We start from the raw sequence: 144179 nt of genomic DNA on the forward strand, positions 1-144179 counted from the left end.
CTCACAACACCAGTAGTCAATTCAGTTACTGTGTCTCACAGCAACTCTAGTCAGTTTAGTTATCACATCTGATATCACCTCTGGTCAGCTCAGTTACTGTGAATGGTGTGAAATGACTTCAGGGTATTGTGGGAGTTGACCAGGCTTGGGTTGTCGAGACTTGAGGTGCTGTGACTGTGGAGTGGCACTTGACTTGCAGTGTTGTGATTGTGAGTTGATGGGGAATAGTGTGACAGGGTGCAACAGGTGTTTGGAGGAGACGTGAACAGACAGTGGTGATTCTAGCTTGCTGCACTAACTGCAATCTTTATTCAGATTTCTGGAACAACTCAAATAAATAATCAAAACATTTAAAACTGTGTGTGTGTGTGTGTATATATATATATATATATATATATATATATATATATATATATATATATATATATATATATATATATATATATATATATACACACACACACACACACACACACACACGCATATATATATATATATATATACACACACACTCACACACACAAATATAAGACTCATAACTATCAAAAAGAAGTAACAAAGATAAATATCCATTTGTGTTGATGTGGCACTCGAGCATTAGTACATTACTCATCCTCCAGCACTGTCAACCAAGCGTCAAGACTACACTAATTCACCTTGGTGATGTGCAGACCAGCGGCGCTGGAACGAATTTTAAAGTGCAAAAACATGGGGCAATCCCTAACCCTAACCCTAACCCTGTAGGGAGGTCTGGGGGCATCCTCCCCAAGGAACATTTTCTTAATTCAGGCAGCTAAATGCACTATTTTCCCGCAGTTTGAGACAGAAATGGAAAGCCTAAACACAGTGGCATTACAAGGATGTTATAGCGTATGCTACATTGCAACTTCGCAACTTCTAACTTGCAATCAGTACAGTCAAAACACAGATGCCGGAGCTGGCGAGCTGGAACCCTCAAAGCACCAGCGAGACAGGAACGTATTTTCAGCGTCTAGGGTAGCCTACTTTAGATAGAATTACAAAGAAATTGTGCTTTACAATCAGGTAATCTCTGTTGGTCATTCCGATTTCCCAAATCAACAAAATACATTGCACAGCCAGTGTACGCTTTGCCCTAGCTCATAAATATTATCACACCTTGTGTACGTATCTAGACAATATATCTGTGAAACTATATATTCATAGTATTATGAATGTATTGTGGTTTAGCATTTCGTAGTGTGACTGATTTTACTAATTGCATTAGCACTGTACAAAGTTAGAGGTGCGTTATTTGCAGTGGCGACAGGTGCTAAAATTTTTTTGGGGGGGAGGGGGGGCGGCAAACAAACTGAAGCACTTCATAGCTCAGCCAAAAAAAAGGCAAATGTAAAAACAACACAACACACTGTAATGTAGCCTCAACACTGGCCAGTAGTATTGCTTGAACATAAATTTTGCTCCCCTTTCCTTCTGGTCTGCAAATTTCTCAATGGTTAAAATCAGTCATCTCAGTCACAGTCACCAGTCTCTTTTCCACTGACAGCAAGGCCAAAGTATTCAGCCTCCCCTGGTTCATGGTGTTTCTGAGAAAAGTTTTAATACTCTTCAAGCTCTCACTCTCATTATGTCCATGCAAGGCCAATTCAAAGGCTCCACAAAATTTTACACAGTCTATTATTCTCAACAGAGGCATTTTTACGTGAACCAAGCCACGAACAGGTGAGCTTTTTAGATTAACCAAAACATTTCCTTTGTACACATGCAGGCTTATATGCATAGTGAGAGGCACTGGCCGAGCAAACTCCACAACTTAAAGCAGGATTTCCCTGCACCACGTCCAGTATTTCTGTATCTGGACAGTTCGTCAACCTTCATCCCTGACATTCACCAAATTAACTCAACACCACAATTTACAGAGGTAACAGAATATGACGTCTGCTTCTCTTAAAAGGCCGTTCTGATGTTGGTACTACGCATGAGAAATGCCAGGTCACCAAACTGCTTTTGCTTACATCTCACCTACCACAACTGAAAGAGTTCGTTTTTTACTAAGCATCCAAAATGCTTTCCGACGTTGGTGAATTAGCAACACTGCTAACGTGCTCTACACACATAAACAAAAACATAAACACATAAACACATAAACGACCTGACGCTGATTGGACTATGACATTCAGAGGCAAGACAAAGTGTGTAGAACAGTCACAGCTAGCCCAACACTGTGGTAGAATGTAATAGAAAAATGCCCTCTCTTTCCCCCTTCGGCAGTCCATCGCCCGATCGCCCGAAGAAACAAACCGCCCCTGGTTATTTTTATAGATTCCTCTGCCCCCCCTACCTCGGGCTTCCAGTGGGGAGACCAAGGTCAGCTGAACCCCACCCGCTTCTCTATCTCGTACTTCTGAGTGGGAGACCCTCCCAGGCAGTAGCCCATACATAGCTCACGAACTAGAATCAGGGTGTCCACTCCAACAAGGTAAACTGACCCACACGGTGACGTCATATCATTGATGTGACATGCAAATGAGTGTTAGAAAACCGATCGCGCAAATGTCATCCTTCCAAATTTTTTGTGCAGGCGCCCTATGCCGCCCCCGGCAAGATGCCACCCTGGGTGACTGTCCATGTCGCCCATGCCTAAATCCGCCCCTGTGAATGAATAAGGAAAAGGACAAGGCGGTGTCAGATTTTATGGCATCAGAGATGTCTCCAGACGTACAGTACAGGAGTGCAACTCTTATAGCTGATCTCCAGAACCTCACAGAAATCCACCCGTTCCCTAGACTGTGGAAGCAGATCTCATTCATTGTGATTTATGGTGGCTACCTTGTGAAGGTGCTCATTCTGAGTTAGATCAATCACATTTTGAGCTGTGAATTGTTTTGTCTTATGTGACATTCTTGTCAGCTCTCTCTGTCTGATCATAAACAGCACTGTTACAGGTACAAAGGTTACCGTCTCCAAACTAGATAATGCTAGAAGCTTCCAGAGCTAGTGTTTTTAAATAAATAGGATTACTGTGAATATGACAGCTCTGCTTGTAGGGCCAAGGGGTAGGTGGATGTATGTGTGTTATAATGTTCCTACATATTCAGTAAGTCTATTATAGCAACAATGGAAACAAAGGTCATTTCATCTAATAATTACTTAAGTGAGCTTGTGTTGGCAAACAATAGTACATCTCAAAAAACAAAACCATTATCAAACACATGTAGAGAATAAATAATACAAGGGGTGAGCCTTTATACACAAAACACTTCTACTCATAGTTTCTGATCCTCACATCAAGTGGAAAAATACTCAAAGTTCATTACTCTGCCTGTCATACTTAGCAATCAAAGAAGTTCTGCTTTCAGCAGTCAGTGTGTAGTTACATTCTTTAGTGTTTATGCAGGCATACATAGCAGCAGTTATTGACAGAGAGGAAAGTGTATCAAACAACACAAAAAAGAAAAGATAACCTTGCACCTACAAAAATTACAACATAAAAGATATCCAGATAAGGTTTCCAATGGGATGCTTTCTCCATATGTCCTGCTGCTGAAAGAAGTACTGGGCTGATGGTTGTCAGCAGGACTGGGTTGCTGACTCCACACGCATAGGTCCAAGAGTCCCTGGTTTAGCTTCTCCATCCATTCCATACACTTCTCTGAAGAGTCTGCTGCAAACCAGCACTTGGTCAGTTTGTGGGAATAGACAACAATATCATCTATGTAGACGAAACAACTTTTCCTCTGATGTCATTCAAAACAATTTCCATTAAGCGCTGGAATGTTGCCCCTTAGTTCTTGAGCCTAGAAGGTAATTTTAGGAATTCAAATGTTCCCTGGGGGGCAACAAAGGCTGTCTTGTGGACACTGTCAGGGTCTATGCCCACCTGCCAATAACTGCTCTTGAGGTCTATTGTACTAAATATCCTGGCCCCAAGCAATGATTCTAAAATTTCTTGAACCTGTGGCATTGGATACACATCCAGAGGGCTTTTTCTATTCAGACCTCTGTAATCAACACAAAATCTTGTTCCACTATCCTTCTTTCCTATGTTTGTTTGTGGAAAGGGTAGTAGAAGTATTGTGATCCTACAGAGAGACCATACTGTGCATTCTTGATGTCTAGCATAAGACCTGACAAGGTAAGGAAAGCAGTGCCAATGATGACATGAAATGCTAAATGCTGGTCTTGCATTACGTAGACGTCTAACATCATCTGTATGTCACGAAGAGCACATTCCAATCTAGCCTGGCCCATGGCGGGGTTAGCTTGTCCGTTGGTAACACTTTACTTGGATAGTCCGATGACAAAGGCTTTACGGGGTATTTGTAACAATTCAACATGTTGAATAAGCTGCAGCTTAGTTGAGATTCAACCATTCTTATATACACTGTTGAGCATTAGAATGTTCAACAAGATGGTTTATTAATTGTTTGTTGAATATGTGTATATACATTAGGCTATTGAACATTTGTATACATTTGTTGACCCTAACCCTAACTCTAACCATAGTTCAAGTTCAATTAAATTATTCTGAGAATATGTAGGTATGTTCATTAATCGTCACATATACTCTATAAAACCCTCTGCAGGCGAACTATCCAAATAAAGTGTAACCTGTACATTTGACAGTATGAACGCACAGTCATTGCATGGTTGTAATGTTTCTTGTGTCTTTCTCATTCTTTGCCATATAGACTCCTGTACTAGGAAATATGTACAGCCAGTTTTAAGCAGTGCATCGACATCCACCGACCTCAGAACCAGTGGGTGCATGATGGGTTTTGGAGAGCCTGCTTCACTGTCATCTCCCCTCAAGATATTCACATTGCCTTGGTGTTTCTTTCCACCAACAGATAGAGAAGGGGCAATCTTCTTCTGCTGTTCTGCTCTATTGACATGTGACCAATATGTCTTAGAGGCCTGCAGGTCTCTCTCCACTAATGTCCCAATTCTCACCAGTTCATTTACAGTAGTTACTGATCCTCTAAGTAGGCTGGCTAGTCTTGGGTTGCGATTCCGGAATACATGTTGTAACACCTCCCTTTCCTGAATATCAGCTCTCTATGATCGCTATGAGCAGATGTGCATTAAAACGAAGAACGGGAACTGAAATACCCAAGAAAGTGAACTGATTCTGGATGTGAACAGGAACTTATCTCTGGTAAGGAGGATCCTGAATATCTTCCATTTTTTATGTTTTGGACTGGATCACGTTTTCATTTCCCAAGTCCTTTTTGTTTAATTTTCTTGGGATCTCGCAGGTTATTTCACTGGGCCTATAAGCAGCAGCTTCCCAGTCCCATTAACAGCAGAGTATTACCCTCTCCTTATCAAACATAAATAAGAAATCCTATTGTTCTCTTTTCCCTCCAAAATACCCCCCCCCCCCCCCCCCCCCCCCCACCTGGCACCAGTCCTTCCACAGATAGTCTGGTCCCCCTAGTTGTTGACCAAACAAAAACAAAGAACACAAAGCAAAGACAGCAAAGGAAACATAGAAAACCAACCCATGGAACCCCCATGGTTACAATGTGTGTGTGTGTGTGTGTGTGCGCGTGTCTGATATTGGTAACCTTTAAAACTAGTAAGGGTCACTTAGAAAAATTAATGTGAACTCTGAAATGAAAAAAAAAAATCAGACCAGAGAAAATTTGGACGTGAAGGAAAACATGGTCAGGAAACTATGCCAACAAGCTAGTGACTAGGCTGGTTATTTAATGGTAGCTAGATTGGAATCTATCATAACTGTCAAATATTGTTCTATCGATATTCATCAGCAAACAAAAGCACTCATCCAGAATAAAGCTGTTACAAAAGAAGACGGGGGGGGGGGGTAATCAAAGAAATAGGTGTATACTGTCCATAACAAATAGTTCTCTCACATGCTTCACGCCCCTCTGGCCCCGCCCCCTTTATTGGCCCCGCTTCCCATCTGACAACATTTGCTATTGATTCCATAACGGACACAAGGTTGTGTGATTGAGAAGAGATACTGTACTGCAGAAAACTCTTTGGACAGAGTGCAGTCAGCTAAATGCCTGTTCTGATTATGTCCGGAAGCAGAGCTGCTCTCTGCTGCTCTGGCTGAAATACACTGGAAAAAAACACACCTGTTTTACTGGTCAGTTTGAGTGTTTCAGTGTTGGTGTGTTTGTATGATTCTGATCCAGTGTTACATCCCAACCCTTATGCTCCACAGCTGGCCTTTAATTCTGTTCTTCACACCTAACTCAGCACAATGTGAACTCCAGCAATCAGCTATTCTGCTCCCAGGCTGTGAAATTCTCTCCCCACACATTTCAAACATGCAGTGACAGTACCCCTGCTACACCCATCCAAAAAAAAAAAATACTGAAAACCCATCTGTTCACTACAGCTTTTCACTGACACTCATTCTCCCTGTGCAAAAGTTTCTCAAAGTAATGTTCCTCTCATCGTGTTAATGTAATGGTTCTCATAACTGTTGTTTGTTTCTCGTTTCCTTTTTTTATCTTTGTGTTTTTCTTGTCATCTTGCCTTTACATCTCATTTTTTACCTCTGTTGCTTTGATCTTCCTTTAAATTTTGGGGAATTGACAAAGGCAGAGTTTTAAACGCAAGATTCTCTGGTTGAAAACAATGAAAAATAGTCTTTCATCTACATAACCAAAATTCTCTCTGTCTGTCTGTCTCTCTCTCTCTCTGTCTCTCTCTTTCTGTCTGTGTGGCACAAACACACCCACCCACATTCACTGTCTTAGTGAGTGGCAGCAGCTGGAATAAATTCCATTCCCTCCACAAGGGTGTCGGGTGCCTCAGCTCAGTGTATCGGGATGTTTCCTCAGACTCTAATGCGAGGTGACAGTCTCTCACACTTCAGCGTTTGGATCACCTCTCGATGCTGTGATATCCAGGAGAAAACAAGCATGCTTCCTAGCACGGCAGCTAAATTTGGGTTGACTGAGTCTGTCTGCAGGCATCTCTAGCCCTCCTCTCTCTCTCTGACAGAGCAAGCCTGCTGGTGAGATGTTCCTCATTCAGAGAAGAGAGAGTTGTGGAATGACATCTGATTTGAGACACAGGGCTTTGAAAGCTCAGCGGCGACGGGGAGCGACGTCAGGTCTGTTTAGTGTCATAGCCGAGGTTGAGTATGCTGGCCACTAATATGGCACCAGTATCTTTGTCCTCATCTCTGCTCTCTGTCACACAGTGCAATCTGGGCCTGACACCCTCGCTCTGACAATGTCCTTCACATCACGCTATTACCCGCACTGAACTGTAGTCAGCAACACGCCACTCAGCCACTTTGTGCAAAGCCTATCTTTTTGTTTGTTGTTGTTGTTTTTGTTGTTGTTGTTGTTGTTGTTATTATTAACACACTCATTGTCTGCTAAAAAACAGGGGTGAACGCATCACCGTTGAGTCCCAGGTGTCTCTAATCGTGTTAAATTTAGCAGCTATGTCATAGGATGCTCTTTTTGCACAGTCAAGAGAGTCTCTGCACCACCAGGATATTTCTGTAGTTTTTTTTTTTTTATTATTATTTTTTCAGGCAGATTTTAGTTAAGGATTATACAGAATATTTGGTAATGCATGCAGGAAACCCCTTGTGTATTGCAGCCTTGGTTACTGGGGCCAAACAAGCATAAACTAACAAATATTACAGAACACACTGATGGTCTTTTCTTCAGGTGTCTGGGAAGCTGGAATACTGCTGTCGGCATCTTGGTCAGAGATCCAGTCCCTTCCTAAGTACTAGACATTGGTTGTGTCCAAAATTACAGTAACCTGGACCAATCAACACCCCTTTCCCTGCACCAGTCAACACATCTTTTCCATTGTCTTAGTCATGGGTAAAAGCTCCTCCAGTATAAGTTCCTCCAGTTAAAACTATGAATTTTCCCATGAAGTCTTCCAGTAAATGTCAGAAAGGCACGGCCCATCACCTCCTGAAAATGAACTGCTCAAGCACCCGTCTTGTTTCAGCAGCAGCTGACTGCAGTGGCGCTGTCAGGTCCTCTCTCTCTCTGTTCTGCTCCGAGTCGTCTCACACACACTGACATGATTGGCTTGAAGGCGACACACACTCCTCTGGAGTGACACAGCTGCGACCAAGCGCTTTCTCTGACAGCGAAGGCGTAATGATGAATCGCCTGGACCTAACTGCTCTTAGGGAGAGGTCAGGTGCCAAAAACTCAGGGTGAATTTGTTGTGGTGGTTTTGCGGGAAGGATAGCAAGTGATATTCGTTTGTCATTGCTTAAGATTTTCCGGCACATACCAAAACTGTTGGTATGTGCCAGTAATGGGGGATTAGGGTTTGTGTATGTAAATGCTTCTTAGTGTGTATTATGGTAAATCTCAGCTCTGCCCTGCTGAAGTGTGAGAAGCAGAAAAGAGCAGACAGATGTGAAAGTTTTTGACATCTGTCACTCTGCCATTGAGACACTGTCTTTGACAGAGTTGAAGCTAATAGCATCTGAACCACTGATGTTCGCTGGAGGACATGCCATGTTTGGTTGGTGTCAGTTTGAATTAATGTCACTGTTCCTCTCAAGAGGACTCATCAGTGTAAGAAGCATCACTCCAGAAAAAAAAGAAAGAGGGAAAGAAAGAGAGAAACAAAAAACACATTGCTTGGATGGATCATTTTCAAACCACCCCCCCCCCCACTCTGAAAAGCAAATATTTATAACCAAAACTCGTTATAAATTGTAAAGCCAGTGGCTCCAGTGCCGTATTAGTAGATTGTGAGGGGATAACCACCACAGAAGAACAGAAACTTTTTGGCAGCATCCGTTGGACCAGTGAGTTAAATCTTACGGACTCTTTCTGTGATCTGGAATACATACAGAGTTGTCATTAAGGAGATGATGAGCTGGATCCATTTGGGAAGTCTGTGTTTGTTCAAATGGATTTTACTTCAGGGCAAGCCTACAAACTGTGTATAAATGTACCCAGTGCTCTAATTGGCACTGGATATACAAAATGAATGAATCACCAGGCCAATCAGGTGTCTTTCCCTCTTGGTCATACATGCCCAGGACTTTAGATGAACATATTGATAGTTGAGGTTTTTTGACAACCCAATCAAATTGTCCCACCAAAAGAATACATTTTTGATTACTTGGAACAAAGTACAAAACTAACTCCCAAGATGAACTCACGAATGTTTTAATGAGGAGTGCAATAAAATGCTAGTAACTAACTGGCAGTGTGAAATTGGACGAAAATCCTCCCTACCTGGTTGTTTTTCTATTTCCTATCAACAGACCATATTACAAATTGCATTCATAATATATTCATCTTCATCTTCCAAGTCTACAAGCTCTCCTCCGCCTGTGATTTCTCAGCCCACAAGCTTCAGAACAACACAGTGCTCGTTTTCAGTCCACTACAAATGACCATTATTGGAAGACTGTTAACCTTGTTTGCAGGCCATAAGTTTTCTGTTGCTGTTTTAATATGTTAGATTTTTTGTATCTCTTCATGTGAAAGTTTTGTTGCTGCTGATACCACCTTTCCCAATTTATTGTTTTATTTAATTAATTTTCCCATGAACTAGTAATGACATTGTGGTAGACACTCTTGCTTTTTGTTGCGTTGACCGGTAGAGGGCAAGAATTTTTATTCATAACTCCCCTGTTGGCTTGATGTTTGCCCTCTGCACATTTCTTTTTACTTTTCTTCATGCTTGTATGTACAAACAAACAAATTAGTGAAGTCTGGTCCAACCAGCAACAAATTTCTTTCAATACAGTTGTTTTATCTGTGAAATTACAGTTGGTAAAATTATGTGCTTATAAAACAGTGGCTTTTTTTCCCTCAATAGTCAGACCTGGGACAGTGCATCTATGGAAAGGAATCAAATCTGTCTATGATGCATCTGGTTTGAGAGAATTGTTTTCCAAGGATGATTTGAGATTTGCCACATTTATCTGTGATGGTATGATTACAATGTCAGCCTCCCCGGGGCTGTGCTGACTTGTCCTGGAGAGAGAAATGGATTATATTCCAGCGTTGCTGACAGGTAGTCGATATCGTAGCAATTAATGTCATGAATAATTCTTCAAACAGTTACAGCAAAATGGACCTCATGCCTTAAAAATGGACTAACGCTACTTTATGATTTCAGTGAAAAATTATCATGCAGACAGAGCTTTAATGTTTCTACTTGCAGCATAAAATAAAAACGCCTTTGATGCACTATAGATTCCTCTTGGCTTTCACTAGTCCAGGTATCAAGCTGTCAGAAAACAGCACAATATGACACAAAAAGTCTTATGGTGAATGTATGGTAGCATAACCCAAGTCTGCCACAGTGGTATGTGTATTAGACTGTGGTCTTTTACACTCAGGGCTCCCTTTTAAACAAACCATATATCCATGTAGTATTTCACACTGTGTGGTTTTGCTGTAATTGTTTGGTGTACTGGTAAAAGGCCATGGAAGATGATCTGGTATTGGTTTTTTAAAGGATATCCAAAGAAGATGTGCAATGGCACAGTATCCTCAAACCGAGTTTTTACCCTCTCAAAGAAAAAAATGTGATATTACAAACATTTTGTAAGGCTGAATTGTACATGTTGTGAATTAGTAGTATTCACAAGTTACAGGTGATATTATCATCATTTTTTTTAACAAATAGTACTGGTTGCAATTTGGTTGAGCTATTGTAGGTGTGTGAGAACCTCACCATCAGGCATAGAGCCCAAAAGGTTCAAAAAGGACAGCTATTGTCAAACTTGTGGTAGATATTTGTTCTCTTGTATAAGTGTGTTAAATCTGATCAAATTTCAGATTTCAACACAGAAGGTTTGTCAAAAAAACACAATCTGATAAACAATTTTTACTCATTATGTTTTCTTATTCAGATTCTATAATTTCAGCTGTCATTATGCTATAATTTTATAATTTCAGTTTTTAGCCGAAATATTTCAGTTTAAAGAGCAGTTAAAGGTGTCTGATCAAGATGGTTCTGGTAACCATATAAACTGGCTTTCACTGGTAAAGTTAGAGGAACTGAATCTAAATCTGTAGTTTATCAAATGCATGTTCTTGGCCTTGGAGGCTCATGTCTGCTGTAACAAGCAGAGCTAATGGCAAGATGTCTGAAGGCCAAGTAAGCCTGACTACATAATGCATGAAACCCTAACTCCGACCGCCTCCAATCATCTCAACCAGAAACCTTGGAATGAAAATTTCATTGAGTAAATCAGTGGACGTGCTGACACTTCTATTAACCTCTTATGTGAAATTGATACTCTTCTAAAACCTCCGTTATAAATCTTTAGTGGATGAGCACTTGTATTGGTCTGTACTGAGGTATCATTGGATCCTTTTTGTTGTGCAGTGAGAACGTTGGATTCTTCAAGAGTGCAGTGTGAAACCAAACATATTTGAAAAAAATGTAGTTTACTGAAATAGACGTAGAGTCGTTGCACCAGTAACTAAGGTACTTCGATGAGTAGCCATGGTGATGGACTTGTTTAAAACTTCTGCTGCTTCAAACAGGACACATCTCTCTGCACTCATAACAGACAAACAAACACACTCCACATTACATCACACCAATAGGAATATAAGAGCGTTATGGTGCTGTCTCATAAATTATTCTGCTACATATATTCTTTGTTGTGGAATAAAACACTATGTGTGACAGTGGAGAGAAGCCAGAATACATTCTTAAGAGAGACAATATGGTGCAGTCTGAATTTCATTGGGACAAAACCCTTTAAACATGATAAAAGGAGATGCTCTTTGGTCGACTGCTCTGTTGGTATATTGTTAAAACCAAACAGAATCGACTTGAGTTTCTACGTTATTGATTTATTTATTTATTTTTGCCTCTGCGTGGCATACTGAAACAGACAGAATAAGAGGCTGGGTTTTTCTGCCGTCATCTCATTGTTCATTGGGGTATCAAAGAGGGAACTAATGCAAAATGCATGTATGGCCCTTGGCACACAACATGTTGTGAAGCCTAGTACTGAGGATCTGTATACTAAAAGCTTGCAACAGCTGTGTAAACACATGGCTTTCCTTCCAAAGAAGTAAGCAATCTTCTCATGGCCTTAAGACAGATGTCTACAGAAATACGCCCTACCCCCAGGCTATGCTGAAATGCATTTGTACTCACCGATATATGTGTTTGTGTGTGTGTGTGTGTGTGTGTGTGTGTGTATCCAGAGGTTGTGTACAATACCATGGTTTAGAACACTGAAAATACAGCAGTACTATATTTTCACTGCATTTACCTACATGTATCGTTCTACATTTCCGATTTGGTGATATTTTATATAAACTGTGGTAAGAGAATGTAGCTCGCCCGCTCTTCATGTTATGCTTGTCCAACCCTCATATATCAACTCAAATGCCATGATTAAAATGATTCGCTGGCTTGTCTCTGTAAATTCAGTGCCTTAAATTCACGTCTGTGACAGTGTTTGTGACTGAATGTGTGTGTGTGTGTGTGTGTGAGAGAGAGAGGATACTGAATACAACAAAAGGACCCTGGTGCCTTTCCTTTCTGCTTAATTCGTTTATCAGACTGAAGGTACAGATTCATCTGTGCTTGCCAATTTGATTCAGCCCCTTAAACAAAACACCAAGGTCACTTACTTCTTCCTCGACTCAGAGGATTGAAGTGTCATGTCTCTCTAATGACCAGCATGCACAATCGTTAGTCCTCTGCAGCTGTCTAACGGATGGCCAAGGCAGTCTAATCATCAGACAACGTCCCCTCAGTCCACTGGTATTGACGCATTGTTGGCGTGGAGACTGGATGGCTTAATCAGGCCGGACACTTAGGCCATTGATTTGACAAGATGCCTTAATGACCCTCTTGTTTTGGTAAAGGATCAGCGTTTACCCAAAATGGCACTGATGCACTAAGTGCACTGCATTGTCATGGAAACTGCTATCAGTTTCTATTCCCTAGATTGGGGGGGAAGGGGCGAGGGGGGCTGGGTGGATATGGAGGGGTGGTGTATTGGGGGACTGCAGCCCTCAGTGTGTCTCTGGGATAATGTTCCCCCCGGTGCCTGCTGTTTTTGTCCTGATTGATATTGACAGCATTCTGTGCTGAGGTCCTCTTCTTCCTCTGTAAATGACATTGGCCACAGACTTAAAACAGAGGATGTGCTAACGTGTATATAACTCTCACCCTGCAGAATAAATCAAAACAATTAAGTCATTAAAATGATAGGGTTTGCCTTAGTCTGAGAATTTTAATCAGAGAAATTAAAAACTTCACCTGCTGAACAATCATGGTAAGTGTCTTTGGGCTGCGTGTCTTACGTATACACACATATGCGCGCACACACATACGAAATGAGAGAAAAACACAATGACCACAATACATCCATTTTTATTTGTGAAAATACAAAATGAGATCATGTACAACTTATTTACAAGCCATTTGTACAAGATAATATAACGTATTCATAATTAGACTCTTTATGTTGCAAAAAAACATCAAACATGAACCATCATCACTGTCCTTCCGAATTCCACTCTCCCCTCCCTGCAAGCCTTGAATAAACCAAAATACAGATTTCTTTTGAAGTTGAGCACCAGAAAATTAAAACATTAAAAATTAAAATTAAAGCATTTTCATGGTCTCAGTCTATCTGACTTCTCAGAGACATCTTCACCTAAATGATATTAATGAGTTAATTGGATAAAATATTTATACTTTCTCAAAAGAACTGGAGAAAGTTGTTGCTTACTCCTTTACATTTGAACAAAAAAGAGGAGTAAAATTGTAAAACTGTGAAAAATCACACTAATTTGTTGTAGGGGGTTGACTGTTACATTTTTCAGTCATTCCAATGGTCTATCTGTCAATTAATACCCATACATGTGAGTGCAGGGTCAACAGCACTCTGTACTAAAACATTCATGCCACTTTTTGCTTTGGTGGGCCATGTGGATTCCTCCTTCAGTTGTAGCTCTGCCTAACACATGACTAGCATTGAGGCATGTACAGTTTGGACACCCTCAATGCCTGCAAATAATGCAAATACACATTGAATGACTGAAAAATGCTAACAGGTAGTTTAGGTTGCTTGTCATGCTTTTGGACAACATTCATGAATGGCGAATATAATTGTGCATTTTTTAAGATTCAACATTAAACATACATTGTACCTTATTCACTGATGCGTTGGTCTGCCAAATAAGAAACAGCTGATAAATGAAAACATATGGAATGTTGCTTCTTTGATTATAAAACATTACAGATTGTACTGTATTCCAAGCCTTTTAACAGTCTACACAAATATGACTTTTACTTAATCCACCTGATCGGTCTAATCAAACAGTTGAGACAGGACATTATGACACAATATTGTTAAAATGTAAATACCACTTCCAGTATAGGTAGAGAACAGAGCCCAAATAATCCATGGGCAACCAGCAGAAACATTTAAGGGGTTAGAGATTTGAGTATTAATTGGGTATTGGATGTACAGCAATTCACATTGTTTTCACTGTTTTTAAGAATGTGTGTGTGTGTGTGTGTGTCTTCTGTGTGTGCATATTTTGTTACTTGATTTTGTATGTAAATCTTGACAAGCTGCCATCCAAGCCTCCATTCTTAACCCCCGTGTCAGGCAGTTGCTACAACCAAAGGAGGGACCCATTCACGCCCACTCTGTGCAATATGTGGCATTCTAAAGCTCGGATTCTCCTCTCATGCTAATTCACTCTTACCCAGAGCTTACTCTGTGTCTAAATGCGACGTTTCACTCAAGCATGTTTTCATCAACTTATTTTTTCACATTAATACCAAAGTATCTATATAACATGCTTTTCTGAAACAGCTCAACCATGATTGGTCAACTGGACTTCTCAGTTCTCTAGAGAATCTGAATAATTTTTATTTTTCTGAGTGTAGTACATGCATGGGGTCATTTTTAATAAATAAAGCCTCAGCTTTCTCATTTCTACTTGTCCAGTTCTTAAGATTTGGTATTCCAACAAAACTATAAAAAGTTAAAAGACAAGTTCTAAAACACCATTTAAACACTGGATAGAAGCACAGAATCTGTCTCTCTAGAGGACTTCAATTTGAATAAATAAAAACATAAATGGACAGCCCAGTGATTTGATGGCTCTATGCCTTGTTTAGATAATCTTTCTCCAAAAATGCCTCCCCAATTTAAAAAAAATCACGCCTTTCCAGGAAACCAAAAGCCTAAATAAACTAAATCGCTGCATTCTGTCTATAACATACACTGACTAACTGGTAATTACAACCATTGCGATGTAGAGTTTTATTGAACTTTTGAACTGTACAGTGGGTGCTGTGGCATTCTGTTTGATTTGTGAACATGCTGTTTGCCACATGAATTTTCAAACCAAACTCAAAACCTTGGATTCATGAAGAACGTTTTCAGCATTCTGATTAAAACTCTCCTCGTGCCTTGCTAAACATCTTCGTTCATTTCCCCGTTGTGGCCGTCATTCTCCAAAACAGGAACATTTTTGAGTCTGGCCACAAATAATTGACATTACTGTCAACCAATTGCCTCTGATACTTTCAGTGAAATTATCAGACGACTACAAGTTTACAGTGATTGTCTGTTAACTCATCTATGTTGCTGTACATTACATAATATTAATCTGTCCTTATGGATGCCTATAAAAGAGTTTGTCAAAAAACATGAGAGATAATACCTACTGTACACAGTGAGGGAGAAAAAAAGACAGCTTACATTGACCAGACCGGTTTTCATTGATCTGTTGTGAAATGGAGCAAAACTGGGTTTCTCTCCGTCCCAGTTTGAGACTGCCTGAGGCTTAGCATTCGTCTTCCACCTCTCTGATGGGAGGAATGAAGTTGCTTGTGGATTTATACTGATTGACTTGATTAACTGTGTGAGGGTTCATGGGTTTGATTTGAAAGTTCCTGGGGGTAGAATTCTCTGGTTCATCTGTAAACCAGGTCTTTTCTGCACAGGGATCATGTAATTCAGAGAGAGAGAGGGGAGAAAAAAAAAGGAGACATTGGCGTAAGTCTAAAATAATGTATTCTATACAGAGCGGATTGCTATTGCAATAAAAGACAAGTTGTATTAGTAAATATTATGACCGCTAAACTTGCATAGTGCAGAAATGAACTTGGAGTTAGAGGTGAGAGGTTGTGCATTATGAGGGCAGACTTTATGTACTGAACTGTGTTTACATGCTAGCATAGCATTTTCATATTTTATACTTCATATTAAAAATGAAAATTAAGGAGAGGATTTGTCAAGAGCTTTTGTGGAACTAAACTTACACACATGCACAGTCTTTGTGTGAGCTTAACTGTACTTCATAATGCGTCAAAATGCCAAAACACATCAGGCCAGCTCTTTGCTGAAAAATAACCTCAATGTTAAACAGTACTGACTGATTACTGGAGTCACACGGAAAAGCAGAGAGCTATTCGGTTCTACATCCACTGGCTGTAAAATTCATTTAAAAAAAAAAAAAAGAAAGATAAAACGAAAGCGCTTGTTTCTACTGATGGAACTCAAGCTTTATGAATGTTCATCAAACACTGATGATTCAAACCATATACTCAACAACTTGGGCACAACTTTAGGCAGAATGTTCATTAAGTTAAGATCTAAAGAGCAGATTTAGGGAACCACACATAATGTGTTAATATTTACTAAGAATTAATTGGATTCTTTTGAGTATTACAAACTGCTGTCTGAATGTGAATGTTTACAGATAGACTATCTCAATCCATTGGTATACATATGATTTGGTTGCTATGGGAAATGTACACATGCTCTCCATGGTTAATCTGACTTTATGTAGTCTGATGGAAAACAAAACATTAAAAGCATGTTTGACTTAAATCTCTATGCATATTTTTCAGCTGCATGCAAAATAAGCAATTAAGCATTTTTTCCAACATCATTCATTAACAAGGTTCTCAGATAGTTCTCAGTGGTACTTTCTCTTGAACACATGCAACTTGTAAGGACTGTAATAATGTCTTCAATAAACCCTGAGCATAAAGGCTTTGCAACATGCTCCTTTTGCACAGAGGATATCATGCAATGAGCAGCTGAAGAAAAGAACCAAACAGAAAAAGCTTATAAACTGTTTCTGAGTGTGACTGTAAACAGAACTGGCAGCAGTGTTGATACATCCCTCTTGAAACCAAAATTTAAGGAAAAGAAAAACAACTATTTAATAATAATAATAATAAGAGAAGATCTAAAGACATGCATAACTTGAGATGCTTGAGAAATGCATTACAATGGATAACCCAAAAGCAACTTTGCTTTCCATGAGAAAGCAAACTGTTAACGAAGGCTTGGCTTTGCACTGAGATGCATTTGTTGCACTCATAACCGTAATCTGAGTTATGAGAGACGAAGGGAGAAAAGAGTTCCATGCATAAACAAATGTATTTTCATACCTGGGACACCTCTACACATCCTTGATGCACTTTGGAGAGAGAGGTAATCTATGTCAGTTTGGCCTTGTGATGACAATGCCGCTATGTTTTAATGTTCTTACTGTGGAATTACACTTATCATCAACTTTTCTACAGATCTTAATTAAGTTTGCCTTATACTTAAAATGAACACACTCCCTAGAATATTTTAATTTTGGTACAATTTACGAAGGAGAAACTGAGAGAACCAAACATTGATTCTACAACTGATTAAAATATATGTCTGTTTGGTTTGTTGTTCTGTTTTTTTTTTTTTGTTGCTGTTGTTGTTATCATGTTGTTATGTTTGTGAATCAGAGGGTAAACTCAAGTGACCTGTCATTCACTTTCACATTCTGAAAAAAAGGTTTCACACATGGGCTTTTTGCCTGGACACAGTGCTAATTAGAACATAAGACTGAAATTGGTATTTATGTTATGTTTTATACAACCACGACAAAGATGGGCAAACAAAGGCTTACTCATGCTTTTAATACAGAAAAAATATTTTATTAGGTTTCATTATTTAATATTAGGTGCACTATTTCATGTTGGTTGTGCCAAGAAATTTCTTGGGTTTTTTTGTTTTGTTTTGGTTTGGTTTTTTTATTTCATCCAGAAGAGTCCAGAAAATGAACACTTGACAGTGAACAGTAGATGCACAACTAATATGAAGATGAAAAAAAGAAGGAAAATAAAAAAGTTAAATGTAAATTTGTTTCATGCGTCATTTCATTACATAAGTAAGTGAGTTTGCTTCTTTAATCAGAGGAATTTGTTTGTGTTTCAGTTGTGGTTTATGCTACTTCAAGACGGGCAGTACAAAAACCCAATATCCCACATTGCAACTAGCCTTTAAAATACTGAAATTATTTTTGAACCAGGACATCTAAAGACACATTGTTGCGAGAAAGAGAGTGGGAAGGTTTAGGAAAATATCTTGTCATGTGACTTACTAACCAGAGAATCTCCGTATTCGATCAGCAACTGTTAAAAATAAACATCCGTTTATTCATGTGATAATGGTCAACAATTTCAGTATTTTCAAGGATCACACATGCGTAGCATGCATCTCAGGAGTGCATGCATCTCAAAAATGAAATTCAGAAATCAGTTTAAACTCATGCAAAGAAAAATAAAGACATTCTGTTATGTTATGATTGGAGGAAGAAGTTTAATGTAGAGATGAACTGCTCTACTCTGCACAATTAAAAATGTAATGGGAGAGAGTACAACTGTGACTAAATAATTTAACAAATGCCAACTAAATATCACTCAAATGACCCAAAATTCAATCAGATTTGCAACTGAGGCCATTGTATGATTGTAATAAAAACTGAATGGACCCAAACTGCAGAGCTTCACAGTACATCACACTACTACTGAACTTCCCACTACCCGCCCTGTGCATTTTAAATAAACCCATTCAAGTCATCTGTAAAATCTGATCATTTTCCATTAATCATGAAGCTTAAATATCCACTTGAATTATGTTTAAGTTATGTTTGATAACTGGACAAAGTCTAAGATGGATTTGGTAAACATTAAAATGAGCTGGATAAAGTCCACTCTCTCCCTCGTGAAGGACAGTTTCAGTCTGCACTTACACGGAGTAAAAGCTCTGAACCCAGGAATGGTAGGAAACATAACTCTGAAGGACAGCATGGTAAAATGAACTTCATGTTAAATGGTAAAATGTATTTCTCTGACAAGGAATTTTTTTTTTTTGTGAGAGCAGTGCGCTTATCTCCTTTTCAAGGTTACTGAAGGTTTCATTTCTAATCGAGCGTAATTTATTTTAAGTCTAAGTCTGTGAGTGCTGATACATACAGTATGATAATTAAAAAAGAAAATACATTAATAGGACAGTTAATTTTGTTAAACAGACAGAAGTGAAGGTAAAAGGAGGGCATTTCTCACAGCCCATCCAATCAGATCACAGAAATATGACTCCCTACATCACACTGTTCATTTCCTTTACAACACAGTAAAAAAAATGTCTACCGAAAGGCATTCAATTACGAAATTTACATGAGTGTTTAGTCGATAACATTATGACAGACCTTAAGACAAGTTATAATATTCATTACTCTGAGATTAAAGTGCAATTTAAGTGCAAAAATGGTAAAATCTATGTTTCTACAAAAAATATATATATCAACAATTCACCCAAAACAAACCATCCATTTCTTTTTTTTCATGAAAGACAAGTGTACGATCAGTGGAAGGAATTAAAAACAAGAATTAGTTCTGTAAACTGCTGTTAATAAAGAAAGATCTGTGAACATTACAGGCATCAGAATTAACTCAAATAAGACTAAGCTAACCAAAGAGAGGGTACCCACTGAGGTAAACCATATGGGCAATGACCATGTCGCCAGATTTTGGTCCATGACAGAACATGCACGTGGGACATGGTCTCAGTGGAACATGAGAAATATGATGGCAGTGTATGTGTGATTAAACGCCCACACACACACACACACACACACACACACACACACACACACACACAGACATATAAACCCATACTAAAACATACTCCCATATGCGGTGGAGGAATAGGATGAGAACAGGCACAGTTTGAAGACGCTGAAAAGAAGTGAGTGAGAGTGAGAGCGAGAGATGCTTTAGAGGGGGACGTACTTCTGTTTGTCGCGTGGGTCCCTGCTTTTACTGCGGCTTGGGCGGGCGGTGGGAATAGAGTGGACGGACGAGCTCTTTTTGCTGGAGGTGTGGGAGGAATGGGAAGAGTGTGACAGGCTGGTACGTGATTGGCCGGCATTGTGGTCAAACTGCATCAGGCAGAAGATGAGGTCTGTGGGAACCAGCTCAAACTCATAGGGTGGGTTAGTGATCACATACCTATACATAAAAAAAAGAAATAACACAAGACAACACGGGCGTCTCAGAAAATTATACAAGGCGGAAGATGATTATAAGCATTCTTCATACAACTACAAACAGTTCACAGAAATTACAGATAACTGCCAAAATAAAGGAAACATATGAGTAAATGGGGATGGAAAGTATACTGAAAGCAGGTGTACAAACAGTTGTGGTTTAAGAGTAAATTAAGCGATGAACAAAACCATCATGCTTAGGGTCATGTATAAAAATGCTGGACAGACTAAACCATCTTTAACTACATCTCCTCAGCAGAGGTCCAAACTATCGGACTCCTCATGCTAAGACATACCAACACTACCCTGGCAGCTCATGGTGGCTGGTACCATATTAAGGTCCTTTATGCTTGTGTTTCCTTTGTTTTGACAGTTCCAGTGTGTGACATGAGAACCCAAATGAGATTGTCAAGAGTGCTGATAAGGTTTGACACAAAAGAAACAGATCACCAGAAAAAATAAACAAAACAAAACAAAACAAAACAACAGAAACATTTTTCCAGCTCTCTAATCACCTTGAACTTTGTTGCTTTAAGGCTGCATTGAAAGGTTGGTTGCAAAACATTCATTTTCATGTTTTCCACAAAATACCTCCAAATCAAGTCTTACAGATAAGAAATGTTTTACACCTGTGCATTCTACCACAAAAAAACACTCAGTGTCCTCTAACCTCTCTGGAAGGCATGACAATTTGACACCCAGGGACACAATGCCACCGTTTCATTTGGGTGATTCATTGGTATTCTCTGTCCAGTAAAGTGGATTTCATAGACCCGTGGCTACCCCTAAAGCTACTGCATATTATAACGGATTCTTAGAATTCTCTGGTAATTACATCACCAAGGAACACTCTCCTCTTAGCGAACTTACCGTTTGGTACACTGACTTGGCGCACTCAGGTGTGCATCTCTTAATCTGTATATTCCAAAGCACAGCATGTTGTATGTTTTTAACGCTTTACAGAATAAGTCACCATAGCAGCCTCCATCCTGTTATAAAAACACAATGAAAAGTTATCATAAACAAACTGTGCAGATATGGCAGTTCCATAGTAACCAAGGCAACAGAATTGTGAAGTGACACTTTCCCTTCATTAGAATGTACAGAGAGAATCTAAGACCTAACCGTAGAGCCGTGATAGAATTTTGTCTCCTCTAAACCATGTGACAACACTATCAATACTCAATAAGCTTTCATGTTTATATGATATAACGGATTACGTTTCCAGAGTGGGAGTAACAGTGCTATGGTGGAACACTACTTGAATAATAATAAGGGGGGAAAACAGAACAGAGGAAACAGACTGCATCATAGTTTGGAAAACCCCGTGCCTCACCCCTAGGTCTGCGAAAGGCCCATCATAGAGCGCTAGCTGTGCGACACGACACCTGTCCCTGTTAGCAAGGGTCTGGGGTGTGCTATAGCCCCCTCGTAGAGCGTTCTCCTCTGCCAACAGTCCTTCCAGCTCCGGAGTTGCCCCGCCCGTGACCAGGGTCCGAATCAGAGTGAGGATGTTGTCGTTGAAGTATGTCTGTGTGGGAATGAGAGAAGAGGGAGACATCTTGGTAAACAGCACTAAGATCAGGAGGGAGAATGCTGAATCAATGTGGGGGGTGATATTGCACTAAGATCATGAGGGACAACACTGGATCACTGAGGGTGGTGATACTGGAGTCCATGAGTGTCCATGTCAGACTGATCTGCTGGGGGGCTGAACTGGCTGTTGCAGGGTATCAGTTAATGTGGGTTCGCTTCACTCCTATTAACCATGGGCAACATGGGCAGTGTTTGTGCTGTCTGTCCAAATTATTCTGACGCCAAAAAAACCCCAAAAAAACAAAAGACTGCAAAGAAGATTCAGAGTATGGTATTTAATTGTTCTTATCTTTTTCCACAAAGTGTAGACCTGTGTCTTAAAAGCCACATATACATATAAATATGTCATATATATATATATATATATATATATATATATATATATATATATATATATATATGACATATTTAATTAAGGTTGTAAAAATGCTTATTACCCATCAAAATTCACATGTGTCCTCTAAATGCCCTTAAAATCACATCTTCTGCACAAAATGTGACACTTGATCAGAGTTGTATGATTCTATGCACAACACCAAGTTTCAAGTACAAAGTCTCCTATGCATGTACTTTAGGACAGTAGAGAGCCCTTTGAATGATATAGATCAGGGCTGCTCAATTACAAATTCAAATGGGCCACATTTCAAAACCAGGCCTTGTTCATGTGCTACAAAGTTTTAGCGGCCAGTAACTTGATTACGATTCGTAGCTTGCTGCCAAGCATGGATCGACTTTGTGCGACTAGTGAGATGTTTACGGTGCTGTAAAGCAGAGTGATATATGTGGTAAAACATCACAGCACTGTTATGCTGTATTTACACCATAATCTGAGTGAATACTCCATTCTGACTGGCTAGAGGCTATGCATTAAAACTGTCTAATACACAAGTAATTAAATTCAAGTTAGAAGTTGGAATCAGTGCTATTGTTAAGAAACAGACATGTCAATGGTGAAAGTTTCACTTTACCATTGTGAGCTCCCCTTGGTTGTGAGCCATAATGTTGAAGGATGATACATTCAAGGAGCTCAGGCAAACTGTCACTCAGGGGTTGCCAGGTAACTTACATAGAATTAACTCGTAGCTGTGAGGCTAGCTGGTTTGAGCACATCTACTGATGACAGACACGAGACATATGTTGAATACTGTCCAACACCGGTACAGTGAACATCCGTGTCATCCGAAGGAAGAGTTGGATTTTTTAAGGATGGATTTTATTTTCAGGAGGATGGACCTTGTTACTAAAATGTGGATTCATGGTTGGGAGAACTTACAGCACTCATTAGAGAATCCAGTACGCTGACTGCAAAGGCAGTGCCACACGCAAACGGTTGGGTGAGGTACAACTCCGTGTCTGGGTCATCATCATCGTCCTGGTCCAGGAACTGAACATTAGAGTCATTCACTGCAAAATATAACCATGTAGAGACATGGTGTTACAGTATAGCAGTATACACACACACACACACACACAAGATCTAAGCAAATCCTCTACATGTAACTCCAGCTTCTTCTAAGTTAAAAAGTTGGCTTTTGATAAACAGATTCACTGTGTATATGTTAACAAATGTTATGTTTTATAGTGCCGCGTAAGCTTAACAGTAACAATTATATGTTATATACCAATGTCCTTTGGATGAGTCTAAAGATACAGGTCAGGTGGTGTAACAATAGCTTTAAACACTCATGCGCACATGCAACAAAAATGTTACAATCTAAGACACAAACATACAGAGCTCCATGCACAGATTATTCACACAATGAAGTAAACAATCCACAAAAGGCACAGAATAGTTTTAAAATATACCACAATCCACTCAAGAATCAACGGCTGAGAGTGACCTCATGTTCTGCCTATAAAATGTCAAACTAAGTGTTTTCAGTTAAATAAATAACACAAATACACTGGACACTACTACAAAAAACTTGGTGTAAAGGAAAAAAAAAAAAGATGGATAGTCTAAGAACCAAATGGAAAGTTGAGTGAGGTTCTTTATAGGAACCTTCCAGAACAAGCAAAGAAAAGAAAAGAAAAGAAAAGAAAAGAGGGTACAGGAACACTGCAAGCCTGGACATCGGCAGTGCTTACCCAATTCAGTTATCATTGGAATGTTGGTTCCACTGCTTTTGTCCTGACTTATTGATACCAGAGGCAGAATTTTGCCAGGTTTTGCTAACAGTACAAGACAAGTGTAAGGAGAAGAGGTGAACTAAAAAAAATACAGCCACTAAGCCACTACTGTTTATGTACAGTATACATAATACTAACAATAACTTACTCTGAAAACTCTATATTCAGGATTTTAGAATAGCTGTCTACTTTAGTCATGTTTTTGTTTGAATGATTAGAATATTGGACACTAGCACCATGCACAGACATATATAGAAGACAGTTAAAAATCAACTGCCTACATTGGTTTATTGGTTATTGCTTTATGATTTGGATCAGGAGTACATTGCTGTTATCCACGTACCCAGTTCAGTGATGATGGGGATGTTGGCCCCTGTGGTAATGGAGGCTTGCCGTACCAATCCGTGAACAGGGCTGTTCTCCGGCGACGATCTGTCCATCCCCGGGGGTGTAAAACCTATCATTATTATTATCACAGAGGAAAATAAAGAAACAGTTATCAATGTAGAAAAAATCTGTTTGTCTTTTTAACGTTTTAAAGTTTGCTCTGTCAGTGCTGTGGATCAGTAAGGTGTGTGGTGTCCTGTTCATCACCTCTCCATGGACAGTCTGTCTAAGCATCATGTACACTTTCAGTTCCCAAACACCTGGTATTACTTTTGATTTGGCACTTAGAGATGGTTAAAACACCTTGTGCAATTTATATGTCATTCACTCAGCCCCATAAAAGTGGCAAGTATAGATGGAGAAAAACTGTTATGGAGGGAAACTGCCATTTAGCACAGAGAGCAGCGAGAGAGCTGGCTAGCAATGAGTGATGTAGTTTTGAATTCAACCTGACGTGAAAGTTTTTTGTTTTTTTGACAAGTAAACACATTAAATCGGTAAAGCAGCATGAATTATTCATACGTTTTGTTTTGACATCCATCACTTCCTGCCAACTAGACTGGGTCACAGGAAGTAAAACAGCCACCATAATTTGAGAACATTTTTCTTTTTTTTTTTTTAGGTCACAAGGCTTTTAAATCCATTACATTACATGATGAGGTTCTAGTTGTTTATCTTGCATTGCTGAAGAAATGAATTCAGAATTAAATTTGTCACTGTTGCAAAAAAAAGGGGAACTGCTGTTTCTTGAAGTTTTGCCAAAATAAATACTATGACTTTGTCTTTGACTTTGATGAAACCTTCATAAAGAGCATTGAAACATTAATAGGACCTCGTTCGAGGTTTCTCTGGCACCTTCTGAAGGAGATTCCTGCTGCCAGACCGCATCCCCTCTGGGAAACTACGATGACTTACGATGGGCCTACCTTGAGAATTAGCCTGCAAGACCCCAATGCTGTCATCAAACTGCATAGACTTGATGTTGAGTGATGCCAGAATGCATTCCTTGTCTTGAAGAGACGCATCGTCGATATTGTTCTGATTGGCTGACAGGATGACACACATGTCGCAGAGGTTGATGTTGACAGCCCTCAAATCAGCTCGACTCAGCGGACTACCCTTCAGGACGGGACAAATGCACATAAGACCATTAAAACCAAAGGAGAGTTTTTTTGTTTAGTTTTTTGTTTTTTTTAGGGGAGATTGTTAGTTAGCCAGTATGATTAAGATGGTGCAAGTTATCTTTGTAAAGTGCATCACTTTCAGTGAAACTGTTATTGCAATTATTATGCTGGAAACACAATAACATGGAAACATTTAAAGTTGCTTAAAACACTATGTTGTTGCCTTACCAGTGAAGTTTGGTAGGTTAGTACAATTTGTTTTATAAAAGGTGTTAATTGCTACTGTACATGACCAGCAATGAGATGTGTGACTTGTGTTAAGATTGCACTTATGTAATAGCACGACTGTAAAAGAAGTCTGGCACATGTCTCTCCTGTCCAGTTCATGTCACAGATGCCTTGTAAGAGGCTTCCAGGAATTTTGCTGACTACCTTTTCACTTTATCGATGGTGTACTCACAGGTAAGATGGAGACCTTGGGGAAGTTGTGGAGCGTTTCCCATTCTCTCTTAAGATACTCAAGCGAACCCACAAACACAATGGGCTTCAGTTCGTGATAGTGAAAGTTACTGGCTCTCAGAGGCATCACCAGGTTACGCAACCCCACCAGAGCCGACTTAACATCTCCGAATATACACACCACCACGTGGCCGCTCAGCACAGTCATAGCAGCCTCACTACGAGTCTGAGGTTTGGGGGAAGACAAAAAAAAACAAAAAACACAAAACATCAGTTAACATGACAGCGTTCCAATCGGTACATTACCATTTGAAATCCCAGAACTTTTGGGGAACAGTTTCCTTTTTCTGATTTGACAAATATCATTTTAGAGTACTCATCTGGCATCTTGAAACAGCAACTGCAGTTTTCAAACAGAGGGAAATGGCCAGAGTAAGTCATTCTTCTACTGGCCAAGGACTCTTACCATTAATCAGTGGGGTTGCACTCCAGGTAATTTCATTAGGTCGTTTGTTCAAGTGACATTGCAAGTTGAACATAATTTCCTTAACTGTATTGTCGATTCTTTATGAAACACACCTCTGTACTGTGATTGTCCGTATAATGAAATATACCTGTGCATTTGTACTTAAGGCAGATGTGGGCATTAGATTCCACACACACCGATGAGGTCGAATCACAGAGATTGTTTTGTCCTGTTCGATGTGACTTGATTAAGGGACCGAGGGAAAGGACTGGTGAGTGTGATCCCATTTACTCCTGATAGAGGTTCATTAAGGGATAAAATAGTGTGTAAAGCAGTGTCTGACATTCCCACACTCACCAGAATGACCTTCTCAATGTCTTTGGACGGACACCAGTGAAACATGCCCGTAGAGTCGTACCTCTTCACACTCACATCCATGGTCTCCATCTGGTCATGTGCTGGGATTAGTAAGGGATCGTGTCTAATCACAACAAAACACGCAAAAATGTCACATCATCTCATGTTCACTCACTAATATTCTCTCACAGGCTATATTGGAACAGTTTGGTCTCTGCAAATTTTCATATACCAAATCGCTTAACAAAGGCGCTGAGACTTAAGAAAAAATGGTCATTTGCAGTTAAAATTTTGTTCTAAGAATAATTTCTAATAATTCTTCGCTTTTGTCTGTTTCTCTTTAGAAGAGGTGAACTGTTTTCGCATTCGGTACGGGCAATTGATTTTTTCATTCATCATCAAAACGGCCCATAAAAACTGCTTTCTCATCCTCAATTACACACATAACTAGGACATTAACGTCCCTTAACTGGAAAACAGATAGCCTGTTCTCAGGAAGTGGCTTCCCTCTCCTACTTCTGCCTCAATTTCTTTGACTGTCCCTGTCAGATTCAATCTCAAAAGATGACAAGAAAAATGCTGAGTCATCAGTGTGAGTGACATCAGTGTTGGCAGCGAGGCAGAAGATGATGAGGTTCCAGCGACCGACAGGAAGGCAAAAACCAAATTACACACTCTTACCGCAGACAACTTCGTCTGGGTTGTCTATGAGAACGTACATATATTTGTGTGTGTGTGTGTGTGTGTGTGTGTGTGTGTGTGTGTGTGTGCATGCGTGTGGGTTTAAAAGCTTTAACAGACTACACTTTGAATATTTCAACAATTTGCCCAATCATATTTGCTTTCGAAAGGAAAGCCGCGTTAATTTTTCAGTGGAGCATCAGGTCCAAACGCAGGCTAATTTCACCGAGTGTGGAGTCATGCTCTGTTCAAACACAGAGTGGAGCTGAAGCCTGTCAGGGGAGATTTCAGCTCGTCTGCTCTTTCTGATGCCTAAAAGCATGATCTCAATAGACTTTCCTCAATTTTAAAACACATAGTCTAAGGGCACCAACAATGGGACAGTGTGGAGGCAAGAACACATTCTGATCTGAGTGATGCGCTGAGATTTTTAAAAGGATTAAGTGGATGGTTCAGGACAAAAGATCAATTCATTTTTGAAATAAAGGCTTATAGTAAATACTTCCACACTAGGAGAGCACTCGTGTCATGTTTTTTTTTTCTTGGCTTATATGTTGCATGACTGTGTGGAATAGCCCTGAGGCAGTGAAAAGAATGGCAAAGGAAGTCTGCCTGCCAGGCACTAGCCTGGGGCAAGACCATGAAGTTCTCTTAGTGCATCTCCGTCTCTCAGCTGCCATGCATCAACATGACCTGGATTCTACACCCAAAACATACCATAGGTCAAGCACAAACCAGGATTTCTGTAAAATAACTCCATGCTATAGATTCTTTACTGGTGTTTTCTTACATACAAGTGTAATAAAGAAAGGTCTTCCATCTGAAAAAAAAAAATATATGAGAGTGATAATTTTCTTAAACGGTATTTATAGTGTACGCATGAAGCCTGGTGTTTTTTTGTTTTTGTCTTTTTTTCCACGGCCTGTTTTTCTACCTCCAGCATGGCACTGACTGACAGCCAGCAGCTCTGTTCAAATGACAGTCTATCACTATGTGACAGTAAGGCTGAGCTTCACATGACACTGTCCCTTGTACCATGTGTCTCATGTGATCCCTTTAGTGGAGTCTGTGTGAGTGGTTTTTAACTTCAGTGTGTATTTATCATATTTACATGAATAAGTGGTTATGGATAACTTAGTGCTGTGTCTTCAAGATTTCAAGTGCCTTTTCAGAGAGAGAGAGAGAGAGAGAGTGTGTGTGTGTGTGTGTGGATGAGTGTGTGTGTGTGTGTGTGTGTGTATCCATCTGTTCTAAAACACACAATGCTTGTCATCACCATTCACACTGGGGAACTAAAACCATCATACAATACACACATATGAAGAATTGAAATAGAGGTATAAAGAGGACACAATCAAAGCCATACAAACACTGTGGATCAACTGTGGGTCTATGTGAGCCTCCACTGAGGGAAGATGAATAGAAAGCCTGCCTGGCCTTCAAGCACTTTCCTCGGCATGCAGGCTGACATGGAACAGGCTTCTCATAAAGCACAAAGCCAATCTGTTGACCATTACTTATTCACAAAGGCCTGGAGGCTAAGATCCAGTGCAAACCACGTTTGATAATCTACACCGCAATGTTCTTTCTGCTTGTACAAGTAAAGTAACTGTCACAAAAAATCACTTTCCCTCTCACAGGTAAGCCAGCTGGTAACTTAAGCATCTCACACAGACCGATCCATCTATCGCATCTCTGTATTTGTCTCCAAAAAACATAAATAAATAAAAAACCTGCTGGTAAATAAACAAGCCAAGGGTTAGCACAGTGATGGGTAGCTAAGGGCTAGATCAGGAATGCACAAAGAGTTTTCAGAACAAGTCTCTTGAGTATCACAATAGAAGACAAGAAATAGAAACACTATGAGTAGCAAAACTTTTTGCACTGTCTGAGGAAAAGTGTGTGTTCTTTTTTAATAAAAAAAGGAGGGGTGAGTGCGTGTAGTTGTAAGATTGAGGTTAAAATTTAATCCAGTTTCTTTTCATATTCGTGTTTGAGAAAATCTCCTATGAACTCTGTGGGAAAAAGTCATTTTTAAGAGATTTGGTATGTTAAAAATAAATGCAAAGATAAAAACAAAAAGCTTCAATAAAAGACTAAAACCATCTTCATGAGAGAAAATGTCGGTGCTTATGAGACGTTTCTTACATCTAAATGAACATTAACGGCACTGTTCAATTGACTGCTCATTTGTTCATAAATTAAATCATGTGTAATAGAAAGACAGCTTTATTTAAAAATAAATCTATACTTGAATTGCATTCCCATGTAGATATATGACATTAACTACTCTCAGCAGATTAATATAAAATTAGGGATATGGCATGTTATAGTTTACACGCTCAACAATGAAAGCAATGCTTATAATTTGTCATTTATCAAACATCAGATTATGCATGAGGACTGCATTTATATTCATATGCCCAACCACCACTCTGAATATTCTATTATTTCACATTCATTGTTTTAGACTAATGGGTTTATTAATTTAGCAGCAATCCTTTAATCAGTCAAAGTCAATTAAGAACGATATAATTCCTTAAGACAAGATAAGAGCAAGGTAACGTTGAGTTTCGTTTTCGTTTACGGGACTATCAGTTTGCATCTCTAAGAATAGAGCGTTGGGACGAGGGATTCTGACATTAGAGGTGTAGCCCCAGGGCGATGTCGCCACATGAAAGTCTACCACTGGTCCATTCTGTCTTAAGTGCCATCGACTTTTAGAACTTTACACACACGCACTCACACACGCACACACACACACACACACACACACACACACTCATCATTCCTACCTCATCATTTTTGGTGAGCAGTTGGGAGAATTCCTCATTCCTCCGTTGCGTTGTTTTTTTTTAGGCGATAGTGTTGACTGATGGTCCTCTTCCACTAGAGGAACACAAGTGTCAGGTCGACCAAGGAAAAAATGACATCTATTTTTATATTATTACACACACACACACACTCATTACACATACAGAGACAGAGAACAGTTAAAAGCAGGGAGCCAACACACACAGACAAAACAATGAGAAATGAAAGAACGGGACAGAGAGAAGAATTTGGAATGACTGTTACCATGAGACAAATCACAAACTGACCGTGTTACTTGGACATTGCCTGAGTTAGTAGTTCTTCTAATCTTGCTGTGTGCAGACAATTCTTGCCATCGCCACTATTCTAGCCAAATAAAGTTAACCAAAACTGAAATAAACACCTGTGTCAGACAGTCTCTGTATGAACTGAGATAAACAGTGTTTTCCTTAGAGCTCCTTACAGCTGATACAAACATGCAGGATTTGCATGATTTGTCTTGCATGGCTGGATTACAAATACGCCATCTCATCACAGAGTTTCTCTCTTTTATTAAATCCTGACTGATTTACAGAACTAAGGAGGACTCATTTGGTTCAAGCTGAATCCCCTAGCTTTGAATGAGGTGATAGATAAAAAAAAAAAAAATCCAGGGTATGGGAGCTATTGGGTTTTATTGACGAGTGGACATCTTTCCTTACATGTATCCACAGGACACTTAGTTTTAGTGTCTGAACGGTGAATTACACCCCACACCTTCAAACTGACACATGCTGATCAAACGTGTTAGTAACCAGCAGAGACACACCATGCACGGTGGTGCTGAAACAGTCTCTTACAAAGCCTGCGGTTCAGAGTGGAGGTACTGGCTTGACTGGGATGGTATCTGTACTTCACGGGCAGACTGCGTGCCCGCTGAAGGCGACTGGCGTCTGTGCCAGTCTCTGTGCCCGCTGCTTCCTGGCTGAGCTCTCTCGAGCCAGACAAGCTGAGACGCAGCAGAGAGGGCGCTTTGGGTGGGAGCAGGCTTCCCTTACGGTTATTCACTAAAGGCACAGGGGCGGGGACCTCCCGTCCACTGGGTGGCGCTCTTGCAATAGTGTTAGCCCTGTTGAGGTTGGGTTTAATGGACTGGTTTTGGAAAGTTGGTGTAAGTTCATCCTTTACTGCCAAATAAAGGAAAATTATAATCAGCAAAGAGGGGGAAAAATTCTTTTTCACTTTTCTTTAGTGATTTTTCTCTGCATTTCTCTCTACTAATGAAGTGGATCTTAGTGTGCACAGAAAATCTACTCCTTTAAATAATATTTTCACAATTTTGAAGACTACTTGGAACACTTCAGTCTCCAGTACCGTAATTCCCATACTGTACTGTGAACACAATTTGACATATAGACTAAATACGCTTTTCCTGACCTGGGATTTAGTCCAGTTGTAAAATAAAAATGCCTTTAAAGCAGGACTTCTCAGCTCCAGTCCAGGGAACCCAGAAGACTCTTACACAGCGTTATCACATATTGAACACCCTGACTCCTGAGCCCTTGGTTTCTTTAACAAGGTGCTAAAGCATTGACTAAAATACACTGTCTAATGGGTCCCCAGGGCTGGAGTTGAGAAACACTGGTTTATAACTAGATTGACTTCAATTGGCTTTTTCAGTTATAGTTTAAACTAGTCTGGTTTGAGCTAATCAGAAATCCCTATGGAAGATAAGAGTCACTCCAACTACTCCAAACAAAGTCAAGCCCAAAGGAGACAGGTTTTAATGTCAGATTATTACTGCCTGTTAATGAACATAAATGGATTATTTTGAACTCTTGTTTTTCTTGAATACCACAGCAGGTCTATCCTGTTTATTTTCATTGATTGGGCTGACACTATCTGTTGTAACAGTTTTTTGTTTGTTTGTTTGTTTGTTTGTTTGTTTTTTCATATTTACTGACTTTTTTTTTTTGCTAATACTGCCTGTATTTCCTCCACTGATTACACATAATTACAGACTTTTCTTTCTTTTCTTTTAAAATCAGCCACAGGCTAGTGCCGTGTGCACACACTTACACATGAGGACTGATTCCCATCATCTGGTTAAATCTTATTCAATGGTGTCAAAGACTCCACAGTCAAGGGTAATTAATCCAAATTGTTTCAGATAGCCCCTTTTAAAGTGTGATTTTAAAATGTAGTTATTCTGAACCAAAATTTGGCTCTGCCTGGGAATTCGGCCTCTGCGTGCTAAGTATGACCTACACTTCATCACGTTAGCAGAAAAGCTTACAGATATGGGCTTTTGTGTTACCGAAATATTTATTCCAAAAAATTGTTTATACAACCATAACAGTTCAATTATGACGATACGTCTCACCATATAATCTATTTTACCATGTAAACGCAGAACGTTCTAACTAGTTAAAACATAATCTTTTTGAAAAACTAAATTTGTTCCACCCTTCTCTAAGCTTGCTAGAAGCAATACTGTAAACGGACAGTAATATCTTGAGTCAGCTGCCTCCCAGATTTAAAATCCCGACTTGAGAGCTCCTGGATTCATCTGTCTCATGTCAAACATACCAAAGCTCACTGCATTGAACGTCCTAAGACAAGCTCTGGATGTATAGCACCATCTAGTGGTGTATCTCTGATTTTCACCAGATGTAAATTTAACATTGTTTGATCCTCTTCTCAGAACAAGAGCTGTAGAGGGTGACCTAGGTTTACATGGCTTACGATACTACTGTTTTGTTTTGTTTTTTCTTTTTTAATAAGCTTTTTAAGTAAAATGACCAGACTTCGATACAGTTCCTTACCAGTCTGTTTGGTTATGCTTTGCTGCTTCAGGTTAGTATTGATTGATATCCATCTATACTGGTGATACTGGTTTTGGCTTTGTTTTACACGAAAAACAACAAGTTACCAGATTACGGTTCCTGCTATTTAATTGCATAAAAAGTCTAAAATTCTAGCTTGAATCAGTTTAACAACCAAAGTCCTGTTTTTGAGTAGCAGTGCCATCTTATGGCCAAAGTCACACACTGTTACGCTACTGCACTGAAAGTAATCATTACAGTGCAAGATTAGAAATAAAATCCACTTAAATAAAATCAGTAGATTTCAGCAATTTAATACAATATTAGAATATGTTTAAATGTAAAACAAATCAAAGGCCCCACTTACATGAAGTGATAGATAACAGGTATATAGCTAAGTAAATCGAAAATTACACAGTGTTGTCAAATCATGACAGTGTGTGTGTGTGTGTATGTGTGTGAGCATATGTGTGTGCGCACGCATCTGTGTGTGTATGTGTGTGTGTGTGTGTGTGTGTGTGTGTTTTGTGTGTATGTGTGTGAGCATATGTGTGTGTGTGTGTGTGTGTGCATGTTTGTGAGTGTTTTGTGTGTGTGTGCGTGTGTGTGTGTGTGTGTGTGTGTGTGTTTTGTGTGCGTGTGTGTGTGGGTGTGTGTGTGTGTGTGTGTGCATGTTTGTGCGTGTGTGGTGTGTGGGTGGGTGTGTGTGCTGGTGAGTGAATCGTGTTTCATCCACTTTCATGTAAAGAGGGACCAAAACATACTTTGACGGTGCATGATCGTCTGGTTAGACATAAAATGCACGCATCCAAACATCTCAAGAGTTTTTCTTTGAGGAAGTGTGTTCCTCTTTCTCTTACAGTACATATGTATTAAGGATCCTTAGCTACAGATTAATAACGATGGTGATTTTTTAGATGAACAAACCAGTGGTGAGCAAACAGGGAAGTGAGGTAATGATGAGACAAGCTTCCATTTGTAAAGAAGCTCGATTAGAGGGAATGAGAGAGAGGAGAAAGTACAACTGGAGGGGTGAGAAACAAAAACAAAAAGAGGGAAAACTTACTTGATTTGATATATCCGTTATAGTTACTTTTAGCTGAGAAAAATGCAAAGACAATATGAGGTTACAGGGGCAGAACATGTAGTTGTGAGCTAATGAATAAGGAGGGAACTTTTGGTAACTGAAGCTTGAAATGGGGAGAAAGGCAGTGAGGTATCCCTTAAATAAAAACGCCCTAAAGGAGAGTCGGTGACCATGGACAAAGCAATGGGGCAAAACAAAACAGCAGTTAATCAGATGGTATTTACAATGAATTACAGAGAGGCTCATGGGAACACATGAGTGAAACTTCAGCTTGTGCTGGGTATACAAATGAGACACTAAATTTGACCACTGTGATTAAAACAACTGTTCAGGGTGTGAACCAAAACTGTTTCATCGTTCTGCTTTTTTAAAATCTCCTGTCGTGAATGACATTTTCCACTAATTAAACACAACACTAGTGGATGTCTGTGATTTTAAATCATCTCTCTGTTTACTGAGCATCAACTTTTCATCCAACCATCCTGTATTTCTAATAAATAAAACTTGCATAACCCTGTTGCAGCCATAGTGTTTCAGTGTCTTCTCTATTTAGCTCCTCTGTCTGTTTTCCCTTATCATGGTCTTTTAGCATGTGCAACTCACAATGTGTTTCGATTAGGATCTTCTTCACTTACCAAGACTACAGCTGATGGTTTGGTTTTAGTGACAGCCAAGGCAGGATGTTTCTTACTGGGTAAAGTACTGCTTCTGTTTTACAGTCTCTCATGAAAAAAATGGTACATTTGCTCTAACCGTAGGCAATTCCACCCAAAAAAAATCTTTGTGATCCAGTTAAGGTTGGACCCGGGGCTAAGAAACAGGCCTTTGGGTGACACCCACTGTCTACAGGAGGTTGGTTGGATAGAGCAGTTTGTGACAGCATTATTTAAACAGAACCTTAGCAGCTGTCTCCTACTGACTCCACAGCACAGTTAAAAAAACAACAACCCTAAACTAACCAGGGTTTACTCCACAATGAGGAGCAGAGAGAAATGGTTAACCTTATGTGTAAGAAGGGTATTGCCCCAATGAGTCTGATAAAGCTGTGAGGCTTGTCAAAGAAATGAAATGTAAAACTGTGTCATGTGGTCACTGTGATACCTCGAAAGGCAGAGTTCTTAAACTGCGATGTTTCACAATTACTCTGAGTTTAGCCTGATGCTACTCATGCTAAATGGCCCTTGAGCATTGACAGTGAAGGCCATATGATGTCTCTGCCATGTAGGTGAGGACACAGACAAATACTGTGACACTGGTCTTCTACATCACTGAGCTGTTTGATGTTGATGAAATGGCTGTGCTGTAAAGCCGGTGCATGGTGCAGTGTTAATAGAGCTTTACAGCCGTCACACTGGCATGCCACTCTTCAGGTCAAACAAACACATGAGAATGGGCAAAAAACAAAAAACAACAACAACAACAAAAAAACAAACGAAAACAATATGCCGCCTTCAGCTAATCCCTTATTAATATGTAAACGGTCATGTCTGTTTTTATTATTATTATTATTATTATTATTATTATTATTGTGTTAAAAAATATAAATAAAAATAATCATGACTTAAGATTCTGGTAAACAAGGTGTACACAGCGCACACACACACAAACAAAAGCTGCCACAAGACACATGGTTGTCAAAAGTTTTGAGAAGGCCCAGCATGCACCAGATGATGTCTCCAGCACAGACAAACAACACAGAGAAGCAACAGTGCTAGAGAAGCTGACAACACAACCTGGCAACCCACCAACGTCCACAATTAAAAGCACCTTGTCTACCACCACCGCTGCAATTGCATTGCATGTAATTCGCACCATTGCACATGACGTACATACATACATACATACACAGCAGACATATCAAACTAGAGCGAGGAGTGGCTCGTGTCACGTTGGGAACTTACAGGAACGCAAAGTGGCGGAGCAATCGTTAACAGAGACAGGAGAGAGAGGGTAGCCTTGGTGCAGGGTGTCCATGTTACTATGCACACTGTCTGACATGCATGAGCACTCGTGCTCAGATCGGCCGCAATCAAAACAACATGCCTGTTTCATTCTCTTGTAGACGGACATCTTGGCTGAAGTCATGGGGGGAGGGTGAGAGGAGAGGAAAAGCAGCAGGTTAATGGGGGGATAATAACTACACCTGGGACTGGACTTGGAGAGTGACGCTTCTAAAACTTCTCAATACAGGCCCGTCTAACAGATATGACCATTCTCTGGAGATCTGAACAAAATTCAAAAGATACCATTAGAATGCCAATTTTCTCCAACAGCGAGATAGCTGTTTTTTCTCTTCTTCTTCTTCTTCTTCTTTTTTTTTTTTTTACTGAAATGCATACTAAGCTTTCTAAAGATGGAACTGATCTCATGTAAGCTACAGTCTCCAGAGGATCAAATTCTGTTCCAAGGCTTTTCCTGTGGACTGGTGGGGGGGGGGGGGGGGGGGGGGGTGTTTAAAGGTTTAACAGGGGGGTGTATGGGGTTGAGAGGAGAGAGAATGGATGAAGATGTCTCCAGCAGCCAAGCTCAGACATCTGGAGCTGGTATTTGACTTTCCAATGCCCGTGGTTGTAACACCACACAGGCTGGTGGAGTGAAGACCATCAAACATCATGCATTCATGCACAGAAAGCTTGGCAAACTTCATATAACCCACATCGTGCCATTACATGTATCAACACTGGAGAGCAAAATTAACTCTAAGATCTTATAAAACTTAGAGTGTCATATAGCGTAAAAGATTTTAGAACAAGAGCATTTAAGATGCAAATTTGCTGAAAGAGTAATTATAATGACACGTAACTATAGATGACTGTTAACTCTGTGATCCACAAATTCAGGAGAAAATAAAATTTGTCACATTTGGTTTAAAAAAGCAGTGGTCACAGTACTTTCAGCAATTACATGGCCTGCTTTGTTCTAAGGTCATACGTATGAACTTGTCAGGCCTCTTAGGCATCATTAAGTGTCAACGAGCTACATGTTTCCCTCCTCCTAAGGAATTCAACTGCTTTGAACTGTGGTGAGGAGATGTTTTACTTATTTGTAAGTATCTAAAGGACAACGTGCAAATGAGATGCAGGGGGAGGGATGCAGATCTTTACACTGGCACATGCAACAGCAGAATATCATCTGCATTAAGCTGAGCTGCATTTTACTCAAATGAGGGACCACTTTGTTTGTTTTTTTACTCACAATATATCACTAGGAAAGAGTGGTTAAAACAAGGTTTCATTTTCCCAGGCAGCGAAAAAAAAAGGAATATGTTAAAACTGTGTCAGTGGTTAACCAAATTGTAGACATTTTGAGGACCAAAATCATATTTCACCAGAGTACCCTGTAGAAAATGAGAATATCTAGATTATTATTTTTATGAATCATTTTTTAAAAATGTCAAACAGATGGTATCAGCTTCTGAATTATAGATTGTAATACCACATTTTTACATGAATTTTGCATGCTTTTTGGGGGGGGGGGGTTTAGTCTTTGGTTTCTTCTGAATCCCTGGTGTCCAATATTTCATCGTTTACTGCTGTCAAAGATGACGAAAAAGCAGTATTTGAAAGGAGATTCACCCTTTTTACATCTTTTTACATCTTGGCTCATTACAACACTTAACTCTTTGAAATCATGGACATGAAGACAATGCAATTTTCCTGATGGTTATTTCTGTAGACCAGTAATTGTAAATGTTTTTGTTTTCTGCATTGTGATATACAGTAAGTATATTTTTTATGAGTTTACTGAGCCAAAAAAAGAAAAAGCTGTCTTTAAGCTCAACAGTAAAAGACTGTTACCAAGTAAGAAACAGATCCCTGTTTTTAATGCCTTTGACATTTAAAAAACCTTTATTTGGGAGTTCGAAGACACCCACCATCCTTAATGACACAGTACATCTGTGTAATTTTGTAGTTCTCTGTAATTTGGACCATTACTGAGTTGTTTTTACTGAAAAATACAAAAAGAAGTGAAAATTTAAGTGACAGAAAACCATCTGAGGTACTGACAAACACCCAGTTAATCGTTCTAATGAGCTGTTACTGTAAAAAAAAAGGGTGAATTTTCCCTTTAAGACCTTCTTTCCTTGTCAGACCATGAGGATTAGACTGTAGCAGATTAATCCTGTGTCCAGCTGATTTGTCCAGCCCTGCTCATGTCAGCCTAACAGACAGAATATCTGATAACCCATCCGTCAGTGTGGACATATCATCCCCATACACACACACACATATATATATACAAACTATAGAGGACCAACAGATTCAGATGTATTATAAAAATTTTCATTTATAAGCCATATGTAAACAAACAGGTTATTAACAAACTATTTATTAGCAATAATATTAATTTCTAAATGTTAAGTAATCAGTGATTATATTCATTAAAAATATAAAATACAAGCCAATGTTTTACGCATGTAGCCATAAAGAGTTTGTAAATCGTTTGTGGAGGTTATTGCAGGCCCAAGTGGTACTTGATTCAATGATCTAGAAGACGGATGTGTCCCTCTGGTTTTCCATAATTATTAAAAAAGCATATTTAATGTCTAAATTGATTGATTATATATATATATATGTATATGTTCAATTTGGTATTTTTCATTGACAGCTTTTGAATAAGTAATTTATATAATTTAGTACAGTGGCAGTGTGAAGTCAGCTAATCAGCAGCATTTACCTGTCAGTATTCAACAAGCAGGCTATTCTGTTCATCAATACAAAAATAACTTTAATGCACATTGGTACATTCCTTTGTTCTAGCTGTTGGTAGACACAATTTAGATATTGTGTTAGAAATCATCGTAATAACATTTGTAGCTATTTAATTAATATGATACATTTTGATCAACTGAAATTTTTAAACATTTTGTTCATGATTAATTACTCATTTACAAATGGCTTATAAATGCGATTGAATGCTACCATAGATTATTTTTAACTGTTTTTTGAAGTACATGGCAAGCAAAATGTTTACCTTCACGGATTTGATTTGAGGATCTCTTGCTTAATTTATGTCATAATATTTTTCACAGCAGGAAATCGAGAAAGCAACAAAATGCATATATTTAAGAATCACAGTTTTCTTACTGTCTTACTATCTTTGTGTCTGAGCATATTCATTGCATATTCCTTTAGACCTATGTCAGTTGCAGAAATCTTTAAGTACAGATTCATCAAATGTAGTCACTCACACAGTTTCTCTGAATACTTACTACGTTTGCAGCCACATTTTTTGATGCGTTTTGGGTCTGTGATGTCATCATGGCATGCTTTACAATAGTAAAGTGCCCTGGAAAGATGAAAGTCAAATTGTTTTTTGTTATCTTTTTTCTTTTTTTTAAGTGCTACCTCCAAGAACACAATGACTACTTTCATAGCATCGCCACCCCCACTGAAAAAGCGCAGAGCCCAGATGCACACAGAGAAAAACATATTCATTCAGGTGAACCTTATGCTGTCTGTATAGACAGTCTTAAACAACACCTATAATAAACTTTTTTTTAAATTTTTCCATTCATTTGAGTTTAAATTGTTGTAAAATGTGGTGAGTGGCAGAGCAGCAATTTGGAGCGATATGGACTTTTTCAGAGCCATTTTAGTGTGTGCATACTATCCATCTGTCTCCCTGTGTGTACTGTCTCTTTACTGCTTTAACAGTGCTCTAATGAAAATGGAAAGTATACTACTACCTCTTCACTTCTTTGGCATCACTCGCTATAAAGAATCCCAGAGTTCCCTCCTGCATTTTTACGTGATTTCCGGGATTGATGAGGGTGCTGTGTGAAAACAAGGACAAGAACTGTTTAAAAGATTGTCTGAGATTGATCGAAGACTACTGCAGAAAGATATTATCAGTGAAGAAGTTTCGCACAGTTCGTTCTCCCGTGTCCCTTCCCAAACACCAGAAAAGATAAAGATGCTACATCATCTTTTCAAGCTGAGAATGAGGGTTACAGAACTTAAGGGTGAGAATTTCTCATTTATTTTATTTATATTGTTTAAAACAATTAAAAGCCCTCTTTGCTGTACACTGGATCCTGAGATTGTTTTTCTCAAGTGAATGATATGACACTAATATGGCATCTTCCTATGCCTTGATGTTGTATTTTGCCATATGAAAATGTAACTATCAATTGCTTTTCATATCCCTAATATTTAACATCACATAGATCACATGTGCCAAAATCCAGTCCTGGAGGGCCAGCGTCCTGCTGGTTTTTGTTTTCACCTCTTACTAACCTGTTGATTTTCACCTTGAAAATAGGTGTGCATGCTCTTCAGTCAATCAGAGATCGCATTTAGTTGGTTGACAAGAAAAACAGCAGGACCATGGCCCTCCAGGACTGGATTTTGACACCCTTGACATAGATATTACTATGATCAAGCAGAAGGTATGGGATAAAGGAATCTTACCTGCTTTCCCTTTGATCAGACTTGTACTCGATAGCTATCAGCAGGAGTTTTAACTTCACATAACAAAGTCTAGAAACAAAATTAAACTGAAAATCACATACACTGCGCCTCAGAGAATCTCTGTTATGAACGAAGTGTGTGCTCGGGCCTTTGAGAGCCGTACTTACTCGCACACCACGGGAAAAGATAAGCCGACAAAGGCACTGGACAAGTACTCAGTGTACATTTCATTGGCTACTCCCTCCAAGTAGTATTTCTGCCATGTGTCCTCTTCAATCTGCAGGAGTGAACATTGAGAAAGAAAGTGAAACACAAGTGTGTGGCTGTGTGTGTGTGTGCATGTGTTCTTCAGACATAATGTAGATGTGGCACCTTAAACTGTGTATTCATCAGTGTATGCTCAATGGTGTGTGTTTCAGACATAATAAAAATGTGGTACCTTGCTCTGTGTATTCATCAGTGCATGTTCAGTGGTGTGTGTGTGTGTGTATGTGAGTGTGAGTGTGGTACCTTGATGAATGATCTCATAGAGAACAGGTTGGCCAACATGGTGGACAGGCCTTGGGCAAGGCAGCTCTGTGCAATGAAACCCAGTTTCAGCTCAGCAAGGCAAATAGCATCATCCCCCTCCTTCCAGTTCCAGCTGGGAATGTTCAGTAGATGGGCCTGACAAAGAAACAGCCAGCAGACCCTTTTTTTCATTGTCCTCTGACATTTAAGACCAAAGTTTTCCACAACTCACAGACCTAAAGGATTTCAACCACAGATAAGATTAAGACCAACAAGTTTTCATTAAAAAACCCTGCATATAAGTACCCACCTTATTGTGATACTGTAACATCTGTGTAATAATACGAATCTTTGGATGGTAGTTCTTTATGGATATCACCCTGCAAAAACACAATTCAACAAACACCATGAGTCCTCACCATGTAATTTCACATTTGACATAAAATAGGATGTAGGTGTAAACATATATTTTATTTATTTTTTTTTACTTATAATTTCTATAAAAGCATAATAATTTCATGACAATGCAACTAAATCTATACTGAAACAAGAGGAGATTGAGTTTATTTGGTTTAGGTTTAGGTTACGTTCATTTGGAGTTGAAAGCTATATTTGTTTTACCTCATGATGTTGGATGCATCTTCTGCATCAGGGTCAGCACAGTACTTATTGGCTAAGATCAAACAGGCATCTGCAGACTCGATCTGAAATATCAAAAATAACAGAGGTGCTTTTACAGCAAATATTGGTGGCTGAGACATTTGAACACAAAGTCACAGCTGTGAGACTGTTCTCAAAACGAATGTCCATACCTTCACCCGAGCTAGATCATGAGGGTTGAGGACAGAACCTTGGTAGAACTCCACTTGTGTGAAGTGACGTTTGAATAAGGCTTCCAACTCAAGATTAGGGGAAATACTACAACACAGAGAGAGAGACACACACACACACATTACTGCACACGGTGACAAGTTCAAGATATTGGTGTTGCACTGGTTAAGACTGGGGCAATTTTACATGTGTAAACAGCTGATTGCACACTATCAAAACATTCTCAGATTAAAAACACTATGATTTAAAAAGTTTATATAGTGTAAAGTGTCATATAGTGTAAACTTGTGTGGCTACTATGACATCAAGCAAACACTAAAAAGATGTTAAGTAAGCCTATACTGTTGTACAGTTATTATATAACAAGTTTACATGAATGAATATGTGTAGCTGAGTAATGACCCAGTCTTGTTTGAGCACATGAATAACTAAAAGCCCTTTACTTACTTTAATTATGTTGTTATTATAAAGCAACTATGTATGAATGTGTGTAGCTGTGTTACCCAGTCTTGTTGAAGCACATGACTGGTGAAATGCACTGTACTTACTTATGAAGAAAAACAATTTCTACATTGACATCATCCCTGTCCTTGTGCAGGAAGTCTTTGAGAAAGTTGGATACACTTTCCAGTGTGATATGACCACAGACCACAATGTGCCTATGAGAGAAATTTAATAAAATGGACATGAGAAAAAGAAAAAGAACTGACTAAATGACCTGTCCAGAGGGGATCAACAGAGTCCTGTCTTAGAAAAAGACATCTCACCATATCCAGTGACTCATTAACATGAAATAAAAAAATCTGGATTTTTTTCAGTAAATAACTCAGAAATGGTAATCATCTATTATATATAGGGCGTATCTATATATTTCACTCATATAAATATTGATAATTACTGTTTTTCACCCAGCATCATGTATAAAGTGTTAAGGTTTTTTTCTTACACTCTAAACTAATCTTCTATACAGTCCACACATGGGCTATCATCTGTATTTTACATCTTGTGTCTAATGGCACTTTGAAAAACAGAGCAAAAAAATGAAATGTGAATATTGATCTTTTAGAATTTCAATTTTGAAACGCCTAAAGTCGATGTATAAGTCTGAAACAAAAAAAAACCCAACTTTTTTCTGCGTCTCGAAAAATTCCAAACTATCAAAATATGAAGGAAAAAAACCCCATCTGTGCTTGAAATTTAGGTGCTACCTTCAAACTAGGCATATATACCACCCATAAAAAATCTTGTCTGGTGCCATCTTTCTAGCAGTTTTATCTATGTTACATGAAACATTCAGTTTGGTCATTTTTGAGTTGGTCAGATTAGTATTTGAAAGAGTACAGACATTTTTGTATACAGTATTCTTCAGCTTATGACCAAGGTACGTTTTCGGCTTGAGCCACTTTTTGAACTGAGTAAGAATATACTTAAAATGCATATTGCTATGGTTACTTGCAACAAGCGTAAAACAAAAAGCTTTTGATGATCGGCGGGACGATAAACTCCAGCTTATGATAAATTAAACACGGTAATAAAGACATTACACATACATATGCATGACAAAGCACAGGAAGCGACTAGCAGCCACAGAAGCTCCAGTTTCAGAAGAAACTTATGCAAAATCCTTGCAAGCGATGATTACACAAGCACAGACAAAAGAGCAATGGGATGTTTTTGTGCCATTTTATGGCCGAAGGATGTGAAGTCACTACCTCTCAGCAAAGAAACGTCTAACATCACAGGACAGACAGACCATTTCTGTCCTCTGAGGTCAGAACCAAACTTCAGCAATATAAGAGAGAGAGACTCAAAGTCATACGAAACATACGAAATCTGATCAGGTCTTGCTTTTATTTTTTAACTTTTTTTTTTTTTGGTTTATTTGACTTACTTTCTGCCTCTGGTGGAGTTATAGCTCCCTCCATATTTCTTCCGATTAAGGATGAGAGCAGCAATTTCTGGCACGTAGCGAGCAAACATGGCCTACATGCACGAAACAAAACAAAACAAAAACAAAAACAAAAAAATGCATGCAGAGACGATTCTACTGCGGCAGAGGCAGCAGAGTAGCCTCTTTCAATACTTACTTTCTTCCATTTACAGCACTATAGGAACCACCATATTTCTTGCGGTTTCCTATTAATTCTATGATTTCAGGGACGTAGCTGGCAAACATGGCCTGAGGAGAAGATAGGAGACAGAAGAAGAAGACTAAAAAAAAGATAAGTAAAGGAAGTCTAGGCCTTGTATTTTGAAGAAAATATATCTGTTTTATCAGGCTTTATCAAGTTTTCTTTTTTTGTCCTTGTGTTTTTTTTTTTAAATGTCATTTTGTCTTGGCAAGGTTTTGAAATGGCAGAGATTATGTCAAAACAGCCGCATGCTTCAAATAGGAAAATTATGAGCATGGCAGAGTTCAGTAGAAGTTGGAAAATATTCTTGTATAGAAGACTGTGAGAAAAAATAGGGTTACTGATACAAGCGCATAGCAGATACCCCTGATTTAAGAGATATTGGCTTTGAAAAGAAAGCCAAAAAAAGACACAGATTGTGGCCATTTTGTTATTTAGAGAAAAAAGTGTACTTGTTGGTTATGAGAAGGAGAAATTAACCTCAAGAGCCATGTTTAGTCCAACAAATATGTATGCAAGGTTGATGCACATAACACTGTCTGATGTAGCATAGCAGTTCAATTAGCACATATTTACTGAATAAATCCAATCACCTACAGAGATTTTATTACTGTGTAAAATTCCACCCTGATACAAAATGTTGGCAATAGTACTGACCATGATGTGAGACAAGTTGAATTCCTGCAGTTAATCTCAATGATCTGTAATAGAACTGTCAAATGAAAGCCTACATGCTTCTACTTGTGGTACAATTAATGTGATTAGTCGGACATTGTTTAGCATCTAGGTTACTTTGACTAGACTGACCTGAATAACTTTCTTATTCTGTGTAGAATACTGAACAGATTTAAAGCTGACTATCGCTATGTTTACAATCAGACAACCCTACAGATCATCAACCTCTCATAGGAGTTTGTTGGAGTTTGGGTTGGGAACAGTGGGGTAGGGTTAACTAAAACCGCATTTCTGACTTTGTTTTCATACACATCAGATTTTTTTCTTAATCAGTGATTCAATTTACTACACAAGAAATTTGCAAATATATCATATACCATATACCAAATCAACATTAATCACAAAGCAGAGTTATGGTATAGCTTTCTCAGAATAAATTATGGCTACTGTTAAATTGGATAAACAATTAAAAACAAAGCAAAACTAATACAAACAAACACCTCCACTAAACACCACACACACACACACAGTACTCTGAGTGTAACTGGTCTAGGTTTGAAGCAGAGTGAAGGAGTAAGTCTCCAGCTTTGGTAACCAGGGAAACCGACAGCAGGCATGATGATAAGATGGATCATAAAGCAGGTTTTGGCATTGGGTGAAAACGTGTGATCGTTTTTTACCAGTCCACCGAGGATGAAGAAGACCATGAAAAGGCGTCCGAGGGTTGTTTTTGCACAAACGTCTCCATAGCCCACAGTGGACATTGTCACCATGAGCAGGTAGACACATTCCCAGTAGGAAAGTGGTTGGGAATTTTGGAAGTTTTCCCAAGGATCCCCTGAGTTTTCCACCTGGAATGCAGGTCAACATGCTGAATGTCTAATAGACTGACAGGCCTTTTAATTTGTTTGTTTTTTAATGGTATCAACCATCTAAAAGTGTGTGAATCATCAATAGTCTGTCCTATTCAAAGACCACAGATCAAAGACCAAACATCTTTCACCCTCCAAAAAAATTCCTGTTTAAGCATGCAGTTTTATAGCCCTTTTTTATGTAATACTTGTGAAAATATATGGACTTACCAAATGTATGAATCCTGCAGCTGTCAGCCATGTGCTTATGAAGATTGAGCACAAGTTCACCAGCTTTATGGAATTGCTATAGAAAACAAAATCCACGCAGGGTTCATTTCTTAGGTACTATTAGCCAGATGACCCAACAAAGGAATACCACTGCACACACAGACACTAAATATCCCCTGTGTATTTATGATGGAATTACCATCTGAAAATTATTTATGTTATATAACCAATGCTACATTTACACTGTTCACAGATGTGGGTCTGAAAAACTGAAGTTTAAAGGTGGTCCTAATCTGAAAGTGACTTTAGGTCATATGTTTAGAGATGGAATATTATGTAGATACCAAAACTGCTCTTCTTAACTGTTTAATCAGGAAAAACTTTTTTTCCTAAGGATTAAAAGCCACTGAAAGGTCAAACATTTTTGACATAATTTTTAACTGAATGTCAAATTTAACTGAATGTCAACTGAATATCTCCAGTCCATCAATGAACTTTGTCCTTACCTACGTTTGGGTCAATTGCTGGGAGATTATTCCAGAACATTTTGCAGGATAAGCTCTTTCTAACATCTGTGCTACAGCTTTCGTTCTAAGCAGTGAGTAGGCTGGGACAATCCTGAATAAAATTTAAAATAATACCACAGCTTTCCCAGAGGAAGAAAAAAAAAACTAGAAAGGCTGAATTAATACTTAAGAGCAGCATCACATGTTTCCTGCTTATTTTATAATATGTTAGGTATTAATCATTTGCATATAAATCTAATAAGAGAGAGGGGGAGAGATATACAGTACAATCTGAATACTATGGAGTCCTGGATTTTCTGATGTGTTATTAGTTCACATTTGAAGCTGCTTCAGATGGAAGCAGAACACCATGGTGACATGTACTGAATGCACTGAAGTTAGTACTGTGGATTTCACTATTTTCACAGTGGATTTCACCAAGATGTAATTTCCTCCAAAGCAAATTCAGTGCACCACAACACCACTAATGTACAATACATACAGTACACAGGTAATATACTGTATATGGGTGGCAGACCAGATCATGCTCAGCAAATGACAAATAAAACACAAAACATCACTAAAAGGTTTTATATAGAGGTAGCAAGTCACTATCCAAAGTTACTTCAATGAAACTGTGCCAGATTATTCAAATGAAACAATAAACAGTGGCTTTTAGTGATAATTAGTAGAGCCTCGTACAGTCAGCTTTTTTTGTTTTAATTTAATGCTTTATATGTACTTTACAGCCCATACTATTGTAAAGTCAAGGTATTAACCTTTTCAGATTTTTATATCATCTTTGGATGAACTATGAACTAGAAACATAGCCTAACTATACAAGAAATTGTGCATCAAAATGAAAACGTACTTACCTAGTTTTTAAGATATTCAAAAACTGTAATATTTCTGAGAATTGTATCAGTCTTAAGGCTCTTAAAAACCTCAACCCTGCGAGAAAGAAAACAAGCACAGGAAACACACATTCAGACCTGTCATCAAACAACAGTGCTGAGAACGGTATGCTAAACAGACAGCAAAACATGATTCACAGAAAAATGACAAATTACACACACATCAATACCTTTAAAGCCCTCATCCATGTCCAAGAACCTTATAGATTTCATTTCCAAAAATTCACTAAAATGACTCAAAGTCAATAGCCTACTACAATAATGAAACTATATCAAACTACAAATAGTATAATGACTCCTGTCTGTCTGAGTGAGCTAACAGTATACCAGCGCCTACTGGATACAGGATTCATTTTTCCTTATGTGACAGACAGAACAAACAGCCTCAGATGAAAACCTGGATTAAACACAAGCAGGTGGGGACCACTAATCACCAATGACGTACAATCCAAATTTTCAAAAATATTACATCAGAAAAAAAAAACCTATTTCATTTGGGTTCAGTGACAGACACTCAAGTCAAAACAAGCTGTTTTGCCATGACGCTCTACATAGCAGGCCATACACACAAACACAGAAAGAGAGAGAGAGATAGAGAGAGAGGGAGAGAGAGAGAGACAGACAGACAGGCAGACAGACATATCTGATCTTACATTCATCTGAGTTCTGAGCTTTCTGAGCTGCCAGTTTTTTTAAGGCTGTATTTCAGTGACAGAGAATTTTTTTTTTCTGAAACTATGTGATGGACACATCAGTCCATTACAAAAATCAACAAAGTTCAATTAACTAGTAGAACAGACCATCATAAGCTATTAGGAGGAAAGATAATGTATAGAACAGTAAATACCATCATACAAGTGCCAACGACTTTACAATTTCATCTCAGATCAAAGATCATGTTATGGGAAAGTGACATGCACAAAAGCCACAGACTTAAAGCAAAGATCAATTCTCAGTCATCTTTTAATCTTTAAACGTGATCGATTTCTGAAGTAAACTTTAACCAATAAAATTTAATCCTCAAGGATTTAATTAAAGTAATATTTAGGGTCTCCCCTCAATGTGTTCAGTTTCTCCACAGTTTGTTCTCTAATACCTAAGTTCTTCTACAGGGGCCAGGGGCCAGGGGCAGTGAGTGGCATGAAGGATGTTCACTCTATCTTCTCAGTAATCACTAGATTGCTATATAATCAACCATTACCAAGTACATCGCCAAATATATTATTGGCCCAAAGACTTAACGGTAATGATTTCATTCTTACAGGCAGCAAGACTGAAGGGAAAAGAGCAAGAAAACAAGAGAGTAAACAAAGACCCAGTACCGTATTTTTATCTCTAAATTTATCTTGACAGTCATATTCTGCAGAGCACTGTCTTAACTGTAAAAAGCCATATAACATCAGCAGGCTGTACCAGCGCTGTGTGTTTAAAAGACAAATTAATTCCCCACTGCTGACAGTCTATGGAAAAAAAAAACTGTTTAAAGAATGGTTATATTCGATGCTCTCTAGTGTACAACTGTCATCTGATTTTACCCGAGGTTCATCACTTTTGAGACCAATTATAAAAATGGTAAACAAGCCAAATTTGTCACCTTGCCATAAGTAGGCATGATGGTAAACAAATAACCCTAGAATGTGAGTAGTTTAATAAGCATGAAACTGAGAGCAAAACTGTGAACAAAAAGCAATCCCAAAGTGGCCATATAGATGAAAATAAAAAAAATTGTTAATCATAATTAAAAAAAAAAAAACAAAACAAAAAAAACAATCACAGGTTGTCTCAGTGTTTATTGGATTAGAAGGGCACACACAGTCGCAGTGAAACAGATGTGATGTGTGTCTGTCGGATGGATGGTACCTCCCTCCTGCTGCGCCCTGCAGACGGAACATTCAGACAGAGGGGAACCTTGGGCACTTGGGAGGAGTCACGTTACATTGGTTTCTTACCCCAATAGGAGATTAGATGGAAACACGAAGAGAGGGAGTGATGAAGACTGTCCTGCTCCTCTTTCTCGCCAACCGTCCCGTGGCCCATTTTCACACGATAGCCGTTCTGAAAGAGGTCCCCACATGACTTCTTGCGCCTGCGAGTGTTTAAAAGTGTCTCTGAGCGAGTAGCACCGTCCGGACCCCTGTAGACCAGCATCTTGGTGGGAATCATGCCACTGGGCTAACTGGTGTACTGGTACTGCCAGTGTCGGAATCTTCGGTAATTAATTCACCCAGTATCCCACAGTCCTCATTGCATGCATCGCAAGTATTCATCCAAGAATTCCCAATAATCTCTGAGAGCTTTTCTTACTATGCTTCCAATGCTTCTGATGTCTTCCCGATCCTTTTAGCATTGGAGCTTTAGCAGAGAGCTTGAGATGTTTTCAGAAAGAAACCAAACAGGTGCAGCCAGGAAGGACCAAAAAAAAAAAAAAGCCACAACGTTCTTTAGAAACGTCACAATCAGATTTGCCAATGTTTGCTTGTAGCATCCCAGTTATGATCAGTCATGTAGCAAAAGCTTAAAACAAGCCCCTTTTTTCCATCAGGATATTACAGTATAAGCTCCTTTAGGAATTGCCCTGGGAAAGGCTGCAAGCCTCTACAGCGGTCTGGACAACATGTATCTGAGGGCTCACATATTGCAGCCTCTTCTGTCACATTATTCACTAATCTATGGGTCATGACATGAAAGAATTCTACATTCTAGTCTTTTCAAATTCCAATCACAGGAGTTACAAGAATGAATGGGATGATTCTTTATTTAAGAATTATGCCCAATTTTGATGCAAAGGATTTTTTTTAGAACAAATACCCTTGCGCAAACAATGTGATTTTTTTTTCTAACGGAAAAAAACCCTCGAATGCCAACGAAATCAATGCATCAAAACAGATCTCATTTCTCATACATTTTAACAGTTAGCAACACAAAAAAGCATCATTCTTGTTTTGTAAAGGACCGATGAAAAACAGAGATTTGCAGACCTACTATACATGAGATATTTTGAGACACGACCCGCTATGGTGACTTCTCCAATATTCCAAGAAGCTGTGATTCTGTGCACATTCTATTTATTTATTGTTCAATCTCTGAACTGGAAGCTGGAAAACAAGGAAAAGGCCATTTTCTTTCTTCTAAATATCACAGTAAAATGACAGATAGTATGAAAACTAACTAAACTTACTCTTTTCCATTTTTTGATCATCCAAATTATAGTTCCAAAGTTCAGTTTGCTTGGAAATAATTATTTCAGCCCAGGATATCATGGCCATGGTAAGACTGCGGCTTTGTGAAGCTTAGATGGAATTTAAACTGCGTCAGACAGAGAACTCTATTTTATTCTTTGGTTCTTCTGCAAGTGATACTTGAATACTGTCTCTAAATATAAAACCCGCATAAAGAAATTGCATCAAGCATCAGGGGCATTTTTAAAACCATTAATCCAACTTAAAGATGAAGATGCTGCACATTTTTCACGCAGACATATGTCTGAAATATTCACACTTATTTAAAGCATGACAGAGAATCTTTCTCTATAATGATCGAGTGTTTTTCATACAGACCCTCTAGCCTGGGGCCAAACTGTGAGATGAGAATACTCTGAGATCAGAGTAAAGAATTTGTGCTGGATGGGTTAGAAAGACACATAGTTCCATCATTCTGTTAAAAATAAGGGGTTTGAATCATAACCTGGTTACGGTCTCTGGCAAACAAGCTGGATGAACTAAGGACCCTCACACAGAGAGGGCTTATGGACTGCAGCTTCATGTTTTTTACAGAAACATGGCTAAACAATGATTTCCCAAACAACGTTGTGGAACTGGAGGGGTGCATGGTCTTCAGGGCTGACAGAGCTGCAGCAGCAACAGGTAAAAGCAGGGGCAGTGGTTTATGCATCTATGTGAGTAAATCATGGTGCACCGACTCTGCCATTGCTGACACTTATTGCTCTGCTGATCTGGAATACCTGATTATTAAGTGCAGATCTTTTTATCTACCACGAGAGTTTTCATGCATCATTGCTGCCGCAGTTTATGTACCACTGGATGCAAATGCTGAAGTAGCCATGAAAGACCTCAGTGCCACTATTAGCAAGCTGCAAACATTGCATCCAGACAGGGCCTTTATTGTTGCTGGGGACTTCAATCATTGCAACCTATGTATATCATGCTTCGAAGATTTTACCAAAATATGTCATGCACCACAAGGGGACATAAAACCTTGGATCACGTCTACACAAATGTGGCTGATGCCTACAAGGCCACTCCCCTCCCCATCTGGGACAGTCTGATCATCTTTCATTGTTCCTGCTTCCCAAGTACAGCCCGGTCATTAAACGTGTGAAACCCACAATGAGGACCATCAAGATCTAGTTTGAGGCGGCTGACTCTGTTCTTTAGCACCAATTCCAGCACACAGACTAGAGTGTGTTTGTTGGCCATTCCACCACAGATTCTCAGATCAACACTGACTCATATACCAACTCTGTCCTGGATCACGTCAACAAGTGTGTGGACAGAGTGACAACAGTCAAACAGCTAAAAGCTTTCCCGAATCAAAGGCTCTGGATGAACAGAGAGGTTTGCCTCCTGCTCAAAGCCAGAGATGCAGCCTTCAGGTCTGGAGACCGGGAGGCTTACAGCTCAGCCAGGACCAACATGAGGACGGGAAGCATGTGGCAGGGCATACAGACCATCACAGACTGCAAACCACCCAGTACTGTGCCCCCATCCAGCTCTGCCTCCCTCCCTGACAAGCTCAACCACTTCTACGCTCGCTTTGACTGGGGAAACAAGGAGGTCACCCTCAAAGTGGATCTCCCCCCTGATGAACTGCCTCTCTCACTTTCCAGCTCTGATGTTTGCACCACCCTGAGCAGGGTGAATGTACGGAAGGCAGCTGAACCGGATGGAATACCTGGCCATCTGCTCAGACTATGTGCAGGGCAGCTGGTTGGGGTCTTCATGGACATTTTCAATCTGTCCCTGGCCTAGGCAGTCCCCACAAGCTTCAATACCGCCACCATCGTGCCAGTGTCGAGGCACTCCACTGCTACGGCCCTGAATGACTTCCGCCCAGTTGCACTCACCCCCATCATTGCAAAGTGTTTTGAGAGACTGGTTCTATCACATCTTGAATCCTGTCTGCCCACTACCCTGCACTCCCATCAGTTTGCCTAGCGCACCAACAGGTCAACAGAGGACGCCATCTCCATGGCTCTCCACTCTACCCCGACCCACCTGGACAGTCCCAACTCAGATTGCTACATCAACTCCCTCAGATGCTGTTCATTGACTTCAGCTCAGCATTCAACACTGTAATCCCCTCCAAGCTGATCTCCAAGCTTAGCCAGCTCAGTATTAGCCTATCCCTCTGCAACTGGACTCTGGACTTCAGTCTGTTAAGTTATACAAACTTTCCTCCTCCACTCTCACCCTGAACACTGGCGAGCCACTAGGCTGTGTCCTGAGCCCTCTTCTGTACTCCCTCTTCACCCATGACTGCATTTCTGTTCATGGTTCTAACACCATAATTAAGTTTACAAATGACAGCATGGTGGTAGGCCTGATCAAAGGGGATGACAAGACGGCCTACAAGGACGAGGTCCAACACCTGTCCGCATGGTGTGTCGACAACAACCTGGTCTTTAACACCCAGAAGACCAAAAAGATCATTGTGGACTTCAGACATGCTAGGAGCCATGCACACGTCCCATCTACATCCACAGAGCTGTAGTAGAGCATGTATCAAGCTTCAAATTCCTTGGCGTCTACATCTCCAATGATCTCACCTGGTCCCTGAACTCCTCCATCCTGATCAAGAAGGCACAACGGCGCCTTTACTTCCTGTGGAGCCTTAAGAAAGTTCCCCTGTGTCCCAGGATACTGGTGGACTTTTACTGCTGTACCATTGAGAACATACTCACCAACTGCATCTCAGTGTGGTATGGCAATTGTTCTGCATCAGACCATAAAGCACTCCAGCGGGTGGTGAAAACTGCTCAATGGATCACCGGCACCCAAGTATTGAGAACATTTACCATAAACGCTGCCTAGGCAGGGCAAAAAGCATTATCAAGGATGCATCCCACCCTAACTATGGACTTTTTACTCTCCTCCCATCCGGCAGCCATTACAGGAGCCTCCACTCCCGCACCAAGCAGGCTCAAGAAGAGCCTCTTCCCTGAGGCTACGACCCCTGCTGAACTCCACACCACAGTGCTAAGCTTTATTGCACTCATTACTGCACTGTCTCAGTACTTTTATATTTGCACTGCGCATTCTTGCACAGGCTGAACTTCTCACCTTGTTCAGATTACCATTATTTATATTGTACATACAACCAGCTGTACATATTTTGTCTAGACTGTACATTCAACCTTTATATATACACTCCCCTTTCCAACTCTGCCCACTACACCTCCATATATAACATATTTAAAACATTATACATGTATATTACTCTGAATATATATATCGCTCTCCGCTGTCAGTAATATCATACATACTGCAAGATATAGCATCACTTGTGCTGTAGTACTCACTTATACCTGCACTTATCTGTAAATAATACTATTCTTTTGTACTACTCATTGTCTCTGCACAATGACAATAACGTTGAATCTAATCTAATCTAATATGACTATGCTTCTGAAATTCAGTAGTGATTAGATGCTCCAGTCTCCATCTGAACAGTGTCAGGTGCCAATGTCTCCATGATCTCCATCACATTAACTGAACATTCATTATACGGAAATGTCTGTTTGGCTCACACCATCTACAAATGTCTGTCCTAATAGGCAGTTCTAGAGTGTCATCCGAGAGGAGCTACCCCGTTCTAGAGCTTTTTTTCTGTTTTCATTCGCACCACCAGTGGGAACACTGAAGTGAGATGAGGCGCCCGACGGTGGTATAGCAACGTCACGCTAAGAGCTGTTGTTTACACGGCTAACCAGTGTAGCTGCACATTTTTAAGTACAAATTGAATGACTTTCAAGACTTTTCAAATACCTCTAAAAGGAAAAAAAATAATATCATTACTGCGGCAAAAGAAATCAACAAACTAGACTTCAGTATACACAGTTATTGAGTTTTATTGAATTTGAATGACAGAAATACTCAGTGCACATTAGATAACATAACTGCCTTCTGATTAACGAAAATAAAACTGTATGGAGATAGACCCAGTCCCAATGGAAAAAAAGTCACCTTCCATTTACCACCACAGTAGCAGAGATGGGCACAGTACTTTTTGGGGTCCTAGCATAGCGCTTGTGCCTGATGCTTGCTCGCAGCGTCGTGCTTTTGGTTTTTTCCCCTTTCCCCGCCGCAGCCCTCAGATCAAAAGCCAGATAAACACATTCTTCTTCTAAGTCAAAATGCAGATCACAGCCACACAAGTGGACACACAAGCACCAATCGAAGCGGAGTGTACACTACCTTTTTAATGTACAAACAAATAGATATTGGACGTTGCAGAAATGGTCATTGTTGTGGGATATAAAATACCGGTAAAATAAAACATAAAAATTGAACATGCCTCCCCTCCTACAATTCCAGACATTTTAAGACATTTTTAGACCTGAACAAAAACTAAATTTAAGATGTTCTAAGACTTTATATTTTACACAGATTTTTAAAAATGGTGGTTGCAATCATTGTATACCTACGCCTGGACCAATCACTGTACACCTACGTCACAAGATTCCTGTTGTGCTGTGAAAGTACCTACCCTGAAGTAGGAGCTAATAAAAAGCTTCTCAAAACGGCATTCTAAGAACTCTGATGGTTCATGCGGCGCGAACACGCGAAAAAGGGGGTACTTTCCCCAACAGTTGGAAAAATTCCTCCGGTGCGTAAGTGCCTAATATCTGAGTAAAATGATTATTTCTCTATTTGTTATGCTAGCCCAACTACTGCAACTAGTCAGAGAGCTGACGTTCTTCTAAATTCTTATGTTTTTTTTTTCTTAGTTCAAAATCAGTTCTGTGTTTAAATAACGCTATCATTTAGAAAGCAGTACTAATGATGTCCTAAAGCTTTGTTTTTCAGCTACATAATTCAGTAATGAAAAATTCATGAACAAACCACACACAGACCCCTTTGTCCAGAAAATGATCAAATTAAGATAGTTGTTCACTGTAAAGTATTTGTGTGTGTGTGTGTGTGTGTGTGCTTTTGTGTGAGTGCTTTTGTGTGTGTCTGTTGGTGTGTTTACAACATCAAATTTCAATATACATGTAGAACACCACAGTAGTGTTTTGACGTTGAAAACAGCCCTAGGTTGTGTGTGTGAGTGTGTGTGTCTGTGTTAGTTAGACAGTCATTACTATATTTGGCAGGCAAAAACTGCTTTAAGCTGAGGTCAAAGTGCTTAGTGCTAGACTACCAGCACAGAACATTTTGTATACTACCAAAAAAAATAAAAAGGGGGGGGGGGGCATTTTTCTCAATCAGTCCTGTATCCATGTTTAATACGCAGCGCTGGAAACCCTGGCATTTCTGGGGATTATAATCTAACAGGAATGGTTGTTTTTATTGGAACTGATGACATGAGTGACAAAGACATCACAGAGATATCAGTGTTGTCCTTTCCAATCCAGGGGCGGCATGATGAGTTTACGACAGATCACGTTCCCACCAGAGGACCGCCTATGAAAAAAAAAAAAAACCACGATCCTCTTCCCCTCTGTTCAGTCATCAGACACAACATCTATTTATATCACTATCCGTGCGGATAAAATCCCCTTCTGTTTTATCTCATTTTAGGTAAAATGTAAGCCTTGGAGGGGACAGAGCATACACTGTATAAACTGATGGGTGAGGGTTTTTTTGGTTGTATCGGTTTTGTCTCTATCAGAGAGCTTGCGTACCTTAACATTTTCGGTTGCATGTGAGCTGTTGTATTCTCTCAGCTGAGCAATACTTCTCCACTGCACACATTCATATATTGGATAAAAGGAAACGTGTTCAGTATACTCTTAACCGTAATACTGTATGTTATCTCCACTGAAAAATAACATTAACCCATCAGTACTGTGTTTAATGATAAACCTGAATGGGTAATAGGTTACATAGAACTTTAGAGAACAGTTTTAAGAATGACGTACATAAGCTGCTGTTCTGTGAATCTTACAAGACCATAATACAGAGGAGCAGGAGCTAAAGTACTGTGTGATTACCCCCCCCCCCCCCCCCCCCATAAAGATTCAACGACAGTATAATGTCCATTTAAATCACTGGTCTGTCTTCACTCTCCAGTCACCTTGAATTTCCTGTAAAAGCAAGTGTTTTCTTTAAGCTAAAGGGGACACACCACAAGTGTCTTTAGTCACGTAGCGTCTTCTGATTCAGAACATCAGTGCTAAGGTAGAGATTACGCAGAGTCTCTGTAATGTCTTTGGATGTGGATAATACAGATGATGAAATGAAAGAAGCGGTGGGGGGGGGGGGGGGCTATGGTTAGGATCAGGTCTGTCTGACCTCTGATGAACAGAATTCCCTGAAATCTCTAGTGAAACAGAATGACACTCTCTCCCTCCCTCCACAGGTCCACACAATCAGTTTCAGTCAGTCTTGTTTAGGTCCTGGCTTTGCATCTCTCAGTTTATCTACAGTCATATTTTCCATTCTGTCACTGCACAAGTACAAGTACAAGTACATACATTGTATTTGTCTTGACAGATGTGCTAGGCATAAACATGATACATATATATGCACTATAACGCCATTACATGTACAAAACATTACAAAGTCACAAGCCCAGGTTGTCATGTGATACATGTATTCCTTATACGTTGTGCCTTAATGATGCCCCGGAAAATTCTCTGCGATACGCTTTGCATGACAACAATCAGAAAGTACATTTATGCAACAGGAGGATTTCTAGTAAATCTCTCCCTCTCTCTCCTCCTCCCTCTCTCTCTCTCTCTCTCTCTCTCTCTCTCTCTCTCTCTCTCTCTTAGTTTAATTCCCAGAATGTCAAAGGTTGCTATGATGAAAAATCCCAGCAGCCTCTAGACTAAGCTGATTTTGTGTATCTGTGTGTTTTTGATAAAATGACCCCATAATGTGTGTGGGGTATTTTTGTGTGTGGAACTTCATAGCCACACAGGTCAAGGGCTGCCAACCTCCAAATAGAGACTATACCAACCCAGTGAGTAAAGATACTAACACATATAATTCATCTTCATTAAAAGACATTCTATGTTGTATTCCCACCACAATTTGACAATCCAGATTTTCACCTCAATAAATTGCATTTCCTCCTGCAATACACTAACTGTCCACTGGGTGACACTAATGACCACTTTTTCCATAGACTCACAACTGTCCTCAAAATCCACACACTGGCACACACACACACACACATGTTACAATAAGAGCATTGTGATAATCCTTGAAAGTGAAAAACAAGTTTTAGGTGCAGCTGCATACTCACCCAGCCAGCTCCTGTTCAGATACACAGACACAAACACAGGGGGTACAGTGAAAAAGTCCACCACTGAATTCACCTCCAGCCAAAACCACAGCTTATCATTGGCTGCAATAAACTGCAAGAGAGGAGACATACAACTGCACTGAATGAATGACTTCCTATTTTTTAAGACATTTTTAAACCCTGACTGATTTAAAAGTACAATTACCATAAAAGGGCACTGGGGATGGGTTGGTCTATCATATCTACACATCTTCCATTTTCTACACAGGACATTTTTAAATAAACACATTAATTTGCATTCAACGAGTTCACACACTGGGAAAAAAAAAAACAGCTGCTCTGGTTTGCTAGCGTCCACTAGGATTCGCTAACCGTTTTGGACCTACTCCAAACAGACGCACGATAACATCAGCCTGTGGAACATGCACTTACGCGTAATCCGAAGTACAACAAGAAGAAGACATTGAAGGCCATGTCAATCTGCAACGTGAAGTCCTTGTTGAAATTCTGGCAGGACTCAATCGGGCTGTGCAAATAATGAAGGAAAACGGAGAAAAATTTCAGTCTGAAGTTAAGACAGAGACATAGATGAAACACCCTCAAAACATCTCAAACGGGATTCCATGAGAGAAAATTATGCATTCTCCTTTCCAGAAAGTGTTTCAGAAATTAAGGGGAAAAAATAATAGAGATTATGTATGAATATTGTAGTCAGCTCTCTGTAGGGAAAATGAACATGCAATTATCGCACAAGCATTCTCTCCATTAACACTTCACTAGCCCTGGTTAACCCTTAAACCACTCTATCCAGAAAAAAAACCCCCCAAAAAACCCCAGAAACCTAACGCAACAAAACCAACTCCACACTACCCACCCTGCTCTAATGCCAGGATCAGACTACATGATACTTTTGTCTTTCATGATAGCCACTGTCAGATGTGGCAATCATAGCGCCATAAATTCTTGCCGTGTCTTGGCCGGGAGACTGGCAACACTACAACTATGACCCCGACCAGTCATCGTATGCTGCCTTTCAAGACCTTGCGCAAGTTTACAGATCGTCAGGGAGGATGTCAAGGAACAATGTCAAGGAACATGTCTGAGGAGATATCAGACTAGGCAGGAAAATACAAAAAAATTCTGACATGCTAGACTTTTCATGTTGTGTGTAGTGTTTCGTCGTGGGATGTCCCAGATGCCCCATAGCTGTTCTTAGATTTTGTCACACTGCAAGGGGTAACAATGCCCGTTTGTCGTTCCCGATGTTCATATTCAGGCCCGACGCTGGAAATTTTTCCGCAACAGCAAAATCGTGTCAAAATCGGGCTGAAATCGTGTAATCTGAACCCGGCATACAAGACAGCATCACGTTACTGTACAGTTTCAATGATCTAATATCTGAAACAAACACATACACTGTATAGACATTAGGTGAGCACCATATAAGAGCTAAGATGTGGATATAGAGGGCATGGCTTAAAGATCTGTTCTGATATCATTATAATGCTGAAGCAGGGGTGAGGGAGGAGGGGTCAGGAGCAGTAGCAGTGTAGATCAGTATAGGAGCAGTAGTTTAAGGGATAACTACATGCAGGGGTAATGAAGCTGGTAGTATGCTCAGGCAACCAGGCCATTGGCATTGGCTAATATTACAATGCCTTCACATCCAAATGCTTTTCATTAACAATGAACACAAAAAGTAAACAGACATACTGTAATGAGCTGCTACATGTCTCTTCTCATTAAAGGTGTGCGGCTTTGGTGAGTCTCAGAACTAACCCCAATTCAAAAAATGATATAGATGTCCAGATACACCGCATGCAATAATTTCCCATCATTACCGTTCCTTAGCTCAAGGAAACATGAGGCATACCTACAGCCCTTGGATTGTAAGCACAGGGAATACAATACGTCAGATATGAATATTAGCATGTAAATTTGGGATGAAAAACATGTGTCAACCAAATAACAAAAAAGAAAAACAACAACAGGGGTTAAGGGAACATTGAAAGTTGGACCCTCTTGATCATTGACTCATTACTAAATCATAAGACAAACAAGTGAGGGGTTGAAAAGAATCAGTCCTTGGTTGTATGTGATATCTGTTCAGGGAAACACATGGTTTCACAGCTATGACTGAAACTGGACATGATTAGATATGCATTGGAATGATAAAAACTCATAGACTCTTATGAATTTCACACATGCAAAACTTTTCAACATGCGAGCCATGATTAGTGCAGTTAGTGGGAGGCAGAAGGCCACTGATGAGTGACAGAGCTTTGCGTGTGCGTGTGCGTATGTATGTATGTGTGTGTGCGTGTATGCGTGCTTCTGTGCGTGCATGTGCGTGTGTGTGTGGGGGGGGGGGGGTCATTTTTCCCCCACTGGCCCCCCAGGCCAGTAGACCCTCCACACTGCAAGCATACATGTAGTCCTTGACTCTGGACTTTGATAATGAATGTAAACTGAATGGGTGACTCACAGGCTAGACCACAGAACAATGTCTTCAAACAGGAAAATATTTATTTTGGATTTATACCCATACCACCAGTAGGCATTTTTTTTCATTTTTAACAGGAGGGACGGCCCAGTGGCCAACAGGGGAGATGGCCCAATGGTCACTGACACTACTCTATAGAGTGCATAGGGGGTTAACAAGGGGGATGCACTTTGGTCATTTTGCATCCCCCCTCATCCCCCTACAAATCGCTTACTGCATACCACCTTACAATCAAAAGACACATGTAGTCAGTGAGAAGGCAGGCAATTTCCTTAAGACTGACATTTCACTTCAAATGACAATACAGCCACCTCTTTCAGACAAAGGACAAACGTTTCTTTCACATTTGAACAGAGTTGGGAATCTGGCAGGCACCTAGAGATAAGCAGAGGTGTGGTCCTGTAACGGAAAACACAGTGAGACAGAGAGCTGATATTACAGATTGAGAGTCATAAATTCATACAATGTTGCTGCTTGAGTTAGCACCACATTCAAGTTCACAAGGACTATTCTCAGTATGAAATCTTGGTCTCAATACAAACAAAAAAACATCTTTCATGCTACAGATTGGTGTGTAGAGGGTGAAACTGTAACTGGGAAGAGATGGTGTTTAAATCTCAGAAAACATCTGACAGCTTCAATTCAGTTATACGTAAAACTGAAGGACTGTATGTAAATGATGCTGTGTACAGAACTTCATTCCCCTCTCTCCACTGTTTCGCCACAGAAGCTAACAGCTATTGCATATTCCTAATACACAAAGCTATCTGGATTTGGGATGACCTGTTGGCCAGCCACGTTGGTTCCTCTGAATGAATAAAACAACTCTTTATATGTGCTCTGTTGGTGCAGACACATCACTATGGACGTGGCAACTTTAAGGCTGATTTATACTTCTGCGTAGGCTATACGCGGAGCCCTACGCCGTTGCCTATGCGAGTGGCCTACGCTGTTGTGAGCATTTATACTTCTGCGTTGGTGTGTCTGCGTCGCTCTGTAACGAAACCTTCTAAACGCTAGTTTGCAGTGGGATTTCTGTGCCCCTGTGTTGATTTCCTCGTGCATTACAAATGATGGAGTAATGTTAAATAAAAAGTCAGAATTCAGTCCTTGCACAGCAATATCTGTAAAACAAGTTTTGCGTTCAAAAGAATGACTAGTTCCTAAACTTTGAGCAGAAGAAGGGTGATCCTACCAAGCGGACCAATCAGAGTTGTTGCCGTCTGCTGTAACGTGCGTTGCAGCGACGCGTAGTTACATTTCTAGGGAGGTGTGCGTCAGGCTATGGTGTAGGCTACAGCGTAGATTCAATGCAGAACTATAAATTGGGCTTTACTCTTCACCAGCACAGACGGCTAAGTGACCACACTGTTCACCATGGTCTCCTGCTCCAGCCTTGTTTTCAAGAAGAGGAAGCTCTTTTGCTATGCTGAGAAATGTTAGGGATAACCAGGGCTAAAACATACTATGCCTGAGCCCACAGGGTTTGTGACTGGACTGCAAAATAAAGGCCAGAGCTTCACCATTCTCTATAAAATCCATGACAAAACAGAAAAAACTTTTAACAGGTCACCTTTAGTCCCTGGTCTGGGATCAGTTTGATGTCTAATCCTTTTAATCACGACCATTCAAAACAAGATATCAAACATCCATTCAATCAGCAGTCGTGTTTCAGGGTTTGGGTAGTGAGACATCCATGAGGGGGGAAGGGGGGAGGGGTGGCTGACTCAGAGAGATTTGATTATGCTTTTCTCAGCCAGATCACATTTGTTGTTTTGGTTAGGTGAAGAAGAACAGAGTCGACTGAGAAGCCAGGAAGAGAACCCAAACAGCACGTCATGTTTTTAAAGAATTAAGAGTCAAAGAGCAGATGGGAATTGGATAACAGTGGTTTCTTAGGGTGCCTAATGCCCTCCCATTTAGATCTGATCTAAAGAACAGGTCTTGCTGCAGGAGTCTGTCACTGTGGTTTAAAGAGGAAAACAATGTCCAGAGGACTGACAGTTATTGTAATATAAAAGCCTCCGTTCCAGCCATGAGCTACTGTCATGTGGTGAAACTCAGATCTTTCATGATTCGTTTTTATTACCTGAGTCCAAAGATCATTTTTTGTTTTTTCCTCATCATTCAGCATATGTGAGGATTTTAAGATTCTTGTTTTATTTGTTTTGTTGTTTTGCTTTGCTTTGTTTTGTCTTGTTTGTGTCAGTAAACAGATATAATCAAAAGGTTTAACTTTTTTAAGTCCTCCATTTTTGCCAAAAATGTTGCAGTAACTTCACCCATATTGGACAACATTTAAACAATAATAATAATAATAATAATAATAATAATAATAAACGTATTATTATTATTATTATTATTATTATTATTATTATTATTATTATTATTATTATTATTATTATTATTATTATTATTTGAGCCCATTTCCTGTAACTATCTAATCAGTACTTTCAACATTCACTGTTCCCTTATCTCTCTTTATTTATGGACACTTACTGTGGGGCTGATGCATTGACTTTGCCCTTTGTGGCTTTCTGATAATTCTTTGCCAAGAGGAGTTAGATCTGTGCATCACACAGGACAGCATGGAAAGCAGGTACGGCCAATTACAGGAGGAAATCTATCTGCTCCAGTCTGCCGTCAGCTCAGCTCACTTACATACTGACAGAGTCACGGAGCCCCTTGGCTCTGCAACCACATCACTGTTTTCACAGAATGTGCTTTCCACTGGTCTATTCAACCAGCCAGTTTAGAGGGAAAAAAATCTCACAACCAAAACCTTCAGTGATAAACAGACTAAATCACCCTTATCACCACTCCACAGAAAACAACAGTATTTTTATCAGTATCAGCACCAATATTAGGAGTGCAAGTACTATAAGAACACTTGTCTTAAAGTACCGCGATAGTACCACTGGCATAATTGTGTTGGTATTAAAGTACTGGTCCTAAAGTATTGGTATAATCACCCTGGTCCTTAAGTGTTGGTATTATGGTGTTGGTCCTGAAGTCCATCTATATTATAGTACTGGTCTTAAATTACTTTCAGGACCAATCTAATGCTATGTAAAGTGAACCTAGACAAGCATGTAGGTCATTAAAAATCTTTGAGACTGACTTTCTGTTTCCTGAGTGACTGTATTTCGCATTTGTAGGTCAGAATGACCCACTGCCTATTACCATGCTCATTCATGCATGCATTATGGTCATTGGAATATAAAACCCATTCCAAAGCAGCAGAAGACCAGAGAGAGGGAGAGGTCAAAGGGCACCCTGATTAGCAGAATGCCAAATGTCTCTTTGAGGTGAAGACCAGGGATGTTGGGGCTCTGGTCCAATGCTCCTGATGGTGTAAGTAAATCTATTCCTGTTTGTGTAGTCACTCTACACCATGTTTAAACAGGGCATCAGAGCTGACCCCGATGTGTATGATGATGGAACCATACACTATCTGTAACCAAGGCACATATAATAAAACAGGTATCATCATGTGGGGTCAAACTCCAACTACAGTATGAGTAACAGATGGTAGAGAGGTACGCTTTTAACGGCAGCTTCTTCACGCTAAAAGCACTTGAGTTTTTTGAATAAAGATAGTGTTTCAATGAAGGGCAAATTTAGCAAGTTGTGAAAAGACGTGAGTTTTGGCTTTGAATAAATAGGTTTGAATTAAACCTTTGATGCCTTATAACTGGAATACACCCTGCACATTCATAATTTATCTTTGAAAAAAGTTTGTTTTATTTCAAAACAAGCTCTGAGATCTGAGTCAAGAAATAATTTTAAGTAATGTCAATATTCTATATGATGGAAGTAGTGATGTTTGATATTACATTAAGCTAGCTTAATCCTGAGATGACCAAATCATGCAACAGGAAGTTGTAAACACACAGCTATCTTCTTGTGTGTCAGACAGCCGTTTTTGTTTTTTTGTATTTTTTTTGCTTTTTTTTATGCTGTTCTTTTCATTGCTTTGCATGCCTTTCCTATGGAGGCTTTTTGTTTCTTTTATGACTATCGAACAGCACGTCCAGTGTGTCCAGCCGTGTGTGGACACAATGTTGCATTGCACTGGTGCCATGCCGTTCAGTAAATCAATATTGTTCAGTAAAACACACACCGACCGTGTCTCTCCCTCCTCAGGGTCACTGAGTGATGATGATTACTCTAAAACATGAACTTGGCCCTTTCCCCTTCCTGTTCAATGCATTATGGGGATTAAGTCAATTTCATTTTGTGGTCATGGACTCTGGACTCAGGACACTGAACTGGTTTGTGAAGTCCAGAGAATGACATTAGTTGGCAAGGGATTTGTCCAAAAACAAAACAGACTCACAAATCATTAATAATAATGGGGAGAAAAACCCTCTTATGTTCCCAGGTGTATAGGAAACTGATGCATGTACGCATTCCAATCACATTTGTTGGTAAAATGAGGAAACAGAACGAGATACAGTATGCCCAGGTCTAGACAGTCCATTTATGGCTGCAATTACAGAGTTCTTCAATACTTATTTAATTATACATACAAAAAAAGCCCTTTAGTGGCTCATTATGTAATGTCTAATCACTCCTTAATCTTACAAGTGAGGTCGCTTTGTTTTGGGAGGATTAAAAGAGCCAGAGACAAATGAATATGAGGTCACGTCAAACAAGGATAGCTCCAGCTTATCTCTCTCTCTCTCTCTCTCTCTCTTTATCTCTTTCTCTCTTTATCTGTATCTGTCAAAGACAAACAAGTCATCTTTGCACCAGATAGTGCGGTTTACTGAGGTGTTTACCCATGAGGAAATCACTCATGTATGCAGCACAGGTGAACTGTATTGCTATCAGGTTTTCTGGGAACTATAGCTCCAGTGTTAACCTGAACTGGCCTGGAAGAGCGTCAGTAAAGGCATCTTTTTCATAATCATCACAACCACACCCACATTATAAACCACAAAAAGCACATTCACAAACAGACACACACACGCACACATAGTATAAAGATGCAAAAGTCATACTTACTCAGAGGAATCAATGAAGTATATTACAAGTGCCCCAATGCTGAGAGCAAAGACCAACACCACCTGAAGATGAAAAAGGGAAAAAGAGGAGATTAACTTGGCCATACATTTAAAACATGCAATTTATAGAGAAAACATGTTACATATGTGCTTTATAGTATTATGAGCATATGTGCTCTAATGGTTCTAATTAATACAACAGCCTTTAAGCGGAATGCATTGAGATACATGGGAGGAAAGCATTGGCTGCAATGCAACATATAAAGGCCTCCTCACTAAATACTATGTGTATGCTGGAGATGAATGGCAGTGGCAGTAACAATGGAGGTAAGACTATAGTCTTGATAGCTTTAAACTGTAATTACTTTGCTGGACACCCTATACATACCATGGAAGAGATACACTTTTTATCACTAAGCCTAAATAATTAAACACAGCCTAGAGGAAACAGACCACTGTAAGAATAGATCCGTAACACAATTCACATGTTTGCAAACAAATGCTAAGACAATTCTGCAAATAGGTGTAAGGACGGTAGCTGTACCACCGAGTACGCATTAAAACATCTTTTTTTGGAAAACTCTGTCTTGAGTAAAGCACATCGTAAGGGCACCAATTACTAGCTGTGACTGAAAGAAGAGAGTCTGCTGTTGTCTACTGTTGATACTTGAGCTACAGGGAAAAGGGGACAGGGGGAATAATTGGGGTCACTGCAGAAGATGGGACAGAAAGAAAATGGAGAACATCTGATCAGAATAATCCATTAAATATGACTAAAACAGGTCCGCACATAAGAAAGTACTCATCAGTCTCTATCATGGTCAGCTTTACTAACCAATCCAAAACATATTATTTTTACAGTTACTGAACCCAACAACTATTCGATACTACCAAGACAACAGGTAGGAAAACAATGTTCACAGAAAAATGTGCCCCACCACAGGTTTGTCATTTATATTAGCGTACTCACGTAGGGAAACAAACTGACATGTTTAATATTTCTCTGTGTATCATTTCCAAAAAAATGGGAGGAGACATTTGTGCTCATTCTCTGAGCAGGTCCAGGCGGGCACTGTATGTAAATGGTCTGGACAGGGATGCTGGTGTGTGATATCAGCTGGGGGAACTGGATTGGTTAGCACAGGGATGAGCTGGAAACTGACAGACATTTATTGTCTGGCGGAGGAAAAGTGGGGCAGTTGGAAGGCAGGTGGAAACAGGTCAGCTCTGAGGGGACCACCACACCCCAACACTCTATTCGTCTGTGAGACGACGGCTGCCAAATTACCCAAACTTTCAACACTATGATACAGAGAGTTTTTAAAAGGGTTTTTTTTTTGCCATTGTTTAATAAACATAGCACTGCTACAAACACTGCTGCAAATGGTTCTGCCCAATCAATCTAGGATTGAAGTGAAGTGAGCAGAATTTGACTGAATTGAATTGAATTGAAGTGAATTGAATTGAACTGAATTGAACTGAGTTGAACTGAATTGAATTGAACTGAACTGAGAGGTGTAGGTTTTGGCGTACGTTACAAAAGAGTACGTTAGATGATGTAATCCTGCTGTCTGAACTGAAAGGTTTTATGTTGTGTAATGAAATGACCCACATGAAAAAATAAAGAGATGAATGTGGTGCAGTATGTTTCCTCTGAGTTCAAACATCTTTTTCATCAAGAGCAGTAAATACCACTGTCAGGGGACTACGGTCATTACAAAGCCCCTCGGCAGAACAAAACCATAACTTTGAGAAGCTGATGTGCTTTAAGTGTGACTTATGTTTCTCTGGATGAAGTAAACACCAGTACAGAATTGTGGAGGCCTGAGTGGACGCTCTGAAAATGAAGATTAACCAAAGGACCACCTTTTGGCATCTCCCCAGACACGTGCCAAAGAAATGAGTGGAAATATAATCAACAGTGAGCTGGGGGGTGTACAGCTCCCCATGGGAGAGTTCATTTAAAGAGTCATAAACCTATTTCACATAATGCTTTAAGGAGCAGAGGTGACCCAGTCTGCCTCAACCTATTTAGGAATGGCACAGTGATCAGCGGGGTAGAGCAACTGGGGGCTTGCATTATGGATGAATCCGGGCTGATTATTTTCCGTGATGGGAAATGGTATTGTCATCGGACAATTGACCTGCCTCATAATGAGAAAACACCTCCATGCATTTTTAATTCCTGCTCCCGAGAGGTAACGCACAGGGAGTTCTGGTTCTCTTCCCAACAAAGGGGATTTTGGTCGAGAATTTATTTAAAGAATGCAGCATACGTTGAGATTTTGCCAAGAGTCTGCGCTTCAGTGGTCATACTGTGGCACATGGATCGATTTGTTGGCAAGACCTCTCCTTTATGGTGGCTTCCTTAACAGGAAATGCTCTCTCTAATTATTACAGCCTCAAGCATGAATGGCCCTAGCTCCAAGTGTGTGTGTGTGTGTGTGTGTGTGTTAGACATGCTTTAATCTGTTTCACCACAAGGGGGAGCAGCCTGGTAGTTCACAGAAACATAGAGTCTGCCACATGTTGATTACTTCCAGACAAATGCAAGAAAGGGATCAAATGTTATACAAGAAAACAATTCAGTCATAACATTTGATAACTGTAATGTGATTGACTCAGTGGTTTCTAAACTTTGTTGTCATGGAGAGCAAGAAGTTCTCTTAGGTCGACCTTACAGTATTTAAAATACCAGATTACTGACGCATTCATGTAAAGTCTCATTAAATGTTCCGTGTTTCTTATGGGACCACCCAGCAAAGCACAACCTCATCCTCTGACTCTCCTAGATACTCATAAGTCCTGAGGCCGTTTCCAAGTATGCAGAAGTAACACTGAAAAGATGAGGACTGCCTGTTAAGGTAAGGGAAAACCTTTTCATAGCACAAGTAATTATTTCAACCCAAAACAAACACTGTACTGTCAGATATAAACTCTTTGTTTCTAAATTATGAAATAGAAAAAGAATGTGCCAATGTAAAACAAAAAGAAAAATCAATAAATATTTTCTCCACTCTGTAGATAAAGAACAGGCATGGAGAATACAAGCAGTGGCAAACTGGTGAGACAACTGCTTTCACCATAATCGAATTATAAAGATTATTTCATTATGCCCTGTGATTATAATCACAACATCGACAACAACATGAACTGTACAGCACAGATGTTTCCAGAAAGAAGCCGGTATGCATGACAAAGGGAATCCCTATCACTGACAGCATCCAAATGGATTCATAATTTATTAATCATCCTCTCTATTGTGTCAGTTTGAAACACCTATGACAGAAATATTGACAGTAGCATTATTGTCTGGTATACATTGACTCAAGTTAATGCCGTGACCTGGAAACAGTTCAACTCTCTGTCGCTCCACACTGTTCTGTCACACACACACACACACACACGGCACACTGCTGATTTTCCTCCTCAGGCTCTTAAGTCTGAATGAATCACCAGCACACTCTGCAAATCACCCACTCGCTCAAAACACACACACACACACACGCACATACACACACACTAGATGTGACAACCCCAGCCATCCTGGCAAACTACGTCTAAAGCATTCAGTTAGAGACTCTTCATATCAGCCCGAACAAATGGATTAGCTCCAAATCTAGTAAGGAAAACACTCAGAGCAAACAATCTGGACATCAACAACAACAACAAAAAAACCCGCTGCTGTATATAGGAACAGCTCTAAACTTACAAAAAATCCCACATGAGCTTCGGAAATGAGCAAAAAGGAGCGGAACAAATCTAGTTGTGTGCTTATCCTAAACCTCAGTCATTTGATTAAATTATATTATCTCCTTAAGACAATACAGTCATGGTGTAGAGTACAGGAGGGAAAGAGGCAATGGTCCTATTGAAGAGGTTTTTGTTTGTTTGTTTGTTTCTGTATAACTCTTCATTCTTTTTCACCCCTGATCACTGCATTACCAGTACAGGTTTCCCAAAGCTTCAGGATAATTTGGTAAATGAGAAAATTACGCCATCATTAAGAGGTCTGTCATTACAGCACAAAAGAATTTTACGGTAGGTGAAAATTATGACCCATCCTATAATCAGACAAGCGATTTTTATAGCACCCCATAAAACGGTGGAAAAATTAATCTCTCATAGTGTCAAACACGCAACCAAGAACAGCTGCAGAGGTTGATACCGTATACAAAGAACAACTTTTCCACCCTGTAATTTTTACTTTGAAGAAACAAACATGAAAGGAGCTCTGGAGTTTTTTAAAAGACTTGCTAAAAAATGTCAGTTGATTCCATCTGTTGTTGCTGTTGTTTTTATTAGTTTTTGTTTTTATATTTAGCTATTCCCTCAGAGAACTGCTAAACTTGGCAATCCCTTGGGTTGACAATCATGTTAGGAGCTATTGTAGTCAATTCAGTAATTACTTTTCAATGGGAAGCTTGGTATTGCTGTTTTGAACTGAAAATTAAAAATAGATTTCACACTCATGTAAAAATTACAATTTCAAGACAACTTCCTGATGCAATCAAACATCAAAAGGTGCATAATGAAATAAACCTGATAAACTAGCAGAGATATGATTCTCCAATGCTTGCATGGCTCTATCCCTATGGGTTCATAAAAAACAAATAAATAATGTAAGAGTGATGATAATCAACAAAAACAGTAAAATTAGAGAGGGATTTCACCTTGCAATTGCAAAAAGAGTAGAGTTTCCTATCTCATAGCATGCAACATTCTTTAGAGTGCTGAAGACTTCTACAGAGTCTACACAGAGTCTATTTCAACTCATGACACACGTCAACACCTTCCAGAGATCACTCCTGTCGCACTGATTCATTGCTTCAGGGTCACTAACCCATGACGAAACTCCGGGTCCCAAAACGACTATACATCAAAGTTTCCCAAGCCTGTAAATCAATAAACGGTAGATGCGGCGGTAAAAACAAACCTCGGTTCTCAGTGACCTCCATTCAGAAATAGAATTCTGCAGTTAACGTTATGATGATATTCCTGTCAAGATTTACGGTTTAGGTTTTGATGCCTCTAGAGACACATGAGGACACAAAGTGTTAACCTTACATTAATACTAAGCTAACCAGACAGAGCAAATAATCTCAAAGATGAGCCAATTATACATCAATTCCCTGAATATGACTGTGCTCCTTAGAAGCTAAGGAACTTTTACCACTGATCTGAAGTCAGTGTACTGAGCTCATGGTAAATTCATAAAGCAGACCATACACAATGCTGCAGTGTCTCCAGACAGAGATCCTTTGATCACTCAGCTCTTGTCATCCCAGTGGCTCCTGTGCTGTTTTTTTGGCAGTAGCTTATGCTAGTTCTGTGTCTGCCTGGAATACGTTACAACAATCTCTCTAATGATCCAATCTAACCAAGCTAGTCTTCTTTAAACAATACCTTCACAAAGCCTCAGCGAAAATGACTCGGAGGCTAATGAGCATTCCCACTGGCACACTGCAATAGTACTCTATTTGTGGGTGCGTTTCTTAATATATAAATATATATATATATATATATATATATATATATATATAGATAGATAGATATAGAGATAGATATAGAGATATAGATATATATATATATATATATATATATAGATATATATTAATATGTGTGTGTGTGTGTGTGTGTGTGTGTATATGTATGTACTTTTTTTATTATTTTTTGCAAATGTCCACAGCTATCCGACATAGTCCACTGGAAGTACACAGTCTGTATACAAAGGGCTAGAGGGGTTTTAACATCCCCCACACACAACTGCATAATCCTACATTGTGAGGTCACAACGAATCACAAAATACCCATTGGCAAACACGGACTACATGGACATAACATGAATATGTTTCAGAAGGAAGAAAGATTCAGAAGGAAATCCTCCTTTCCCTTGAATAATTCCACTCTCCAAAGGATGGGTTGTCTCTGAAGAATGATTTCTCTCAGCTAAGGGAATTGAGTGTCTCTTAGTCCAACTTCGGATTATATGTCCCTAAGAACACAATTTCCACACAAATTTAAAAAGTACATCACAAAATAACTGTCTCTCTGTAGATTATAGTGCATTTATATCATTACAACACTGCTGATCACTTAACAGCATCATTGGAGTACAGAGAAAGCATGTGTGATTTCATTTGAGTCAATGCACTTATGAATTGTTTTTGAAATACATGGTAATTAGGAACACATGATGAAGTGGGGCTGACCTAACGCTCTTGCCTCTGAACTGATGAAAAATGCACCAGACCACATTAGGAGTCAATAGAGCAATCTTAAGTGAGAAAACTGCCCTTATCTACAATCTGCACACTGCTGCATGGTGCATGAAGGTTTTTTTTTTTTTACTTCTGCTTTTGGATACTGCCCACAGTGTGAAAATGACTGTCCTGTTACCAGGCTCTTGACTGTCCAACCCCAAACACTTTGCACCTTTCTTGTCGAAGTGTGAATATATTTCTCTCTCTCTCTCATGTGCAGGCCATTATAAGACATGGCACACTCAGAGCATAAGCCTGCATCAGAGGGACCATTAACGAGACGGCACGGCTCCAATAGGAAATGACTGCAGAACGTGTGAAGAGAATGTGAAATTGGAGTGCCTTTTGGACGACGTGAAAATAGGCTGTAGTAGCTGACTACAGATCAGTTTCGTTCTGTGGATAAAAACTGTCAAAATCAGGATCGAGAGAAGGGGGTCTGACCGGCATTCTAGGGGAGTTTTGATCACACTGTATTATTATTATTATTATTATTATTATTATTATTATTAAAAGGGATTAAAAGGTCTGAAGTTTCATTTTGAAATTATAAATCGACAAAAGCCTCTGGTCTACATCACTTTTTAATAAAATAATCATTAGATTAGATATAAGACCAGCAAGGAGACTTGCATGTTGAGCTCAGTACTGTAGCTACTGATTTATTTACGAAGATGTAATGAAAAGAAATGAGAAATATGTAACATGTTTGAATATGTTAAAATAAAAAGCCACTGCACCAGGCTGAAAATTTGCTGTTCTTTCCATATAGCAATGGGGAATGAAATCCAATAGGCTGAGCAAAATACAATGAACAACACCTGAGAACACACAGACCAAAAAAAAAAAAGAAAGAAAGAAAATGCTTGCCTGGACAACCCTAAGAAACTATTTTTCATCCCATGAGTTTGTACTTTTGGTCCATCAAGCATACTGTGTTTTATTCCGCTTGGCTTTTCTTTCTTGGCATAACGAATACCTCAGAAAGTTTCAAAAAAACAAAATTCATCTCCACCTGTCAGCTCTGCCTTTCTGTCCTGAGCTATGCTGAAGCACCCAAAAAGTCCATTTAGCATATTACAACAACAACAACAACAAAAAACTGGCATCAGAACGTTTACAGCGGCAGTGACTTCCATGATGGAAAGCCAAGAGCAAGCGGAATCGATCTTATCACTCCTGCCTGTCTCGTCCCTTCGTCATCTCGATTCCTCACTGTGCAAAACAGAAAAAACAGACGCCCATATTTCCAGAGAGAGACAGCTGCATCCCAATTAAAGCAGTGACTGGTATTTACTGTGTGTTTGTTCCTTATGCCGATGGAGCTTGCTACGCGCCCGGGCGGCATGCTAATCAGGCCGAGCGCGCACGCACACAGCCTGCCTCCCCTCAGACCTCGCTTCTTCTTCTTCTTACCGCCTGATTAATAAAACCCTTCAAAGAATCAGCTTATTAGCCGCTTCCAAAACACTAACCCGTGTCCTTAGTGGTCGTGAGAAGGTCTGTTTCAACAGATTCAAGAGGCTTTGTTTGTTTGTTTGTTTGTTTGTTTGCATTATGTTTTCAAAGTATTTACTCTTGCAACCATCCACTGACGACTCTGAAGTGAATATGAATGTATTTAATTGACAGTGAATGAGTTTGATGTGATCATAACAGCTGCTTGATGAAAGGTTGTTTTTAGTTCTGCTGAAGCTGTATATCTCCGACTGTTATCTCTTCCTCAAACACCATTGCTGTTATGGTGCATTTCTCAAGCTCTGAAAAACCGAATCCCTTAACCCTAGTTTTCTGTGGTATTAAGCTGCATGGCCAGTAGTAGAGGGACATGGTTTTAGCCAGTAGTCCTGGGCTGCATGGTTTTAGTTAATAATGTGATGGTGTAGGACACATGGCTTTAGATATAATAATCTGATGGTATAGGACAAATAGTTTTAGTAAATAATGTGATCGTATAGGACACATTGTTTTATCAGGTAATATAACCACATAGTTTTAATGTCCCTCAGCCTGCCCACCGGGGAATGCAGGCTGTTTGAAGTGATATAGTTTTTCTACAGAAAATATACTCATTCCACAGTAATGTGGTGAGCTTATCTGACTGTTCTCACAAGTCAAAAAAAGGGAGTGTTGGCTAAGAGCCATATGTAGCAACTATGCACCATATATAAACACACGTAAGAAGAGAGAAATAAAGTAGAGTGATGGTTCTATACTGAAAGGCCTTATCTCCACTGGGAGACACTGCACTCTTTTCCTGGAGATGTATTTACGGCCTGAGCTGCTAAATTATTTAAAGTTCACTTCATCAGAGCAAGCCGCCTCAAAGCACTTTTCAAATGACCGGCCCTAGCCAGAACCGCAACGCTGATTAATCAAACCAATCGGCATTAAGAGCCCGGGCCAACTCTGCCAAAAAGCTCCCAGACAAGGAGGAAATTATATTGGTCGCATCAGCGCCGCACCCAAATATCCATCTCAATCCAGCAGTTACCTCCTGGAGCATTAGCAGGCTATGAGGCCATTCGTCTCCGGTTTTGTCTCGTGTCGCGCGTTGTTTCATATCAGACGTTATGAATGATAAATGACCAATAGGAGATGAAGGTCAAAGCCCCATACGTTCTCTCCTTCTTCATCAATGTCCTACTCTGAATCATTCTATCACAGTGTTTCTGTTCACAACCACAACGTTTAACAGGCTCTGGAACAACTGGACTGTTACCAACCATAACCAGCGCTGTGACGCTCGTTGGGATCTCTGTCCCAAAAGTCTTAATCTCACACTTAATTTCACACTTTTCCCTCTTAATTTCACATACAATTGCATTGTTTTTCAACAGAACATACCTTCTCTCTAGCTCTAGCTCTTACTGTTACCTGGATCACTGTATATCTGTTCGCCCACACATTTTTACCCGAAGGGTTCAAATCAAACATCTTTTTCAAATATTTAATCTTATTCATGTCAGTGTACAAATCTGGTCAATTTCAGTATTAATTAGGACTTAAGTAAAACAAGTAAATGTACCAATTGCACAAACAATGGAAAAACTGCACAAGCAAGAACTCAAAAGGGGGGGGGGGGGTGGTAGCAAGTGTTGTTTTGCCACTGATTGGAAAGAGAGGGGTTTTGTCAGAATATCTTGTTGGGAACTCAAAACATTTGTGCTAGTATTCATTATCTGAGGCCACAGCCTTGTAGGCTAACTACTACTGGATACACACAAAGGGGGGGGGGGGTGGCATCAGTCTTATTGAGAGAAATTTCCTTTGTGTACTCCTTAACACAAAACAATGCAAATGACAAAATGGGCCATAGGCCAAATTGGTCCAAGTGTCGAAGGGTTGTTTTTTTTAGTTTTTGTTTTTTTCTACAGACTACTTAACTGTGGGGTCATGTGGACAGGATGTGATGGAGACTGTACATAATTAGCTGGTGGAAAGTAAAATTCCTGTGTGAAATTTTTTCCCAGTTTGCAAAACATGGGATTCATTTAATTCACAATATCACAACAAAGTATTTTACTAACATCATAATTCAGTACCAACAGATTCTTGGTGGTAGGAGAGCTGTCATACTCTAAGGGTGAATATTTAAAGACTTTGAGAACTGGATGAAGAGACAAAGCTGATCTCTGGAGCATCTCCTCTCTGAGGTCACACAGTCTGCATCATTCATTTTCCATTATTCATACCCACAGCGCACTGTAAAGCCACTGGAGAACGCTGTATGCTACCTGACAAACAACTGTAAGAAAATACATATCTGTGTTTACACACACATACACACACAGGCTCAGAGATGCTCCGGCTTGTTTGCTATTAAATTTCATCGCTGGGTTCAGTGTGAGTTCGATTTGCTCTCATTCCTTGTTTAGCCAAACTTCAGTAATTTAGTTTGGATGTGAATTTCTAAACTGGACCGCACCACACACCAGGCCCTGCCAATACAATATTTCATCACTGTCAGTCAGGTCTGAGGAGAAAGAGAAAGAGAGAGAGAAAGAGAGAGAGAGAGAGAGAGAGAGAGAGAGAGGGAGAAAAAGAGAGGAAGGACATCATTTAGCGTATGACTCAGCAAAATAAGTGCATTTACCATCACTAATATACCCAGTCATGACTGATAGCTCTTAAGTAAATAATACCCAAATATTAGCTGTTTGGACTTGTGAACCTTTTAATTGTCTGCTAAGAGCTTTTTCTGCCACTGTGTAATAGCTGTGAAAGAGGTTTAGCATGACATCATAACATTTCACAATCAGTGTGAATAACGTAAGGACACTGGGAACTGTTCTAACTGTCATTCAGGTGAAAAGTACTGTGACTGCAGCTGACAGTGTATTCACATGCTGCCCTGTTATGCAACCATTGCATCACAAGGATGCTAACTGAATAAAACAGTATAATATGCTGAACATGGTAGAGGTGTGTTTTGTCTTTTCCGCTAGGAATGGCTATGTGAACATGTGTAGGCGAAAAAAAAAAATCATTCAGTGGAAAGAGGATTGTTCCCTCATCCACTCAATGTGAGGAGATTATCTTCTCCACGGCTTTTTTTCTCCCCTGTAAGAGGGTGTAAAAGATTTCTCTGGTGTGATTCACCTATTGAGGCGTGGGCCACGTTTGGCGTAAAGCGGAACCGAAACGAGGCGACATTAACCAGACAGCAGAGCTTTGAGGTTTGGATGAGACACTTCTCAATTCAGACGTAAAAAAGGGACACTCACTTAAACAGAATAGGGCCTGAGACAGAACCGGGCCCAAATTCATGTCATCCATTTTGGTATGTGAAGTTTTTATGATAGAAACACTAAATATACCCAAACATCTGAACCTTTTGAATTTGGACTCCACTGAAGTTATGTGTCCCATTTGTGCCCATTGATAATTAGAGAATTAATCATAATGAATATTTCTAAATCAACTAAATAAAAAAAAACAAGCTCTTTTGCATCATGTGTCCTTTTTTAATGGTTCTTGAATGAGTCTGTGAAGAAAGAGTTCATTAGCAGTTTGATTAGCATGAGGTGAGATTCTACCAGCGCATAATTAGTGAGACGTGGATAATCTCTAACTGATTGCTGCCACTGAAATAACAAAGGACCAATAAGGGAGACTGTGGCTGTGGCCCAACAGCGTCATCAAGGGGGCCTCACGTAGCACATGCAGGAGTTAACGTCCTGCCCTCGTTTAAAATTAAACCACTGTCTGCTTGACTGGCATCTGTGTTCCTTGTCAAGACACAGTTTTGTTGTCATATATGGATTTAAGTTTGTGAAAGGAAAACAACCGGCATCTCTGACTGGAATATTGCTTGTGGACTAGGATTTTTATGTAAATTTTTAGAGATTTGGGGTTGTCTACATTATGGCTGAAAACTGTATAAAGATATTCTACATGAATGAAAACATGTTTTAGAATCCTCAATCACGTTCATTGGATAGTCTGTCTCTGCACCATAGTCATATTATACCTGTAATGGATCATCCTGCTGCAATACTCTAATTCATTTGCTTCATCATGAGCGGGTACAGAACAGATTTGGCTTTCATGTGAAATAACCCATTACCAAGTTAATTTGCATTAGCTGGAATTTGGTAGGTGTGAATGACTTGGCCAGTCTTTAACCCATGAACTCTTCCATTAATGATTCAATTAAGGAAACGCAGCACATGTACACGGATCAGAATGACCAGAGTGTCGTTGATACTGCTGCTTAACGTTAACCTCTTAAAAGCAGTGTTTGGGACAGAAAGAAATAAACTGTATACAAAAGTTTTGCAGTTTTGGATTTATTGTGACAGTCTGACCAGAACCAGAAACTACAGACTGAAAAACAAGCCCTTTAAATGGGATTTTCTTTGTGCATTGTGAGACTCTCTATTTGACTACAGAGGACTACCAGACATATCAAAACCGGATGCGACAAAAAAACAATGTGCTGTCAGTCACTAACACAAAACCAACGCTCCATGAGTCGCTCACACCAAGCCCATGCAGTGCCAGTTACTGGCACTAAATAGCTATGCTGACAGTCGCTAGCACAAAAGTACACATCTGGCTGGGTTAGGTAACACCCACGGTGTCAGCAAGCTGAAACGTGTTAGAGCTTATCCTGAGATGCCCGAGTACCTCATTATCACGAGACGTGGACAAAACACACACACGCACATGCACACACATACGCACACACACAGCCTGTGGTACCTGGTAAACTCCTGAGACATCTGGACTGCTTGTTTTGTGCTGCCAGCCTTCAGGATGTGTACTCGCAACGTGTGTGTGTACTTCCTGCTAAAGAAGCAAAAGCCTTACATAGCCCTGCACTCCAAATGACCTCCACCCTCAAAACCACACTACACCACTCTCATCAACACACTCAGTGCTACGTTACTCCAAAGATCACATTTCTCCATTACTGCGCGTTCTATTCAGTCAGGCCCCAGTTCTGCCAAAATACAACAAGTACGGCAGTTTAATTCACTTGGTGAATTAATAAAATTATTTTTAGGTTGAGATTAAAGAGGCTGACCTGTAAATATTACCTGACATTCAAATTTTGTAGTGCTTTAAACTTTGTTTTAGATTTTAAAGTTCTGCAAGAGTGGCTTTGAGTTCTAGAATGGCACGTGTGTTTTTGAGCAGAGAATATGTTTATTCTTGTTCATTTTCTTTCTCTGGACAAAAGTACTGTGATTAGACCAGTTCAGCCAAGCTGATCTAAAAACGGCTCCAAAACTACTGAGACCACTGGAGAGAAAGATTTTGTCTAAACTGAGCATAAAATGTTTGTTTTGTGTCTGTGTGTGTGTGTGTGTGTGTCTGTGTGTGTGGGTTACTTGTATGTCTCTCTGTATGTCTCTTATTTATCGTATAGGATTCCATTCATGTCAAATGTACACAGGATTGCAGTCCGTGCCAGCTACAGAAGCACTTAGAAACAAGACACCCCTGTATGTGTTTAGCCTTCATCTTGTTACTCAAGTTTCTGTTTCACTACACTTCTGCATGTTTCTTTCTATCTGAGACCAGGCTGGAAATAAGAGCCGCAAGTCACAGTTAGAAACTTGTGACTTTGACACAAGCAGTAGCAGAGTTAAGATTAATGAGTGTGATTAACCACTAAATCAGAGCAAAGTATGAGCCCTTTACAAGTGTTTTTACCGTGAGAGAGAGTGTGTGTGTGTGTGTGCGTGTGTGTGTGTGGCTAAGGCCAGACCACATACATAGAGATGAATGACCAAATGACTGATGTGACTTATTCACGTTCAGCTGAGCAGGGTCCAGATAATCAGATCCAAACCCTGAGGATGGAACAGAGTCTATTAAAAGTGACACTACTGATGAATATGTTGAGTGACTAGTAGATTTGATCTAAAACATAAAAAACATTAATCATGTGACCAATAAATACCGTAACATAAAATTATAAACCTTATAAACATAATATTATAAAGGAAAGCAAAATGATATCTTACACACTGCACTCCTCACCTGACTGAATAAATAGTTTTATCTGTTAAAACTAGCTAGGCTTTGTGCAAACAAGAACCCTAACCCTAGTGCCCTTTAGACATTTTAGCAGCTTAAACTGCAAGCCCAAGTGACTGCATGTCCTCGAACTTAAAAGAAATCTAGAAAATCTTATCTTAAAGAGCGATCTCGCTTTTCATCAGCGGCAGGAAAAACCCCTTTCTTTGTGAGAAAGGGAGCGAAACTTTGCATTAGCATGCATGCACTTGTGCTGAAAATCAATCAGAGATTAAAGGCGCCTATTATGTTTCCTCTGCTCTGTGTAAAAGTGCTGTTTTGTATTACAAACAGTAGCATTGGTGTAGATCAATGAAATTAGCCTGGTCCTCTGCTTAGGCAGAGCTGCGTGTACATGATGATTCACAGTTCTGGGAAAAGATATGTGCCTTTTTTTTTTTTTTTGGCAGCACAATTTTGTTTTTTAGTCTTCATGCACTGAATGGTAATCATATTCATGTTTAAAGAGAGGAAATCACCCATTTATGTATGTATGTATGTATGTGTAGTATATGTACACACACACACACACACACACACACACACACACATATGTATATATATGTATGTATGTATGTATATGTGTATATACACACACACACACACACACACACACACACACACATATATATATATATATACACACAGTGTGTGTGTGTGTGTGTGTGTGTGTGTGTTTCTGCGTATATATATATAAAATATATTTTTAAAGTCAGTTGCATTTTTTTGAGGTACGTCACACAAGAACAATCCACAATCCTTCAAAAGGATGTTTCCAAGAATGACAAGGTTTCCTCTGCGTTTTCCCACAACGACAATAAGAAAAAGTTCTTTCCAGTGGTTAATTAGCTGTTCTTAAGAACCCAGTATTAAATGATACAATCCAGCTCATGGAAATGATTTTTAACTGAGAAAAATGTCAACAGTAAAATTTTAATACAATTTGAGTATGAATATCAACTGTTTTGCTTATTAAATTTTGTTATTGTAACAGCTTTGGGCAAAATGTCTGCGACCAGACGCGTTGTTTACAATTTTGCTGCCGAAAACAAATTAACTCCTAAAGACATATGCCCTGCCCCACCCCTAGTGACTGTTTAACTAATGAGAGACCAGATCTCACAAGGAGAATATCTGGCTTCACACACACACACGCACACACACACACATACACACACACACACAAACACAGAAATTGTGGACCAGGTGATTCCAGGTCTCTTGTGACAGCGTGAAGGTCGTAACAACAAAAGAATAGAATTCTAATCCCAGCTCCCTGGCCCATCGTGGCTCTTCTCCGCCACACAGGCGTGTTTCCTCTGGCTCGATCGTTCTGAGACAACAGCATGCAGCTGCCATGAATCCCTAAAATAACCAGGTGGCTAAGACTGGTGTCACTGTGAGGGCTGGGCAGCCATGAAGGGAACGGTGGGAGAGGTCTGACACACACACACTTACAGTATGTAAGCTCTCATTCTCTCTCTCTCTCTCTCCCCCCCTCTCTCTCTCTCTCTCGCCTGCTCACTCACACACACACACCCACTTACTCAATATTGTTCACTGTGGGTGTTGTGTGTTTTTCTTCCACAGCTGCCAAACGACAGTGGAAAACTCCACAATGGATGGTCAAACCACTAGAATAATATAGAATATTTGGTGAGTTACTATGTAATGCTTTGGGATACACAGCATTAAAGCAAGACTTTAGACTGAATGAAAGGGAAATCCTTGTTCATTGTGTGTGTGTGTGTGTGTGTGTGTGTGTGTGTGTGTGTGTGTGTGTGTGTGTATAGACAGAGAGAGGGAGAGAAAACACACAATGAACAAGGAATTCCATTTCATTTAATTTCATTCACTTTTGGCAGCAGTCCTCTTGCAGTAGCCTAATTGTTCCCTTCTAAAAGATATGTATTGGTACGTGACTAACTGTATTGCATACAGAAAACATAGTGAATGTGGCTCATTTTTTGTTCTCAAAAGAAAAGAAAAAAAACAGTACTGTCATTTTCTTTTCCTTCATGAGCTGTGTGTATCACTGCAGTCATAGTCCCACTGTTCAACGGCACCATCACAAATGAAATCCACAGCTATGTGTAATGATTGAACTCACATCCTTACTTAAAATAATGCTAGTCTATGACTGAAGTTTCCCTACCATGAAGTGCAGCTTGTATCATGAATAAGTGGATAGGATTACACACTAAATTAAGCATTTCATATGTCTACTAGAACATGAATTGTCGTTTTTAGGTACCGCACAAACATGTTCATAAATCATTCTTCATTTTCTGTGAATGCTTACTTGACTTTGTTAAGAGACATACTCTGACTGGGGTTTAGCACCCACTGCAATAGACTCTGTATGAGAGTATCACTTTTTTTTTCTATTTTCCTGTTTCTTGCTTTTTTTTTTTGTTTTGAGTGGGATATCATCTTTAAGACCCTATATTACACATTAGCGAAGATGCCTTTGCTAAGCAGTCGACTTCTAACCTGCAGAGTCGATGAATTAATAATATGATTAGCCTGAAATAGCTGGCAGTGATGTCTTCGTGCAGGTAACTGAGTGATCATTACAGAGATGATCTGGCATTTATTACAGGACTGACGCCTTTTCGACTGCTGACACAAACACCCATATAACAAACAGATTCTTTTCAAGGAACCCTGACTCACGTTACACTTCTCAGAAGGAGGGGCTGAAAGGTCTCCTTGTGTTAAAATTTCCCTTTTTCAGACATGGCTCAAGTAGCTTAAGCATTCTGTGAGATGTACTACATTCACTATGCCCTATTCAATCAATGCAACACCTCCAGTGCCAAGATCAATGCACTTGATAGACTCTTACTTCATGGGTAATTAATGGTGTGACTTTAGAGCAATGTACCTCCATTCAGGTGGACCAAGGTCTCGCTTATGACAATGATTAACAGTATACAAATCCACTGCCTCCCTAATTTACTGGCACGAGGTCAGTGTTCAAAGAGAAGGGCAGTCATCTTGGCCACTGGAAACCATTATTAGAACAGCCACTCTTGGCCAGCGTCATTTGACCTGCAGTTGCCCCCAGAACAAACAGCAGAGGGTTAAATGTCACTTCCTAAGGACACAGGGAGTTTAACCACTAACATAAGACAATAAAACAGTTGTTGTCTGTTAGTAACAGAGGGTTTGTTCGACGTGAAATTATTCAGTTGTATAAAACTGAAGGATAGCATATGCTTTCTTTGTGTCTCGGCAGCAAGTCATTTGTTTAAAAATAAGATACGATGCCTTTTTGCTCTTCTTATTTCCTTTAAAAAAGTAATCCCAAAACAAAAGTCAAATTTCCTACATAAATAATGCATTGCTATAGACTTTTTTATTTTTAGTTTTTCTCTTTTCTCCACAACTGCTTTCCATGGATTTGGGCAGAGGCCAAGAAAAGACAAAAAAAATTTACATAATGGAGAAAAAGGACCATTTTAATCTGAGACTGTGAGAATTATTGCTAGAGGCCTTCACAGCCTTGGTCAATGAAGGAGACCCATGGTAGGCCCTGTCTCATATCCTGCTGATTATGTTTCATTACATAGCATTTATTTTCAATGTACAGCCAGGAGGGAAGAACAAAGTACATACACCTCAATACATATACCATTTTGTCTGCATCAGTTAGCCTCACAATAGGCCCTCACTGGTATATACTGCATTTTGATAAGCTTTCATGTTAATCTCCTTATAATGCAGTATGTAGTCAGGTTGCTGTTTATCACAAATATAGCAATATATATTTAAGTTTATTGTTAAGTCTTATGTCATGAATTAGAATGCCAGACAAGAAGCATTAAGAGAGTTGTAGATGGATTTATAAGTTATGACGTGTGGTGTATTCAAAGTGCATCAAGGCACAGACAGAGCGGGGTCACATGATCTTAGTGCATGAGGACTGAGAGTCAGTGACAGATCATAGTGCGGCAGGAGACAGAAATCCCTTCTTTGAGAACATTACCTACCGAAATTTCCCACCAGGCCCAGTCACGGCCACACCACTCTATGACAGGGAGATTTGTTTTAGACCAATAAGCTCTCAGAGCAAGGCAGCGCTGGGACATATCCCCCTAAACGCTATAACCTCAAGTCGCTGCTTCATCTCTGACAAGCCCAAGAGAAAAACAAAACAACAAAACAAAACAAAAAAAAACAAAGAAAAAGGGAGGTGTGGGATCATTATCCTCTGACACATACCTGCCTGTCCCTCAAAGGCTCCCAATAGCATCAGCTTCACCTCTCGAGTTACACAAGGACACTTTTCATTCATTTGGACTCTCAGACCTAAAATAAACAGTCGGCCTGTCACTAAAATACGCTTTAATTTGTCCCCTAAGCAAGCTGATGCTGAATACACATCTGCTGCGGTTGAGGTAAGCTGCTGTTGTCATGGTTACCGCCCGGGCTAGCTAAATACTGATGCTTTATGTGTATGTGTGTGTGTGTGTGTGTGTGTGTGTCTGTCTGTCTATCTGTCTGTCTTTATTGTTAAGCTGTCCATGGAACTCTTACAGAGAGCAGTGGTCCCTCTGTCATCGCCCACACACACACACACACACACACTAAAATAAATGCCCAAGGATAAATAAACACACCTTCATAAAAGTATATTAACCAACAGAGAAAGTGAACATACACTGACTCCAAATAAAACTAGGCCATAAACATACATGTGCTTGTTTAGGAAAAAGAAATTATACTGTCCTTTTCTTGCACATAAATACACATACACCCACACACACACACACAATTACAAGCTGGTGCCAGTGTGAGTGGTAAGCAGAGTGGTGATTTAGGGGAAGCTGAAGACAAGTCTAAGGCAACATGATGAGTTTGGGGCAGCCCACAGCGTCCAGCTGGGACAGAGTCCACACTGAGGAACGCATATAGAGACAAATCCCTTTGCACAGTCACTGCACATGAACACACACATACTCACTCTCTCTCTCTCTCTCTCTCACATACACACATTCTCCCGCTCTCTCTCACATACACATACACACACACATATTCTCTTTCTCTCTCTCTCTCTCTCTCTATCTCTCTCTCATACACACACACAAACACACTCACTCTCTCTCTTTCTGTCTCACACACACACACATACATTCTTTCTCTCTTTCTCTATCTCTCACACACACAGACACATACTTACTTTCTGTCTCTTTCTGTCTGTCTCTCACACACAACCTATACACAAATACAGAGAGAGAGAGAGAGAGAGAGAGAGAGAGAGAGAGAGAGAGATAGCTCTGGACTAGCATTGTAACATTCCATCAAAACACCTGGCCAAAAAAAGCAGGGAGCCCAGTTAGGTTAGGTGTGAGCTACACTGTAATATTTTACATTCTGTCAGTAACCATATTTATAACAACACCGCTTGCATGACGCTGCAAGGAAAGATATGTAGAAAAATTCTTTGTTCAGGGGCTTTTGGTTCTTAGAGCTTACTTTCTGATCTTAAAAAATACATGCAAAATACATGCAGAAAATACATCAAAATTTCATTCAAAAGCTGGAGTTTATGGTTAAAATAATGAATACAAAAATAAAATGTGCACAAAACTGAAAATATCTAAAAAGTGATATATAAGGGATGCACTATAACCTGCCAAGTATATTTCCAGGACCAAGACGAACAGATCAGAACAGACCAGAACAATTCCTACGGTGAAGGTTGGAAAGCAGTTTTAAACATTACTGTTGCCGATTGGTCCATTTTTGGGATTAATTAATCTCACCGCTGTGTTGAATGCTCCCTTCCAATCATCCTGTGAGCTGTTCATTGTTTTTGTATGGCACCCTATGAAAAATTGCCATTGAAGTCAGTCAATTTGGAACCAACCAACATATGTTTGTTTCAGCAACACCCAGAACATAATGTTAGCAAAGAGCTAACGAGATACCAGTTGCTCCTGACAGATTAATTATGTCAGCAGTTGATTTTTGTCTTTTCTAATCTGTCTTTTTGTTCCATTCATTTATTTTCATTCATAAGAGGGCAAGTAACCTGGAAAAATAAGTCCCCGTTATGAAAAAGATGTATGTTAGCTCTTCTCTGCTCACAAACTAGTTTAGCTTTATCCATATCCATAGCTGGGCTAAGCTAAAGTTAGGTGCCGCTACACTGAAACAACATGTTGATAATCATGGAAAAGAGACATGGTTATAAATGCTGCACATTAGGAGCATGTGAGCTAAATTAGTGCTGTTGAAGAACTGCATTAATGAGAAGGCTGTTGATTTTTCGTTATATCATCCATTAAACAGGACTTGCCAGCTCTCATATCCTCCTCTTTAAAAGTAACGCTTTAAAGTCATACGGCCTAGACAGAACATAATTGTTGGTGTTCACTGCTAGTTCATGCAAAGTCGTTTAACAATACTCATCAAACGAATGTCAGCTCTGAACTTCAGCTCTGTAGCCCACAGTCAATAAGAAACAGTGGGAAAGTTCAGTTCTGATCACTGAAAATGAAAAGAAAATTAGAGCAACTAGTAAAACCACACCTTATGTGATACTGGCTAATATTTGCGGCCAGCTCTCCAGTGTTGTCAACTGTTGACCAGAATCAGAGACTCTTTTGCCATTTTAAAGGCCAAGAAAGAGCATCTCTCTCTACCATCACCCAACAGCTGATAGCCGAATGTTAGACAACATGGTACAACCTTAATCTGACGCTGTTAACTTTTCTCTTAATCATGCTGTACAGTATAATGAGAATAATGGAATAAAACAACATGGTATCCCCATGTGACTCCAACAGTCAGTGATGTCTTGGCAACCCGTTCTGCCAACCAATGTAAACAGTATTTACTGAGTGCTAAAGGAATTATGGTCATCTTGTAATGTTAATGCACCTCCTCAAATCCCACGCCACTAAGTCAAAGGTCACCCCAGCGCATGCTTTTACATTTTCCCTCAATCAGAGAGTGTTGGCGATGACACCATTACACTGTGTGAGTACATCATCTGGAATTACAAGTCAAACAACATTTAACGTCTATTCATGAAGCGATATCATACACAATGAGCAAATCAAAAATCATAGTGTAGTTACAGTTTATCTCAATGAAAATCTTGCTGAATGCTTTTAAATATAAACAACACAAAAGCAGCAAATATGTCCTAGTCTCAAGCAATCATCCAAAACATAATTTAAAAAAAAAAAGATTCGCTCTTCCAAGAAATCCAGATACACTTTATTTGAGCCTAAGCATACACAAGTAGACCTTTAGGACATGCTAACATTTTAGCTTGTGCAGTATCAGTAACATCATAAATGTACTTTATTGCTGCTGTTCAGAAAATGTGCAAAAACAGTATGGTGCCAGTACTAAAGGCTTGAGCTGTGTTTGACAGCTGAATTGCGGTGTGGACGTTCTATCACAACTGCTAGTTAAACTGGGTATGGCCTCGCTCCAAGAGGTACTCACCAGAACCCGTCCAGTCAGAGTTTGGGCAGAGATCATCACCCCTGCCCAGTCTTTCACAGAGGTCATCCAGCCCACCTCACTGGCAGCGGAGTCCGCCTCCTTCTCATCCCCCCCACTCTTAACCCCGCCCTCCGACTGTCCCCCAGGATTACTGACCCTCTGTGCATCCTGAAAAGAGAGAGAGAGACACCGTATGAAACATGTCCTAAATTTTCTGACCAAATGGTTATTTTAAACACAATCAGAGATGTGTAATGCTTTTAAAAACCAGATTAGTGTATCACACCTTCATTCAGTTGGTTCTGTACCCAGCTTGTATACTTACATCAAATTTTAGACACTTTGGTATACAGGCTTTAGTTGGAAAGAAAAAAAAAATCAAATATACAGTGATCAATGTGAAAATGTGCATTAGTCTTGTTCCCCTGACACGAGCAAACATTTCTTTAAGTGTGGATGATGACAAAAATAAATAAATAAAAAAACAATGGTTAAACATAAATGAGCTCTCAATCTTTACCATACCATGTTTTCCGGTAAGAATGAGAAACTGAGTATGTATGGGTTTTAGTTTGCTTTATTTATCACATTTGTTTCCATTTTCTGTCCTTTGACTTTCTTGAGTGTGTAAAAAAAACCTTGAGAAATGACAGAGGAAGCAAGGGAAGTCTTGTGCAGAGGTAGCTCCCAGCCCTGAGCAAAGCCTGGAGCAGGTATCTCCAGTGGCCTGCTGAGCATGGACTGCCCACTGGGACAGGTACGGTTCACCGAGCAGGAAATTCTGACAGGAGGCCTGGGTTAGACGCACCCACTCAGGGGACAATTCAGTAGGCAGGTGTGTGCAGGAGGAGAAGAAGGAGGGGAAGTGGAGATGTGTTCTCTTGTCATCCAGGGTCAGACAGAGTCTTCGAATTCACCACGCTCACTCCCTAAACTAGCACCATACGCCACTGTGCAACCACCTGATCTGGTCTGACAAGCTTTAGATAGAGTGTAGACTGAGTGTATGGATACACCAGTCTGAAGACTAATGTTCTCTGTGCTATATTTCACATTAGTTAACTTCGAGGCGGCAGTTGACCACATAATCATGAATTAAGTCAGCAGTTATGGGGATTGGCCTAAATAGATTAAGTGAATTGGCTGAATGAATGAATCATAAACTCAATAGTTGTATAACCAGCTCATCAGCCAATTATTTTCCTCACATAGAGATGGTACACTTCAAAGTCATTTCTAACAGCGTTATGTTGAATGTCTAAAAAATGAATCATTTATTACCAGCTGTCACGCATTGATGCTGTATACAAGCACCCACCGCCCCACCCCCCAAAAAAAAAATCAATTAAGTGTTATGGCACTTCTTTGGCAATTCCATCCAAACAATACAGGTGGTATGACATTTCAGAAAAGATCTTAATCTGTTAGATGACCGACGTCTTCTACACGGCAGTCATATGTTGACATCACATGGGCACAGCAGCGCCATGTTTCCTGCAGGAGAGTCCATGACTGTGACTGAACGCTCTACTTCAAAGAGCTCCTGGCATGAAGGCTTGAGTATGCAGCATGTGTTACGCACCAATCATTGGCCATAAATCTTTGGCTTCACCGCCAACTGAATGATACTCACACAACGCCGAGCATGAATGAACGCAACCCCCTCCCCAAAAAGTCCTGACCCGGCCAGCTCAAACGAAATGCGTCAGTTGGAGACACTGAATAAACAGTGTGATGGAAAACTGCTTAAAGGGCCGTTACTGCAAACTACCACCACAGCACTGACAAGTCTCATATGAATTATAAAGCCCTCTGTATCCATAACCTTCTGCTTCAAAAACAAATCAGTTTCACTCCAGACTGCTTTTTCTGAAGATCTGAGGTTGACCTAACGCTTTCTATACAGAGGAAATGAGGATTACATGACCAAATAGAGAGAGAGAGAGAGACGACTGAACACTAAAACATTAATCTGTGATTACCAAACGATCTTTGGCCTTTGTTAGACTGAACCTTCAGGCTTAAGAGATTATGTTTGATTCAAACATACTAGTGAAGAGGGAGAAAGTGTCATTCATTACAGAATATACATGGCCACTCCATTGAGGAGCAGACAGATAACAAACCTCCTCTCTGCTCCCCTCTCCACCCAGCACTGTTCTCTGGATCCAGAACAAACGCGTTTTATTATGCACATGCCGCTGCATACTGTAGCAGTTATTTTTATGCCTGAAAAAACAGCGTAAAGATTTCAACACAGCAGCTAAGTAGAGGCATTTTATGCATTTACGATGTCAACATTGCCTGTGTAAGAGATGTCAGTGGAGGAGCTGGTGTATTCGAGAAAGCGAAGAGGGCACCAGTCAGCGTGACCTTTGACCTGTGACATGCCATACCGTAGCACCAGCATTCAGTGAACAGCACCCAGCGTCTGTCCCCCTAATGCCTGAAAAGCCAGTGGCGCAAACACTGAGTCTGTGTCTAGGAAAGATCCTGAAAAAGACTCCAAAAAGAAGAGACTTTTTTATTGTTCAGTTGACCAGTTTGATTAATTTAATGGTGTCCCTAATCCTTAAGAATTTAACTTGTGCTTGATGGATTATTTATACTTCTTTATCATCTTATAACCTTTTATTTACGTATTTATGGTTTCACTGATGTACACACTCTACACACTGATTTTGATGTAGAGTTTAAAACAAATCTGTGGACCTCAATAACTGAATGTGTTTCCCTCCATAGCTTCCATTAGCATGCATGCATTTCTCAGTTTATCAAAATAAAGTGGCAAAGCTGTCACAGTGAAATGAAGTATTGTGGATTTAAAACGGGCTCTAGTCTAAGCTTTCACACAATCTTCTAAATGACTCAAAAAAAAAAAATTGCAGAGTGACTTGGGCCCTGGGGGTGGTGGTTATGGGCCTGCGCCAGCAGCAATTTTTCCTTATGTCACAGCATTTCCAAATCAGCTCCATGCGTGATCGCTACGGAAACAGACACACACACGCTCACCAATCCGCTTCACCAACCGTTTCAAGAACTCTCCATTATTAATTTTAATACCCTTACAAAACCTCTCGGGCAAAATGTTTTCAGCTAAATGGAGGCATTAACAACGTAACTGGGTAAGCGACACGCCAAGGATATTGCTTGTTCAATTAAGAACGTCACAGAGCACTTATAGGTAATGAATTGTATGCCAGCTCTTACCCCACAGCAAATCTACCTTGACGTAAACACAGGCCTGATGAAAACAAATCAAGGCTTGAGCTTCGGGCCTCTAATTTAAGAAGCTGGTGGGCCACCCGGTAATGATGATTGCACTTCTAATGTGAGGTAAAGTGGCGCTGAAGAGATAGCAGACAAAAACAGCCCAGCTTTGGCTGCAGACGCTTCTCTCAGAGTGAGACACCACATCACCAGAGAATACGGCTGTTCCTCTGGGATTTATATTTATAACCTTAACCAGAGAGATACACAACACAGCACAGCCTATGAGCTAACGAGCTGGGTGTGGTGTACACAGACACACACTCACACACACACATACACACACACACACAGAGCTCACAAAGAGGTACACTGTGTATACAGGACCTCATAATAACTTTAATATCCCAAAATAGGCTCAGTTGAGCCTTTCTCTTAGAGTGTGTGTGTGCGTGCGTGAGCGTGTGTGTATGTTTTTCTTTATATGAACTCTAAATAGACAAAGGAGGACACTTTGGTCATTGTTTTAAGTGAGCATGCACCAGTTTAAGAGAATAGATCTGAGGAAAACAGCTTTTTACTCTGAATTTTTCACATCCTTGTTGATCTTCATTCTAGGTTTTAGATTTTAAGTAATGAATGGCCACAGAAGTAATCAGTTTACATGATAACGACAAGGCATCCATACATGTGACCTTATTAGGAATAATGCAGCTCTGTATCAGTGGCTCTGGGATTTTATGACTTTTTTTTTTTTTGGAGGCTCATTTGAAAAGTTGCGAGGGTCTCTACAAGCTGCAGGCTATGATAATAAAAAAAAAAAACTCTAATAAAAAAAACCCATCACATTCATGCACTGTGATGGGCTAAATGATGTTTCTCGGCTAATACTGGGTTCCTCTGATCTAGTTCTGCTGATTTTTCATAATGTTCAAACACAGTAGTCTACAGCTGAAGAGTGTAAAATCACGTATTTCCCAGGTAAAATAAATAAATAAGTAAAAATAACAATACGACTTGATTGTAAAAACCAACCACACTCAGGACCTTCGATACTCTTAGAAACCATACAATTGAGTGTACTCTCATTCATTTTCACAATAGACTCAGTTTCTGATTCACTGATAAAAATAAAAGGTAATCCATCCATCCATTTTACCTCATCTTTGTTTTCTGTCTGGCAAAAGTGATCAGACACGCATCTGTAATGAGCAAGCGCACTCCAACTGGCTCACCCTGTGTGGGTCTGGCACAGGGAGCTTGTTGGGTGGAGAGGTTGAGGGGGGTGGCTAAGTTAGTTCAGTTGACTCCGGTCAGAGGATCAGGATAAGGGGATCAGTGTAAGTGGATGAGACTCTCAGGGGTGCTGGGAGAGAGTGTCAGGTTATGGGACTTGTTTTCTCTTCCTCTCTCCCTCTCCGTTGTGCCAAGAGTGTGATTGAGCCTGCTGAATTACAGCTAGAGCTGAAAACCGAAAAGGTACTCTTTGTTATTGAACCATAGGGAGACATCCTCAGGGCCGATCTTTGTGCCTTAGGTCATATGTTCATATGATACTAAATATGAGCTAAATATGTGTGTTATGTCCTGACCAAAGCACTGCTGAGACACAGGGTTGTTGATGTATTAAAATAGATAACAAATGAATTATAATAAATATTAAATTAACATCATATAGAGGGCACAGTAAGATATTTTTCAATGGTACATTCAGGGAAAAACAAATGAAGGCAGGTATTCAAAGTACCACCCTCATATTAACACAAAGTAAGACCATACAGTCATTTGTTTTTGCTTTTCTGTGACTTCATCAAACGTTCGTTTCACATTTTCCATCATTACCTACAGTGTAGAGACTCACACCAGCTGCCACTGAACTGTAACATTTACAGGACAGCCTTCTGGCCAATCATAACTATTGACAACAATCTTTTTTTGACTCTCCTCTTTGAGTGATATGTTGTGACTCCTGTCAATCAGTCTACCAAACATGTACACTGTCCTCCTGATGCTTTGGTCCCACCTCTCTGGAAGGTCAACCTGATCCTGTGAAATAAAGTATATAGCACTGGTTCTCAAGCCCAGTCCTGGAGCCCAGTCCTACCCCCACAGGACAGTAACTTTTTACTGCAACCCAGCACTACCACACCTAATTCCACCTCATCCACCGTTTACTTTGGTTCTTTGAACTAAATATGCTGTAGGTAGGATCTCCCTGAACTATGTTGTCTAATGAAACTCAGTACTGCAACACAGATTCATGAAAACAGGTTGACTACAATGTGGCATTAGTGAATGATATTGAATGAGGAACTAGGTACAAAGTGATGGAAGAATGTCTAATTGGCGTCACACTGCCGTCCTGTTACGGCTAATGATCTTGTCGCAAAATGTCGCCTGAAAAACCCTTTCCCTATGAATATTTAATTGAAAAGATGGCAAAGTTCAAAGAAAAATGGCCAACGGTGATGGCAGACATCTCTCAGTCCAATTAATTTCCCAAAATACCCCTCATAAATCAAAGAGCAAGGGCTTCCTCTTCAAAGGACAAAAGATAGCGCTAATGTGAATGCATGCCCTTTTCTCGGCCTGTGGATATCCATTTCCTGTCATTGAAACTGTAAAAAATGAGTGCTCTCCAGGATTTTAAACACTTATAGACTATACACAAAAAACAATGCTGAAGTGAAAAAAGCAAAGCTGAAGTGTAAAAGTTTTCTTCAACCACAATTTAATTCTTTTAGCATTAGATTCGTGAAAGTGGTTCAGTTGTTGTTTCATGAAAAACTGTTCTTTAGTCTATATTTCTGCATTTCCTAAAGGCATTTTGTCTTCTGTCTTATCACAGATAACAAAGTACAGGCTAAACAAGGGAACTGCATGTCCAAACACCAGTATCATAGCAGTCACGACAATATAAACTGTCACTGTATAAAGAATTCACCAGTAGCCTAAAGTTCCAATTGTTCAAACTCTGTGATAACACATAATTGGCCATCTTTAATTAGGTAATTAAGGCATATTATGCAAATACAGAATGATTAGACAAAACTCCAACAAAAATATCCCTCAATAAATTTTTCTCCCACCCAGGGATCTGTGAATATACTAGTCAGAATAGAATAAAATTCATAACTTTTTTTTTTCTTCCTCTCCTCCTGGTTTCCTTTTCCCTAAGAGGTTTTAAATAATTTGAGATGCAGAGCTAATTTAGGCACCAGCTGTCTTAGTGTTCCACAGCAGAATGGAGTTTTACATTGATCATCATGAAAAGCAGATTCACATGACACGTTAATAAAGCATAAGGTCTCTGACAATGTCGTGAAGACTTTGCATTATTCAAATAAGCATTCTTTCATTTCAAACAGTTTCCATTCTGCTCATTCCCAACAACAAAATGAATAAAAGTATGCCATGAACTTGGTGGTGGTCACTTCGGTCAAGGTTTTGTTATGCCCACCATTGCCCGGGCATCTGTGGTGACGAAGAGCTGTAATTCTATAATAGTCTCTGGTTTAATTTAGAAAACTGTGGAATATTGTGAACACTTGGTTCAGAATAGCATGGGTCATTGGGTTTAATTAGCAAATCACATATCACAGAATGAAAGATGCTCTGCATTCACTATTAAAACAGTCATATTTCAGTACCTGCTGAGCAGATTCTGAAAAATGAATGCCAGATGCAGACAAGTAAAGGAAAAGAAAAGCTGCTAAAGGGCTGATAGGATGGATGAATGGATAGAAGGATGAAATTATGGATGGATGGATGGATGAAATTATGGAAGGCAGTATACTATAGACAGAAAAGAAAAGCCATTATTTCTCATTGTTTTATCACAATGTCCATAGCTCTCACAGTGGCGCTGTCCCATTTACCTAAATAACTGTACTCCCAACACCAGCGTAGGTTAGGGGGGAGAGTGGTCCCATTCACATGTTTTTGCCACTCATAATACCATCAAACACAATTTGATTCGCTTGCTTTACCTGACATGAGATTAAACCCCGAGGCAAACCATTTCAAAGACAGACAGAGGGCTCCATAAAACATTCAGTCATTCAAATTTGTACCAACACCACAGTTCACTCAGATAAATGGCCTAATTAAAGTCACATACAACACAGTTCATTACAGGCTAAATGATCTTGTTGCTATCTGACAGTACATCAAACAGCACACAGCTGTGGCTCCGCCCACAGCATTAAGGATCAATGAAGGAGTGTAATATGTAAATGAGCTGCTAAAAATAGAAGGACAGCGTGTGGGAGAGTGTACTTAATTACAGACCATTTGATCTGTAAAGACCCCCCCCCCTCCCCCCCTCAATCTGTCGGACATGAAATTAGGCAAAACCATTCTTGACTGGAATAAAACAAAGAACTGGTAATCTGTCTGAAACACAATTTGGCTACAATTTACATGATTGCTGAATTTGAGTATTTCAATTCACAGCATCATAACGTCATCATAAAACTTTCATAAATCGACATAGAGGATTATGACTGTCTGTGACCTCTATAAATTACTGTAGCAATGACTGGTTAGCACTTAAACAGAGACCGTCAGATTAACAGAAAACAAAGAGCTGCTTAAATCCTCCTCGTTCACAGCGTCACAACAAATACAGTAGATACCACATAACGTGGTTGTGTTTGTTTAGCATTTGTGATCTCCCATTACCACAGTAATGCATCCTGGCATGTATAAACAGAAACATGACATAGTGACTTCAACACACTTGTTTAGGTAGAATGTGCCACTGGTATTTTAAAAGCTCACCCATTATCAAAGATTGCATGCGCTGAGTGACTTAGTTAAAGAGTTAAGAGCAGGAAAGCAGAGAACTACACCCACATGTCTTGTTTGATCTGAGATGGCCTGCTACATGACTGAAACTTGGTTACTGACAATAAATATAACTTATCAAAACAAAGATGGCCATTTAGGAGTTTAATCAACCCTTCTCCCCTGGCTTCATTCATAAAATAACTGTGAATTAACTGTTCCTATAAAGATAGAGTGAGAGGATTTGCTGTGCGTAAGCTGACCTCCTTCTTAATGGTGAGCCGCTAATGGAACTGCTTGTGTGTGTGTGTGTGTGTGTGTGTGTGTGTGTGTGTGCGTGTTGTATGTTCGCCTTTATCCTCATGTCAGATTTCGTACAGACAGACACCACCTAACCTACACAGGCTCATCAAAACATCATGCACTTACAAGCTATTTTTCAGCCCACTAGCACCCAGCTGTTTATAGTAAACATGTTCAAGAAACTTCTTCTTCAACCATATCATTCATAAACATATCATCATGTGTGTTGTATTTAATTTCAATAGCACACTGTTTATGACAAGAAAAAAGCCAGGTCAGAGCCTGGCTGAGTGCACAGAATGGATCGACATCAACTCTAGCCATGGCAGCATCATTTACCACCAGAAATTCACTGACACGTTTTATGAGAGGTGTCTTCCCACGCATATTCATGATACATAAAACACCCAGCCATCCAAATGAAGCCATGGGATCTTGAGGCTAAACAGAGAACTGAGAACTGAAGTCCCTCCAGACAGATGAAGGTCAGATCCTGAACAGGCTCTGGAGGCCAGGTATTGTTTCCCAAAGGCACATCTTTTTCCATCTGCTGGGAAAATAACTGTCATTGATCAACAAATTGGGCACTGGATGATTTTTTTTTTTTCCATCAGACGACACCACAAGTCACTGAGAGAAAAATGAACCTCATTTTACAGCTGGTGGGGGGAACACAACTGATTTGTGAAGAAATTCTGAAATTCAAGGGAGTGAGACCTTGAACTTGAGACCAAAGCTTTTATTGATTTGATTGGAACATGAGCATTCTTCTGGGAGGTTCCATGGTTGCCATGGCTTCCTCTACCATCTGAATACTTCTCATTTATTTAATTCAAAACAGAATCAGCACTTGGTTTTCTGTGCACATGCGGGGACCAGATACGAGTTGTGTTAGCTAAATAGCAAGAGACAGAGAGAAAGACAGAGAAAAAGAAAAAAGAACATCAAGAAAGAAAGGGATTTTCAACCTCCATCTCAGTAAAAAGATAGAGATGACAGAGAGAGAAAGGTGGCCTGTTTACAATGCTAATCATGTGAACATACTGGGTAAAGAGTGGGAGATGGTTCCTCCTCTAGCCACTGAAGCCCAGACAATCACACACAAGAGGCTTCCCCCCTTTAAAAAAAAAAAAAGACACACTCTGCCTGTTGCTTAGCAACAAGCATCTAATCCATATACTACATAGGAGCATGACACTGCGTTTTCTGTGGGCGAGTTGAGATGGGCTGCCAAGTGATACAGTGGTTTCTGCTTGATGGTCATGCTGCAGAAGAACAGACAGGTCCTTCTCTCATGACAGTGTGTTTTTTCCTTCTCTTTTCTTTTTCTTTCTTTCTTTCTTTTTTTTTTTGATTCATTGATATCAAATTGAGTGGTGAGTGAAACTTGAACGAAAAGAGCTATGAGAACAGATTTTCTCTGAGATATAGTCGACATCTACCCCACCCTGGTCGAAGTCAGAATTACTTTTTTTTAATTTAAACTGATATCGCTATATATTCAGTGATAAGTGGAGAGACCATCAGAAAATGTAAAGGCACCGGACACACAGGATTAGTCATAACAGGTACTGCTAATAACAACCTGTTTCCTGGATGCTTGTCTTCCTTTAAGTTTAGCAGACCCTGATGCAGAATGGTTTTGGGTGATTCACTAAATGCCTTCTCTTTCAGGCATTGTGTATTCTTGCGTGCATGCAGGCATGTGTGTCTGCAAAGCACCCATTAGTGAATGACAGGCCTGAATAATATGAAACAGAGGTGTGACAGAATTTTACAGTAAGAGCAATTAACGTGCATAGTGTCATGTGGTATGGAGATCGAAAGCAGTCCGCTTGCATAGAAATTACATACATCAGTGAAAACAGGAATTAAAAAGTTACTTCAGTGCAGTTAATCACATTGACCTTGGTCATAATCATTTACCGCACAAATAAATAAATAAAATTGGTCAAATGAAGTGTAATACTGAGACAAAACATACTTTTGAATGTTTTTCACTGGAAAGAATTTGGAGGCTTTTCGCTGCTATATTCATTCAAAATTTTACAAAAGCAAGAGTATAATGAGTCATTGTATGAATACATTAAAAATAATGAGATAACTCAGGCTAACACTTTATTAAAAAAAAAACAACTATCTATATCAAGCTTCTTTTTTGTAGCCTATTGACCACATTAACATTTCTTTTCATTTTTGAGGATGAAATTCAACTTAACTTAATTTGAATCTCCATTATATGTGTTTTTCTGAGGAATGCCAGAGTTTCGGTGCTAGAAGATTAAAACCGCAGGACTGAGTTATCAGATGTTATGAGATGCGAAAAAAAAAAATCAAGTTTATTTAACATCCTAATATCTTCTGCAAATCTTGTGTTTGTGAGGAGTCATCTCATTCACATGACCAATACTCCTCCCCTTTTTGGTGGCACATCTTCTGCTGCTGCTTAACTCTATATACTCGGTCTCGACAGTTTCTTCAGTATGATTTGTTTTAGTAGTTTCTTGTTGTTTGACTGTTTTAAATGGCTTGTTGTACCTCGTTGCCTCTTTTCGTCCCAAATAATTACGTCAACACGCACCATAGACTTGTGTGTTGGTAATGCTGGAGTACGGTTATCAACTCTATGCTTCTCCCCAATCTTTAAATCTCGGCCGTTCTCATATGTCCTTGGCGGTGTGTTAATCGTGGAAATTCATGTCACGATGATGATGAAAATACAATACATCGTGCTGCCCTAATATAGCCCTAAGTACAAGCATAAGAACATAAAACGAAGACATCTATTCATGTGCTTTTCCACAGGTATACCCTGCATGTACAGCATACGGTATGTCAACAAGGCGTTCTAACAACAAAATGTACATGTTTTAAAAATATGTGTGTCTTGTACAGGTAAATAGTCATAGCAATTGCAAAGAGTATTTAATAATTTCACTCTGAAAATATGAATGCCGCAAGAAAAAACTAAAGAAGGAAAAGACATTGTAAGCAACAGTGCTGCTATTATTTGGCAGTGCTGTGCAAATTAAGTGCATGATGAATTCAGATGGCAATAAGACTACGGTTAGCAATTCCCTTGCCCTGCACCAGCTGGAATCCCAGTGTGGTTAAGAATGGAATTATCATGGAATTACTAATGTAGTTACATACCATTTAACAATGAAAGATTAGCGAATATAACTTCCTCTCTCTTTCCTCCAATTAGTCAGAAAAGCGTTGTCAAATGAGACCGGTCAAAATTCTTCACTGCCAGAACATGATGTAATATCTTAATAGATAATGAAATATGTCTTTTGTTAATATGAAAGAGACACACTGCACAGAGCTTTAAGAGATAGTCTGAGAGGTCAGGAAATGTTCTCATCATAGCAGTACTGACACCAAACCATCACCATTTTAACGCACTACTACCTATGAATACCATCCTCTTAATGTATACTCAACACATCTACAGTCAATTACAGAGCAACACTAACGTACAGCAGGTACCATAAGCATTACTATCAAGGCCATGAGGACTTCATTCTGCATCAGCCTCAGCTACCAATAATCCTACACCTCCAAGTGTCACACACAAGCCTCTCACAAGCCACTGTTGCATCACGCACTGTGAATTTCAGAATGAACACTGGACTTTGAACTTGCTTACAATAAAGAAGTTACTTCCATTCCAAGGTTACTTCCATTACTCTGCCACCCCCATTTTACTCATGTATTCAGCGCATCCTCCCGGACAAGCCCATTTGTGCCTCAGTGGTTAGCACAGTTGCCTCACATCAAGAAGGCCCTGGGTTTGAACCCTGGCTGTCCTAGGTCTTTTCTGTGTGGAGTTTGCATGTTCTCCCCATGTTCGTGTGGGTTTTCTCGCAAAGACATGTATGCTATGATTAATACTCCTGTCAATGACCTTGACCGAGGAAAAAAGACGTGGAGTTGGTCCCTGGGCACCTGTGGCGGCCTACTGCATTTCACTGCTCACTGCTCTAGTGTGTGTGTGTGTGACTAATAAAGTACTTCTTCTACCTCTTCTTCTTCATAATCAAAGTGAATGTCCACAAAGCACTGGGCCAGCCCTGCTACACTGTCAGTTCACTGTTCAGTCTCCCTCAAGTGAGCTGGAGGAAAAACAATGGGACACTTTGATTCTGTCAACTCTGCAGAAATGCTTTTTTTGGGTTACTAACCATTTTGGTTTCACCCAGTAAATGAGACTTTTTTTTATCAGAAAAAGGTTATACTTTAACCAATGAGTACAAAACATTCAAGTCTGAAAAATGACTGAGAGAAAAATAACAGTAATAGTAATATTAGTCTACTATTATGCTGTAAATTTTAGTTTTTCATAAAGGAAAAAATGTATGGGCTATTATAAGAAGCTAAATTATATAAATGTTCCTTTTGTGACTCCAAAAAAAAGGACTGTACACTCTGCCTACCTTAATCTGGTCTCATATCTATAGTAAGAGTCAATGCAGTGGTCAGGGCAAACATACATGATAAATAAATTGTGGCAGCGCTGCATCTGGGTTTGATACATATTAGGCTACGCAGGCGTCACTCTATTCCGTTTCCATCTATTGTGGCAAGGGTAAAAAAATAAATAAATAAATAATAGTGAAATGAGCTACCAAAGTGTACCAAAGGGTAGCAGTTGATCCACACAGTTCTGTTTAAACCAACAAAACATCTAAAATATGAAAGAGACAGCACATTTTTTCAGTAGACCTGACCTCTCCAAAAGCCTTCAACAGATGGTAAGAATGTTTGTTGGGAAAGTATCGGCACTCAACAGGTAAAGGGGGACAAGACTTTGAGTTGTCACACCTCTGTAGATGAAAAACTATGCAGCAGGATCTGCAGTTAGCCCATTTAAGGCACAAATTGTTATTTAAAAAATAAATCTGCAGGCAAAGTAAACACATTGCTTTGTAATTATCATCACCACATTACTACTCCGGTTTTTTTTTGTTTGTTTGTTCGGAGGAGGAGGAGGGCAAACAAGATTCTTTTTGAATGCCCACCGTTACTTGCACTTATATACAAGTTCTGCGATAGCTTATTTTACATCGAACTGATATTTCGGATTCGCTCAAAAGCACGTTTAGCAGTTTAAGTTGATCCTACGGCAGGGGTACTCTTATACACTATGTTCTGAAGTAGCCTATATTGTTTCAGTGGTTCAAACCCATCTAGTGTCCACCGCATGCCTAACGAGAAGGCATTTAGCCCCTGGAATGGGATGTGGCCTTTGAGCAATGTCTCGCAGATTTCAGAGAACAATGTTTGACAGCGCTTTAATGAAGGCAACAGCTGACTGAAGGGGCGTGTGGCCGCTGCTATAGCTGGGCGAACCTATTCCTGACTGCTGGCTAGCTGTCAAATGCAGGAACGGAGACGCGACGCTTCTCAACATCTCTGCTATTCTGCACTAGCCTCTCTCCCTCTCTTTCCCTCGAGCTGTAATTACAGCTAGCGTATTCATCTGATAGCGTATTTATCTCACAGCAAAGCCTATTTCGAAATCGCACCTGAAGTGAGGGGAATTAACTCAACAAGGATGCATTAGTGTGGTCAAAAGCACTGAGTGACAAAACGGACAAAATTATTTTAGAGGAATGATTTACCCAACACTTGCGGTCAGTGATGAAACACTGAAAGGGGGTCATGTAACGATAAAGCGGTAAATAGTGAATGCGTTTGTCCTAAATTCACTGTGTACCATAAACTCATTGAGAAGACAACTGAATCTCTCTGTGACTTCTCTGAGGTGACTGAAGGCACGGTTAAACTTAAAGTGTACACTGACAGCGTCCGCTACATAATATTTCTTTCCACACGTGAAATCAGAAATAGTAAGATTAATATATACCCTGTGCGCTGAAACAGGAAAATTCAGATGAGTACGGTCACTGGCGGTTACGGTGGCTTGACTCGGGCCTATCGCGGGGGAAACGGTTCATAATTTTAATATACATAATATCCCAAAGACAATGAGTGACTCCGAAAAATTCTCCCCACCCTCAAAGAAAAACCAAGGTATGAAGAATTTAAACAGGCTACTGTTGCTCGTCATGGGTTAAGACGTATAATCATTTAGCAATTTTATTTTCAAAAAGTACAATGCCAACAGGTGTGAAAGTTGAGGGCCAAATGTTGCGTAGAGCTTTTGATTAAACAGTTTTTGTCGATAAGGATGTTGCAGTTTATTAAAATAAACATAATTTCACAAAGAGCACAACCAAGGGGTACTCTAAACGGGCATAATACTGTCTAAATGTAACGACTTGTGACTGTTCTCTCAATTACATAAGAGAAAACACGGCAGTTTGTGCAGTTTTTAAAGAGCTATGAAAGAGGCAGAGGAGAAAGCGTTAGTTACCTTGTTTTTGATTTTGCAGTGGCAGCACACTGTCCACAAATATTTAAGAGTTCTCCACAGAAGAATGATGAAGAGACCTCCAAAGAAAGTGACCATAGACGAGGCGAGGAAAGCCCACCACATGCGCTGGTCATTGCTGTCACAGGGCACATCTGGTGAGTACGGGATTATCACACTCATCTTTCGGACAGAGGACGGACCCGCTTTTAAATTATCATTGATAAAATTTGTCATTATACTTCTGTCAATGCCAACGGTGTGGTTGCCATTTTCAGTTGGTAACATGAAGAGTCTTTTGGGAGACACTGCCAGCGCCCCCTAACCGATTTTCAGCCATGTTGCTTCGTCCTCCACCCTTTCCTCGGTGCGTTTCAGACAATTTCCCCGTGTCCCTTTGTATAAATCAGTAGCACCCTGTGCAACCTGTGACGCACATAAGAGTTTGACTTGAAATCCTCTTGCCCCTCCTCGAAACGCATGTGAAGTCCTGACAAAGCTGTATCGAATGTTTTCGGCACTGAATTTTAAGTCATATCATAAATTTTTTCAATTTATACATATTACACAGTGTTTGTATCACCCTTTCAGGTGATTCCGTGAAAGTCTAATTTTACAAAAATGAAAGATAAGTGCCTGCAGACCTAAAATTTCTTCCTCCTGGTAGCAATCGCTGTATCCGTTGCCCGTTATCAAACTCCACCTTGTCAAGACACCTCAACGCTCTCACACGGAGTGATTCTCTTCTGACATCTTCCGTCTCTCAGTGTTGGGTTGTACGCTCCGAATTCAAATATTCGCGTACTTTTTATTCACAGACAAGACGCGACAAGTGGATAACTGTTCTTTCATAGCGCAGTTTGGACCGCCATAGGTCAGTTGTCACAGACTGTCAGTTGCGCTCGAAAGATAGCAAGGGAGATTTACAGGTAGGAGGGCGGAGTCTATAGGCTGTAACGAAAACATAAAACCGATTGTAATCTTGGTGATCTGAGAGAGCTGTCCTCAAAAGGATAAAATTGTTAAAATTGCTGCTATAATCGCTAGATCAGAATGTTACAATACATGTAAAAGCGTAAATTATTTGTGAATTGGAGAAAATCTGCATTGTAGTCTAAATAGTTTTGACAGTCACTACATTTTAAACCATTAACGTGAGGCTCGTGGGGTGAAATCGCAGACTCCAGCAAAGAATACTGGGTTAAAAAGAAAAATCAAAAATAAATAAATAAATAAATAAATAAATAAAACGGGTTAACCAACAGGAAACCGGACTTCTGCCGAGGACCTGTTGAGTAAATCTAATACAGAAGATCAGTGGGACGAAGAAAGAATATGTAATTTCAGTGTATTTATGCGTTTTTTGTTTGTTTGTTTGTTTGCTTGCTTGCCTGTTTTTAGAAGTCAAAAAAGAGTTTTCGTTGCTTTCGTTGCCGCAAAATTTGTGCGAGGACGTGAAAAATAAACGGACTAAGAGAAGTTTAATGGACCGTCAGTTTTGTTACAAAAGTAATAACCCGAATAAATTAAACGATAAATGAAAAGATGTCTTTTCATATAGAAAAAAATCTCCATTTGGAAAAGTAGCCTGTTTTACGTTTGGCGTAAAGTTTTGTATTCCCAAATCATGTTGAACACAACACAACACAGAACAACACAACACAAATGATTGTTTGAAACGTTATGAGATATTAGATAATTACTATCAATAGAATACAGCGACCTGACTTTTTACACTGATATATATTTAGTTATATGAGTTAAATCATGAGTTATATAGACTATTGCTCACGTTTTGTTCATTTACGTCACAATGAAGAATTAGCAGCCCCTAGTGGACAATGATAGTGTTGTCCGGCAAGGGTTGAAATATTTTAAAACGATTGTACTGTATTGCACTGTCTGCGTGGCGATATTTTAACCGCGAAAATTGTACTGTAGCTTAACAAGATATTTATCGGGGAAAAATTGTCCAATTTAGCGACACCCTTCACAAGCCATAAAAGCCTTTACATCACCACTTTGATGATGCTGTCGTTGAAAAGTTTATGGGTTATTTTTCACTTTTTCCTCAATGTCACTGGCATTTTATTTTTCTGTGAAACATGGATATGTAACATGGTTCTTGAGGAGGACTGTTTCAATAAATATTTAGTCCATGTAGAGAGAGAGTCGTGTAAACTCCATTCACTCCAATGGACCTTTTTTAGCAATGGCGGATCGTGGAGCCTCGCTGTAGTTCCTGGAAATTAGCAGCAAGCACTAACAGCGCGAGTTGCAGCACAATACATCGTTTCTGATGTGCTTTTAAAGGGTAAAACGTTTGAAGAATCAGATTGGATATTATCAAATCAAATTACCATTTGCATTAAAGCATGTTAGTGGATTATCCCTCTCTAAATTACTAGATTTACGGAATGTTAATGTTGCCTCCTTGAAGAAAAGACCCAGACGTTCTCTCTTTTGGCAACTTTATTGCTCCAGTTCGGCGTTTTTCTTTTAATACACGAAACTTCTCTCACACATTCACTACACTTTTTCTGCACAGGTACGCTTCTTCTCGCACAAACTGATAACGACTTTTTTTTTTTAACTAACTGAAAGTTACGTCGTTACTCAAGTTGTCTCGCCCGCAACATCACATAGCATCATCTTAATATCCAAAGACTGATGGAGCCAGCAAAACAACCTATGCACTGTCAAGAACATAAAAGAGAAAACAAAATAAAAGACTCTTGCATATTTTGAACTATAACAATTATTACAATCCCTATATAAATTCTAGATCGCAACACCCTCCCCCACTAAAAAAGAAATAAAATGTTGTCATACTTTTTTTTCCAATAACAATGGCTTTAACATAGCACGTTTCAGGGTATTGGAATATCTGAAAAGGTGAGTATACAGGTAAGTGTTTTATACAGTATCTTAGCATGTTACTTTACCATTTTTCTTTAGCTTTTCCTTTTCTGTTGTCCATAATCTCCATTGACACTCATACAGGACTAAATTCCCATCGTCCACTTGCATTGAGAGGGGAATCGTCCATAGGAATGTTGGTGGGCCCAACCAAACTTCCTGTGATATCAAGATAACTACCACATGCACCTCACATAATGTCTACACATTCTCTATGCCATGCGTTCAGTTTAACTGACATCCTAGATCGGTACACATTTTATCTAATGTTGCTTTTTACCATGTAAATCGTGATATCTATGCTCAATTAGTAACTTTGTGCTTACTCTCATTTAGATAAATGATCTGAATCTTTCAACTGTAATCTTACTATATCACCATGAACTGAGTTATATTCAACATGAACTTCATTGACAACTGTATCTTGTAAGTCAACTTTTTATCACCGTATCATCATCTTTTCTATCTATTATGTATTGGGACTGAAAGGATACAAGAGTGAAGATCTGCTGGCAGGGTCACAGCTGGTCACTGGAGATCTCCCCAGAGTTGCTTCTCCTCTACCCACACTGCAGGTGCCCACTAGCCTAATTGGTCGTAAGTGTATATGCGTGTAGGTCATCTGACTCTTGCTGGTCTCTCCTTCTGTATTGCAGGTCCCATCTGCTCATCTTCAGATCCTGATGCCGCTGAATGCTATTCATCTGAGGCTTCTGTGTCCTGTCCTTTATTTTCCTGTTCCTCTTCAGGGTGCTCATCGATGGATGCAGTCTCAGACTCCTTCCACAGTGTTTCTGTCCTAGGATGGAATACTGCGGCTTCTGGATTTAAGTAGGGTTCTATTCCTCTCTCTGTCAACTGCAAACTGTACTCTTCCTCACTAGAGCTTTCTGCTTCTGTCAGGTAGGTATCCTGTTGTAGTTTGTTGTTAAGAGTTTTCTCTCTCTTATTCTTGCTCTCTTTTCCTTTCTGAGGTGTGTTGGCAATCCTTGGTTTGTCAGTCAGGTAGGGACAAGGTAAGAGTAGATTCCAGTGTAACACTTGTGTCCTTCCTTTTCTCACCAGAGGTTCGACCACATATACTGGGCTGTCAGGGCCTCTTCCTTCTTTCACAACATATGTCTGGTCCTCCCAATAGCTACGCAGCTTTCCCGGCCCCACTCTAGGTATGAGGTTCCTCACCAGGACACGATCGCCAGGCTTGAGAACAGAGCTCCATACACGCTGGTTAAAGGTTTTCTGTCCTTTCGCTGTTTCCTTTTTCATGATTTTCATTGCTACTGAGTAGGCTTCTTAAATAGTTTCTCTCCATTTTTCTGCGTATCCAGCCAGTGATTGTCTTTCTCTTGCCTCTTTCTGTGGAAGCATCAGGTCAATTGGCAAGGTTGGCTCCCATTCAAACAGGAGAAAAAAACAGAGAAAAGCCTGTTGACTTGTGCACAGCTGAGTTGTCGGCATGGACCTCTTTATCAAGGTGTTCCTTCCAGCTTGACTTTTGTGACTCATTGAGCATACGGAGCAGAAGCGACTGCTCTAAGACTACACAGGAAGCCGAGCTTCCTCTAAAGTGTTACGAAAAAAGTTTGTCAATTAAATATGTAATATTGTATTTACATTACTTAACTCTCTTATTACAAATCAGTATTTTGAGCTAGAAAGTGTTCAACTTCATGGCTAGTTCATTCAGCAGTAATTTCTCGCAGGTCGTCATAATCTAACGTGATTTGTTTCCCCCATAGAAACCCGCGGAAGCACGACCCATTTAAACCCACTGACGCTGTGCGTCTCTTAGTTTCAGTGGCACTTCACAATATGCTTTGTTTTCAGTGCAACAAAGCTAGACATTTATTGGACAATATGCTTTTAAAACATCATTTCCGGACGCACGGCTTCCATGGGAGTCAATGAGACTGTTGAGAGCGATTTTTGCTTTGAAAAAAATTTCTGCATGTTTATTGGATAGTAGGCTTGATTTTGTGCCACCCGAACACCGGGCTGCTGTATATGATGATTGGAGGAACTCTTTTAAACATCATGGCAAAGAACATGACTAACAGCGTTTTAAAATAGTACACCGACATCGGAGGAATTAATGCTCGATCTATACGGAGTGATGGCTGTGAAGTCGTGAGACATAAGCTTCCGCTCATTTTCTCTGTTATTTGCTATACCGTTTCTATTTGTTGTACTGTAAATAAAATTGTAGATATAGAGTTCTTGAGTTTGTCACTTGCTATTGTTCCACTGTGGTAAAGGTTGATTTTAAGCCAGGTCACAGAGGATCTAGCCAGCTAGCTAGCTAGCAGGTGCAAAATGGCAGATGTTGCTAATGTTGTCGACCTGATTTTGGCGAAATCCTTTGATAGTCTTCCTTACCAGGAGAGACTCAGAATTAAACGGGAGGGCAGATCAATGCCCAACATTAATTTAGTTCCAAAGTCAGGGAGCAAAGACCGATCATTTCACCTCTCCTGGTATGACAAAGTGAACTGGCTGACTGGAAGTGCTTTGACTCAGAGAATGTACTGTTGGCCATTGAGTGGAAACTAGTCAAGTCTCTGGAAAAGAATCTGACCGGTATGATAGGGTAATAGACGATTTCCTAGAAAAAGAAAGGAGGGCAGAATTCACATATTACATAACAACAAATGTAATAATTGACTAATTTTATGACGAAGGCCTAAACTGTGCTTCCCCTATTTCAAAGACCACCAGCCGCCACTGGTACGGAGCACACTCGATTGAAGCACACTCGATTGAAGATGGTATGGCGATGTGCGTGAGTGCTTGATTCCACTGTAGGTCTGTAACTTAGGGAAGAGATTATTTTCGAATTCTTTTCCTTGGTCGTGATGGATCTTTGATGGAAATCCAAAGCGCAAGATAAAATCATCAAACATCTTCCTCGCGGCCGTTTTACCAGATTTATTCCTGGTTGCGTATTCCTGGGCATACTTTGTGAAATGATCCACGACTACAAGGATATATTCTTCACCGGCTTGGCTCTTCTCAAGGTGAAGGTAGTCTATGGAAATCATTTCGAATGGGGCAGAAGGCTCAATACTCTGGATAGGTGTCCTGGTTAATAGGGATGGGAATCACGAGGGACCACCCGATACGATATTATCACGATACCTTGGTGCCGATTCGATTTGTATTGCGATTCTGTAAGTATCACAATTCTATAAATATCCTGATTCAATATTACAATTTTTTCCGCTTTTTGTTACAGTTTTAAAACCCTGACTCGTGTAAAAGAGTTGAGTCACACCTCTAAAGCTTTAAACCTTCAAAGCTTTATTAAAGAGCTCCACAAATGAACTGAACATGAGTAATTAAATGTAATCCTTGGAACATTTTTTCCCCTCAAAAACCAAGGGGAGCATTTAAACTATACAAAATTACTTCAACAGTATAAAATTTAACTTAAAATTAGGAGTAAACAAAAAGCAATATTTGCTGCTGTCATGGCATTGGCAACATCAAGCTAGTGTTTAGGTATGGTTAAGTTTTTATGCAAAGAGCTGGTCTAGTTTGAAGGACATGGGAGGACATGCACCACTCCTCTGTAATGTAGTGCACCGTTACTGTCACATAGGACACAGTGGCCCTTAATGTCCATGCATCGCACATTAAAGCAAATCGATGAGCCTTACTCAGTGATTCCTTAACTTGTATCTTTACTTCGTTGTAGATTTTGGGTATTGCTGTGTCAGAAAAAAAGGGTCTTGATGGTATGATATACCTTGGCTCTAAAGTGTGAACCATATTATGAAACCCGGTATTTTCAACATCACTGTATGGCCTTAGCTCTTTACATATAAAATGGGCAATTGACGTTGTGATGCACTTAGCTTTATCTGAGCTGCTAGGAATTTTTGTGTGTCCAGCGTTTGTTGTTGGCTGCTAGCAACAGGTTTAGTTTTCTCCGCCACTATGTATAACTAAGGATGGTGTCGAGTAATATGGGCCCGTATGTTTGTCGTATTACCGCAATACTTAACTTTAGCGTGACACAGTTTGCATACAGCATGGTTCATATCCAACTCCCCTTTACTACTTAAATGAAGAAAGCCAAAGTTCCTCCATACATTTGACTTGAAATGTGGAGGAGCAGCACGTATCTCCGGTCTGTCACCCGCCATAAATATTTCTACACAAAGTTAGCAAATAATTCGCTCCTACCACATGGGATGCTGTGTTGCCTGCCAATGTATGAATATTTTAGAGCACACCACCTGTAGGACTATAAAGGAACAGCAACGTTTCACCACTTCGAATTTAAGCAAATAAATTGAAAATGAATAAAAAAATCGATTTTGGAGCAAGTGTGACGATACAAGAATTGCCACACAAAAAATCGCAATACATAACTGAATCTATTTTTTCCCCCATCTCTACTGGTTAACCTGTTGGGTTTTTTCTGTTTAACACAGCGACATACCTTGGTTACATAATATTACATTTCCTCCCTCATCTTGGGCCAGAAGAAACGTCCTCTTATTAGAGCAACCATCTGATTAGCTCCCAGGTGTCCCATCTCTTCATGTAGATGTTTGTAAATGACATGCTTGAGTGACTCGGAAATTATTAACTGCTTCCTGGAGACTGTTTCTCTCTGCAAGATCCCATTTCCATCTATCCGTAGGCAGGCCACTCTCAGAGGAGCTGTCTTACGGTTCTCGTTTCCCTCAGCTTGTCTTTGTGTCTCAGGTGATTGTGGTCTTTTTTCAGGGTCAACACTCTACTAATTATTGGGTCAGCATTTTGTGCACTTCTGATGTCTTCTGCAGTTAAAGGCTGGATTGGCACGGGGATACTGTCCTCCTTGGGCAGTGCATCTTCATTACAGGTCACTGCAGAGAACCAGTTGATTTCTCCTCTTTTTGCCATTTTCAGGGCTTCATCTACTGACTGCAAGATGTCTTGTTGACACTCCTCTGTGCATTCCTGCATTACTACTTCTATGGGTTTTGGCCTTCTTGACAGGAAATCCGCATCTCTATTTGCTGTTGTAAATCTGTAATCTGCTAGTTCAGCCACCCAGCAGTGCCCTGTAGCATTCAATTTTGCTGTCTTGTTGACATACGTGAGCGGATTATTATTGCTATACACCGTGAACTGTGGTGCGTGAAACAGGTAGTCCCAAAAGCGTTCTGTGACAGCCCATTTTAAAGCCAGGAACTCAAGTTTGCCAGAGTGTAATTTGTAATTTCTCTCTGCTGTGGTTAGTGTCCTGGTCCTATAGGCAATGACTCTGAGTACTCCTTCTTGTCGCTGATATAAGACCGCTCCCAAACCTTCCTCCAAGGCATCAACATGTACCACAAATGGCCTTTCCAGGTCAGGATAGGCCTTGATTGGTGGGTTTGACAGCTGGTCTACTATTTTGCTCAGGATCTCCTTGTGGGTTTCAGTCCATTCAATTGGATGGGATGGTGGTAGCTGAGCTGGCTGACGGCCACCTTTCCTTTTTTTTGAACTTCCTTTTTGCTCAGTTTTGCCAGCTACGTATACAGGGGCTTGGCCAAGGCAGAGAAGTTGGCTATATAGGACTGATATTAACTGAGGAAGCCCATTAACTTTCTTACCTCACGGACGGTGGTTGGTGTCTCCTGCTTCAGAGCTTGCACTGCCTCTGCCTCTTTTGCATTCATTCTGTATCCCTCAGCTGAGATAACACAGCCAACATAACAGACCTCTCATTTGAAGAAGTCACATTATTTTGGCCTTAGTTTGATACCACATTGCCTCTGTTGTTGGAGCACTTTCCTGACATTCTCAATGTGTTGTTGAAAGTCATGGCTGAACACCAGCACATCATCCAGGTAAGGGACACAGATTCTATCCCTCATGTCTCGCAGACATCTCTCCATGTAGCACTGGAAGGCAGCTGGCGCGTTGGTAAGGCTCAATGGGATCCTAACCCATTCATACAACCCCCATGGCGTGATGAAGGCGGTATATGGTCTGCTGCTCTCGCTCACGTAGCCCTGATGATATGCTTTACCTTGGTCCAGCACCATGAAGGAGTTTCTCCCCAGGTAGTCCAGGATCTCCTGTATTCTGGAGACTGGGTGACGGTCAGGCAATGTTTTTCTGTTCAGGTGCCTGTAATCCACACATAAATGTGGACTCTCTCAATATAATGAGTCCATAGAATTTGTTTCAAACTAGTTAGTTTTAAATCAGATCTGCTTTGCAGGTAACTCCTCAGTTTTAGTCCTGGAGCTATGGCTTCAATAACGGCCTCAACGACTTCACTTTCATCATATCCCCTTTGTAGGACCCTCTGAATTTGTCTTTCAAGACTGGCATAACTTAGTTTATCTTTTTGACATGGCTCTCCGATTTGTCCCAATATTTTTAAGTCTCTTTTGTAAAGTGGCCCAATAACTGTATGATTTGTTATAGGAACTGTAATGGGTTCTGTGCCAGTTTGGTTCACTATCTCTTCATTGGGTTCCCTGTGTGTAGCCCCACCAGATGCCACAAGATGATGTTTCACTGTTTCATTCGAGTGAGATTGATTATTACTTTCGCGGGATTTGTCATCACTTAGGCAGTTTTTCCTCATGGCATTAATAATATCATTTACATTTAGCAACACTGATATCCCTTCATCTTCTAACAAAGTCACATCCTCTCCCTCTAAGTATTGCAGAATCTGCCTCCGCATCCTGCGAGGTCTGCTTTTGTCACTATCCTCCAATACTAAACCGAGTGCTGCACAAACATTGTTTAACTCCCCTAGTGAAAGCAACGGTAATTTTCCTTCTATCTCCCCAAATGCACTCTCCCACTCAGGTGACATTTTCTCTGGGTAAGACATGATAGTTAGGCAGGGGCATAGCTACATGGTGGCCTGGGGGGCCACCATTGGCCCCCCTCCGTTGCCCCCCCTCCCTTTTTTTTTTTTTTTGCACCACTCGTTGTTGCAGCCGTTCAAAGAAAAGTCAAGAACATGACTGCAGACCATCTCGAAAAAATAAACCCACTGATTGCCTAACCCGTGCAGTCATTGGCCTAGTCAGGTAGTGTGGGAGAGTGTGTGGCTCTGATAGGCTACTTTTCACAAGGGACCGCCCACTGAAGCGGAGGGAGCGCAGCAGCGGGAGAATTCGAAGCCATTACACAGTGACAGCCGACTAAGTAACGATCATCCGTCAAAACCAACGCCACGAGGATAACTGTACGTTCACACTGAGAGCGGCGAGAGCGTCAAGAGTCGCCCAAACCTCCCTGCCAACGACGCAGTTGAACACTGTGGACGCTCTGCCGTTGATGAAATAGGCGGGTACAAGTTCCTTCGGAAAGCTTGGTTATGCAAATATTTTTAAAGGGGCTATAAAGCAAACAAACAGGTCGAGCGGTATCTTTGTGCTGACTGACCACCAGTAGGCTATAAGTTAACCTTATGAGATATTTTAAATGTGAAGGTGCGAAATCGACCGATGACAGAAATAAATAAACAATGCTAATTACATATTTCGTAACAAAATTAACTAATGAAAAACACTACTTAAAAGCTTTTTGTTGTTGTGTGTCTTTTGTGTTAATGATAGGCTAGGTCAAATTCCAGCATGGAGTTTATAGGACACGTTTACTAGCCTTGGTCTTTAATTAACACTAACGTTTGTGCATAACCTACATTACAGTACAACATGTGGAAACCCACCACCGATATAATCAGTTTCTCCTCCATTTTGCTTAGGACCAAAAGTTTTGTGGGAACAATAGTTTATACTGTTGTGTTCTCTACAATTCTCTAGAGCGGAGCACTTCCAAGTTTCTATTGGTTGCCGCCCAACCGCGTCATATCTCATTACCATAAAGTTAACCGAACTTCAACTGTATTTTGACGCCCAAACCACCCTCACCGCGACGCCCTTTGCCGCGACGCTCTTCGCCGCTTAAAGACGCTGGCTCTCATTGAAAATGAATGACTTCCGGTCACTTTGACGCTCTCGCCGCGCTCAGTGTGAACGTACAGTAACGCTTCGAACTAGCCACGGTAAAATCAGGTGAGTTAATGATAGATGAAACATTAACGTTATCTAATGTAATTCTCAACTGTAAATGTTGGAACATATGTATACCAGAGCCGGCCCATCGCATAGGTGGTAAAGGCGAATGCGGGGCGCCATCCATCCATAAGAGTGCCCCAAATGAGGGAAGAAAAAACAATCAAAATTTAAAAATTTGATTAATTTTTGCTAGTACTGTTTTCTCTATGTCATGACAAACTGACAACTTAGTTAATAGGGTGTCGCAAAGCTTCGCGCTCTAGGATCTTTTATGATGTTTTAACTCTCATTAATTCAGTCATTGGACCGCAGCCGTAACAAATAAGTAGTCTGTCTTGTCCATGTGATCAGTCTAGACCTGGCTGTAACTTCAAATATGTGTCTATAATACTTCACGCACCTATTTTAAATGACAAAGACAATTACGACAAAGACACATTCTCGTATCTTGTATACTGGTATGCATATTTTTGGCACGCCCCTATGCGCTGCATATGTTCAATACCACCTTCTTGAATTCAAAAATATATATCGTCTTAAAAAAGCCAAAGCCCTCTGGTGCCCAGGGAAGAAAAAGAAGAGAAGGGTGTGGGGGGGAGAGACAGAGGTAATGTGATGAATGGATGAGTAAATAATTTATTGCACAGTAGTACTGCATAGTAGTAACTGTTGGTGCAGAGTGTAGCTCCTTTGGACTAGAGTAACGTTCACTCCGAACGCCATTGCTGGCGTTTTTTCTACAGCTCAGGGCGTTTTTTTTTAAGTTGAAAACTTAAGTTAAACTCAGAAAAAAACGCCTACGTCAAAGCGCTTGTTTGACAGCTGACCAATCACAGGCGGAGTAGTGAGACCTGTCGTTTCTCATAACAACGAACGAAAACGGAGATCGAGGCGGAGAAATTAATTGCCCAACTTTCCGAGCACAATGAACTGTACGGCATGACAGTAAAACTGTCATAACAGTCATCATAAAGAATCAAACTGGAATCAAATTGGACGAACTCTAGGAGGTTCTGGTGAATGTTTGTGTTTACTGCTTGTCGTTAGCAAAGCTAGCCTAGCTGTAGCAGTTGTTATGGCAACAAAAGATGCTCTCAACTGCTTTTTGGAACAAACACTGCCAGCGTTTTTTTTCTATCTGGAAAAACCTCTGGCCAGCGGTTTTCATAAAAAATATGCTGCTTGTTCACATGTAACGTCTTTTTTTTCTTTTTGATGAAAAATGCTGGTCATAGCGCAAGCAGCTTTTGTTGAGAGCGTCTTTTGTTGCCATAACAACAGCTACAGCTAGGCCAGCTTTGCTGACAACAAACATTTGCAGAACCTCCAAGAGTTCGTCCAATTTGATTCCAGAAAGCCTCTTTATGATGACTGTTATGACAGTTTTACTGTCATGTCCTACAGTTCATTGTGCTCGGAAAGTTGGGCAATTAATTTCTCCGCTGCTATCTCCTCCATTTTTGTTCGTATGAGAAACGACAGGTCTCACTACTCCGCCTGTGATGGGTCAGCTGTCAAAAAAGCGCTAGACGTAGGGCGTTTTTTTCTGAGAAGTTGAACTTTTTTCAACTAAAAAAATGCCCTGGGCTGCAGAAAAAAACGCAGGCGTTTTGGAAACACGGTCTACTCCAAAGGATTATAATGTAACACAGACGCTGACTGCTTCAAATAAGACGTTACGTGTGAACACAGCCTCAACTTAGCTAACGTTAGTCCTGCTTGTCATAGTCAATCAAATGCTTTTTTGTTTCCATCCCCTTTTGTAATTAATAGTTGTAAGCCTTTGCATTTTCGTTATTGATTAGTCTCTCATGTATAGCAAACAGCATATATCATGTGAGAGAAGTGCTAATTGAATACATGTGCATGAATGCCAGGTGTAATTACTCTTGCTGCTTGTGTTTAGAACGTTAAATGCTGTCCAGTAATGTGGCTTAGCAGTTTCTATATGAGTTTATGAACACAATGATTGGTGGTGGAATTGGGTGGGATGCGGGGGGCACCAGCTAAAATCTTGCTTAGGGCACCAGTTGGTCAGTGCCAGCTCTGGCGTGTACCACTACACCCCTACTAGCTAGCTTGCACTTGACAATAAAATATAATCTACACCTAACATTAATTAAAACATTCCTTTAATAGATGTCTGGCTCGATGAAAAGGAAAGCAGGGGAAGAGAGATGCAGAATGGTCAGGAGCAAGGGAAACGTTACTGTCAGAGAGAGAGCATGAGGAGGAAAGTGAATCAGGGAGAAGACAGCAGAGCATAGAGCCAGAGAACAAAAGCACTCATGTTACAGGTTGCCCTCCAGGTATGTGCTTATTAGTCTAGCCTAGGCCTGCATTTAGTTTATCTGCCTTGAAAGATAAAAACAGCCTTGTCAATATGTAATTTCATCACTTCTGCTGAAATCTATTTAATCTGTAAATTTAGAATAACTGTATGTTTAAAAATATCTTGGATGAAGCAAAATCTCATTGAAGTGGATAGCCATACAACATGAAAAGCAGAATTACAGTGAAGATATACTACTGAGTAAATTGTATGATGTTTTACAGATATTTCACAGTCCAGAGGTGAAGCTCCAGTGCAACCACACCTAAAGCTTTTCCCCAAGACACTTCAGGGAGACCGAAAGAGGAGCTTCAAGAGTGAGTGGTATGCAAGCCACCCCTGGTTAGAATACTCCATAAGTGCAGACTCTGCTTTCTGCTATGCTTGTAGGCATTTTAGTCTACCTGGCCATATGGAGTCAACTTTTACTTCAGGTTCAGGTTTCAGAAACTGGAAAAAGCTACGTATACAGATGGAGGGTTTGCCGCACATAACAGATCTGAGCACCGCAAGGATGCAGTGCTGGCATGGAAAGAATATCAAATGGCAGAAAAAAAAGCAGGAGTCCCTAATGGGGAATTTAAACTAAGAGTACAACAAAATTGTTAAAGAGAACAGGGAGTACATAAAAACTCTTGCTGAAGTGTTCCTACACACTGCAACTCAGAACATTGCCCAGAGAGGACATCATGAATCCATGGACTCAGACAAGAAAGGGAACTTCTTGGGTATATTGGAATTGATAGCAAAGCGTGACCCAAATGTTTCGAAGAAACTCAGTGGTGCTGGAAATGCAAAATACACAAGCCCTGAGATACAAAACGAGATTCTATCATGCTTAGCTGAGATGGTGCACACTTCAATAATAAAAGAGGTCAAGGAAAGTGATGCTTTTAGCATACTGGCAGATGAGATGAAGGACCTTAAAAAGATGGAACAAATATCTTTTGTACTGAGATACTACTATAATGGTGTGATTAATGAAAGTTTTTTGCATTTTGAGGAAGCAGAACGGTTAGACGCTGAGGGTTTGACACAAAAGATCGTTAACCTTCTAGAAAGATATGGTCTAGAATACAAGAGGAATCTGGTAGGGCAAGCACATGATGGTGCTGCAGTCATGAGTGGGAGGCGTAGTGGTGTGCAGACACGACTCAGGCAGGTAGCTAAGCTGGCCTTCTACATGCACTGTAATGCCCATTGCCTCAACCTGGTGCTTGTGGACACTGTCAAAGGAATACCAGAGGCTGAAAGCTTCTTTTCCTTACTACAAATTGTATGTCTTCATGTCTGGATCTGTGGTGCACCACAAGTGGTTGCACGTGCAGCGGGAAATGTATTCAGATGCACCAAGAGAGTTGCAATGGTTGAGTGACACATGGTGGGCTTTTAGATATTTTGCCTGCCGTAATTTGTGGGACAGGTTGCCAGCTGTATTAAGAGTGCTTGAGGAAGTGGCTGATGAACACAGTGGTGAAATGTCAATAGATGCCAGGGGCCTTTTAGCTCAGATTGCTGTGTAGTTTATTGCATTTCTTGCAACATTTAAGAAACTTTTGACATGCTCCAGTCTTCTTCACTTGATTTGGCAAAAAGCAGTAGACCCAGTGGAGGCACTAATTGGTACCATTGAAAGTTACAAGAGTGAGCAGGTTTTTGAAGATTTGTGGAAGACTGTTTTGAATGCTGCTGAGCAATGTAATGTCTGCACACAAACTGCTCCAAAACGAAAGAGAAAACTAAGCTCTAGGCTAGAGGCACACCATGTTCTGTCTACAGTGGGCAGCCAAGAAACAGACAACAGCAAAGATGATTTCAGAACAGAGATTTTCTACCAGGTTTTGGATAGGATGCTCAGTGAGCTTAGAGTCAGATTTTCACAACAAAACTGTGACATAATGAGGGGGATACAAGCTCTGAACCCAACCAGTAAAACTTTCTGTGACAAGGATACCCTTTACTGCAAAATGTTTATTTCCCATACACTGTATACTAATTACTACTTTTACGTCAAGATCAGTATAAGAGTAGTATGTAGTATGGCATTTCAGACACAGCCAAATATAATTGTACATTGTGATTTTCTTGTTTGTAAGCAACAAAATTGAAGAAAAAACATCATCAGAAGACATACAAAGAAATCACGTTTACAGAGTCTGAGAAATACGCTTTTCCAAACGAATCAGTTTTTGTATGTTTTCTTTTAGCTGCTAATTCGTAATTAATCAAAACTATATCTGAATAAGTGCGTTTTAAGAACTTTAAATACTGAAGTTGTTTTGGTATAACTTTAGTCAATGCTAACGTTATCATTCATTTATTCATTCCTTTGGTATATGAAATAGGTAAATTAACAGTGCAAAAAGATAGCACCATAGAGTTTCCATATAATATATATCATTTCGATCTTTCTTTCTTTCTTTTATTCTTTCTTTATAAATGAAATACAATAATAACAAATAAACATTAGGGATACAGGGACATTACAATATGGGCTACATATACAATGTGAAAATGTCCAAACACAGAGTTTATTAATGATAAACTTTAGTATATTATAAGTTTACAATTCTTTCCTTATCTGAGGCCGTGATGTTATTTTTTTTTTCAGTAAAAAGAAATTCTATATGGGGAAAAAAAGTGTGAAATTGGTAACATGGGTTTCAGATTTAGTGCTCTGCCTTTTATCAATATTTTTGTCTGAGTTTCTAAAGAAAATGCAGTCAGACATCTGTATCATGTCAGAACATAAAAATAACAAAGCAGCAACATCCGCCCAAAAACTACATGAGAAAGGATAACTATAAAATAAGAGAGGAATGGTCTCATTTTATTTTTCACAGAAGGAGCAAAGAGGACATACAAGTTCAAGTTCATTTCAGACAATCTGCTAGGACTGCAAATACTTGAATTTCAACCTTCAGAAAAAGGCAAGTGTCATCTGCTTGCTGGCAGACTGAATTAATTAATTTATTTTATCTGTGTATTTTTTAACTTTAAGTAGCGCACAAAGTAGTCATATGCACAGTAGTTAATAGAGGGCAGTCCAAATGAGGGAATAGGGATCCACAACCTAAGTACTATCAACAGGAAATGGACTTTATCAATGATCCTGTTGTACATAGTTACTTATTTGTTGTATGTTTTTCATGTCTAAAATAAGAAGTCATGGATTCATCTGAGTGGTTCAGAGAAATTCAGTTTTACAAAGAGACAGGGGAGTACCATGACTCTACAAAGGGAGGGAGTAGGTGTGCAGTGAGGAAAACAGCAAAAAAGTTTAGAATCTAAAGTAGTGTGAGAGGAAGAGTACTGCACAGACGTAGATAGGTGCATTAATGACAGTGAGAGTTTTTCATTGACAGTTTACTCTTACTTCCCACGTATTTATGTAATGTTATTTAATCAGTTTTTCTATTCCCCAGACCACTTGTTGTACTATGTCGGAACACATGGTAGTGAAAATCAGTTTGTTGTGCTGGACAGTGAGCAAAAAACACGGATACTTCATGAGTGCCATGATGGCCCAGGTACAGGAGGACATCTGGGCATCAACAATACGATGAAAAAAATATACTCAGCATATTATTGGACAACAGTTACCAGTGGGTGAGTAAGCTTTACTAATGATAGCAATGCCGACACAGAACTCATCTATGTACATCCAAATTTATACTTTCATGAAATATGTCTTTGATCATATACAGATTGCCAGTTGTCCTCAGTGTCAACTTAACCAAAGCCTGAACACTGTTGCTCCTACCATGCACCCGGTGGTGGTTCAGCAGCCGTGGTCTGTCATTGGTGTTGATTTAATTGGGCCTCTCCCTATCACAGAGAGGGGAAACAATTACATACTTACCATGACAGACCTTTTTACCAAGTAGGTGGCTGCTGAGCCCCTCAAGAGCAAGTCAGCAGGAGATATGGCCTTAGGACTGGTGTCAAAATTCTTTGATTATGGCCGGGTCGACAAGGTCATCTGTGATCAGGGACAAGAATTTTTCAATCAGGTAGATAGACATTTTTCTATGAATTGTAAAGTAAGTGTTTCACATTTTCAGAGATGAAAAAATTGTGCTCCCCTCTTTATATACAGGCTGTCTGTATGTACCGTTTTCACAAATCAGGGACATGTTTACCAGTTTGCAAGACAATTCCGATTTTCTAACTTAAATTTGTATTCCAGCTTAACATTTTCAAATGCCTGGGCATCAAACAGTGCATCACCTCCGCCTACCATCCGCAGTCAAATGGCCAAGATCGAACCAATCAATCTATAAAGAGGAGTCTGGTTAAATATACAAACGAACAGCAGAATGATTGGGACATCCACTTGAAGGCTGTGGTGTATGTGATCAACACCTCAGCACAGGTACTGTATGTTCAAATATAGTGATCAAAATCAAATGACTAAACTGTTTGAAGAGAGTGGCCAAAACCTTGCTTGATATACCTCAAATTAAGACCCTGGTTTTGTTTTTGATGAGCGCCTTGGTGTAATTTGTGTTTTGTTAGAAATCCACAAAATGCACTCCATATTATGCTATGTTCCACCGCCATCCAAAGATGGGTGATGATTTTTCAGGTGGCAGTCCTGCTGACTGTATTGATGAGAGGGTCAAGCAAATTGAAGAACTGAATGCACAGGTTTGCAGCTAAAATTGTATTTCTCTCCTTAGTCCTAATGGAATTGCAGCACTTACTTTACGGTATTGTTTCCAATAAAACTACAATCTCACCCTTTTTAGTTGTTGAGCAACATCAGGGAGGCCCAGGAGAAACAGAAGAAACTTGCCACATTATGCAATCTGCAGGGTGCGGCCCTGAAACAAAAAATGTGGCAAATCTGAAACCCTACAACAGATGGGAGGAGCCACTGGGTAACCTACAGTACCTACATGTTCAGTCTGAACACATTATGTGTTAACTATTGCTGTGTGCAATGTCATGATTTAACAGCCTGAAATTCTCTTTACAGTGTGTACTACAGTTCATTCCCAGTCCTCTGGAGTCAGGGAACCTCACTATCTGTAACTGTACGTTCACACTGAGAGCGGTGAGAGCGTCAAAGCGACCGGAAGTCATTTTCTATGAGAGCCAGCGTCTTTAAGCGGCGAAGAGCGTCGCGGCAAAGGGCGTCGCGGTGAGGGCAGTTTGGGCCTCAAAATACAGTTGAAGTTCGGTTAACTTTATGGTAATGAGATATGACGTGGTTTGGCAGCAACCAATAGGAATTTAGAAGTGCTCCGCTCTAGAGAATTTTAGAGAACACAACAGTATAAACTACAAAACTTTTGGTCCTAAGCAAAATGGAGGAGAAACTGATAATTGCTGTAGCAGGTTTCCCCTTGTTGTATGACGTGTCCCTGTTTGCGTACAGGGACAAAAACAAAAAAGAGGAGGCATGGATCAAGGTCTCTGAAATTGTTGGTGCTCCGGGTAAGTTGGTGAAGTGGATAATATATTTTGTGAAGGTTGAATGGAACTGCATCTTAATTTTAGCGCCATAGCAGGCAGAACAGTTGGTTGATGCTAATCAGTTGGTAACGTTTACGTTACTAATTTATAACATTGTTTTTTGTCTTCTCATTATTAAATGTGCAACTAGAACAAACATATGGCTACTTACTTAAATGTGACGTATATGGATGATGCTGTCAAACGTGAGGTAATAGTGGAGCTGTACAATAGGAGAGGAGAAAGGAGGCAGAGAGGAAGAGAAGTGGAGCAGGGGTGAGCGGTTCCCGGCTATGACACTACAGTGGGGTCATGGGCTTCCTCAACCCCTTCCTGGAAGACAGAGCAACTTCCAGTAATATGGTGGGGGTGGGGGAAACCATGACCCCAGAGGAGAGAGAGGATGTCGTGGCCGGGCACAATCAGGCTGAAGATCAGTGGGAGGAGAGTGAGAGAGAGATAGAGAGAGTGTAAGAGAGAGAGAGAGAGAGAGAGAGGGAGAGAGAGCAAGTGCTGAATGACTGTTACGAGAGGAGCCAGAGCCAGAAACGCAGGAAGAGGTCTAACAGCGCTGAGTTTGAGTTAGCTAGCACACCGCCATCGCTTGTCCTCCCGTAGCTGCCCACATCCACTACCCGGAAGCAGTACTGGGCATCTACCACTGCCAGGAGCACAACTGAGAAAGTCTCCTTGTAATTGTGGAATAGGGGCCCTGAATTGTCAGATCACCACATGTTTCCCATCGATGGACCCAAGACAGTTGGGGAACTTCCACCGATGGAGCAAGTCAGTGGCGATGCTTTGCCAATCCTCAATGGTGGGGACTGGCATGAACTCTGACACTAAGGCATCCCATATGGCCCTGGCAACCTCTAAAACAATACCTGCCACAGTGCTAACTCCGACACGGTAGCTGAAAGCTATGGTGTGGTAGGAATCACCAGTGGCCAAGTATCTGAAAAAAACTACAGTAAGGCAAAATGAACGAGCAAAAATACAGCATTATGCTATATCACCAAAAAACACTGAAATTAATGTCCAGGCAATTGAAAACACAAAACCAAATTCCAAACTGCAGGACCATTTAAAGCACAAAACACACAAAAAATTTATAAACTCATCGTAGACAAATTGCCAGGCACTCGGCCGGACAAATAGTGCGCCAACAGTTGGTGTCCAGCCTGGCAATCCGAGGCCTGACTTTTGACAGCAGGCTGTCGAGCTGGCTCCTGTCAAGCCTAAAGTATGACTGGAACCTGCCGTCATCCAGCCGTAACTCCCGCACCAGCCGGTGATATTCCCCTAGTTGCTCACGAGCCTGAAGAATCGGGTGAACCCAGTCAGATCTCTGACTGCTTTGCCTCAGGTAAAATAAAGCTGCACCGAACACAACGACCTCTCGGTTGTCCATAGTGATAAGATGAATTTGATATGAAGCTGAACACAATTTATAGGCAACATTTTTGCTCGAGAACACTTGTATTTAAGCGGGAATGCAATTCATTGGCTCAAAACAATAGAGACTTAACCATTTACACTAATTAGTCACTAAACTTCAATCAGGAACAGGACCACAGTTACTGTAATGTAGGTTACGCACAAATTAACATTAGTGTTAATTAAAGACCAAGGCTAGTAAACGTGTCCTATAAACTCCATGCTGGAATTTGACCTAGCCTAGCATCAACACAAAAGACACACAACAAAAAAGGCTTTTAAGTAGTGTGTTTCGTTAGTTTATTTTGTTACAAAATATGTAATTAGAATTGTTCATTTATTTCTGTCATCGATTGATTTCTCACTTTCACATTTAAAATATTTCATAAGGTTAACTTATAGCCCACTGGTGGTCAGTCAGCACAAAGATTCCGCTCGACCTGTTTGTTTGCTTTGTGGCCCCTTCAAAAAACATTTGCATAACCAAGCTTTCCAAACGAACTTATACCCGCCTATTTCATCAACGTCAGATCGTCCACAGTGTTCAACAGTGTTGTTGGCAGGGAGGTTTGAGCAAATTTTGACGCTCTCGCCGCTCTCAGTGTGAACGCACAGTAAGAAAGAGTTGAAAGGGTCATGATGTTATGTCACGATGTTTTACATTATACACTGTAGCCATGTGCTATGCTTTTCACCTTATTTTCAGCATTCGGTTTCACATTTCTAATCTATAAACAGTAGTGTCAGTACAGTGTGGTCATGACTACATTGTCCTGAGTCAGCCCAGTGAGCAAGAGTCAAGTCAGGTTGAGGAAGAGACAGGTCAGAATGAGGGAAGCATTTGACAGAGTTTTATACTTCACATAATAACTTAACATACTGTGAAAGCACTCAATTGTTTGTTTACTTGCCACAGGACAAAACACCTTGTCTGCGTTGTTCCCAGTTGATCCTGATGATGAGGTAATGCAAATAAAACTGACTGATTAAAAAAAAAAATTATTGTTCCCTCTGAACTTTTTTATTTGAATGCAAAGCATGATCGCAATGTACAAACCATGTTTTCTGCCTTTATCTTAAGAACATTCTAGCACAAATTTTAGAAATGGCAAATGAACACTGGCCCGTTATCAGGATCAACAACTGCCAGGCCACTGCAAAGGACTTCAAGTCACTTCGACGTCTAAGAGGGACTTCCCTCGGCTGACTGACGATGTGATTATAGTCTTTTTTTGGAATGTCTTTGTCTATAAAGGACATTGACCATCTTAAAAATGCGCAGAATACTCACTTATTTCAATCATTGCAGATTGTTGACACAAGAATAGCTGGAACTGAGCATGTGAGTCTAAACCTCCTAATAAATTCCTCCCTCTGTCAATATCAGAGCGTCAGTGAACTGACATGAAAACCAGGTTAAACCAGGTTAAGTCTGTTCATGCACATGCATGTGTGTCTTGGTGGTGTGACTGGACCCATTTCGGATACATTACGGTCCATGTTCTTTGTTATTTGAAGGTAAGATTCTTAAAGTCTTTGTTTAACAAGTTGATGTTTTCACTTTTAACTTTGAGTTCTTACTGAGCTAATATTTAAACAGGATGTTAAGGCTGACTCGGTGGTTCTCCTGCCCCGAGTCATTGGAAGCAAGACCCCTGAGGAAGGAAATCATTTTATCCTTTGGGTTTGTTTGAGAATTAGTGGATTTAACACATTTATTTTTAATTTACTGATGATTGAATGTTTGTTTTAACCGAGTACTTTCCAAAAGGTCTTTGATGGTCACAGGAAGACAATGAGGGTCTATGATTCACTGGGAATGTATCAAAACATCCAGCCATCTTGACTTGCTTAGGTATTTCAGATGTTCTGAGTGACCTTATACTTCACAAATGCCATGAACCAAAAATGACCATACTTTTTGTGAGATATACTTGTTAATGCAAGGATTATCTATAACAACTACATTACTTGCACTTTATTTTCGTTATAATAAAATGATCTTTGTAGAAATGCCTTTAGGAACATTTGGGACCTGGGCAGCTGGGCTATCACCTACCCACCATAATGGCTCCAGACGGACGGCCAGAACTGTGGGGTGTTTGTTTGTACCTTACTTTGTATGGCCTTTAACTCACAAAATTACCTTGTATATTAAAAATCAAGTACATGTCTTAACCACAGGAAAAATCCTATTTTCAACTTTTTTATAAAATGAGATTTTCAGCTCACATTTACTTTTATTCTTTCATGAGATGGCTGAACTGGGGGTCAGAGAAATTGCAGTGGAAACACAAGCATTGAAAGAGGCAGAATTGTGGCATTTAAGGTGTCACCATGCCACATCTTTGGCATCATGTGCTCTTAAGAGCATACCTGGTCAACAAAAAGGAAAAATGTTTCTGTAATACAAAGACGTGATGAGTATCGTGAGGAGAAATGTTGTCATGAGATAAAATGTACTTGATGTTTTAAAAATCTGATATTTTAACTGTAACATTATCCTAGAACTCTGATTTCATCAGCCAGGCAGTGATGTTTTTTAACCACGACAGTCAGGTGACTTATCATTATTTGTACACATAAGTTGTACAATGAAGAGTTCAGTAATCTTTTCTTCTGTTCAGTACTGACCTATTTATTTCCCTCTTCTTTTTCCACAGTAGGTTATGGGACTCCAACCCAAGACCTGTAGGGATATTGACAGTTTTGTTTTGTTGTTTTATTAAGCATTTCTGCTGTTTCTCCTACTTTTTGTCTGTTTCGTTCTCTCTCTCTCTCTCTGCTCACATGAAATTTGTTTATACAAAGAAGGGTTCAGTAATATTTTTTTTCTATTCAGTACTTTTGCATTAACAATAAACTGCTCACCAATATTCTGTATGACTAACAAACTTAATCCTGACCGATTTATTTCCATTTTCTTTTTCCACAGAAGGTTATTGGGGACCAGCACGAGACCTCTTTGGACGTTGACAGTTTCCCAGTTTTTGTCTGTATTGCGCTCTCACTCTCTCTCCCCCCCTCTCTCTCTTTCTATTACACACCGTCTCTCTTCTCCCATGACATAGGTTTATGCATGTACATGTATGTCTATACTTTGCATATATATTTTTATATTGCTGTTATACTCTGTTTGTTCTTTTGTGTAGGTTCATAAATTTTGATACAGGTCTGGTAACCCCATTAAAAATAACATGTCAAAAATCAAAACTCCCTGTGTGTAGTATTTCAAGACTATAGTGTTACACAGTGTTTTACAATGTTATAACACTTTCTAAGTATTTAGGACAAAATCTCTGATCTGGACCCTCAACACATCTGCACTGAGGGCACCAAATAATGTGAAAGGACAATGCTGTGAACAAATCTCCATGGTGCACAAGTGCAAAACTGGGAATATAGTCCAAAATAACAAAATATCCATTTTGGTACAACCATGCACAGCTTCATTTCCTTTCAGAGTAAATTTGATGCCTCATATTAGAAATCATAATTAATGATTTATTCCTGAAGTACAACAGTGCACTGATCTTAATATACGTTTAACACGTGTGTTTCAATCAGAATACGACTTCAGTATGTTTACAAGTTTACTTTTTTTTTTTTCTGGTTATGTAGCATAAAATTCATTGATAACACATTTTTGATGACCTGAGACATTTAAACATCTTCAGCTAGAAGTGACACAGAGTGGGAGAATCAATCAATTAATTATAATATAGGTAGGTACATAATTCATGTTACGAGTCTATGGGATAAACAAAAACATCTCTGAAATAAATAAATGCCCCGAGCGACACATGATACTTAATCTTTCATAAACCTCACTACAAATTTACGACAATAATTCTGTTCGTCTAGACATTTAATACACACTGATAGTAGACTACATCATCCTGTTGTCTTCTATCAGTTTATTAAGCTAAGGTATACGGGAAAAGAATCGCTTATCTCCATTAGCGGGCTAATAGAGATATTTATTTACTTTTTTGGTGGCTCCAATACTTTAAATTAGTAACTGTCAACACAATTTGACGCATTTCCTATGAAAATGGCTAACCAGATGCACGAAATGGCTAACTGGATGCACCTGTTCCAGATTTCATGCCGTTCCATATTTCATATGACACCGGAGTTCATTTCGTCAGGTACTGCATCCCATGTTACAACGCAGTGATTTCCACTTGTCAAAAATTTCAAGACAAAAACAAGGCGGACAGCAACAGCGGCGGCTACGGCTTCAACTTCACCTGCAGTTCCGAATACAAAAGTATCAGTTGCATATTTTGGTGTAATAAGTCTCCATACACTTTCTTATAGGGCTACTTTTGATAGATATTTGTTGTAGTCGTGTGTTCGTTTTTAACAGGACAAATAGCCCAGCCAATAGCAAACGTGTATGCAATACACTAGTATGCCATTTCAGACACAGCCTCTCTCTCTACATGATTTAGGCTGTGTCTGAAATGGCATACTAGTGTACTGTGTACTGCACACTACTCCCCACCCTAGTATACAGTAAGGTATGCAATTATGAGAACTTTCATGTAGTGTACTACACATTCGCTATCAGTTGGGCTATTTGTTCTGTTAAAAACAAACAACACACGACTACAACAAACATCTATCAAAAGTGTCCCCATAAGAAACCATACGAAGATTTATTACACCAAAATAAGCAACTCATAAATTTATATTCGGAACTGCAGCTGTTGAAGTTGGAGCCGCCGCTGTCACTGTCCACCATGTTTCTTGAAATTTTTGACAGCTGGAAATCACCGCGTTACATTATGGGATGCAGTAGCCAATGAAGTGAGCTCTGGTTGTGTATTGCAAATTTTCGCCAGAGTAGTACATCATCCGGGTAACTGTCATATACTGCATACTACTTACTACTTTTCCGTCAAGATCAGTATACGAGTAGTATGTAGTATGCCATTTCGGACTAAGCCTTAGTCTATCCACCTTATTCCTGATCAGAGATATTTCCCATCATTCATAGTGCATCAATAACGGTTGCTGGTTGTTGGTTTCTGGTTGGAGTGTTGTTAGCCTAGCGTGTACAGGACTTGTGTTACGGGAATGTCACAGACGCTTACATCTGCCATCCAAACCAGCCACTTAGATTTGCTGATCATGATGTAATCTTCCTGCTTCCACACTACAGACCAGCACTGAAACGTCACAAGCCCCCGACCTACAGCGTCAGTCAGTGGTCGGAGGATGCCATTGCACAACTCCAGGGTTCTTTGCCTGCACGGATTGGGACATCTTTGACGGCAACCTAGAGGAGAGTCTCCGTTATTACAGACCATTCCAGTCAAAACACTCCAAAAAATCCAAATACCAAACCATGGATTACCCACCATATTAAGCACAGTTTAAGGGAGAAACAGAAAGCTTTTCAACGGCGGGACTGGGTTTCACTAAAAATCATAAGTCGGCAAATAAAGAATAACATTATCAAGGCAAAAATCAAATACAAGGAAAAACGGGAGCAGAAATTCAGTACTATGAACACTAGAGAAGCCTTTCAAAAAGTAAGAGCACTCACAGGTCATGACCCAAAACTCAAGTTAACTGCAATAACTGACCCCGTCTCATTTGTTGAAGACCTCAATACTTTCTACACACAGTCTGACACCACCAATACAAGGCACTACTGGAGACCCTACCCATCACAGAGCCAGCATACCTCGTTCCCTTCACAGTGGAGGATGTACGCCGTTGTAAGCCGGGCAAGGCCCTAGGACCAGACAGTATCCAGGCAAGAGTGCTCAATGTCTGTGCCACAGAGCTCTCTCCCATTATGCACTCAATCTTCAGCGAATCCTACAGAGCTGCTTCAGTACCCACCCTGTGGAAGACATCCATCATCATACCAGTAACCAGGAAACCACGTCCCTCAGAACTAAACCACTATCGACCAGTTGCACTCACCTCAATAGTCATGAAGTGCCTGGACAAACTGATGTTTAACATCATCCTTCCATATGTCAAACCACAGCTGGACCCCCATCAGTCTGCCTATAAGGCCAAAAGAGGGACTGAGGATGCTGTGGCATGCCTCCTTCACTTCCTCCTACAACACCTAGAATCACCTGGTAACTAGAATCACCCAGATTACTCTTCATCAATTTCAGTTCTGCTTTCAATACCATTCAGCGCCACCAGATGATTAGGAAACTCCACCACCTCAACGTCCCCCCACTTTTCATCCACTGGGTACACAGCTTCCTCAGCAACAGACCACAAACAGTTAGAGTGGGCACTGTATCATCTTCATCCACCATCACCAACACCGGAGCCCCACAAGATTGTGTCCTGAGTCCCTTCCTGTTTACCCTCTACACCAATGACTGTGTCAGCCCATCATCCGTCACCACATACCTCAAATACTCTAATGACACTGCCATACTAGCACTCGTCAATGACAATAACTGTTTTAGGCTGTCAAAACTCTATCCCCCAATTCACAAAATGATGCTTGGATAAGTACCTGCAGCTGAATGTAATGAAGACAAAAGAGCTGCTAATTACCACCTCTAGCAGAAACAACATGAACCATAACCCCACCCACAACCCCATCTGCATCAGCAACGAAACTGCTGGGATATTGGATTGTTTGAAATATCTCGGACTCACCATAGACAATAAACTGTGCTTTGAACACACCACGGACATCCACAAATGCTGCCAGCAAAGACTTTCTATCACCCGGAAACTTAACACACTTTCTGTTGCCCCCCACGTTTTGCTACTGCTGTACAAAAGTATACTCCAACCCTTTCTCCTTTATTGCTCCCCCTGCTTCTTCAACATGCTAACCACTTCCAACAGGAATAAACGTATACGCATAACACACAATGCCTCAAAAATTAATGGTGTCCCTACCCCCAACCTCCCAGATCTCATCAGCAATGCCATTACACGTAAAGCACGCTTAATTGCACGTGACCCCGGGCATCCACTCAATCCTTTCTTCACACTGCTTCCATCAGGTTACCGATATAGATCTCTGGCCTTCAGACAGGCATGCTATAGTAGAAGTATCGTTCCCTCTGCCATAATAACATTGAACAAAACACCCCGGTAACCATCAAATGATAAGATGCTATGTATATATGTATAGATGTTTGTCTTAACTGTGGATGTATGATGTGGGGATGTATCATCGTTGGGTGTGTACAGTGTTATTCAAGTATATTCATATCTATTTTAGGTTTACATCGTGGTTTTGTGGGGCAAATCATGATGATGGAATCACATGTGAGGCTTTGTACAACCGTGACAACAAGTTTCCTTGTAAAGGACGATAAAGAAACTATCTATCTATCTATCTATCTATCTATCTATCATTGAGGACTATCTTATGAGCGCCCTCTAGGTGAATTGCAGCCAATTTCAGGACAATGGCATTAAGTGGACAGGCTCTCCGTAGGGCTCTGCCTTTACTCTTAATTAAGGTAAGTGTAATAAAGTAGCGGTTAGAATCTTTATTACTTATGCTGCCATGTGGTAAGAAAAAAGAATACGTAGTATGAGTTTTACTGTGGGATTGTGGGAGGCGTAACATACTGAAAATACTGTGTTTGACTGATTAGATGTTTGCATTCTAGCGAACTAACGAACGTTGACATTATGCCAGCGGCAAACAATTAGCTATTTTGCTAAGCACCAAGAGTAAAGATGCACGGAAACTTTTTCGAATTTCCAGTTGAGGTTCGCCAGATTATAACAGCTTTTATAGCAGTTAGACAATGGCAATAACTAACACAGCAATTCAGTTTTCCTAGCTAGCCAACATTAGCTAGTTGCCTTTTTCATGGTGCTTTGGATGCTCACCTCAGTCTGGCAAATACTCTTATCATGCTGTCGGTGCCATTTTGCTGCCGTTAACGTTAGTCAGATTGCCTCAATCCTTACGTTCGCTTACCAGATAGGTAAAGCTACATAGCTAGTTAGTTTGACAATGCATATTTCGACTTCCATATTAACCTTTTGATGCCCAAGTTCTTTGAAACAGCAACGGTCCCCCCAGCCCGAGTATTTTTGCACGCGAGTTGCCAACATTCTAAAATTAAGTTCCATTCTGTTTAGATTAAACTCCATTAAATTCCTGAAGCCAGGTAAATCTAAAAACGCATATTTTATGTAAAAACGTTTCTGCGTACAAACTATCATTTTTGTATGGTTTTCTAAATGGTCTGTGTCCACACCAAAACGCTGAAACCCCTTGTTTGACTGTACTTTTAGTTATAAAGTTATCCCACCACCAGGTACTTGTTCGGCCATGTTGCGTCCAAAATCGCTGCTCCATGTAGGGTTTGACTGCCGTTGCGGTTGTTTTCCATCTCGTAAACACAGCAAATATACAACTTGTATTATACGCTGGATCAGTGCATGTGCATTGTACAGTATGATGATCTGTAACGGAAGATAGATTAGCAAATTTGATGGACAGAGCTGCATTTACTGCATCTCGCCCCACATATTTGATCTGGTGTCTCTTTGATCTCGCTTTCGCACCGGAAGAACTTTTCATAGTTCTTAGAACTGTTGGAGAAAGTACCCCCTTTTTGGCGTGTTTACACCGCAGGAACTTAAAACGATTTTAGTTCTAAGAACGCCGTTTTGAGGGGCTTTTTTAGCCCCTACTCCAGGGTAGGTACTTTTGCAGCACAATAGGAACCTTGTGACGTAGGTGTACAGCCATTGGTCCAGACGCAGGTATACGATGATTGCAACCGCCATTTTTAAAGATCCGTGCAAAATATAAAGTCTAACTGTACGTTCACACTGAGCGCGGCGAGAGCGTCAAAATGACCGGAAGTCATTAATTTTCAATGAGAGCCGGCGTCTTTAAGCGGCGAAGAGCGTCGCGGCGAGGGTGGTTTGGGCGTCAAAATACAGTTGAAGTTCGGTTAACTTTATGGTAATGAGATATGACGCGGTTCGGCGGCAACCAATAGGAATTTGGAAGTGCTCCGCTCTAGAGAATTTTAGAGAACACAACAGTATAAACTATTGTTCCCACAAAACTTTTGGTCCTAGGCAAAATGGAGGAAAAATTAATTACATCTGTGGCGGGTTTCCCCATGCTCTACGACGTGTCCCTGTTTGCATACAGGGACAAAAATAAAAAAGAGGAGACATGGGTCAAGGTCTCTGAAATTGTTGGTGTTCCGGGTAAGTTGGTGAAGTGGATAATATATATATATATATATATATATATATATTTTGTGAAGGTTGAATGAAATTGCATCTTAATTTTAGCGCCATAGCAGGCAGAAAAGTTGGTTGATGCTAATCAGTCGGTAATGTTTACTTTACCAATTTATAACATCGGTTTTTGTTGTCTTATAATTAAATGTGCAACTAGAACAAACATTATACAGCTACTTACTTAAATTCAACGTATATAGATGATGCTGTCAAACGTGAGGTAATAGCAGAGCTGTACAATAGCCTACTTTAACCCGCCATAAAAAAATTAGCGCAAGTGTCATTATTAGCCATCATACATGCATAACGTGGCCTAGTTTCATGCTTTTTTTCATGCTTTAAAATATGTTTTTATCATAATAATGTGTCGGTGTTATACATTGAGTCATTTACGGTAAATCTGAAATGCACATTTTAAACTTTTGCTACGTGAGCACCGTTGATGTGAACCTAGTTAAACAATTTTTTTTATCAGCATATCATACATTGCCAAGAGTTCACACAGACTTTGCTTAGCTGGCAAAAATAACGATGCATGGCTTAAATATGTACAGTAGCACATACAGCTATGCCATTTTAGACAAAGCATGCAGACAAGCTATTCTGAAATATGAGTAATTAGGTAATGAGGTATTCATGGAATATGTGTTTTCTATCGTTTTTCACTAGTTGAAGAGTGTAAAAAGCGCTGGAAATCACTGAGGGACACATATAGGAAAGAGAGGAGAAAGGAGGTAGAGAGGAAGAGAAGTGGAGCAGGGGCGAGCGGTGCCCGGCCATGGCGCTACAGTGGGGTCATGGCCTTCCTCAACCCCTTCCTGGAAGACAGAGCAACTTCCAGTAATATGATGGGGGGGGTTGAGGAAACCATGACTCCAGAGGAGAGAGAGGATGTCGTGGCCGGGCACAATCAGACTGAAGACCAGTGGAAGGCGAGTGAGAGAGATAGAGAGCGAGAGAGAGGGAATGAGAGAGAGAGAGAGGAAGAGAGAGAGCTGAATGACCGGGACCAGAAACGCAGGAGGAGGTCAAACAGTGCCGAGTTTGAGGAGAGGCTGCTAACAGCTCTTGAGGCTGTTAGCAGCAAAGCTCACTCTCCCAGCCCTGCTCCAGAGGACAGTGACAGCCTCTTCTTTAGAAGTGTGCTGGAGGACTTCAGAACCTTGTCCTTAAGGAGGCGCCAGGACTTAAAATTCCAAATATACACATTAATTTATCAAGCAAAATGTCTGGAGGCTGGAGACAACGAACAGTATGAAGAGAGTGACGAGGTGCAGCTGGTAAGGCTGTGAGGGGTGTTAGTAAGCTTATTTCCCTCGCAGTCTGGCCAGCTGCACCTTGTGCTCTCCCTCACAGTTCTTCTGTCTCCACTTTGTGGTTATTGTAATAAATTTTTTGAAAACATTTCTGGTTATATGTGTTTTATTTTCAAATCTATCATATTCTAATTGAAAAGGTGTAGGGTGAGCGGGTGTTGTCACTTCCTAACAATACGTCAATGTAGAAAATACTGTACTAAACGGAACCACTTAATTTTGGACACATATATCACGTTCATTACATTGTCACATGATATTTCAGTGCAAAACAATTAGCCAAGAGTGTACCTCTGATAACCTGCTCCATAAGGTGGAAAATTATCAGCAACAGTTGGTAAATTGGGTAATTGAATTATTAATTGCATAATAATATTGTGCTGAAAATGGAAATAATGCTTTTTCTGAGTTATTGGTGGCTCTTAAAAGAGCCGTTTGTAGACATGAATTAAGCCGCTGGTTGCCAGGGGACAGCTCCCTCTGCAGAGAAATAGGAAACAAATGTCTCCCTGACACGGATGGCCTCCCGTGTGGAGTTGTTGCTGCCCACTCGGGTGACCTCCTGTAGGCCAGCAGCTTCTCTGTCTCCAGCCGATGGTGTGGGCGTCCTGGTGGTGCTTGCGGTCCTCCTCAGGAAGTTATGCAGGACACAGGTAGCCTTCACACAGGTGTCCACGTTGGCAGGGCTGATGCCAATGACTCTTCTGTACATACGCCATTGAGCTGTAAGAATACCAAAGGTATTCTCAACAATCAGCCTTGCACGTGACAGCCTGTAGTTGAAAGCCCTGTGCCTGCTGGAGAGGTTGGTTCCTGGAAAAGGCCGCATGAGGTCTCGACGGAGCGGAAAGGCCTCATCTGCCACAAACACAAATGGCTGTGGTCCCAAATGCTCTGCACCTGGCAGCAGAGCATCCTGTGGCAGACCAAGGGTCCCATCACGGAGTGCCTGGCCGAAGGTGGAGTTAGCCAGCACACCACCATCGCTTGTCCTCCCGTAGCTGCCCACATCCACTACCCGGAAGCAGTAGTGGGCATCTACCACTGCCAGGAGCACAACCGAGAAAGTCCCCTTATAGTTGTGAAATAGGGACCCCGAGTTGTCAGGAGCCCTGATCACCACATGTTTCCCATCGATGGACCCAAGACAGTTGGGGAAGTTCCACCGATGGAGAAAGTCAGTGGCAATGCTCTGCCAGTCCTCAATGGTGGGGACTGGCATGAACTCTGACACTAAGGCGTCCCATATGGCCCTGGCAACCTCTACAACAATACCTGCCACGGTGCTAACTCCGACACGGTAGCTGAAAGCTATGGTGTGGTAGGAATCACCAGTGGCCAAGTATCTGAAAAAAAAAAAATTACAGTAAGGCAAAATGAACTAGCAAAAATACAGCATTATGCTATATTGCTAAACAGTAAATAGGCATAAAACACTGAAATTACTGTCCAGGCAATTGAAAACACAAAACCAAATTCGAAATTGCAGGACCATTTAAAGCACAAACACACAAAAATTAAAAAAAAAAAAAAAACTTTATAAACTCACCGTAGACAAATTGCCAGGCGCTCAGCCGGAAAAATAGCACGCCAACAGTTGGTGTCCAGCCGGGCAAGCCGGGGCCCGACTTTTGAGAGCAGGCTGTCGAACTGGCTCCTGTCAAGCCTAAAGTATGACTGGAACCTGTCGTCATCCAGCCGTAACTCCCGCACCAGCCGGTGATATTCCCGAGCTGCTCACGAGCCTGAAGAATCGGGTGAACCCAGTCGGATCTCCGACGTCTTCGCCTCAGGTAAAGCAAAGCAGCACCGAACACAACGACCTCTTGGTTGTCCATAGTGATAAGATGAATTTGATATGAAGCTGAACACAATTTATAGGCAACATTTTCGCTCCAGAACGCTCGATTTTAAGCGGGAGTGCAATTCATTGGCTCAAAACAATAGAGACTTGACCAGTTACACTAATTAGTCACTAAACTTCAATCAGGAACAGGACCACAGTTACTGTAATGTAGGTTATGCACAAACGTTAGTGTTAATTAAAGACCAAGGCAAGTAAATGTGTCCTATAAACTCCATGCTGGAATTTGACCTAGCCTAGCATTAACACAAAAGACACACAACAAAAAAAAAGCTTTCAAGTGGTGTATTTCGTTAGTTTATTTTGTTACGAAATATGTACTTAGAATTGTTAATTTATTTCTGTCATCGATCGATTTCTCACCTTCACATTTAAAATATTTCATACGGTTAACTTATAGCCTACTGGTGGTCAGTCAGCACAAAGATACCGCTCGACCTGTTTGTTTGTTTTGCTTTGTGGCCCCTTTAAAAAACATTTGCATAACCAAGCTTTCCGAAGGAACTTGTACCCGCCTATTTCATCAACATCAGAGCGTCCGCAGTGTTCAACAGCGTCGTTGGCAAGGAGGTTTGAGCGACTCTTGACGCTCTCGCCGCGCTCAGTGTGAACGTACAGTTAGAACGTATTTCATTTAGCTTTTGGTATTCATGTCTCAAAATGTCTGGAATTGTAGGAGGGGGCATATAGTTTTTATGTTTTATTTTACCGGTATTTTATATCCCCCAACAATGACCATTTTGCAACGTCCAATGTATATTTGTACATTGAAGAGGTAGCGTACACTCTGCTTCGGTAGGTGCTTGTGTGTCCGCTTGTGTGGCTGTGATCCGCATTTTAACTTAAAATAAGAATGTGTTTATCCAGCTTACGATTGCTGCGAGCAAGCGTCAGGTACAAGCGCTATGCTAGCACCCGAAAAGTACTATGCCCATCAAGTCATTCACTGCTACTGCGGTGGTAAATGCATAAATGCATTGGGAAATTATTTTCTCCATTGGACTGGGTCTATCGCCATACAGTTTAATTTTCGTTAATGAGAAGGCAGTTATAGGTTATCTAATGTGCAATCAATATTTCTGTCATTCAGATTCAATAAAACTCATTGCGTATACTGTAGTCTAGTTTGTCGATTTCTTTTGCCGCAGTAATGGTTCTTTTTTTCCTTTTGGAGGTATTTAAAAGGTCTTAAAAGTCATTAAATGTGTACTTCAAAATGTGCAGCTATCCTGGTTAGTCATAAACAACAGCTCTTAGCTGCTATACCGTCGGCCGGCTTACGTCACTTCAGCGTTCCTACTGGCGGTGCGAAAGCAAACAGAAAAAAGGCCCTAGAACGAATGTAGTTCTAGGGGAAGCTCCACAGGGGGTAGTTCCTATCGAATTAGACCCTAGAACTGTTCGGTGCGAAAGCGCCTTCTAAGTCATTTTTAAAACTCCCGGTTTTCCCTGTCCACATTACGCTGTTTTAGTGTGATCTGAAGGGCTAGCCAGAGTATATTTATTCATTTTCAAATTTACCCGGGTTAGTGTGGACAGAGCCTTAGCTTACCCATTGTTATGTCAGCATAGAATATCTCATTACCAAAATTCCAAAATCACATTTGTGACCGTGGGCTGTGGGGACCACTCAGACGCAATCACGTATTTGTGACCGTGGGCGTTAAAGGGTTAACAGTTTTATGAAGTTAAAATGTGTAACTACAAGGTACATTGCTTCGTGCTTAAATTCTATTTTATTATTTTATTATTTGTAGGTGTATTTTCAGATGTTGTTGGCACCAGTGGCGGCTGGTGGTAATATTGGGTGGGTGGGCTAACAGATGCATTATACCAGGGGTGTCCAAACTTTTTGCAAAGAGGGCCAAATTTGATAAAGTGAAGATGCCCGGGGGCCAATAGTTCCTTCTGACATTTTTTTCACCACAAATGTTACATGAAAATACACACTGTTATAAAACAATTTTCATTGTCACAATTACCTTCATTTTTCAAATGGCAATGTAACCAAATGTAAGCCACTCAGGCAGGTGTGAACAACTCTAAAGACAATTCTGCCTTTCATTTATATCTGGAGAGTCAGATAACATTGAACAAACTGTATAGAATACTTTAAATTTCCATGAGTTTGATAAATATCTTTGCCTCATGAACATGTTAAACAGGAGTTATAAGTAATGCAAAGTGGTCTGTTATCATTAAAGTTTAAAACAAGTGAATTTTGCCCTTGTCTTTTACAAGATCTTTCAGGAAGCCAAAGTTTGTGTCACATCTACAGGAAGATTATACTTTACTAATCCCACAACTGGGAAATTGACTTGCCACAACAAGAAATAAACACCTATGTAAATATACACAATACACACAATATGAGGTCAAACAGCTCTGTCACGTTCATGTTGTCGTCAACTCCTCTTAAAAAAAATCAGTAGTTGTGCAGTGTCAGATGCATCGGTGCTTTCATCGCAGACTAATGAGAAATAATCAAAAGCCACTCCTCTGTCCCCCAGGCGTCTCTGAATATCTGACGATATGTCCTCAACTCTCCGTGCCAGGCAAACATTCATAAATTCTTGCTTCCTCTCGGGGCAAATGTTCTCAACCATTTTCATGACACAGTCTTTGACAAACGTACCTTCAGTAAAAGGTTAGCCATGTTTAGCTATTAACATGGCCACTTCGTAGCTGGCTTTGGTGATATTTTCGTTTGACTCACAGGCCCGCGTGAAGAATCGATGTTGCGATGCCAGAGCAGTTTGGAGTTGCTTCGCTTTTTCAGCGCGGTCACTCCCTGTTAGCTTGCTATATGTTGTAGCATGTTTAGTCTCGTAGTGTCTCTTAACGTTGAAATCCTTACACAAGGCAACCGTCTTTTTACAAATTAGACATACACAATTGCCTCGATTTTCAGTGAAGTACTGTAATTCCCACTGCTCCTGAAAGCGGCGGCCCTCACTGTCAACTTTTCTCTTTTTTTTTTTTTTTTTGCAGTCGCCATGGCAGAAATGAGCGGAGAAGGGTTCGCGGCACAGTAGCAGAGGCAGATAGCATTAGAATGGTGCTGCCGCTATGTGTTGAAAGGAGTAATTACATTTTTAAAGTTTTATGATTTATTTATTCTGACAGAGCTGGCGAGCCATAAATAACACATAATAAGACTGAAGCTGCGGGCCGTATGAAATCTGACCGCGGGCCGGACTTTGGACATGCTTGCATTATACGCATCAATAGTTCACCGTGTCCCGAATAAAACAGTTTGGTAACTCCAGCAAAAATAAGGGTCATTACAGTAGAGAGACAGGCAAGCTAAAGGAAACGTGTGTGATGGTCTTTTAAGAGGTCTATAGGCTTGGGCCTACCTTATTTGAAGAGAAGCTCACATCGACGACCTTTCTGCGACGCAAACAGGTTAATCACCATCTCATTGAAGTCCGGTGTTTTTTGGACGAAGTCCCACTCTATAGACAGCATAGCCAGTGCATTCAGCCTGTCTTGTCCCATAGTACTTCGGAGAAATGATTTGATCCTTTTAAGTGTACTGAAACATCTCTCTGACTCTGCCGATGTCATGGGGGTTGTGACAACTATTTGTGTTAATTTCAATGTTTCAGAAAAAGTGCTCTGAAGATTGTTTTCAGTCAACATCCTCAAAAGTGACATTGCTGACTTAAATCCTGCAAACTCCACACTACTGTACATCACCATCAGCTCACCTTTCAGTTTCTCTCACCTCAAAACCGAAATATTAGGAATATCTTGTACAATTTTCTGCAATAAAAACAACCTGATATTTTCAATGGTTTTTTTTAAAAAAAACAAATATATCTATATTAAGTTCAGATGCATTGGTGCCAATACAGGGTTTGTAGGTCATGAAAAACCTGGAAAAGTCATGGAATTAAGCCAAGCTTTTTCGAACTTCAAGCTTCAAATGTCTGTGACGTGACGTCATCGTTTTGGCCTGTTGTTTCAGAATACTCCACTCTCTACTCAGTAATATGAAAAAAGAGATGATGAATATGAGGAGATTCAAGTCACACTTTTTTAAAAGTGTAACACTCTTTAATTGACATTATTTACATCATCCAGTCCAGAGTTCGCTGTCTTTGTGGTGTCGACGGTTGGCATTCCTTCCACAGCTGAGGATGCCTAAACATTCAGAAATAATACAGTGATTATCTGTGCAGTAAGCTAAACTAAACTTAGGTGTAACTAATAATATTGTAGACCTTAATTTACTAAGATAGACATTTTACGAATTCAGAAATAAACATACACTTTTCAGATGGTTTCCCAGATTTGTTGTTTTACACGAGTTTTATCTTGCATATCTGGCACACGGCTTTTTTTTTAATCATCATCAATAAGCTTAAGATGCTTCCAAACCAGGGATTTTTTTTTACTTCTTTTTGTCCTTTCAGTTGAGTGCCCCTGCCGGCCCAGCCTCACAGATTCCCCATCCACTCTGCAATACGTCATTATTTTATATTCTCCCTTTACAACAAGCATAAGTTGTCACCAATATTTACTGCCCCTTTCATTAGTGGAATAAGACATTCTTTTTAAACATAGAGAACTTGATATTTCTTGCAATACAAAAGATTATATAGTTTCAACTGTTAATATAAATAATTACATTGATTCACCTGTATAATAATGAATACTTTATTGTTACATTGTTTATCATGGTTGCTACAATGGTTATTTTAAGGGAGTGTAATATTTCTCCAGTTTCTAAGCGGGTGTTTCCCTGAGGAGGGCAAACCTGTTTGACACATGAAGCGGGGGGTGTTGCTCCCGTGGGCTAGCATTAGCTTTGGCTTTGTACTTATGCTGCCAAGTCGTCACCCATTCACCCCACTGTGAGGGCTCTAATACTAGAGTCGGGGGGTTGCTAACTCTGCCTGAGCCATCCAGATTTTCCTCTCCAGGAACTATGCTATTCTCACTCTCACTAACCCTTTCTAGCATCTGGATGCGCACCTCTAATGCCACAATCTTCTCTGTCAGGGAGCTAACTAATGTACACTTACTACAAACGAAGCTGTTACTAATGACAGAGGAAGAATGGCTAAACATCCTGCACTCAACACACTGAACAAGCTGAATGTTTACTATAGTGAGTGTTTGACGTACCTTAGTTGGAGATTTGATTGATATTAAATTAGGCACTAGTATTTAAATTAGGCAGTTCACTCGTAGAGCAGCAGTAGAGTCGCACAGGAACAAACCGGAAACCAATCAGTCTCTGTAGTATGTAAGTAAGTAAGTTTTATTTGTCCACACAAGGGGGAAATTTGACCCCCGTATTTGACCCATCCAAGGTAGTGATGATGAACACGCAAGCACACACACACAGCCGGAGCAGTGGGCAGCCACAGTGCAGCACCCGGGGAGCAGGAATAGGGGGTTAGGTGTCTTGCTCAAGGGCACCTCAGCCGTGCATACGGGGAAAGCACTGTTCATTCACCCCCCTGGGTTGAAATATAGAAAAATGCTTTTGCAATGTTTGTTTTTGTGGGCCTTCCGTAGTTCATGTATGAGTGATGTGGACAGACAAGTACCGCCAGTATTGATGAGAGTTGAGTTACAAGTGGTGGCTGTCAAAAGAAGTTCTAAGAAATAAACTCACTAGCACAAGCTAGAGGTTCACAAAAAAGGCTTTTATTGTTTTATTACCTGTGAACATTACATGGTACCAGGAGTGAAAGTTTTTGTCATGCTCTCCGTTTGTCAAAACGGAAACTTTAACAGTGCATATCCACGGTTGTGAATTTCACAACGCTCTCATTGAGGTTGAATGGGTGCGAAATTTGCACTGATGCTGAGAAATCAACTTTATGCAAATAAGAACCACGCAAGAACCAGTCAGTTCAGTGCGTGATGTGTTTGGTACGTGACGTTCTCTAGAGAGCCGGGTGTAACAAAAGAAGTCTGACCAGGATGGCAGAGGCTAAATGCTACATGTAGCATGAAAACATGTATGGGATTAAAAGATATGTGGGCGACCTTATTGTCTACATCAACATGAATTGTTGTTTATATGTTACATCAGTTTATCTGAGACAAACAGATCCCTGTAGATCATCACTCTTTTCACCTAGCTGACTAGCTAACCGCTAACGTTACCTGCTAGCAAAGTGTGTGCTACCTACCGCCACGGCACGTAATTTCCTTTACAGCCCGGCATATTCATGATGAACCGCTGTCTCAGGTTTCCCCGTGTTGTTCGACACATCTTTGTCCAAGTATAACAACAATTTAAAGAAAAATGAGGCTTGGAGGAGGCTTGCGGAGATTGTTGATGCTCCCGGTGGGTTTATTATTGTCCCAGCCATTTTGAATGATTGCTATAACGCTGGCTTAGCTATCACTGTCAGCCCCACTGCAGTTTATTTTTTGGCAGGCCTTAATAAAATCGCTGTTATATCCACTTTGGTTTGTTTGAAGGTTAAAAATAAAAGTTTTCCTCCAGTTTGTGTCTGTTTTATATGGAGGTTGATGATTTGCAAAGCAGGCTGCAGGCACTGCATTCTCATGGGGTGTGTGTACCCAGAGACATTAGTGTGAGGCACTCACACACTCAAGGGAAATTTCTGCAGTTATATGCTGTTTGAGCTTCCAACAACAAAAAATACATAATTACCTTTTTTAACCCAGAATATAGTGATGACTCATGGGAGTGGAAGACTCTTGGCTGTGAGGAAGGAGCGGTTGACCTCATTTGAAGAGAGGATGCTGTCTGCTGTAGAGGGGCTCCTACCCCTCCAGATGAGGATGAGTTTTTTTTTTTTTTAATCTGTCATTCCCATGCCTAAAAGGTTGCCATTGGTTAAGTGGTCCAAGCTGAAATCTTATATCTACAAAATGGTTTACGAGTCTGAAATGGAGGAAATTATGCAGCAGTCCCAGATAACAATGGATTAAATGAATAAGTAATAATAATAATAATAATAGTTATTAATGTAAATTCATGAAACCTGAAAAAATTCATTGAATAAATACTACTACAAAAACGACTTACTATGATTTACTCGTACTATTACTAACACAAAATGTATCACAACAGAATTTACTGCTTGTCTGAATACTGTTTCCTATGGACCTTACATTTAAAATTCTTAAAATGCTTGTGTAACATTTGGAAATTGCTCTTCTGTGAGTAATATGAGTGGCTCTTAAAAGAGCCTTTGATTGCTTTCATAGGCTTCACCACATGTTGTTGCCAGGGAACAGCGCCCTCTGCATTGAAATATGCAGAGAACATCTCCCTGATGCGCATGGCAGCTTTGGCGGCGTTGTTACTGCTGACTCGAGGCACATCCTGGAGTGCTGCAGTGCCTTCATCCTGCCCTGACAGTGCTGCTGGGCTGCTGGCGGTCCTCCTTCCTGACAGGAGGATAAAATTGTGGAGGATGCAGGTAGCCTTCACACACACCTCTGCCTTTGCCGGGCTGACACCGATGATGCACTTGTACATCCTCAACTGGTTGAAAAGGATGCAAAAGGTGCACTCCATGGTTAACCTGGCACGGCTGAGAGGGTAATTGAAAACCCTCCTCTCTCTGGTGGGGTTTGAGCCAGGGAAAGGTCACAGCAGGTTGACCCGCAGTGGAAGGGCCTCATCCCCCACAAACACATGTGGTAGTAGGCCCCGGTGTTCAGCTCTGGTAATGACGCAGTAGGGGGAGTTGTTTAGTGTCCCGCCATCACTGTTACAGCCATAGCCACTCACATCCACCATCTGGAATAAATACATTGCATCCACAACAGCAAGCAGCACAACTGAAAATGTGTGCTTGTAGTTGGGGAAGAGAGATCTGGAATGGGAGCGGGAAGAAAACTGGAGGTAATTGAACTGGCGGAGAGCATACTCAACGCAATTTCTATACCATTTCATCACAGTTGACCGGTTGCCTTCACAAGCTGGCTGAATCACTTACTACAATAGCCTGCTAGCTACAATAACTTGTTAGGCTAGCTAACGTCCCAGCCGAGTACGTCACCACACCACAACTACACTTGCTACCAACAGGATAACTAAAGGATAATTAAACATGCATGATATCATTTTATTAGTTATTAGTATTTACACAATGGTACAGTTGTAAAGACACTGCAATGTTGCATATCCTTCGATTTGATTTGTTTATATTCTCAAAGGAAAGGGGATGTGTTGAAATGTAAAAATATGCTTTCGCAATGTTTGTCCTTATGGGCTTTCCGTAGTTAATGTGTGAGTGATGTGGACAGGCGAGTACCACCAGTATTGAAGAGAGTTGAGTTACAAATGGTGGCTGTCAAAAAAATTTCTAAGAAATAAACTTACTACAAGCTAGAGGTTCGCAAAAAGGCTTTTATTGTTTTATTACCTGTGAACATTACAGCCCACCTGTCCACACCTGCATTTTCCTGCTGGTTCCAGGGTTCAAACCAGCAACCTTTTGGTACCAACCTCACCCTCTCTAACCTTTAGGGCACGGCTTATTTCCTCCACAGTTTCAGCGACACTCTCTGAATCTGACATGGACTTTGTAATGTCCATGTCATCCACGGAAATGTCATCCATGTCAATAATAATTTCCCAGACAATGGGTGCTTTTTGGCGAGCAGGCCAATCTTTAGTGAAGGGTGTGCCAGAGATCGCACCAGGTTTGGCCAAAAAACTCTCAGTTAATGACTCTGAGGTTATAGATGATATAGATTTTCTCATTGGCCAAAGTGTCCACATTAGTTCTGCTGGCCTCCAGTGTTGTTTCTCCTGCCTCCATTTTCTCCTCTGCTAGGCTCAGGTCAGTTATTTCTGGAGCCATGTTACTGTCAGGAATCTCTGTGGAGACAGGTGTGTCATGGAATTCAGCAGCATCCTCAAAGAAACTCTCTGTGTACTATACTGAACTTGCATCGTCCAGAATGATCTCCTTAACAAGAGAAGTCTCTGTGTCTTCTCCTGTTTCTACTTCCTCCTCCACTTTCTCTTTCAGGTAGAAGCTACAGATGTCAAGGAGCCCCTTCCTCATGCAAGCATTCAAAACCTGCGCATTGTTGTCTTTAGTCGGGGAGCCTGCTCTTGATGGCATCTGATTGACTATGAACCTGGACATCAGGTCACACATGGTCTGCACCAGTTTATCAGCTGCCTTGGCACAGATATCCTATGTTGCTGGAAATCTTCCATCCTTCCCCATGGCCACTGTGACACTTCCTTCACCATGGCCTGTGCGATTTTATACAGAGTGGTACACCAGCTTGGCGACCAGAAACAAGGCCAGAACAGGGGAGACCACAATCGCACAGCGGTGTTCTATTTTGAACTCAGTAGTGAGTTCCCTTGCCCTTTTTATTTTATGGCAACCTGGACATTGCCATTAATGGGTACTACCTCCGGTCTGCTGTCATCTTCAGTTTCAGACCCTCATTAAAACATACACAGAGCATTCATTTCTTCTGTGACATTTCAACAATCCCTTCCCACATCTTCCCTAGTTCACATTAATTCACATTCACAATCTTTTGTTTGCAGTTCTTATCGATGACAGTCAGCCATTGGTAATTTTCAATCAATTACATTACAAGTTACATCAGTAGACAGAAAGTATGGTGCAAATGGGTATACTAAAACAATTCTAAATAATCACTGAATCTAAAGTTCAAGATTATTTTGCCCACAGAATTTCTAATTTTGTAATGATCAGGTAAACATGCTCCAAACAACCACCCGCTGTGGCCTACGTGGATCTGAGTTCAGTTATTCACTCACATCACATTAACACACAATAGCTGTTGAAAACAAACCATAACATTTATCTAACAATGCTTATAATAACAATGACTGACTGAGTTTTTAAATAGCCTATACCATCATAACAAACAACAACACCTTGACAAAGTCCAAAATGTTCTGGGAAATGGATTCCATTGTTTTCTGTATTGAAAAGAGGAACTTTCATTAAGCACATTTGTACTCAAGCACTAAACATGGTCTCAGACAGCAATGATGATTTGGACTGTCTCCATTTCTCTCCATTAATAATAATAAGAAGAAGAAGAAGAAGAAGAAAAAACAACTCACCTGATCTAAGGTTGCTCCACCAGTCAGTAGGGATGTAACGACACACTCAGCTCATGGTTTGATTTGATTCACAATACTGTGTTTACAGTTTGATCCTCCAACGATATTCTTCAGAAAATCAGTTGAACTGGCACTAGAATGAAAACAATGGATTTATTTTGGATGCATTAACAATGCTAAAATATTGTTGTCTTTTTGTACCATTAAATCAAAAGTGATGACAGCTTGACCCTGGGAGGAATTCTTTGAGCACTAGATAAAGATAAATAGTCTTCAAACATTAAATAATATTAAATTGAATGGGTCTGTCTGTATTATATTACTAAGAAATTATGTAACTTGCACTTCAACGCATAACACTCAAAATTAGACA

The 144179-nt window shown here is 40.2% G+C and overlaps 1 protein-coding gene across 11 annotated transcripts; it reads right to left on the minus strand.

Annotated features, from left to right (window-relative positions):
• Positions 1-13345: 13345 nt before the first annotated feature.
• LOC115811073 (calcium-activated potassium channel subunit alpha-1) lies at positions 13346-102030 on the minus strand. Of its 11 annotated transcripts, none has more exons than XM_030773102.1 (30): positions 101155-102030; positions 86472-86639; positions 65213-65274; positions 58132-58225; positions 57700-57811; positions 47227-47302; positions 45846-45921; positions 45444-45614; positions 44044-44135; positions 42505-42615; positions 41938-42043; positions 41747-41829; positions 41436-41505; positions 41126-41281; positions 40783-40892; positions 40616-40684; positions 40284-40295; positions 39892-39978; positions 39415-39491; positions 30293-30386; positions 26817-26940; positions 25995-26219; positions 25337-25529; positions 24367-24480; positions 23167-23297; positions 21634-21828; positions 21168-21286; positions 20041-20259; positions 17377-17405; positions 13346-15910 (listed from the first exon to the last, which is right to left on the minus strand). In XM_030773102.1, exons 1-30 carry the CDS (start codon positions 101437-101439, stop codon positions 15759-15761), a joined length of 3612 nt encoding a protein of 1203 aa, XP_030628962.1. In that variant the 5' UTR covers positions 101440-102030; the 3' UTR covers positions 13346-15758. The 11 variants fall into 11 exon arrangements, 10 of the variants coding, with proteins under 10 accessions (XP_030628962.1, XP_030628960.1, XP_030628964.1 ...); XM_030773100.1 differs by lacking the exons at positions 17377-17405; positions 40284-40295 and adding exons at positions 23982-24065; positions 36104-36277 and having other exon boundaries at positions 15809-15910; XM_030773104.1 differs by lacking the exon at positions 17377-17405 and adding an exon at positions 23982-24065 and having other exon boundaries at positions 15809-15910.
• Between the last annotated feature and the right edge of the window lie 42149 nt (positions 102031-144179).

Source organism: Chanos chanos, chromosome 5 (genome assembly GCF_902362185.1).
Source record: "Chanos chanos chromosome 5, fChaCha1.1, whole genome shotgun sequence".
In the NCBI taxonomy this organism is placed as follows: domain Eukaryota; kingdom Metazoa; phylum Chordata; class Actinopteri; order Gonorynchiformes; family Chanidae; genus Chanos; species Chanos chanos.

What these genes read in the sequence shown, in the direction of transcription:
- LOC115811073 (XM_030773100.1), bottom strand. Translation starts at nt 101,439, where the DNA reads ATGTTACCAACTGAAAATGGCAACCACACCGTTGGCATTGACAGAAGT. An exon ending in ATGATCTAGCTCGGGTGAAG is followed by an intron (nt 41,830 to 41,937) that starts GTATGGACATTC and finishes TTGATATTTCAG; the next exon opens with ATCGAGTCTGCAGATGCCTG. An exon ending in GATGCCAAAGAAGTGAAGAG is followed by an intron (nt 39,492 to 39,891) that starts GTAGTAGTATAC and finishes TCATCTTTCCAG; the next exon opens with GGCACTTTACTATTGTAAAG.